We start from the raw sequence: 141257 nt of genomic DNA on the forward strand, positions 1-141257 counted from the left end.
CCCAGCAGAACTAAAAGTGCTGTAAACAATATGGCAACTGTTGAACCTGCATTTGAGCACAGGAGAGATTGTGGTTCTTGGCACCAGTGTGTCCAGCCCAAGAGCAAAGGTTTTTCACAATGGCTAGAACTTCTAGTCTGTTTATGGATCACAACTGTTACTGGATAAAAAAACCTATCCCCCCACAATGAAATTAATGGACCCTTGAAAACAGAGGCCCTACACCCACAGTGCTAATGCTAGCATGGTGTCTAGCAGTTCTAGAGTGGTATTTGACAGCATCAGATGAAGAGTTATCACACACACAAACCACACTGCATCCCCATCATGCAGCGCAGGAAGGGCTGGTGCTAATGGCTCTGCTAACAGACCAGGTCCATTCGTGGACACCACAGGTCTCAGAGCAGAGAAGGGCAGAGCTCATGCTGTGCTCCAGGGCGTGTGGCAGTGTCCTCGTCATCCTAGATTTCGCCAGGAGTCTTTTTCCATAATAAAGGGGGAAGCCTCCCCGGGGGGCGTTTCCCCCACCCAGCCCCAGGGCGGGATTCTCTCATCCCATCCCGGGAGGGGGGGGCGTTTCCCCCACCCAGCCCCAGGGCGGGATTCTCTCACCCCCTCCCCGAAGGGGGGGGCGTTTCCCCCACTAAAGGGCGGGATTCTCTCACCCCCTCCCCGAGGGGGGGCGTTTCCCCCACTAAAGGGCAGGATTCTCTCACCCCCTCCCCGGGGGGGGGCGTTTCCCCCACCCACCCCCAGGTCGAGATTCTCACCCCCCTCCCCGGGGGGGCCGTTTCCCCCACCCAGCCCCAGGGCGGGATTCTCTCACCCCCTCCCCGAAGGGGGGGGCGTTTCCCCCACTAAAGGGCGGGATTCTCTCACCCCCTCCCCGGGGGGGCCGTTTCCCCCACCCAGCCCCAGGGCGGGATTCTCTCACCCCCTCCCCGAAGGGGGGGGGCGTTTCCCCCACTAAAGGGCGGGATTCTCTCACCCCCTCCCCGAGGGGGGGCGTTTCCCCCAGGGCGGGATTCTCTCACCCCCTCCCCGGGGGGGGCGTTTCCCCCACCCAGCCCCAGGGCGGGATTCTCTCACCCCCTCCCCGAAGGGGGGGGGCGTTTCCCCCACTAAAGGGCGGGATTCTCTCACCTCCTCCCCGGGGGGGCCGTTTTCCCCACCGGGCGAGATTCTCACCCCCCCTCCCCCCGGAAAGGGGCGCCACTGGCAGCTCTGGTCCCCTCCCCCGAGGTGAATTAAAGGGCCAGACGCCCCCACCCTCCCGCTCTCTATGGTTCAGCGGCGGCTAGAGGGGACGCCGGCAGGCGGCAGCGCGCCAGTTCCCCGAGGGTCATGCCGGGGTCACGGCCCTTCTTCCTTTCGCGGTGCATGCCGGGCCGCTGGCGGAGCGGCGCGCGCGCTTCCGTCCGGGCATTGCGGCTGCGGCCACCGGGGCTGGTTCCAAGATGGCGACGTCCCTGGGCTCCAACACCTACAACCGGCAGAACTGGGAGGACGCGGTAAGGCCCGGCCGGGGCCTGCGGGGCGAGGCTCCCCGGTGGGGGTGAGGGGCCGCCACCCTCCCGCTGTGGGTTTAGCCTCCCTCGGCGGCCCGGCCGGGCCCAGGGAGCCTGGCGGTGGCGGGGGCCCGCCCGGGGCCGGGGTTGAAGGGCGTGTGGGCGGCTGAGGCGGGGGCTGTGGGTTGGGAGGCTCTCGGCCAGGGGCTCTCTCCCGAGGCGGGTGCCGGGCCTTGCTCCCTGTCTGGGGCCGCTGGGCGCTGACCCCGTGTAAATGACGGGCACGGGCACAGTCCACGGCCTCCCCCGGGGTTGCTGGTGTCTAATCTGGGCTCCTGACCAGGTGGGATCTTACCACGTATTTGGGAGTGTTCTGCTTTTTAAATACAAATAACGGGCAGCGGGTGTGTGGCTCTTCTCAAGGTTTCAGCTAGGAGCTGGTTGGGACGTGTTGGGGGCCTTTGTCGTGTCCCCCTCTCCCCCCCCCCCACCCCCCCACACACTTTGGGTAGTCAGAGCTTTAAATTAGTCCAGCACCAGTCCAGCATCTCTGATCTGAGAGACGCAGACTGCGGAAATGTTGCTGCTGAATAGAGGCCTAATCTGAAGTGAGTTCTGAGATTTAGTCCTGACTGTTTTTTTTTCCCCCCTCCTTGATGCAGGACTTCCCCATTCTGTGTCAGACATGCCTTGGAGAAAACCCCTATATCAGAATGGTATGTGACTGCCTCGAGTCATTGTCCTTTAAGGTGTATGGTGAGACTAGCTATTGAACCGCTGGTTTAGGGGACTAAAAATGAGCTCAGACAAATGGGACAAGTAGGAGATGCCAAAATGCATACCTACAGGCTTCTGTGTGCTGCTTCTTGGCAGCAGAACATGCGTGCATAGGGGAAGAGGGCTAGATTTCGGTATTGGCCAAGGGTATGGGGAACATGATAAAACAAATCAAACAATTGAGCTGAAATCAAGACCGCTTGTCTAATGGTTAAATCATAAGAGATGGGGTAAATATGGATTCTGTCACAACTTTTGATGATGACTCTCTTCTTGACTTAGAGAAATGTGATGTACTGAAAGGCTAAATGACTTGCCCAGTCTTTAAAATGTGCTTTGAAAAGTGCTTTGATATCATTTGATGAAGATTGCTTGAATGGCCTTTAAATCCTTGTTGTTATACCCATTGCATTGACCTCTTCAGTTGAAGGCTGTGTACGTGTCACCATTCCATTTTGTTTTACCTTTCCCAACACCAAGTACAATTATGTAGTGTATTCTCATTTTAAATATCCACCTTTCTCCACTCTTCTCTCCCTAAGCACATTTTAGTCTATGCAATTCTAATGAGCTATAATATTTTATGCAAATATCGTCTGTGTTTCAAAGATTGATAGAGGATTTATTTTTGTGTGTTACGAATCTCTGGATGTTTTGTCATTGTTTAGAAAACAGATATTAAAAAGCCGAAGCTGAGGGGTTTCTTGAAAGATTTAAAAATATTCTATTGAATATTCTGCCATCAGAAAAAGTGGAAGGGTTTGGAAGTGATTTCCTCCCACTTACCTTTCAAAGGGTGTCCAGATTAAGTGAAAGCCATAGGATCAGACATCTCCAAATGCAACCGTCACAGAGAGAAAATATGCAGATGCTATGGTGGTACCACATGTGGATGGTTGGGTGGAAGAGATGAAAGCAGGGGAGTATTTTCTAAGTCATGTAATGTATGATCATAGCATTGACGAGTAGCTTGTGGGCTTTTTTAGTAACTTTCATTTGATTTTATTCCAGACCAAAGAGAAATATGGAAAAGAATGCAAGGTATGTTTGTCTTCATTGTAAGAGTTGACTTCTGGACTAGCTCATTAGTTTCCATTTAGAATTAAGATATAATGCTGAAAATATCAGCTTCAAACAATTGCTTATTTTTGTTAACACTTTAAGGGGTGGATTTTGCAAACTCTTGAGCATGTGAATGCCCTGTTGCCTACAAATACTTGACAACAGTTAGCTACTGGTGTGCTCACTGCTTATCATGCTGACCAATGTTGTCACATTGTTTCCTTGTATACTCCCCCATCTCTCTGTATCCATCTGTAGTCTCTTGTCTTACACTTAGATTGCAAGTTCTTTGGGGGAAGAGGCCATCTTATTTTTTTTTCTGTTTCTCTGCAGCACCTAGCACAATCGGGTCCTGGTCTGTGACTAGGGCTCATAGGTGCTATAGTAATATAAATAATTAATAACTCTAGTCATGTGATTTATCCATGAAAGTCAGTGGGGCTTCTCATGTGAGTGAAGTTACAGATGATTGTACATTTTTTCAGGATTGGACCCTTAATTATTAAATCTGAAAAATGTTTAGGTTTATTTCCTTTATTTCACTATTTAGTCTGGTTATTCACTTAAAAAAAAAAGTTTGGAATTGTTCAGATGCACTTCTGCTTCTAGTCATTTTCACTCAGTCTCTTGCAAGAGCACAGTGTTCTAGGGTTTAGGTTTCAAACTCTGTAAGAGAATAATTACACCTGAACAAAAATAACCTAATCACCTAGTTATACAAATTCCTTCCCTCTCGCCCCAGGAGTGTGTGGTGTTGCTCTTTAACCCCACCCTCCTAGTGGATTCACTGAATCCAGAGGTTGGCACCAAAAGATGCAGTGTTCAGCACTCCTGGTGGGAAGGTTACTGACATTACTTTTTCAGAAAGAGTAGATTGGGGTGGGGAGGGGGGGAGTAATCTCAAAGAGATTTGAATTTAAATCTGATTCTCTTAGTTTGGATTTATCGGTTGCTGTTCCTCCCCCCCAAAAAAAAATCTCATAACATAGTGGTGGTTAATGCTGGACTGGATTATTATTGAATTTATTTAATCAATGTAGCATTTTCCTGTTAAAAATTCATTTCCTCTTCACTTTTGCCTTAGCAAATGGGTGGTAGATGGAACTTGGCTTCCCTCTGGATCTCAGTAACTCCCCTGCCAGCAAGTGGTTCATGCTGGGTATCTCTGAGACAAGCCAGCCTTTGTGTTTCAAAAAGGAGAAAGCAGGAATCTTTAGTGATATCCCTTGGAAATATAAAGCAGAATGCCTTGTATTGACTCCAGTGGAGGAGTTAAAATGTATCGTTTCCCTCTTTTCCTCCTTCCTACCATCATCTCCTTTTCGTTAGGAAACCAGAGTGATGTATTGAGAGCCAGCTCCCCTGCCCCGAGTCCAGTGTACAATGGAAGTAGAAACGTCCTCCCCACAGAGACTGTATGCATTACTTCAGAATAAGGCCACCCTTTTCTGGGCCTAAATGCCTGTGGCCAGATGGACTGGGTCTCTTGCTATCTCAGCAAGTATATAATTTGCAGACATATCCTACAAATTAGCTGTAATGATTCTTTAGTATATAGGATCATTACAGCTAATTTGCAACTGATGAAGTGAGCTGTAACTCACGAAAGCTTATGCTCAAATAAATTTGTTAGTCTCTAAGGTGCCACAAGTACTCCTTTTTTCAAGAAAAGATTGGGTTTTCTGAGTTGTTTGCTTGAATTTTTACATATTAAGGTAGTAACATTAGGCAGGTGATTAAAAGGGAGGAAGCCTCTAGTAGTAGTTTAGTTTCCATAAGAATCTGAATGCTAGTGTCATTGCTGGCCGCAATTAGAGCGGTACAAGTCACTGCTCTCTTTGTCTCAGATTTGTGCCAGGCCCTTCACAGTGTTTCGCTGGTGCCCAGGTGTTCGAATGCGCTTTAAGAAGACAGAAGTGTGCCAAACATGTAGCAAGCTGAAGAATGTGTGTCAGACCTGCCTGCTTGACCTGGAATATGGTGTGTAGCTTGTCTCCTGTCTCCTCATAGTTTTAATACATCTCTAAATAAATGTGTATCTCCATGACTCTGTGTGCCTAGGGCATGGAGATGCATATTTATTTAGAGATGTTTGTATGAGAGAGAAGTTGAACAAATCTGACTGCGATCTCTTCTAGGCTATACCAGAAGGCACATATATATGCCAAATGGTGCTCCTGTCTGTGCATAAACTTTCCAGCTCATTAAAGACTAAATCATGTCTAATAATTGAATCCATTCTAAAATAGGATCTTCCCATACACACGAGTGCTGTGATCTGATTGACTGTGTTCATACGACTGAGTTGCTATGAATTTCCAAGTGTGTTTGGACTTTGATACCCAATGAATCTTACTCTAACTGTAGAGAGGATTAGAATCTTGACATTGCATGCCTTTGTTGCGGGCAAGAGTAAAAATTGTTCCGTTGGGGATGCTAGATGTAGGATGAATTATATTTGATTAACTGAATTCCCACTATTCACATATGTTTCAGTAGAATATGAGGCTTTTAAAAAACTATCATGAAACTAGACAAACTTTCAGTCTCATTCAGTTCACCTTTCACAGCAGGTGAAGTAATGCTATCCATAGGATATTAATTAATGCAGTGTAAAACAACGAATCAGTACAGATTTGACTGCTCTTCAGGACCCCTATCTCTGAATACAACTACGTTAATATGTTATAACAACCGCTTTTGGGCTTTCTGCTTTCGGTTAATATTAATTTTGTTCTTCCGTTTAATTTTAGGTCTACCTATTCAGGTTCGAGATGCAGGGCTCTCTTTTAAGGATGACATGCCTAAATCTGATGTCAATAAAGAGTATTACACCCAGAACATGGAGAGAGAAGTAAGGAATGCATTTTTAACCGAATCTGTTGGTGGCTTATCTCACTTGTGCTGTAGATTAAATGAATTAGATAATCTTGAAAACTTCCTGGTTTCTCTGATTATGTGCATCAGTTTCCTGTCCCAAGTAATGAAATATGCATTCTTTACCTACTGCTTAGATTTCAAACTCTGATGGGACAAGACCAGTTGGTGCTCTAGGAAAAGCTACTTCTACCAGTGACATGTTGCTTAAACTGGCTCGGACCACCCCTTACTATAAACGCAACCGACCCCACATCTGTTCTTTTTGGGTGAAAGGAGAATGCAAGAGAGGGGAAGAGTGTCCCTACAGGTACAGTTTTGTTTGAAAAGCTAACATATTAACAATGGTTTGCAATATAGGGAATTCTGAGTAAAATGGAAGTAATGCAGTGTCTTCATAAGCATTTTTGCTGATGTTGCAGGAAAAATTACATAAGAACAGCCACACTGTGTCAGACCAATGGTCCATGTTGCCCAGTAGTCTGTCTTCCGATAGTGGCCAATGGCAGATGCTTCACAGAGAATGAACAGAATAGGGTAAACATTGAGTGATCTATCCCTTGTCATCCACTCCCAGCTTCTGGCATTTAGTCTTTGGACACCCAGAACATGGGGTTGTATCCCTGACCATCTTGACTAATAGCCATTGTTGGGCCTATCCTCCATGAACTTATCTAATTCTTTTTTTGAACGCAGTTATACTTTTGCCTTCACAACATCCCCTGGCAATGAGTTCCACAGGCTGACTCTGTTGTGTGAAGTAGTACTTCCTTTTGTTTGTTTTAAACCTGATGCCTATTAATGTCATTGAGTGACTCCTGGTTCTAGTGTTATGTGAAGGGGTATATAACACTTCCTTATTCACTTTCTCCAGACCATTTTATGATTTTGTAGACCTCTGTCATATCCCCCTTTTAGTCATCTCTTTTCCAAGCTGAAAAGTCCCCACTTTTTCTAATTGCTCCTTGTATGGAAGCTGTCCCATACCCTTAATCATTTTTGTTGCCCTTCTCTGGACCTTTTCCAAGTCTAATGTATGTTTTTTGAGATGGGGCAACCAAAACAACACACAGTATTCAAGGTGTGGGAAAACCAGTGATTTATATAGTAGCATTATGATATCTTCTGTCTTAATATCTATCCCTTTCCTAATGATTCCCAACATTCTGTTAGCTTTTTTGACTTGCTGCTGGACGTTGAGTAGATGTTTTCAGAGAACTATCCACGACTCCAAGATCTTTCTTGAGTAGTAACAGCTAATATAGACCCCATCATTTTGTACAGGTAGTTGGGATTATGTTTTCCATGGTGCATTACTTTGCATTTATCAACACTGAATTTCATCTGCTGTTTTGTTGCCCAGTTTTGCGAGATCCCTTTGTAACTCTTCATAGTCTGCTTTGGATTTAACTCTCTTGAGTAATTTTGTATCCTCTTCAAATTTTGCCACCTCACTGTTTACCTCTTTTTCCAGATCATTTATGAATATGTCGAACAGCACTGGTCCCAGTACAGATCCCTGGGGGACACCACTATTTACCTCTCTGACCATTTATTCCTACCCTTTGTTTCCTGTCTTTTCATCCAGGAGAGGACCTTCTCTCTTATCTCATGACTGCTTACTTTGCTTCAGAGCCTTAGATAAGGGATCTTGTCAAAGGCTTTCTGAAACTGAATGTTAACTTGACATATATTACCAGTGAATGAATCCCTTTCCAGCAAGTTCTTTCTTGATCATACTGTGTGCATTCAGCAGTGAGCTGAAACATCAATCCACAGATCAAGTGCAGCTTTTCTCTTACATTGTTCATTGCCTCTCTTGGCAACATCAGTTCTTGCAGCAGAAAATACTGTCCCACAGTCAGTGATCTGAACATATCTCAGCAAGTAACTTTGTTTGAAACCTAGCTCATGCAGTTTCATGGAACCTTGGTTGAGCTGTCCGAGCTGCTATTTGTTAAAACTCTAGGTGGCGAATGTTATAATAAATTAATAAGTAATTTGAGTTCTTAGGGCTCTTTAATTGTGTGTCATTTTGGTGTGATTATTTGAATACTGTTAGTCCTCAGATAGCCTTTTAAGGAGAAAGGTGACTGTTGCAGTCATGTTATTGTGGTGCAGTTGTAACAGTGTAATGTTATGAAATGCTTTGTTTACTCTACTTTAGACACGAGAAACCTACAGACCCAGACGATCCTCTGGCCGATCAGAACATCAAAGATCGTTATTATGGTATTAATGATCCTGTAGCTGATAAGCTTCTGAAACGGGCTTCAACCATGCCTCGTCTGGACCCACCTGATGACAAGACCATTACCACACTATATGTAGGAGGCCTGGGAGACACCATCACCGAGACTGATCTGAGGCACGTTGGTACATCTGAGTTTGCATTTGCTTTTCAGCTTGATGCCTTGATAATGGAGAATTAGCTTGCTAACATTTTCCTAAGATGCTTGTCACAGTGTTCCTCTTTAGTGAGCATTTTGTTGAGGTTGCTATGCCTGAATGAGAGTGAAGGGGGCTGTTCATCCCTTGGTTATGCAGCCCCTTCATTTGTCCATACCAGTCAGAAGTGAACGACCACTCTCTTCACTTTACCCTAACCGGAAGCTGGCGAATAGGTCTAGTTAGAGGAGCGCAGAATTTGTGGAGGTGGGAATACAGTTAAATCTAAGCAACATCATCTGTGCTGTGTTTAAATTCTTTTCTTCCCCTCCCACCTCCACCAAAAATCCCCCCCAAAATGCATCATTGCTGTTGGTGCCCTGAGGATCCCATTTTACACTTGTACAGTTGAAATTCCCTCATGTAACCTCCATCTTCCGAATTCCTGAATTCTGAAGAAACCCCTGGCACTGTTGCTGCATAACTGTATGTAGGGATTAAAGTTCTGTGACAGGCATTTCCCCTCTTTTCTAACACTGGATTTGAATCCATGATATAGAGGGGAAAGGGTGCTTGTCTCCCAAGGGTGTGAGCGTGTGAGACCTTTAATGTATTGTGTGTTTTATGGAGAAGAGCAGCAGAATCCAATTTTGCTGTCCTTTCCTTGCAGAAATCACTTCTACCAGTTTGGAGAGATCCGGACGATAACCGTGGTACAGAGGCAGCAGTGTGCATTCATCCAGTTCGCGACACGGCAAGCTGCAGAAGTGGCTGCTGAGAAATCCTTTAACAAGCTTATTGTCAATGGACGCAGACTCAACGTCAAGTGGGGGAGGTGAGCAAGTGGGAGAGGAAGTGGGGAAGCATTTATTTCCTTTTTGGAGGTTTTCCTCAGGATATTGTTTTTGGAGAATCCGCTCTTAACTGCGCACTTCAGAGTCATGTACTGTTCCTTATTCAACTCAAAAGTCTTGGTGACTTAGAATGGAAGCCAAGTGTGTAAAAGACCCAAATATTTAGTGGGTTGCCTGTCTTTTGGTGGGGAATGTGGTGTTGGAGGGTAATTGGCATTGGGTCTCTTTGAGAAATTCTATTTTGGGGTGGGTACACTGCTGTCTGAAAAAACAACACTAACTCCTTTTGCGCCAACTCACCAAGTCCCTGCTGCTAGCATTCTGTAAATTCGTGATCCTTGGCCGGAAGCAGTGGGTCTGGGATTGGTGACGTAAAACTGTCTCTTGTGAGGGTCTACCCACTCTGCCACCTCCTTCTTCAGTTCTAATGCTTTTGGCTTTGATTTCAGGTCCCAAGCAGCAAGAGGGAAAGAGAAGGAAAAAGAAGGTACTACAGAATCTGGTATAAAGCTGGAGCCAGTCCCAGGGCTACCTGGAGGTAAGAGAAATGGTTCTATACCAGTGATTGCCCTCTCAAACACAGAACAGCAGGTCACTTGCTACCATGAGGCAGAACAGAGTTACACTTCTTGGTTTGCTCTCTATACCATTGGGACCTGGGGCCAATAGGGCAGCAGCACATCTCACTCTCAGAGTAGTTAATGAACCTGTGTTCGAATAAGAGCTGGCTGCTGAGTCTTGTATTTATGGGCAATGAAGGGATCTTTGGCTAGAAGGAAATTCAAGGTGACTCAAGGCCTTTTTTACAGGGTGATTGAAAAGTTACAATGGTTAGAATAAAGGCACTTAAATCATTGAGACCTTCTGTGGCATAAGATCTGGTTGTGTGTTCTTGATCCATTCAGTGTCATCTGTTGGGGCAGGCAATCCCAGTTGTTTAGGATTAGGATTGGATTTTCATTGTGGAAGGGTCAGAGCCTGTGGAAGGGGTCACAGCTGTTGTTCTAGAGGTTCACTGGCATCCTGCGTCTGTCAGATACACATTACTAACAAAGTTCCTGTCGGAAGAGCTGATTGAAGCACTCCCCTTAGGGATGGGGTGGATACTTGCTTATATTTTGCCTGCTAGCTTTCACCAGTAACCAAGGGATGTTTGTGTCTTGAAGCTCTTCCCCCTCCTCCAGCTGCAGAAGAAGAGGCATCTGCAAATTACTTCAACCTACCTCCCAGTGGCCCTCCAGCCGTGGTTAACATTGCCCTGCCACCACCCCCTGGCATTGCTCCGCCCCCACCTCCAGGTAATTCCCTTCCCCTTCCCCCACTCTGTGGGGAGAGTTAGAACTATGTCCTTTTACCAAAGAGGGCTGGAATCAGGTCTTACTTGCCAGATTACCTACTAGCAGATGCTCTCTATTGTAGTTTTTTGTGGTACCTACTAAGTGTGATCTGGGTTTATGAACCAGCTTGTACTGTAGAACTGGCTCTTCGTTAGACTGAACTGCCTGTGGTGTAATATGTTCTCTGCAAAATTCTGCAGTACCCAGGAGAGTCTCATAACCTGTGCTGAGGCCCACCCTGCTTCGCTGATAGCCGAGTAAACCTCATGTTGTCCCCAACTTCTAGGAGAGACTCTAAACAGAGAGAATGTTAGTGTCAATATTTGACTGTTTGTATATTCAAAACGTGAAGCCTTATCCCGGTGGAACTTCAGGAAGTGTTGGGTTTGTCCAGCTGCGCTGGATGGTCTCGTTACCCAAATACTTCTGGTATGTTCAGTAGTGAAAACAAAACAGTTGGCAGTTCGTAATATAATAGGGAGCGGGGGAACAGGCACTCGCAGAATTGGAATCTACAGTCTGTCATTGAATAGCAACATGTCCTCAGCTGTTCATTATGCTGGCAGAAAGGTTAAAAGGGTGTAAATTGGGATTCCTCAGAAACTGGGGAAGGAGGAGAGGGGGCACCCTTTCCGTGGGCTCAGTTATGTTTTGCTTATCTGGCTTGAATGACACACAGGCAACAATAAAATACTTCATCAGGGCGCCTGGTAATCTGACACTTGTGTTCTGTGTCTGCAGGTTTTGGACCGCACATGTTCCACACCATGGGGCCTCCACCTCCCTTCATGAGAGCCCCAGGCCCCATCCACTACCCTTCTCAAGATCCACAGAGGATGGGTGCCCACGCTGGGAAGAACAACACTCCCTAGCATCCCATTGACCTGTTCACCGTTTGAGTAGATGTCATTTTTTTGGTTACCATGGTAGCATAATATGTTCAGCTGTGGGCGAGCTGGAGACTAAGCCTTGCTTCCTGCTTGCACACACAGGGCAAGCTGAGCTCTGTTGTGTTGCCACTAGCGAATCTGGTCATTCATATAACCTGAATCATTCACTTACTATCATGGGTGGGGGATGTGGGAGGGAGGAATGTGGAGAGACGTGATCTAGAGGGTCCATGAATGAATTGTACGAGAATTACAATCCCATCAGTGTGTTCAATTTTGCACATTTTGAAATAAATTTTTCTCCTGGGGGAAAAAAACACACCTTTAGCCGGTTTGATAGCCTCAGCAGTTTACACCCTGGAATGGATTGGGGACTCTTGTACAGACTTAACTGGAAATTTTGCTAGTAATATTCATTCCGGACTCAAAAAACTAGTGATTCATCATTGAAAAAAGATACCAGGTCCTCTAGCACTAAGCCAGAACTCTCCAAGATAACACTGAGGGGAAAGGAAACTAGCATCAGGCGCACAACTTCCAGGGATTTCTCCTTCTACTTACTGTGACCTTTTTTTCTCCTTTTTTGGGTTGCTTTTCTTCTGATCGTGAGGAAAAAGTGGAGAATCCTAAGCCCCTGTAGTTAGTCAGTTAAGTGCTAGGTAATACAAACAATTCCCCTACTGTCAATTCCAGCATGACCCAAACAGGCGCTCAAGCAGCCATCTATTTCAGATAGGCCAGCTGGGACCTTCCCACCCCTCTCCTTGGAGAATGAACATTGTTACTGAAACTGCCAGGAATGGCCTTCACGTAAAATGGCTCTCAAGCTGTGAAATGGACCAAACCATTTTCTGTTCTGTTGTTTTTTTTTTTTTTTTTTTAAGAGCTCTGAGTTCAGCATTCACCCTGGAGCATCTGTTCTCTGCATAAAGTCTGTAATTTAATACAGTGCTTAGGAGTCCGGGTGGGGGATTTTAAAGTACAAAAGTCTGTTGCTTTGATGTAACTGATCTGTAGATATGTTTTGGTAAAGAGAAACATGTGATGAGATAAAGCCTTATTTACTTGTTTTTGTTTTTTAAATTAAAATGGGCAGATTTTCCAAATATTTGGACCCTGCTTCCAGAGGCAAAATTTGTCTGAGTATTGTCTGACCTTGTTTGGCTGAGCCCTCTGTCCTCGTAAAGATGAAGAGTGGCATGAGATAGCTAGCATACAGCCCCAGTTCTGCCTCACCGTGCGGCTCTTTGGAACGTAGGGCTAGGCCCCTGCTTAAGTGGAATGTGAAGTTCTGACGTTGCAGGCACCATGTAGGATCTTGCATAGGAGAATACAGTACTCTAGGGGGTGCACTTGGTTAGTGCACTGGCCTTTCATCTCTGGAGACTTGGGTTTAAACTTGGCATAGGTTACAGGCAAATGAGTGTTGCTGGTCTCAGTCAGTAATAATCCACAATATCAAAATACAGCACAACTTGGTACTGTTCAGGAGCTCCCAGAATAGCGTGTTACAGGACAGGCTTTTGACTATCCATTGACAGATCTGTGTGGGGGAAGCTGGCACAGCACCTGCTTGTACTGGGCTTGACTCGAGCCAGTCAGTGCCTTATTCTGTAAGCACTAATTTGACAAGTATTGAACTCTCAGAGGTTTTACAATATAGCTGCTTTATTTTCTCCAACTAGATTTCTGAATGTAAACATGGCCTCCAGCTCACAGGCAAAGGGGAGGGAGATGGGCTCAGAGCTGGACAGTAGTTCATAGGCACAAACCTTTAAACACTTTTACTTGTTCAGTTTGCCCAGGTGTGCTTCTGGGGGCGGGCGGAGGAATGAACATTCCCCACTTGAGTGGTGCATTGCAGTGGTGAGTTTCCCCAGATTGTAATGTAACTGTGGTGCATGCTTTTCCTCTGTATGGTCTCATTGGCATTAGAAACACAGTGGTTGTATGTTAGGTTATTTACAAATAAGGCAGCCTTTTAAAATTGCACATTTACCAGCCTGGATATAAAATGACTTGCCTAGCCTAACCACAGTGATCCAAAAAATATATATTATTGCTCACCCATTTAAAAAAAAGAAAACAAGACCAGTTTTGCAAGGTTACAGTAGGGTTATCGTACGAATTTGACAAAAACTACTAAACAAATGTAGAAAATGCAAAGTTGAGCTGGAGCTTTTCTATTCGCCAGGGTGAGTGGGAGTGTTTGGAACATACATGGGTTCTGATCTACCCTGTTTTTGGTAGCATTCTTCCTTTGATGGATAGCTCTGTTCTATATACTGTGCTTGTGTGCATCCGAAAGGCTGTGGTCAAACACCCTTGTTGACTACTTTCTGCATGTGTTGCATGAAGGTCTTGCTTGCCATAGAGGTGTTTGTTACGTAGGATGTCCTCTCCCCTAGTGGTACCACATTAATGTTTTTATCAAGCATTGATTTGTATGATCACATTGGCAATTACTTAAATATAGACTCTGTTTTTTGGGGCTGCGCCAATTGTGTGCTGCATCTTAAATCAGCAGGGTCTGATCCTGACTATTATTGAAGTAAAAAAGAAAATCTGAGCAGGATCAGGCCCTCCATATATAATTGTAATCAAGTGGTGTAAATATTAAAATGGTGGTGTGTAAACTCATACAGCAAGCTGTTAGGGGTAGGAAAGGAAGTGTAACACACCAGCTAGTAGCTAGCAGGGAAAATGGCATAGGTTCCTGATTCTCCCAGTTCGGGTAGTGGTGATCTCAAGCACTCCCCTCACTTATATGCAGTACGTGTTTCTGTCTGACAGCCAGCCAGCCCCGCACACCCAGCCCAGTGGTTGTTTCTTAACGGAGTTAGCATGTTAAAGGAAATTACATCCATCTCCTTATGTGTCAGAAAGCCATTAGTAACTTATTTCACCCACTTCCCCAATTACCACACTGCCTTATCACTCCCCCTCCCCATCTCAACCAAAATTACATTTCTACAGCACTGCCCTTAAGCTAGGATTTCTCTAAGCAGCCACCGCCTGTCAATGCTGGTGTCGCAGAACAGTTGCAAGGCGACTTGATGTGATGACAACTGGCTCTTACGCCATTTGCCACACCACCAGAGCGAGGACAATGTGTCTTCTCCAACCGCATTGTTCCACAGTTTTATCATGGATGTGGAAGTTTACTGGAATCCCACTGTTTCGTCAATGAGAACTTGACTGGTCAATTTGTCCCACTACCACAGTAATGGACACCTAGGAAAACCTTGTAACGGGGTCGTCCAGGAATGGCTCTAGATGTGAGCTTGCTGGGGGCTGTGTGTGGAAGTGGATGACATGCTGCAGCCGCTGGGCCTTCACAGGGTGCATGGGTAAGAATATCTACTCCCCTTTTCTGCTGTGCTAAGGAGTACCTCTACCAGCGCTGTAAAACAAAGCATGTTTGAGCCTAGCAGATAAAGCATTTGTGGGTAGAAGAAGGGAGTAAGGTTACATTACAGCTCTTCTGTCTCTGGTAAAATCCGTACCCAGCCCTGGGGTGCTCTGTTAAAGCTGGGTCTATTCCAGACGAGCTCCAAGCTGTTCGGGGTGTCTGTCTGAGCCGTCATCTCCAACCCAGACACAGTGAACATGTCATTGAGTAGCACTCCACCAAATGGGGTGGGAGTCCTGCATGCACAAAGGAAGAAGATTTAGCATTTTCATGGGGAGGGGGCGTACTTCTCCTGGTAGCCCTGGATGGAAAAAACACTCGGGACTAGTTGCTCCTTGAGCATCCAATAGCAGCCTGGTCATCTAGCAAAAGCCATCAGTTGCCAACCTGTGTCATGAATGGCAGCTGTACTCCTTCCAGCCACCGTAATTCCCACTTACTCTGTTTCCCTCAGGTCCTCACAACATTCATCTCCTATAGACTGAGCCTCAATCAGCTGGCCCTCATCCAAACTCAAGCGACCCTGTCTCTCTGCAGGTCTCACTACCTCAGTAGCCTTGGTTGAGATGGAAAGGTAGAGCTGGGTGTCAGCCCCCACAGCTACTACACCCCACTTTCCCTTAGCAACCCTGCCAGCATCCATGTGTGTGTTGAACAAGAAGAGGCATGAGAGAGACCTCACACATGAAAGGTCTTAGGGCAGCAAGTCCTACCCTCTGCTCCCCCTTGTAAAGCAGAGTGAAGCCTCTTATGTGCAGCCAAAGCCTTCTGGAAGGGACTGCAGTTGTGTTAACACCACCTCCTGATCAGTGCTGTTGTACATATCTTAATAAACAACCTGCTTCTCTTGGAATGTGACAAAAGAGCATTCATGCAGGGGCTTGAATTGTCATCTGTTCCTGGAGAAACAATATAAGGCCAGAGGTGTATTCCTGTGGAGCAGTTAGGGTTGGGCTGAATGTTAGGCCTTCATTTAAGGCAGAGCACTGTGTTGGGGGCAGCAGTAAAGGCTGACTGGGGGGCATATCTGCAAATGTCTGCTTTGGAAAACGTGCTCTGTTACATTGTCTAACCTGTTACTCGAGTAACGTGGCATCGTTTTCTCACAGCAGCGTCCCAGGAAGGAACAGGTGCTGATTGCAGTTGTGAGCCCCACTTCTGGGGGAAGTGTGGATGATGAAGGGTTGTTCCAGAAATGCTCGGTTCCCCCAAGGAGTATGTGGCAAGGTAGTTCTCAAAGCCTTGTGTTACAGCTCATGGAGGGCAGGTACCATCTCCGTGAGCCTCTTCAAGGTCTTTCATCACCCCTCTGCCTTTTGTAAATAAACCAGCCTGCTTAAATTCAGTCATTGGAGAGGTTGTGAGCTTTCCTCTGGTCTCTTACAAATGTGAAATACTCCAGGGTTCATCTTGCTTCACAGGCAGGATTTCTGGCTCCTTGCTTAATACAAGGCAGCATCCATTTTCCTAAGAGCTTTGGGTTGGATTTGTTTGGGGTGGGGAGGATGAGATCAAATGAAAAGAGGTGATTTTCAAAATCAAGACCTTAGATCCACAAGGATCATGGTTTTTTTTAACTCTGTTTAAATCTGACAGCTGTAAATTCAGCTTCCTGGCACTTCGTGCCTCACTGAAGAGTTAAAATGGAGGTGAGAGACTTGGCTAGCATCTAGCTGTATTAAATATCAGTTTGGGGCTTTAAATAGAAGAGCAGCAGTTCAGAGGGGGAAATAACTCAGGGTGAAGCTAGGCAGCCTTACACGTCATATAGAAACATGCCCCTGTTTGAGTTTCTGTCCAGAAATAAATACTGAGCCAAGGGCAGAGAAACATGACCAGTCCGAGAAACTAAAGAGCAAGTGACTGCAGCACCTTCCCCGTCCCTCTACAGCGTATGCCCAATGAAGCTGGGGACGGGGAAAATTCTAAATATTTGAATATGTTGGGGGGTAAGGAAGTCACAATAGCAACCCCTTGGCCTTTCCACCCTTTGCTTCCAGCTAGCAGCATCACTTCCACCAGGGCCATGCTTTCTGCTAGCTGGCTCATGTGCTCCCTGTTAGTTACCCTGGGTCTGGTGCGGGAAGGGGTTGGCAAGTTCCTCGCTAATATCTTACATTTATACAACACGTTTCATCTCCATAACAACGTGGGGCAGCTACTTCCTGCATAACTCTAATGCAGCCACCTTAGGTTTCGAATGAGGCGGCTGGTTAACGGGGCCCACCGACATTATGCAGCAGCTTGGGCAAGAAGTGAGGAGGAACGCCGCATCCATCTGAAACCGTAGCAAGAATTCAGCTAGGCAGGATGTAATTATCCAAACAGCAGTTTGGCTGGGGGACCAGGGTGAACCCCACGCCTACACTCATGAAAAGGGATTTTGGGATCCTCAATGACCAGAAGGGGCCAGGGCCTTGGTGTTATGATTCAGCTAAAAGACATTGCTATGTAAGTTCAGTGCCCCCAACTCTACGCTAGGTTACTTGTTCTCTACAGATTGAGAAGTGAGAGTTCCTCTGCTGGAACCCCCAGAACACGGGACTGCCTGCAGAACACGGGACTCCCTTAGCAGTCTCCCATCCACGTACTTTACGAACCCAACCCTACTGTAACTTCTAGGATCTGAGGAGGCAGAACAAAGAGTAAGGTTAAACCTTGCACAGCGTGCCTGGGGCTGCACTGGTCGAAGAATTGTAACAGTTCAGTCTCCAGTGTGTGGCTGGAAGGAATCAGGTGCCTTTTTAGCACCTTGCGTAAGGATTGACCTAGTGTCCTAGCTGCTTCTGCAGCTATCTGTCACCTTGTGAAAACGAGACTAACCCACGAGCTGTCACTTTGCGTGGCCACGGCCAGACGGGTGGAACGTGGCCGGCTCCGAGCACAGGCGCCAGCTCTGTGGTTGCTCCATGGCTCAAGCACCCACCAGCCTCGCTGGTTCCAGTTCGGGGCTCACTGCTGGTCAGCTGTTTGGTGTGTGGGAGGCGCTCAGGGGAGGGGGTGGGAAGAGGCGAAGTGAGGGTGGGGCCTTAGGGGGAGAGGGTGGAATGGGGGCAGGGCCTTGGGCCAAAGTGGGTGGGGAGCAGCCACTGGGAAAAATAAGTCAGCGCCTGTGGCTCTGGGAGGAACGACTGTGCACTTCTACAGTGCTTTATATCTCCCGAGCACTGTGCAACCAGCGGTGGGTCCTCCCAACGCCCGTGTAACAAACACTGGCGCTATGTTCTCAACCCTGTGTAACAGGTGGGGAAATAAGGCACGGTGAAGTCAAGTGACTTGCCTGAGGCCACCTGACAAGTCAGTGGGAGGGCTGGGCTCAGGGGTTCTTTGGGAGAGAGGCTTTGCAAGGCGTTTGGGAAGCTTCCCTTGTTCTGTTGAAGCTGCCCTTTGACAGAAAAGAATTAGGCCTGGGCCCATTTATTTATGTTGATTCTCTATGGTGTATAAAGAAGGCACAAGCCCGTATTTAGTTTCCCTTTGCAGGTCACCTTTAAGAGATGCTATCCATGTCCTAAGTATTGTATTCCCTCTTGTAGCCTCACTGGTGTCTGCTTCCTCTGAGGAGCACCCACGCAGGAATGCAATGGGATAGCCAAGGGACAGGTTGTAGCAGCTCTAATTTCAAGAGATCCAGGTTTCCTGTGTGTCCCGTTGCAGAGATGTCAAGGGTGCTCCATCTTGTTTTTGTGCTGCACAAGACCCCTGTCCTGCCCAGCCTTTCCCAGCGGTGGTTGCTATAACCAGCAGCTAAAATGGGGTTGCAAGAAAAATTGCAAATAGAAGCTCTTAGCAAGGTCTCCAGCCACCTTTTCATCTTCAAGCCTGACCCGTGCCCCAGGCTGAGTCCTCCATCAGCTCAGAATCGCCATCATATCCCAGCAAACATGGTGGATGTTTCTAATGACCGTTACCTGTTGAAGCTCCTCAACTCGAAGTGGCTGGGTTTCCTGGACAGTTCAGGCAGCTGGCTCTTGCTCTCCACCCGATAGTCCTCACTGAAGAGGAATTCCTGCCAAGGGGAACAGTAGCTCTTGGGGATGGCAGTGAAGTTGAACTTCTCTGGTGGGACTTCTTTCAGCGGTCCAGAGTAGCCTGCATTTGGGAGACAAGGCTTTTGTTACTACAGCAGGCCTGCAAGGCAGCAGCCAGCCAGCTTCACTGGATCCAGGCCTGCCCGGGACTGTCCTCATGTGGACAGGAACTCTCTCCTCCCATGGGAAGGGCTGGGAGAGCAGTGGAGCTGGCCAGGACATGTTTTTTTCCCATGAAAAATATAGAGAAAAACGATTTTTTTCTTTTTATCCAAATGTTTCTTTTGTCCACTCACCGACATTTCAGATTGTCGGGGCGGGGTTTGACAAATACCTGCAAAAATGTATTTGTTTCCACAAAAACATTCTATTTTTTATCCAAAAACCCAACTCTTTTTCCACTGAAAAAACGCTTTGGCAGCCCATGCCCAGCCAGCTGTACTGACTAGGCTACATCTCTGCAAGTGACATCTCGGGAGGGGGCTTTCCTTGTCCCATGGCATGGCTGTTCCCTGATTGTCTGTGGCTGGGGTGGTGAATTCTAAGGTGGTCCCATGCTACCCCTGCATTCACACCGGGGAGGGCTCCTCATGTTCTGCCACTGGGAATCATGGGGGCCACACGCCTTCTATTGACAACAAGTTCTGCAGGTCTGGCTCCTCATCACTTCATTGACGTAGCTCCGTTGTGGTGGTTTTTTCTGTTGGCAACTCCTTACCTGGGGCCAGGGCCTCGGGATTGAGGGCTTTACTCATTTGTATGACTTTGTTTGTCTTCTTGGGCACTTTGGGAGGGGTACCCTGGCCTGCTGCTGCCACGTGAAGCTCAGTGCGATAGTTCTTCTGGCCCTCGGCAGACTAGAGAAGAAAGAGCGATAGGAGAAGGCTATGGATGGGCACAAGGAGAGGCTTGGCTTCGCCCCTGACAACCGAGGTAAGGCCTTATGGAGAAGATGGAGTAGCAAAGGGTAGAGGAGGAGACGACTTAGTCGCATCTCCTGAAGGGTGATAACTTTTTTGCTCATGGATGAGAAGAGCGTATTGCCCAAGCTAGAGCCAGGCATGGCAGGGCCAGGTCCTGGGCAGGAACTCCCCCCATGCACTTCTGCTAACATGCTGTAATGCATTGCTGCAGGATCCCCTGCCCTGCTAGCCCCAGAACCTCACACAATTCCACCCATGGGCCTCTGTGAGGACCTACCTGCCCCCGTTTTCTAATCTTTGGTCCTTTCCAAGACACTTGCATGGTGAATTTGTGATGAACTGCTAGCATCTTGGAGGAAAACTACCACCTTGCTTCACTTTTGCCTACCCCAGTGGGAGATTGTCAACCTAGGTCCCCAGCCATGGAAGGATACTTATGGAGGTTGGACCCGCAGGGCTCCTGCCTCACTCAGAAAGAATGAGAAAATGAAATCAGTGTGGAATACGCTTACCTTCATCCCAACCGAATAGGCCAGCATGCACAGCGTGGCCCAGAGGGCCACTGTCCAAAGTGCCTTGACGCAAAGAGCATGCCGGCCCGCTCATGGCCCTTTCCAGCATGTCTTTACTCAATGAATGCAGGGAAAGTGACAGGACACCTGGCAAAGCACTGATCTAGAGCTGCCAGTGAGGCTACTTCAGTAACTTAGCTCCAGCCCAACTGGCTAGCGCCATCCACTGCTTCTCTTTCAATAATGGTGCCTCAGGGACACTCACCAGCCATGCGTCGGGTCTTCCTGCCAGGTCCCCCTCAGCCACGCCGTGTGAGCCACCTGCTGCCATCTTGCTCGAGCTCTGCGGAGGGCAGGGGGAGCGATGTCACTCAGGGGAGCACGCCCCACACACAGCCCCAGTGCTGGGAGCGTGCAGTCAGCTTAAGGGCCGGCGGCACACGTGGTTTCAGAGCCCGGTTTCCTGGCTCTGACACGGGGATCGTTTCTACAGACACTGGCCGTGGCAGCTGGCAGTGCCCAGTGGTGACAGCCCAGCTCTCCTCATAGCTCATGGCGCTTGCCTTCCCCTCACACTCCTTCCCATTAAAACATGCCGTTACAATAACTGTGCAGGGCTTCCTGTTAACATAGGGATCCCCATACCCTGGGCTAAGAAGTGCTCTGCCTTTCAGGGGGCCTGCTCAAGTTATGTTCTATGTACCCCGGCAAAGGGCGAGGGAGGTAGGCCGGGGTGCTGGCGTAATGCCTGGTGCGCGTGAGTGTTACAGCTCCCACTCTGTGCCAATCTAGAGGACTGGCTTTATTACAGCCCCTTCGCCCATTTCTGGAGCTTCAGCTCAAGCTGCAGCAGCTCCTGCCGTTAGCCCTGGAGGTCCTGGTTCAGTCCCCGGACTGTCAGCCAAGAGCGCGACCCTCAGGCTGACCCAACAGGGTCAGCTCAGATTTGGGTTCCCATCATGATGAGGCAACTCACGGCTCTGTAGCCGGTAGGATGCTCCAAGATGAACTTCTGCACCCGCTTCTGCCTCTGTTGGAACAGCTGGGACCCCCTGTTTGTCTGCAAAGACAGCTCTTCCACCATCAGATCCTGGGGGATGCTGACCTTCTTCCCCAGGTCCAGCTGGGGGACTGAGGACACACACAGAGCAGGCCAGTGAAAGCACAGGTGTTACAATAGGGGGTTAGGGTCTCTGAGCAAGGGGCCAGTGGCTGTGCATGGGGCTGCCAGCAGAACCTCGCTTTGGGGAGAGGGTCAGCCCCTAGGAGTGACAAACATCTTGCATAGCTCTGCAGTGCCCATCAGGCTGGTTCAGAAACTGCACTGATGGGAGCCACATCCATCAAAAGAGGTAGGAACCATGGGGCCTTGTGGGGAGGGGGTGAAAAGGGAGGATAGTAAGGGGATCCTGATGCTGGGAAGGGCTCCGAATAACCTCTAGCGATCTGGTGCATGGGCCCCATTAGTGTTAATTGACAATGTAGAGTTCATTCGTTTGAAAAGTCCAAGGAGGAGACCAGTAACATTAATACCCCTGAAGTCCAGGGGAGTTTTGCCAGTGTCTTCCATGGGTACTGGATCAGCCCCTGTGGATTGCATGCGGCAACCTGGGGCTACTCTGTAATTCAGGTTAGCACAAAGCATCTCTTACCATCTTCCGCCATCTCCCTCACGATGGCAATTGCCTGCCTTTTTCTCTCTTGGATGTGGTCCGAATGCATAATTGGGAACATCTTCCCACCTGGAAAAGAAGCAGACACGCAGCAGGGCTCACACGTCAGGGCAGACCCTGGCTGCTACTCACACATTACCCCCACGGTGTCAATTGCCCCGTCCCTGGGAAGAACTGATCCCAGGTGGAGTTCTGAGATTCGTGTGATGGCTTTTTGCAAACGGTTACCCTGGGGCCTAGCTCTGCTCCCATTTGGAAAATATGCGCAAAACCAGAGAGAATATAGCTGGAAAAAGGGGGTTTCTCTTCCGCTTTATGGTCCTAGGAACTGTATCATGCCACCACGTCACCCCAACTTCACCGCAGACCTCTCCCATTCATTTCAGGACCAACCCTCCGTGTCTCTAACACTATAGAACTGTTCCAAGTGACCGCATCCTGGTCCTCTGTGCTCTCCTCCCCATTCTCCCCACTATTCTTGGACTAGCTTCTCTCCAGCCCTTCACACGCTTCACCATTGCTGGTGCGAGAGCCTCCTCCTCCGCAGCTCCTGCCCTCTGGTGCCGTCTCCTGCAGCAACTCGCCATCTGAAATCTCGGTGCTCCCTGTTCATGCCTCTTAACTCTGCCCTCCATTGCTGGCTTTATGATTGAGCCACTTAATGTATTCCCTAGGCCAAGTTTTTGCCCCAAGGCTCTCTGTCCTTGATACAATGCCCCGTCCTGCATTAAACTCTGCCAAGCATTGTGGGGTGCTGTCTTGTCCGAAGATGCTATTCAAAATATACAAATTAAAGGTGCATTGCATTGTATGCTGAGCTTTCTGAGCTCAGCTACCCCTCTACTTCGGCCCTGAAGCCAGAGCCCTTGGGACTGTTAGATTAGCTGGCTGGAGCCACGTTTATTCATAAACGTCTGCTCCTTCATGTGTAACGTTGCTGGTGTCTGACTTAATCCCTTGCAGGGGTGAGTTTCACAAGCTAATGAAAATGTTGCATGTTTCCTTATATGTATTTTGGAGCTGTATTCTACCCTAAGTCATGGTACAAAACCAGTGCTTGGAACATGGGCAGAATAGGGATCTGTCATTTGATCGATCAATCGTATTTCTAAGGTTTTCTGTGCCATCTAAGTTTTTTAACTTGTACCCTCCTGAAGCCAAGAAGCAGCTCGAATCAGTCACTTTTGTTCTGTTTGCAAGTCACCCCCCAGGAAGGCCCTCACTGGGTGCTTCGTTAAAGAGGAAAAAATAGTCCCCATCTTGTTCCTCCCCCCACCCCACCCCACCCCCGTAGAATCACAGACTCATCGAAGTGTCGGGCTAGAAGGGACCCCAAGAGGTTCTCTAGTCCATCCTGCTGCACTGAGGCAGGATTAAGTATACGTCTCTCCCCGTGTGGTGCACGGACAGATGGGGTCCCCTCTCTATGGAGACCATGTCTGCTCCTCGCTGCTCCCTGAGCTCCCCTTTAGCCATGGTCTATTTTGAGCTCCTGACCTCGGTAGAGCGGGGAGTTGTAACCAGGATCCTTTGGGCAGAGAGGATGGCATCTGGAGGTTCTTGGGAGGATGGTCTCAGCAAGCTGGGGGGCTAGGTCTGGAGATGCTGGGTGGGGAGTTTGCTTAGGAGGGTTTGCTGGGAGTTTAAGGCCCTGCAGGTGCAGCAGCATTCCTAGCAAGTGACTCTGCTACAGCCATAACATAGAACCACAGGGGCTGCTTGTACAGGGAAGGGGGGAATTGATCCTCCCGTTATACGGCTACTCCTCTAGGACTCGGTGACCCAGGGGGGAATCCTCACCCCATTGAAGTCAATGGGAGTTTTGTCCTTGCTTTCAATACAGCCTGGATCCCCACCCCAAAGCGATCAGAGGACACACAGCTTCCTGAAGGAAGAACCCACTCCTAGCACAGCTTGGAAGGGAGAACTGGCCTCCACACCCGCAGTCATGCAGGGTCCTCGCCTGGCAAAGACCTCTGGACTCAGAGTGGGTTCGTGTTCCACTCCCCATTTCTAGTGTAGCCAGGCACTGGCATATGGGTTTGCCATTGCTCCTCCAGAGCCCATCCAGCGGGCTCACTGGAGGGGGCCTGAGAGAGCTCCTATTCACCCCGCCCCAGAATCCAAGAACTAGAGTCACTCCATGAAATTAAAAGGTAGCAAAAGTCAAACAACTGAAAGGAAATGCTTCACTCGCTACAACCTGTGGAACTCACTGCTGCAGGGTATTAAGGAGGCAAATATTCCATTTCCAACAGGCGTAACGTACAGCCATGGATAAGATTAGCCTCTGAAGCAGCACGAGTAAGGAAACATTACAAGACACCTCATGCTCCAGGGTATAAGCTGATCACCAGCTGGGTACAGGAACAAACTTCCCCTCCATTGCAACTGGGGCCATTTTGGGGGTGTTACTCTCTGCAGCATCCAGTATGAGCCACTGTGGGAGGCAGGGTATGGGGTGAGATGACCCATTGGCCTCTCCGTGCATGGGGAGTCCCATGTGAGTAGCCATTTCTCTGTAATGTAGCCAACAACTCCATAGCGCTGCCCCGCCCCCCAGCTCCCAGGTCCTGAGCTGCTGCCCATCTTGCCCACAGCAGCGGCTACCTGACAGCTGCAATGCCTGCTTTGCTAGCCCCCATACGGGGGTTCCTCAGAGCCAAGCTGACTGCACCCAGCCCTCCCCTCTTCCTGGGGCGCAGGGATGGAGAGCCCCCATGCCCAGATCTGCTGAGTGGCACCCAGGGAGCCAGCCGCTGGCGTGGCGGCTTCTTGCTATGGCTCCTCTCCAAGTCCATTTGCTCGTGTCACCGGCACTTGTGTCTTTTCGATTGTAAACCTCCCAGGGCCGGAGGGGCTAACTCTGGGTCCGGGTTTGTACGGTGCCAAGCACAACGGGGCCAGGGCCCAGCCCCTCCTGAAATAGACACGGGCAATAACACCCCCATCCTAGCCTGCTGGGGCGGTGGTATTTCCTCAACACCTGAGCGCACGAATGCAGGTCAAAGCCCTCTCCTGCCCAGCTGTCAAGATTCTCCTCACCAGCACCAGATACCCTGCCACGCTCTGGCCACCCGTCTCTGAGGGCAGGGCTGCCACTAGCAGCAGCAGCAAGGGTAGAAGTACCACAACCCCCCTACAATAACCTTGTGACCCCCCCCACACACACACACACAACTCCTTTTTGGGTCAGGATCCCTAGAATTACCCTGTGAAATTTCAGATTTAAATAGCTGAAATCATGAAATGTACGATTTTTAAAATCCTACGACAGTGATATTGACCAGAATGGACCCTGACTTTGGTAGGGCCCTAGCTATTAACTCTCTCGGTTCCAGCTCTCAGTGAGCCTGAGCTGAGCCAGCCACATGGAGACGAACCCTAAATAACAAGCAGCTGGGGTGGGGGTGGGGGTGGGGGTGGGGGTGGGGAGACAGCCTGCTTCTCAGTGGGGGTCAAACTCCAGCCTGCTGCTGAGTTCCCTCCTGCTGCTTTTGGATGTAGCAATTCTCCCCCTCCCGTGCTATTCCCCCCAGCCCCCCCCCCAAGTTCAGAGCCGAGCTCTTCGTACCTGACTGTGTGACTCCTTGGACTCTGTCCTGCTGCACTGCTGTCGGATGAAAGGAGCTTTCCTGCTGTGCCCACTTCACCCAGGGATTAGGCCTGGGCTTAGGATTCCTTAACAGCTTTCACAAACCTACCCGGGGGCCCAGTGTTTGCCAGTAGCCCCTGTGTCTGTCTTACCCACTCTGTGCCCTGCTCGCACTCAGCCTGGACCATCGCTGAGATTCCTCCGTCCTAATCCATGTTACATCAGACATTTATTTCTGGCTGAGAAAAGGGGGGGGCGGAGGCAGTGCAGACCCCTGGTGAGCCAAGCTCTCGACCGCTAAGAGCACACACAAACACGAGGGGTGTGTGTGTACAGTATGTACACACACACACACACACTCTCTCTCTCTTTCTCTCATGCTCACGCAAACAAAGCCGTATGTGTGCACCCAGGTAGGGCGTTTATACACAAATGCATAAACGTGCCCTTATATAAGCAGGCATTTGTACCTGCACATTGGGGGGCAGAGGTACACGGGGGCCGGGGGGGTTAGCTATTGTGCAGCACTTCAAAGACAGACCGTGCCAGGGAAGTGCTAAGTGCCCTAGCAGGGGATACAAACTAATGCAGGCACTCGAGAAGGAAAGTTAGAAGCTTTCTCTAATAATGCCAGGGCAAAGGGGTATTTGATTAAAATCAAAGGCAACCCATTCATGATACATACAGGGAAATACTGTTATGCACTTCTTATTTATTATCATTATTTTTGGAGTACATACGTGTACAGAGTACTTCGCAAAACACAGAGCCAGAAAAGGCCCCCTGCCCCAAGGCATTTACTGTGTCCAGTTTTGGGCGCCACACTACAAGAAAGATGTGGAAAAATTGGAAAGAGTCCAGCGGAGGGCAACAAAAATTATTAGGGGGCTGGAGCACATGATTTATGAGGAGAGGCTGAGGGAACTGGAATTGTTTAGTCTGCAGAAGAGAAGAGTGAGGGGGGGATTTGATAGCAGCCTTCAACTACCTGAAAGGGGATTCCAAAGAGGATGGATCTAGACTGTTCTCAGTGGTAGCAGATGACAGAACAAGGAGTAATGGTCTCAAGTTGCAGTGGGGGACGTTTAAGTTGGATATTAGGAAAAACTTTTTCACTAGGAGGGTGGTGAAGCACTGGAATGCGTTAACTAGGGAGGTGGTGGAATCTTCTTCCGTAGAGGTTTTTAAGGCCTGGCTTGACGAAGCCCTGGCTGGGATGATTTAGTTGGTGTTGGTCCTGCTTTGAGCAGGGGTTTGGACTAGATGACCTCCTGAGGTCCCGTCCAACCCTGATAGTCTATGATTCTACTCTAAAATTCAAATGAAGGGCAAAATAAAATCTGCAGAATTCATTGCTACAGGATATTCTGGTGATTAAACAGTACCGTTCACAAGCGTGGTAGCAATTTAGAGGAGTAAGAATAGTATCTGCAGGGTCAGCAACGAGAATCAAATTACAAGAGGATGCAAACTTCACAGGTCAGGCCTAAGCTGTTCACCAGCTGGGGTCAGGAAGAGTGGCTCCCATGCACGTCCGGGCTGTGGGATAGCACCGCACAGCAAGGTGCAGGGATGGAGCTACCTGAAGCCTCCCATTGTCCGCTTTGGGCTCTTATTTAGACTCACATCTGTGTAATAATGCCAAGGGGCGGGGGAGGCTGTTTCTTCAGCTCACGAGCCCCTCTTGAGGAGCTTTCGCAGTCCAATTTGTAGGAGGAGAGCACAGGAAAGCCCCCCCACACTGCAAACATACATGCTGCCATTACAGGTTGAGAGTCTTACGCCAGCCAGCTCTGAGCCGCGTCATGGCTGAGCCCTGATGGGCCCTACCCAGCCCGGCCGGAGGCTCTGTGCATTCCAGCCAGCTCGGCTACAGTCTTCCGCTGCTAGGGACATTGGGCAAAGCTTTTCTCCAGCTGTTGATATGGGTTCAAATCCACCACTGGCTCAATTGACCTGGTGGCCTATGTACTCTAGGGCTCCCCGGCGGCACTCACCCCAGCAGCTAGTGACGGGGGGGGGCGTTATTTCCCTAGTGTAGACGAGATTCCTGTAGCTGCCCATCCCGCCTATGTGGGGCTCTGACATTGACCATTCAAGCAGGGAGCGGCAGACAAAACCCAGCTGAATTGGGAGGGGGAAGCCAGGGGGACCCACACAATGGGGGATGCTCATTCAGCTTTGCTGCCACCTGGTGGCCGTTCCTTATCACTGCAGGTCTAGTGTTGGAAAGGCCAGAAGCCTACGAACCCCCCTGGTGTGAGCCATTTGGGAGCGCTAGAGAACCCCAGACTGCCCCTGCCATAAGCGAAATGCACGAAGCCCAAAGGCGTTCTTAGCTACCTTTAATTTTACCCCAAGTAGGAAGATGCTGCAATTAGGCCAGCTTGGACGCCCAGCATGCCTAGGGCACTGAGGGGGCTGGGAGGGGGAGGGGGGTCACGCCTGGCTGGGTGGTTTGGGTTCGAAAGGACACAGGCAGGCCAGACTGGGTGGGATAATGCCGGCTTTATTTTCGAGCGTGGTATACAGTGATGTGGCAAAATGCGCGTCAAAGAGCAGCTGGCGAAGCAATGGCCAGGAGCGCCCGCTGCGGGCTCTGTGCGGCACACGTGCACCTGGGCACGCGACGGCCCAGCAGGCCAGAGCCGCTGGTCACACGGGGCTGGTGTGCCCTGCCTGAGCGGGTTCGCTTTGCTGTGTGGTGAGTAATGGACCCAGGCAGGCCAGCCCCTGCGGCACTCGGACGCCTGCTCAGTGGGGTCACGCAGCACCATGGTGATGAGGCTTTGGGACGGTCCACTGGTTCCTCCCAAGGGATCCACAATCCATGGGCCCCTTCCCCTGCTGGAGAAGTGGCACGCTCTGAATGGAGCCATTCCAGCCCCCTACCCTGCTCCCCCCCCTCTGGTGGGACTGCTCCCTGCCCAGCCCCCTCTGAATAACCCAGTTTAAAGGGCCCTCGCCCACGGGGCACTGGGGCTAGCCAGTGTGAAAGGGAAGCCCAATGTGCAGAGTGGGTCTGGATGAGCATCCCAGGGAGGAGCACGGCAGTCAGAGATGGAAAAAGCTAGTTACTAGGGGCCCTGCTCTAAAGCCCGTTCAAGTCACTGGATATCTTTGGATAAGCCCTTAGAGCAGGGCTGGGATCTGCTCCCCAGCGGAGAACATGCAAGAGCCTACAGTGCTCCAACCCTGGAGGACATTTCATCTCTGGTTAGTGAGCTAGTTGTGTCCCTGCACTAATGCCGGGCTGCACGTGTACTGGGGGGCCTGGCGTGTCGGAGAGGGGGGTGCCCAGCAACGTCATTCCGCACTGCCCAGCGCTCATCAATAATCAGTTAGTATTTATCTAACCTTCAGCAACTAGCATTTAACCAGCTCTTGCCATGACACGCCCCATGGCCCATTTGGCTCGTGCTGTCCCAAGCGGCCAGGCTAAAACAACCCCCATTTCACACCTCCCTTCACTTACAATAACCTCTGCAGTGCCACTTCTCCCGCGAGCCCTCTCCTCATTGTCCCGGGGCTCTTTCTGAAGAGCTTTCCAAGCCACACCGCTCCATGCCCCAGTGCGCCGCTCAGCCCGACGGAGCATCACCCCTTCTCAGCACTTGCCGACACATGCTCTGAACACCTACCTGTCCTCCGTCTCGCCACACACATCCTCCCTGCAGCAACGACCCAGCCCAGGCCCCCTCACTCCCAGCCACGGCGAGCTGTGCTTGCCTTGGCTTTGGACAGCACAAGCCAAATGGGCCGTGGGGCGTGTCATGCGCGAGCTGTTCTTGCCTTGGCCGTGTGATCGTCTCTGTGTGATCAGAGCGGGGTCCACTTCATTGGCGCTAAGGAGCCATCAGCCACAGGGTGTGCAGACATCACAGGGCCCCACCCAGAGGCTCTTTCTACCTCGTCCTAGCAAACCTGGTAATAGTACATGTGATTTATAGCCAGGCTGGGGTTTGGTTTTGCTCTCCTTCCTTTGCTGCTGGTGTCAGATTTTTGCCTCTCACCTCTGCAGACTGAAATGCTCTCTGTAGCCCCAGGTTTCAGCATGGGTCAGCAGCGACATTAGCTTCCCCCACACATTGTGTCTCTAACCAGGACCTTCAGGGGACAGTCACCAAATGGCACCAATAGCAGCCCTGTGGCGTGAACCGCTGTCCATGAGACGTTGCACTGGGACCCCACATTCTTTTTATATGAGCCAGTAAACCGCTCCCCAGTGAGAAAGACTTTTGGTCTCTCCTGGCCTGGGTGTCCCCTCACAGCAGTAACCTGGAAGCAAAAAAACTCGTCATGTCATTACCAATCCTTGGAGACACCCAGCCCCACAGGGATGAGTTGGCTGGTAATGTCCTGGGCACTTTAGCTGATGACCAAAGTCATGTGTATCTGAGACGGTGCTCTCTCCCTCCCAGCCCCTCTCCGCAACCTGCCCCACTTCCTTGCACACCTTGGAGCAGGGCGTCTGGGCTAGAGCAGAGCTCTGGCTGCCCCCTCGTCCCACTTCCTGCGAGCCGCCCCTTTGATGTGTGCACCCACATTCCTGCAGCCCTATGGGGGTGCTAGAGGGCGGAGGGGAGCTGGGGAGAAATGGACAGGAGTTGCCATGAACATCAACTTTTGTGAAACCTTGTTTTGGCTTGTTTAGGGATGAAAAAGTAAAAAAAAGCCTCATTTTCAGGGTCTTTTCTGAAACATTAAATGGGACGTTTCCAAAGAAACAAACCCGTGCCCCAGAGATTGCCCTGGGGGAGTGAGGGGGGGACATTTTTTCTTGAAAAAAATTTCACGTTAAAAATTCCGACTGGTTCAAAGGGCTTCTGCAGTTGCCCCAGCTAACCCCTAGAGGGCTCCACTTTGTGGACTGTCGCCTCCTCCTGGGAAAACACGGGCCAAGCCCGGGGCTGTTCCCTGGGGGGTGCCAGGCGCTCCCTGGCGGGTGCCAGGCACTCCCTGGCTGTCGCTCTCTCTTGGCTTCATTTGTTTCCATGCGCCCAGCAGAAGCTGGCCCTGAGCATGTGATCCCCCCGCTCCCATGCCATTCCTTTCGTGAAACCAGAGCAGCAGAAATGCACCCGGGGGGCTTTGGGAGGCCAAGCGGCTGCGGGGCAGGACGGGAGGGCGGAGATCTGTGCACGGATACGGTAACTCCCCGGGCGAGCTGGGCGCAGCTCGGACACCTGGGTTCGCAGAGGCAAACCTTTCCTCCACTTGCTCCCTGCAGAACAGGGGCCCGGTGAGAGTTGCGGAGTTTTTGCTCTGGCTGGGGTGAAAGGATGCAAATCCACCTGTCTGGGACAGGCCTGAGCGCGGCCCTCTCCTGCCTGCACCCCATCTCCGGGTGCCCCAACTGCCCTTGCCCTTGGCCCTGGTATGGTGGCGTGGCACCTAGCGGCGCCTCACCCCTTGGCGTGCAGAGTTCAGCAACATCAGTGCGCCAGGAGCATGAGCCAGGCAACTGTGCAGCCCCAGCGGCTCCCCACAAACCCACCCCGCAGGACCTGTGATCAGCACCAGGGGCTAGAAAGCCCAGGGGCTGGGAATGGGGAGAACGCGAGAGCGCTGTGTCCCACTGAGTGCAGACGGGGACGGGTCGCCCTCCCTGGGCTCACCTGGCGTTAAAGCCGGGCACACTCCTGCCTTGAAAGGTTAGGGTAATAAAAAGACAGGATGGCCAGCTTATCAGGGGCACAGAGGGTAACACCTGACACTGCTCTGTGCCCCCCGCCAGATCATAGGCTGCATGCCACGCTGCCAAGCATACAAAAGAGAGAGTGGGGGGACCAGCCTGGGACGGGCAGGAGGGGCTGGGCTGGCCAGGGAAAAAGCAAATGGGCTAGGACGTTGGTTTTCTTTCCCCAACACTCTGTGCGTGGCCGGGGACCATGATGCTGCCGAAGCTCAGTGGAGAAGCTCTGGCTGCTCTGGGAACCTGCCGCAGTGAAATACCGTTGTGCAGCAGGGTCAGCAGAGCAGTCTATAGCCTAGGCCAAATTCAGATGCCCCCAGTCTCCCCTCTAGTTTGCAGCAGCCTCTCTCGGAGACTGTCTATCAGCTAACGAGGCTGATGATTCACCCGGTGACTCCCCGCAAACAGCCCCTGGGCCAGACGTGCCGCCGACAACTCCAGAGCCCCATGGCCAGGTGGATGGCAGTGCCAGGCCTGGCCCAGTGACAGGACGGCACGCGTGCCTCTCTGTGCCTTCACCTAGAGCCGACCCGGACAGGGCCTTGTACCTTCCCAGGGGCCTCCTCCCCAAGTCCCTCAGCACCGCTCCAGTGGGCTCCTTTCAGCGCCTCCTCACACCCAGCCGGAGCGCTGCAGGTCAGGGGGAGTCCTTCCAGGGCCGAGACAGGGCCTGGGACCCATTGGCTCCATCCATTCTGCCGCAGGCCACTTGCTAAGAGGGAGCCCACCTCCAATCTCCCCCCCTGCTTCCGCTGCTTGGGTCTCGGGGTTGTTCAGGGCTCAGACCCCCAGGCAGGGTCCAGGAGGCCACAACAGCCAGAGAGGGCGGCTGCACATGCTGCATGGCTCTAAATCTCTGGTGGCTCCACCAAGGCCCCTTGGACAGGCCTCCCCGGCATCTGTTCTCCAGGAGCCGGCTTTAGCTGCAGCCAGCTTGGCAGGGGTGCGTGGAGCACGGTCGTGGGATGTTGGTTTGGGGCGTAGGCTTTGGTCACAGTCCCGCGGCGGGGCGGGGAACACCGACTCCATCACGCCCTGCCTGGGCGCTGTGGATCAACCTAAGGCACAACCTGCCCCCCTGCCAGGGGAACTCCGGCTCCCCTCCGGGACTTGAGCTCCTAGACTCGCCACGCCTCCCTCGAGCGCAGGGAGCCGCCCTGCCAGCGGAGCCCTGTGGCCACGGGGTGGGAGCCAGGATTTTGCTGTTCACTCCCCCGAGGCAGCTCCAATCTCTCCTGGGCTCTGGCAGCCCTGCTCTTCCCCTCAGGCAGCTGGAAGCAGGCCTGATCCATGGCCTCTGCAGAGCACACAAAGGAAACAATGGGATTCAGAGGCAGCAAGCTGGAAAGCCCACGGCTGGCGGCCTCCCAAGTCCCCTCTGGCCACTCGCTGTCTCTCTGCTGGGGATTACGCGGCCGGATGGACAGTCTCGGGGCTGCCTGTCCGCCGTCTGTGTCCCCTTCGTCCCGGGAAGAACAAAAGCAACGCCAGGCTCCCTAGATGTCATTGCTGGCTCCAGTCCAGCCGGGAGAGCACAGTCTGGGAAAGCAGAACACATGCAGAGATGGAGTTATGGGATCAGCAGTGGTGTTGGCTTGGGGCAGGAGCTGGGGGAGTCTGGATCCGGCAAAGTTAGCGGGTACCATCCCGCGGCTGGCTGTCGCAGGCCAGACTGCCATCTGCAAGGTCCCTGCTCTCTGGTGCGCTGCCTGTTGACCAAGCTCCTGCCCCGTTCTAATCCTGCAGCAGGTTTGGGGAGAGGTGCCGCGGAGGTGGGGAGAGAGAGGGACTTGTTATCATCTGTCCCCACAGCCCCCAGCATCCTCCCCCCTGCTGTGTGGCTTGGCCCGCAGGACTGGGTGCTGGTGAGTCTATGCATCAATTCAACGGGCTCCAGACGCATTCTTGCTCACTTCACTTGTCTCCTCCTGGCCTAGGAGGTGCAGGGCGCTTCCGAGGGCAGGCGGCCCTGTTTCAGCCGCACGCTCCCATTCCAGCCCCGGGGGCAGATATTAAAGCTGCGGATCCCAGGAGACTTGACCCCAGAGTCTTCTGAGTCGATGGACACATCCGAGTCCGTGGGGGACCTGGAGGTGTAAAGCTTCACGGGGGACCTCGCTCCCGCAGGGGGCGACTGCACTGGGCGAATGAAAGTCGGCGAGTAGGAACCCAGGCTCCTGGGACTGGTACAAGAAGATGCGTTGGCTGGTAGCACCCCAGCGCCGGCGGGTGGCACGAGAATCCTGTGGCCATCTGTCCAGGTGGCTTTCGGAGATGGCACTGGGTTCCTGTAGGTTGGAGAGTGGCTGCCTGTGGTTCCAGGGCTGCTGCCAGCTGCTGCATTGAGCGCTAGTGCCCCGGTGTTTGCAGGTAATGTGAAGGACCTGTGCCAATCCGCCCTGGCTGTGCGTGGCGACTGCAGTGGGCTGTTGTAGGTCGGGGAGTGGCTGCCCAGGGTCCTTGGGCTGATGCAGGACGAGGTGTTGAATTGTGGGGTCCCAGTGTTGGTATGTCTGTGCCCATCCACCCTGGTGGCTCTCGGAGACCGTGGACTCGGGGAGTGGTTGTTCAGGGCTCTTGGGCTGCTGCATGGGGATGCGCTGGCAGGTGGTGCCCCAGTGCCGGCGGGCGGCGTGAATGGCCTGATGCCCTCAGTCCCCAGGGCTTTGGGGGAGGAGCTCTTCCTCCTGGCAGCATTGATGATGTTCCTGGCGAGCCGGGCCTGCATCTGCCGGCTGGCCTTGGGCTCTGCCTCCTGCCGCAGTGGGGAGAGGGACCTCTCGCTCCACGATGGCGACATGGGAGGAGGGGGGCTCCTCACACTGGCTGCTCGCAGGGCCTCCGCAGGCCTTTCCTCAGGCTCCGGCGTTGGGCTCGCCCACCCCTTGAAGGGGCTCGGGTGGGGCACCAGCCGCGGGGTCCAGGTCAGGGAGGCAGGCAGGGACACTCTTCTTTCCTGTAGGGGGAACACAGAGCACAGCTGAGTGTCAGGCTGACAAGGGAGGCCAGGGCAAAGAGCCAGTGAGGGATCCTGGAGACCAGAGCATTGGACTGGGAGTCGGGGCTTCTGGCCCCACCACTGACTTGCTGCGTGACCACAGCCAAGGCTTGTGACCTCCCGGGGCCTCAGCTTCGCCGCTGGTAGAGTGGATAATAACACCCATCGCACTGGCAGCTCTGGGGCCGACCTGTTAATAGCTGGCAAGGGCTTTGAGCTCCTCAGATAGCACAGAAGGGCAAACCCTTCCTCCGTCTCCTTCCCCCTTAACCCTGCCCCACCCCGCCCATCCCTCTCAGCCAATGGCAGGGGCAGGTTGCTAAATGTGATGGCATGCCAGGAAGCCCTGCCTTCAAAAGGCGGGACTTCCCAGAGTGAGGCCACACACCTGGCCAATCAGCACCTCCCAGCCAGGCAGGCTGTGTGCCGACAATGCTAACCTCACCCACCTGACCCCTGCTAGCAGAGACGAGACCAGCTCTGCCGTGGCTCTTCCCCAGCCGCGGCTTCAACGCCGCCTCCTTGGAGCATGCCATGTGCTCAGCGTCGGAGGAAGGCTGTGCCGCGGGCAGGTGGCAGCTGGGCGGTGACTGGGTTTTGTTAGCACCGTGGGCCCATTTATTCCATCCCGGAGATCGGGAGAAGCAAACCACACATCCAGGCATTTTTAGCCAAGAACATCCTGCTTTCTTCTGATGCCCTCATCTGCCCGGCGGGGACTTGGGCTCTGACGCTGTGCCCCTTACTCACGCTGGGTAGCGCTTGCTCTGACCGCCTTGGGACTACGCCCCCGAGTCGGCGCTCCCAGCCTGAGCGAGGGCTGCAGCACCAGGGCCTCCCTTGGGTCGTGTTCAGTACGTATCGCCTCCCTTGCCCCTTTGTAGCCGGGTGCCCATTAACCACCGTCGTGCTGCATTGCTGCTGTCTCCTGGGGCCCTGCGTAGCTCCCCCTCCTGGACCCGTTCTCAGGAGGAGCGCTGGCTTGGCACGTGCCAGGCTGTCCCCAGAGGCATGACGCCCAATCATGCTCTCAGCGTCCTCAGTGCGTGGGGAGGGCTGGCCACCCGGGGTAGCCCCCTCTTGGCAGCAGGGAATGGAGCAAATGCTGCCCTGCTTCAATGGCTGGAGAGATGGCATCCAGCCAAGCTAACGGAGGGGGGATGCAGAGGACGGGGGGGGGGCAAACAGGACAGCCCATCATTAGGTTGTTCTTATTCTGCTCGCTCCTCCCTCCATGCTGCTCAGAAGCACAGAGGCCTCTTTGACAAGCGGGTGAGAGCCCTGTCCCACAGGCTGGCCAAAGGGAGGGAAAGCCAGAGACAGGAGCCTAGCAGGACAGGTCTGAGCAGGGCATAGGTGCCCAAGGAAAGCGACAGTGAGGCAGGGCTGGGGCCTGGAGCACCGGGTGCAGCTGGGACAATGCTTCCTTGGTCCAGTCAAGCAGGAGGAGACAAGAAGCCAGGGCCAGGGCTTTCCCATGGGTTGACCCTGCTCCTGCTCCCAGTGAGCTCGTGGGCACCGGGACAGAGCTCAGCTCTGGGGCCCTCGGCCTCATCAAAAGCCCAGTGGAGCCCTTCCATTGATGTCAATGGTCCTTGGTTTAGGTCCCCTCTGTGCCCCCCTTCCCGTTCCTTCTGCAGTGCTGGATCCACGCGCCCCGGCTCGCTCTCAGCCCAGCTCATGCTCATGCCTCCTAATCCCTGTGCCCTTGTCACGGGACGTGCTCCAATTCTGTTCCTAGCCCGCGCGCTGCACACGGGAGGTCCAGCACCCCCAGCACGCCATCTGTAGGCCTGCTGCATCATTACAGCAGAGACTCGGCCCCAGGGCGCTGGGCTCAAACACCTAGGGATGGTTTAATGTTGGCCTGGACCATGCGGGAATGCTTGGGTCTATCTCACTGCTGGTCCCGACAACCACCTGGGGCCCTTCCTGCTACCTTCTGCTGCTACCACTTGTTCCTGAGCCTTGGCAACACGTAACCTCGGCTGTGCCAAGGATACGCAGCCTCCAGCCCAAGCTCTGTCTCTGACCCTAAAACGGCTCTGGGTTGGACACTCCTGCGGAGAGTGGTTCAATTCCCTTTAAAGGCAATACTTCAGCTTTCTGGAGGTCCTGTCTCCCAGCCCAGGAGCTGCAGAGGGCACCAGGGCATGGGGCTGAAATGCCTACCAGGCCCGATGGGACCCAGCTCAGCCACAACCCAGACAGCATTTGTCAGCTGCTTTCTGACTAGACTCTCCAGCTATCTAGCAGGGAGAAGAGCTCATGGCACATGGGTGCAGCCGGGGCTGCCACGCTGGGCTGGTGTGAAAGAGAACGAGGACAGACTGAAAAGTTTCATCGAGTCACACAATAAAAATCCTCCCTCCTCCAAAACCCAATTCCCCCGCCCTGGTCTGGCCTTGCCAGCCAAGAGGAGCATGCTGGGGCGTGCCCTGCCTCTGCAGGGGCATCCAGGCCTGGATTTGCAGTGGGCACGTTCAGTTGAGACTTGGAATTGTGCTGAGCAATCTCCCCTGCAGCTGACGGTGGGCAGTGTCCTCGGGCCACTCCAAGGGGCAACTCTAGCCCTACCAGTGACTAATGTCCATATAGTCGTGGGTGTGGATGTGTGTCTGTATATGCCCCTGTGTGTGCACACATGTGCCTGTCTGTGTGTGGGCACAAGGAGGTGAGATTTCAGCAAATGTAGACAGACCCAAGTCAGCTTTCGTCAAGCTCGCTTGCTAAAATAGCCGGGAAGATGCATTACCATGGATCAGCATGGGCTGGCCACCCGAGTACATACTCAGGATCCCAGGTCGGATGGCACTCAGACAGCTAGCCCATGCTGCTGCAGCTTCACAGCTACTGTGAGCAAGCTAGCTCACTCCAAGCTAGCTCACGCATGCCTACAGAACTGCGGCAGGAACTGGCAACTTTTAGGTAGCGTTCCAGCCAGAAGCAGGGTGGCACAGATTCACCTTGGGTCCTGTCACTCCTCCCTGACTTCGCTTTCCTCTTCAGGAGCACTCAAATAGTCAGGAAGATCAAATTTCAAACTAAGTCGGGGAAACATCACGACAGCAAATCAACCAAGTACCAGAGTGGTGTATAGCGTAGGAGTGCTGGGGTGGCTTTTCGGAGACAGAGACCCTGCCCTGTGCCACCCCACTGACTTCACATCCTAACCCGCGTTTACACAGCACTTCTGATTCCAAAGGCGCTCCCAATGTTTTACACCCAACGGGACAACTCTGCGGCTGGAGTAAATTGACACAACTCGGTTGACTTCGGGGAGCTTTGCTGATTGACACCAGCGGAGGATCTGGCTCTATGTGTACAGAGCGAAACGGCACGGGGAAGCCGAATGTACTTAGTCACTAGGCATGCGGTTGGGCGAGGGCATCACCAGGCCAACTTTTGCCCAAAATGCATGACGGGATGGTTGATTGCCTGTCACATCTCTCTGGGCCTATGACAACAGGGTTGCCCTAAATTACTCCTTTAAATGACCTAATGTGCTTCTCCATACATAGAGTACCACCAAAGCCAATACCCAAGGATGGCAGAGCACAAGAGGCCCCTCCCCACCACACCTGCTGCCTCCAGGGGGGTGGTGATGGAGGAGGAGGGCGTTGGAACAGAGAAGCTCCTTGGGGCAGGGACAATCTTTTGATTCATTATCTGTACAGCACCAGGCACAATAGGGTCCTGGCTCAGGGCTGGAGTTTCTAGACACTCCCACCAAACAAATCATAAATAATAACCCTGAAGCTACAAGACAGGCCTGTTAGTTTTGCTACTCAGTGTGTTGAGATCCAAGAGGAAAGAGCAGAAACAGACGAGAGGTCTGTGCTGTAGTCAGAGCCAGTAAAGAAAATGGACGCAGAGGAATTAGAAGCACAGTCGAAAGTAACCTTGTTAACATGGAAAAAGTGGAGAGACCAAGTGAGCTACAAAATCTTTACTAGCGTCCTGCCCTGGGTTAATTCAGCAGCTGGGATCGTAGGCTAAGTTTCCAAAACACATGTTCAAAAGTGCAGGGAAGGCACCGAACTGGTGACAGCTTCCTCTCTGCCCAGTTCCTTTCTCTGGCACGCTCCTTCAGCTGCATTTGTTCCAGGATGTGCTGTGAGTCACTGGCCCATCCCTTCCCCGGGAAGAGCCCACCAATCTGACACTGCCCAAACCCATGATCTAACGAGGAAATGAGGTTTGTCCAGGTGCTGCAGCAGCTAAAGGCCTCGTCTAGCTGGCAAGCGTGTCTGGGCTTCCTTGGATCACGGTTCTGGCTAGTGAGCCTGGAAATCAGCCTGGGAGCAACCTCTCCAACTGCTGGCTCAGAGCAGCTCCAGTGATGACAGTGGAGGTTACCCACATCCTGTGGCCCCCTGTGCCTCCCCCAGCTTGTGTCTCCCTGGAACAATCTAGCCAGGGAGCTGCCATGCACTGTACCGTAGCTATCCTGTCACTGCACGGCAGTAAACCCCTCCCTAAAGGATGGGCCAAGGGCCCAGGCCCTGCAGCCATCGCTCAGACCTAGAGCGGGGAGAAGAGTGAATAACATTCTCCACCCCACAGTCAAAGATTTCATGAAACTCATTGACTACATTATTTGACGAGTATCGTTTGACCATCTCTACCTGGCTCAAACGCCCTGCGCAGCCAATGGGGGTTTGACCTGAGTAAAGACTGCAGGATGAGCCTCTTCCCCTGGAAAAACCCAGCTCTTCCACAACAGCCCGTAAACACCTGGCTAGCCCATGAGATTAACCCTGTCATTGTCCCGCTCTTCCACAACACCTGGTAAATACCCAGCTATTGTACCCTGTAAATGCCCTCCTGCCATATGGTAACCATCCTATTGTTCCATCCCGTAAGTACCTGACCTGCCAACACCCTGCTACTCCATGGGCACTTGCCTTATATGTAAATCTGTTTCCATTGTCTAGCCTTTGCCTTGTCGCTTCTGGCCTTTGCCTCTACATGGCCCTCACCAGTGAAATGGCAGGTAGCAGGTACAGTAAGCGGTACTGGCAATTCCCAAGGACTGTAAATAACACATCATCATTTTGCCCTGTATGGTAACGTTTCATTACCCTGTCTGCTCCTGATGTTGATTCCCTGTCAGGAATTGGTTCACCAGCGTCCCTGCTTGGGAATGCTGACTCGAGCTTTTCACTCTTTCCACCCTGGCCTGGCAAAACAAGGTGTCAGCCAGGCTAGTGGGATCACAGAGAGACAAGGCAGGTTAGATTGTAGCATAAATAGTGTCCCAGCTGTGGGAATTTTGCATGTTTATTTTACTAGCAAATCACCTAACGGAACCTGGCTGTAAATTACGGTGCATGCCCAGAGACACACTATAAAGTGCTAAAGCTGTCGGTTTAACTGGAGACCTTTCCTCCAACTGCTTTTTAACAGAACAATTCTTGCCACCGTTCTACATAGCTGTCAGTTTTCTTATCCCTGATGGTTATTTTGCAGGTTGTCTGCTTTCCCCTGTAGCAGCCTCTCCTGTGTGTGTGAATAAACCCCTTGCACGACTAGGTGTCCGTGAAAGGGCTTTTTCTCTTGCATTCTAGTATATGAAGCAATATCCTGCAAACTGCAGAGCATTACATTCCAATGTGAGTGGAGAGTGCTTCGGACATTTGCAAACCTGAATCCCTACATTAAACCTGATATTTAGTCAACTAAATATAAGGAATAAAAGAGACCTGATTTGCAGAGCTAGGGCTGGTCAAAAATTAGCTGGTCAAACTGGTTTTCAGTGGAAAACTGGGGTTTTGACTCAGTGAAATTCTTCCCCATCAGTGTTTTCTTTCCATGGAAAATGTAGAGGAAAACTTTTTTCCAGCTTTCCCTGAAAATTTACCCAAATCCCCCTTCCATTTTCTGACCACTTCTACTCAGCCCTTACATCTCCCATTGACTGCAGTGGGGCCTGTGAGGGCTAAGCACCTCTGCAAATCAGATTTAGATTTAGATGCCTTGATTTAGATGCCTCAATATGGATTTAGGTGCCCACCTGTAGGCACCTAAATCCACCTTTGGTTGGAACATTTTGGCTTAAACAAATACATTGCTATGTCAGGTTTCGAGCCCTAGTTAATCATGCTCTTGGCCAGCTGAGGAAACCCAGTGACACCCTTTTGAACCTTGTTCCTGGAATCTCGTTAAGCTGCACTGATGCCTGGGAGACCCGCTGTGGATGAATACGAGACTTGGTGTGTGAACGCACAACGTATTCCGGAACAGAGGAATAACATAGCCCCAAATGCACTTGGTTTGTTGATTTGAGGAGTGTGATAATACTTGCTAGTGCACAAGTGTGGGTCCTGCAGCGGCTAGGTTCTGCTCCCAGTACATCCAGAGGAACTCCGTTGACTTCCCCTGACACCCGAGATGACCATCTGGCCTAAACCTTTAATAGCACGGAAAAACCCATCCTGTGGCCCTAAGCTGTCCCTGTGGCGGGCCTCTCACAGCTGCTGTGCCATCTTTAACAAGAAAGCACTGTGCCCTCCCGTACACACCCCAGCGGGCTAGTGCAGAGTGGCTCCAGGACCAATGCCCCCCCCTCCTCTGCCCCTGTTGCAGAGGCTAATACCATTGACCCTACAGAGTCCCAAGGGAGTACGAAGTGCCCCCTTTCTCGTACACCGAATAGATCTGATGCTAATTCTTTGCTGGGAAGGGGACTAAAGGACAGGCGGAGACTAGCAAGGTTCTCCTGTCATCTCAGTGCTGCAGTGGTGCTCCCTGTGCTCTGGGGGGGACCTCGAGTGATGCTGTTAAACTAAGGCAAAGAACAGAAGAAAACAGGAGAAACATCAGGAGCAGGAGAAGAAAGGAGACAGAAATGGAAATGCCACCGCCCCCCTCTGGGAAGCCCTTTGGTAAGGTGCACATGACAGAGTCAGTGGAGAGGAGAGGCTGCAGCTGAATGGCCTGCGAAGTTGCAGAGAGGACACGCAGAAGGCTTTGCAAAGCGGAGGTGGAAATTCAGAAGGCGAGAAGAAGGCTGAGCCAGAGGGTTGATGCTCCATAACGTTGCCAGACAAGGGAAAAGAAAAGGCACCAGAGTTCCTGCTGTTTCAGTGAAGCTTCTAGTAATGATCTTCTAGGGTCTGCACACTGGGGTTCTTATTAAACTCAGAGGATGCATCTGCTGCTTCTCTCTCCCTCCAGAATCCAGTCTGCAAAACTGTCCAGCTCTCATTACATGGACTGGGCTGGGCTGGCTCAACAAGCATCTAGCTCTCTCTGTAGGCTTTAGGCTACACGGCACTCCTCCTCCCCTGGCCTGGCCCTGCATCAGATACAGCCCAGACTCTGCTCCTCTTGCTCAGTTCAACATCCTCAGGACCATAATGAGCCAACAGCTGGCAGAGGAGGGCTGGCTACAGAAGGGCACGTTCTTTGCATTCAAAACCTCCAAGCTATTGGTTGGTTAGTTTGGGTTTGTTTGGTTTTCTGCACATCAATCACCAGTTAGATATGATTGTGGCCAGTTGAGGAACCCCAAAAACACGCATTCTAACCCCATTACTTGAAGTAAAAAGAAGGTTTCCACACCTGGGGTTCAATCCCTGCATTCCTGGTGGAATAAGAAGGTCTCGGAGCTTGGAAGACTCCTTTGGCTCTTGGTGACAAAACTCTGGAAGGGGATGCAAAGGGAGCTTCTGGTGGGGCACTTGTTCTGATGTCTTGGGCAATAAGCACAGTCCCAGAGGCTGGAGAAAGAGGACCATATGTTGGCCTGCTTGAACTTGACAGAGCAGGAGAATGAAAAACAGGGGAAGGTGTCAAGGGAGACGTTGGGCACGAGGTATGTCTCGTGTAAGAATTAGAGTTGGGAAACACGGCTTGTGGCGGTGGTGCCCCTCTTGGCAAAGACCTCACCGGTTCTTTAGCTGGGGATAGGATGAACAAAGATGATTGGAGCTGGTATGGCTGCTGCTTTGAGATTTCCAGCTCCTGTTGGGAAATCTCACTCTCCGCAACGTTGCTGTTGTACAAAGATGCTGGGGGAGTTTTTGATGACCTGGCTGGACTCTTGGGTGGGTGTTTGAAGACCATGGGTGTTACATGAATATTGGAAGCATACTTCCAGGATGGAGGCAGAGACATGGTGGGCGAAGGTGACCTGGCCAAGCCAGGGTGTGCTGGGGACTCAATGACATACTTCTCCATCCTTGACTGCCTTCTGGCAAACAGTTCAGCTCCTTTTCCTTTCGCTTCGGTTAGGTTTTGATTGGGTTTCATTTGAGGCTTAGGCTGTATGCTTGGGGACTTCAGGCATGAAGACCACTCTGGGGCATTGTCTGAAGAATCCTGGTGAAGCCCACCTTTCAGTGCATTCTGATGCAGAAAGTTGGAAGCTTCTGCCCCAAGAGCAAATGGTTCTTCCTCTGGGACTGGTTCTCCTTGCTCCTTCTGCTTCTTCCTTACATCTGCATTCTGCACTAAGTTCAAAAGATCTGGGTTAGGAGCCACCTTTGGCTTTTCAACAAAGGTGAACATGGATTTTTTAGTTGTTCTCCGGGTTACGGACTCCTCTAATATTCCTGTTTTATGCAAGGGTGTAGATCTGCTTTCGCTATGGTGAGGCCCTTGCAGAATGAGAGGCTTCTGTTCTGCACTAGGATACAAGGCTGAATACGCAGGAGGTGACCTAACCCTAGTTACTGGAGGTGGACTGAACAAGGTCTCTGCATAGGTGGGGGGCGGAGGAAGTTCTACCCCAGGGCTTTTCTCCGTTGGTTGGCTTGTTGTAGCTGATGATTGAGTCCCAAACGGTCTTGCTGTTCTGTTCTTCACTGGCATTGGTTTAGCCAAAGTGAGGTGAACTTCATAATATTGTTTATTGGGCCCCCCATTCCACTCTTTGCCGGTAACCGGAACAGCCGTCTCTTTGCTGGCAACCGGAACAGCCGTCTCTTTGCTGGTAACTGGAACAGCCGTCTCTTTGTCAGTCATGGGCACATTCTGCTCTTTGTTGATAACTTCTCCATTCTGCTCCTTGTCGATAACTGGGGCCGTCTGCTCCTGGATGAGAACTGGTGCGTTGTTCTCGCTGTCATGTTCATGCTCATTGGCGCTAGGTTCTTGCACTCCGTTGGTTGATGCCACCTTTATGTTCTCCTTTAAGTAGATAGTTAGAGGGACCTGCTGTATGTCTCCACTAGGAGACTCCTTGAGGGACGGCACTGGGATTGTTTGGGGAAGGATCTCCTCACTTTTGACTTCATTCTTTGGCGGGGACTGTGTTTTCTCTAGGCAGGTGTTTTCCTCATATTCTTCCATGTTGCCTTTAAGGATCTGCAGTCCAGGGGCTTCCACGCAGAGTAATTCTTTCAGTTCTTTGCTGCCTTCTAAAGTCTGTCTCAAATGCAGCAATTTTCCCTGGTTTGGGAGGCTGCACTGAAGAGCTCTTGGGCTGCCTCTTGTGGCTGCTTCCTCCCCACTTTTTCTGGTGCTTGCCAAAGTGAACGCATTCACTCTCTGCTTGCGCCTGTTGAAGAGCAGCACACCTTTGGAGTTTGAGCTGGGTGGGTTCGTTAGTTGGGCTGCGATTTTCTGGCTCCTGGCTTTAGCCTCTTTCAGCTCCTTCTCTGAGAGACTGGCACTCCTGGAGAGATCTGGAAGGAGAAAACAAAGAGAGGATAGTATGAACAAGGAGGGACCAAGGAGCCTGAAGAATGCAAAACTCCATTTATCTCTGCTTATTTACTTATACACACACACACCTCCTCTCTGCTCACGTTGGACAGGACGAATCTTGCATTTGAATCGCTTTCCCTACTGCTGTGAGTCTCTAAAACTGAGTGAGCTAAAGCCCAGTACAGAAGCCAACAAAACACTAAAGCCGGCAAGAACTCAACACACATCAAAGCAAGATGCTTTGAGCAAATCAGTGACAAAATCCCCCCTGCCTTGTAGTTTAGGAACAAGAGGGTGGCAGGGGGATGTTGACCAAACATGCTCCCCTGTAGGTACGTGTGGAGTATAATGGGGATTGCTCTGCAGGGACAATAAACAAAGGGCTGTGGTGCAGATCCTGGAAGATGATGGAATTTAGGAGAATTAGTCTTCAAAAAAAGGGAGATCTAGGTGGCCCCTTGGGTGACTGACAGCTGCAGACTGCATCCTTGGATAGCCGTGAGGACTGAATGGGGGGTGTTGCAAGACTTTCCATTATAGCACGGAAAATTAAATCCCTCGCACTGCAACTCAAGAAGTATCTCTTGTGTGTGGTGGGGGAGGGGGATATTGAGCCTCTATTGTGGAGCATCAGAGATCCTCCTTCTCTCCCCATCTCCCTAGCCCTATGTTGCAATGACGGTATTTCCAGCTGGGGAGCATGGGATAGGGCTCCATCTAGATCCTGTCCATGATGCTCCTACATTTGCTAGCACGGTAGCTGCAGAACAGGGGGTGCACCCCAGTGGGGTGAGGTGCATCCAGCCCCTGCCAGCCTGTGAGCCACTGAGTATAATGGAACCTACTGGCGTGATGCCTCCCGTTCCATCCCCTGCCCTGCAACCCCCTCAAAGACAAGGTTTCAGAACACTGGTGAGAAACGGGATTTTGAACAGAATGCAGGTTGGAGCCATCGTTGCAAGGCAAGGCTGTGCTGTGCAATTATGCTGATTTGCAGTAACGTTCAGGGATACAGATGAATACCAGTAGCCAACAGCCCAGTGCAGCAGGCTCAGAGGGGAGACAGAACGTGGGGACGGGGCCTGTACAGTTTGTCTTCTCCACCGCATGGGAAGTGGCAGGGACAGGAGATTTCCCAATGGCAGCCCCCACATCACCACTGGTCTGGGCTACACAGCATCTTCCAGGATCTGAACCAAGAGGCAGGTGGCTGCTCCAGCATCAGGAGGGTCTATAGGGCTGTTCCTTTCACACAGAGGGATACACTCAGAGAAAGGAACAAGCCCTGGAATGTCTTAAGAACACAGGTAGCTCCTGGGTCATCAAGTCCAGTCTACTGCTACAACTCAGTCATAGACCTCCATTCGCTGGGGTCCAGGTTCTAGCACCCTGCAAGGTGGGAGGGTCCCAGAGCTCGGGCTGCAGCCTAACCCTTTACACCACAATTAAGCAGCTCCTTAGCCTGAGCCCCGCAAGCCCGAGTCAGCTGGCACAGGCCAGCCGCGGGGGTCTATTGCAGTGTAGACACACCCTAGGGGCCTTGTCTGGCAAGGAGAAGAGCAACAGCCAGAGGTGCTGAGCACCCTCAACTCCCACTGAGTGGAGAGATTCCCAAGATGGCACCCTGCTGTCTGCAGCCCTGAGAGGTTCACCCGGCAACAGCCATACTTCATCGTTGTGCAGCCCTTTCAAATGGGGAGTCGTTTCTTGCTCTGCGTGAGCGTGTTCCCCAGTATCACAGCCTCCGCTCGCTTAAACTAGGCCTTTGCCTCAACACTGCAACTGGAGGCAGCCTGTACCTGGTGGTTGGCACTACCCATACACTAGAGATGAGAAATCAACGCGAGCCTCCGTCCCCAGAGATTAACATGCAGGAGAAGCTCCAGAGGTTTGGTCCAGGGCAGCACAAAAAGCCTGGATGCTTCTCGGCATCCTATTGGCTTAGAGACGGGACTGACAGTTTAACCCGGGCAGTATTTCTTGGATGCTTTCCAGCACTCCCTGGCTCCACGGGATCCTGCAAGAATTGTCTTGTGTTGTTACAACAATTCCACTTCTGGCCCCAGCTAAAAGCAGGAAGCGCCTGAGTTGGGTGGGGAATCAGTTTATAAAAGATTCTCCGAAGTTCTGCCAACCCTGGGAAACTTCAGTTCAGGCACAGGGCACCATTTCACCCATCCCTGCTCTCGACCCCGGGCAATGCATCGCTGGGGGCTAGCACCCGAGTGATAGGGGGCAGTGGGGGGTAACTGCATTGGTTATACATTGCCGTGGAGCGGGCAGTCAGGGAACTAGATCTATACCAGACGTCCATAGTGGGTGGCTTTAATGTAATCAAAACAAGCAGACAGGAATTGGAACAGAAGCCTTCTGATCGCGTTATGGGAAGTCTACCCCTGGCTGCAGCAGTCTGGCAACTCCCATCACTTTCCATGCCTGTCTGCAGAAAGAAGTGAGCTGTTGTTCATGTGAACCTGCTTGGGAGAGCACCTCGCTGCCTTCTACACCTCGCTGCCTTCTAAGACCATGCATTGCTTTTGGGAAGACAGAAAAGCCCCTGATTCCTTCACTCCTTGCAACATAACAGTGACTTTGAAAAACAAACAACAAAGACAACCACTGGGTGATTGCGTCCCTGTCTTCTTTCTAGTGTGTGTGTCGAGCTTTGCTTTATGGTTGCAGTGACTGTATTGGAAAGGAATTTATTGAAAGACTTCAAAAGGTTTCAGGTTGCAGTTCATTTGGTTTCAACCACCCTGCACAAACATGCTCAGAGCAGGAACTTGGCTGGCTCTGAACTATCTCACAGACTCCCCTCGCTCTTTAGACTGTCCAAGCGTTGGCTGACCACAATGCACGCAGCCGACATCAAGTTAGGAAAATAAACCCTGCTTTAGCTGGAAATGTCACAGCAGCACCCGTGGGTAACCCCTTGGGTGGCTGATGAGCCCTGTCACTGCAATGTTTTGTTGGGTTTTGAAGCAACACAAGAGGGCAGCGTCTGCTGGGAAAGCTGTATATGTTTTGGCCTGTCAGATGCAGCCTGAAGCAGTGGCTCAATCTAATTAAGCCACAGGCTTCCTAGAATAGCACCCACTTAGCTCCATGGAAGTGCTGAAAACATGCCAATTGCGTGACTCTTAACCCACCGAAAATCCATTCATGGGCCTCTGGGCTCTTCAACTGTTGGACAAAAGGCTGGATATGGGTCAGAACAAAAGCTGTTAGCCAAGTCCAAAAGGATGTGGAATGACATGGAATGCATTTTCTCTGGGTGAGCAATTTCCTAGGAAGCAGTGTTCTGAATCTCCCATGATTTAACCCAGCTGATTAGAGGAAATATCAGAAACAAAGTGCAGTCATAAAAAGTTTACAGCCAAATGGACGACATTCCTAATCTGGATAGCAGGGTCGATGCTGCAGAGCCTCTGTCTGGGCAAAGACTATTCCCAACTCAGAGTCCCCATCCCACGCGGGGATCAAAATCATGCTAGCCGCAATTAGGGCTATACCCAGCTATTGCTAGCAAAGTCCCAGCACAGTTCCCATGGAGAGGGAATTTCTTCAGACAAAATATGCTACCGACTACCATCCTTGTGAGGGAAACCGTGCTAGAAGCCGCTGCAACTGTCCACAATCACACGACCATGGCGGCAACTTGTACTGTTCCCATCCCAGCATGGATCCCTGAGCCTCAGAAAAGAAGCTGAGTCAACCTTTGTGTAGCATAGTCACTGGCTCCTCTCATTACAGGCTGCTTTCGGAGCTCCCACCTCTTCCCTTCCTTACATGGGGGGAATCCGAGGTGACGGGGCAGCAGCGGGATCCCAGAGTGGGCCGGAGGATGGCAAGAGGAGACACAGCGGAATGTAAACAGAGGGAGAATGAAAGAGGGAGGAAAAAAGAGACTGATGGAGGGAAGGTGGGGTGGAAGGAGGAATAGAGAGGAGGGCCAGGAAGGGATGTGGCTGCTTCCGAAGGCATCTACCACCACCCTGGTGTTTGAAAAAGACAGATGGGCCCATGAAGTTCAGAGCAAGAGCTGCCCTTCTCCGAAGCTTGAGGGCGTTTGATCTTGGGGCTGGTTTGGGTCCATCTCAGTCATGTGAGGGAATGGTGCCTGCCCCAACGTGACCGTCGCTTACACGCATGCGGGCACAAGTTCCTGCCTTGCTCGGGCGTGCCATGGCACCCCGTTACCCCCTGTGGGCCTGGCCTGGTGAACCTTGAATCTCCTATCTCCCTGAAGGAGGCATCTCCCAGGCAGCAGCAGGAGGAGGAGGAGCTGAGAACCCATCTCCGATATCAGCTTGCCTGATAACCACCCCCTGCCTGGAAACCAGGGTCAGTGGGAGTCTGAGAGGCAGTGTCTGTCTAGATGAAACATGTAGCTAATGCCGGCTGACAGCTGGGCTCCGCTCCCCTGTGCTGGTTCTGCTCCCGCTCTCTCTCCCCATCAGACAGGGTAGCCAGCTGAAGGGGCACCAGCAGCCACAAACTCCAATCCAGACGACTAAGGGATGGGCCGTCCCAACTGCTGGGGTTGGGTTTTTTTGCTTGGTATCCGAGGCTTCCAGCACAGGGAACGGTCACAGGTTCCACCCTGCCTCCCTACCCACATCAATCTGAGAAATTCAGCAGCAGGGGGGGTGCTGGTCCCAGAAAAGACACCACTCCCTCTTTGCCCGGCAAGGGATGCTGAAGGAGAAGTGGCAGGAATGGGTCTATTTGGGTGGGGCAGGCTGAAGCAGAGGAGACTCGATCAGACTGCACGCCAGGGTGAGCAGGGCAAGCACGTCTCCTGTTTCCGTGGGTAAGAAGCCGATCGCCTGCAGGGTGCAGGAATCTTCCCGACCCTAACAATTGCCTTCCTCCCATCACCGCCCACTGCTGGAGGTCGTCACACCATGGATCTGGCCATTCCTGTATTCTCTGGGAAATTACAGATCATTGCTGTAACACCCCAGAGGGAGGGAAGTCCTGCAGACTGAGGCTTGGTCCCTGCCAATTGTCACCCTTTTATTAGCTCCCTTGCAACCATGGGGTGACCACCAAGCGCCAGCTGAGGGGACGGGAAGGGAATTCCCGACAGGCTCTGGGACCTGGCATGGGGCAACACTACTGAGAACACAAGGAGACTCTCTTTCTCTCTCCCTTGACTTCATGGATCTCCCGGACGCACCCAGGGAGCAAATGGCGGAGCTGGGGACCCAGCCCAGGGCAGCACAAGGGCAAGAGCGGCTGGAGTGACGTTGCACGTTCAATGGCTGTTGGCTTTGTCAGTGCCTTTTGCACCTGTTCACCTCTTCTTGGTCGGTCCCTCTGCCAGTGCACCTCAGTCCTGACCACCTGCCTCTCCTGCTAGCCCTGAGCCCATCCCACCCCAGCTCTGCCAACACATGGCAGTCCTACCAACAGTACCACACTACCTGCTATTCCAGTCCTGGGCCACCATGCTGAATGGGCGGCAAGCTCTTCGGGGCTAGGGCCATCCTCTCCTATATGTTTGTACAGCACCTGGCACAGTGGGGTCTCGAGCTACCGCAATACAAACGTTAAACAATATAATAGCAGGGCTGGATTGGGATTCTTTGCTGTGCCTGTAGGGCAGTGAATGAGGGGCTAGCCAATTCTGATTTGTGGCCTAGCTCAAGATTGCAGCTGAGATCTCCAAAGGTGAAAGGTAGGTGTATCCCCACCCACCGGCTCCCAAGTCTCCAATCTCCGTAGAAGTTATAACAGCAGCCAGCACGCATTCAGCTTTGCAAGATCCCTCTGTGGGGAGGCATCCAACTACCACTCACCAGAGAGCACCGTACCCCCTTGGCTGAGCTCTGCCCATGCCCAGCCCTCAGCGTCTGCCTCCAGCAGGGAAAGGAGCGTTTCCGATCACACCGGAGTGAGTTCACGGAGACGCAGGGTGTCCCACGAAGCAGAGGGGTTTGCTGTAAGTGCGTCAGAACAGAGCCACGAGCCAGTCCCTGCTGGGAACCCCATGGGCATCTCTGTTTGATCTGGAGGCAGATGAAGGCCGACAATCACGGCCTTGAACCAAAGCTCCACAACTCCCAAAAGCCACGGAACGTGCTCTGATCTCTCCTCAGAGCTTATTCTGAGGAATCCATGGTAACCGCCCAGCGGTGCTGGCGAAAGGCGGGAGTGGGCGCATGCATTGTATGCTGCTACCAACCCAGCGCCCCCAGTTCAGGCAAGCACTTACGCACGTGCTTAAGTCGATGCTACATGTTTAAAGCTCAGGGCACACTTGAGCGCTTCAGGGTCAGAGAGCAGGGCTGGTACTTTGGGGCAGCTCAGACTGCACAGAAATCTCACATGCAAAGAGTTAAAATTCTCCCTCTCTCTCATCCTTTGCAAGAGACCAGCAGCCCCAAGGGACAGGGGTCTGGCCATGCTTTAGGGGTGCACATAACCCATAACGGGCAATTGTCAGTGCCAAAAACCATGCTCTGCTACTTAAGCCACTCAGCTGGGCTACTCTGGGCATGTGCTTGGTAGCCTATTGCCTGGGCTTGTTTATTGGCCTTAAGCCGCGCCCTCAGGCTGCCATAGCCCCCAGGCAGGTGGCAGCATTGCCCCATTATAATTAAAGTGGGGGTGGGGGTTGAAAAAGAGTATAAAAGCCGGTGATTCGGGGGGGGGGGGTTGGGAGATGACGGGGCTTTCCATTGGCTCTCCCCTTCCAATCTGTGCACCCTGGATAAGTGGGAGCCTGTGTCATATGGGGCTAGACTGAGCCTTCCAGCTCAGCCCTGAGGAAGGGGTGGTATTTGGCTGCGCCCCCCAGGAGGGACTCCAGGAAGCAGCTGTTACTTAGAGACACAACCCTCCCGTGTGTTACTTCACCCCTTTCGCCGACACCCTACCCCCGCACTAGGCACCCAGCTAGCTATGGAGACCAGCAAATGGGGGGAAGGGGGGGCAGAGAGTCAAGGCTTCTCCCACCCCCTGCCCTCTCTGCCCACGTGCCCAAATTGGAGAGTATTAGGTGAGCAGCCCTGCTCTCCCCTCTGCAGCCGGAGCCACAAGTGAAGCAGCTGTTCCTTGGGTCAGCAGGGAGTAAGGGGAACCCTCGCTCCCCTTTAATTTACGGCACAGCTGATCAGGGCCTGGGGATAATCTAGCCATAAATCAGCAGCAATTTACTATGATAGCTGAGCAGATATTGACCTATGGAGAGTGTGTGTGTGTGTGAGTGTGAGTGTGTGCAAGTGTCTGCCCAAGTGTAAGGGAGTTCCATGTGTGTGCATATAGGAGGAGTGTAAGGGAGGGAAAGACAGAGGGAGAGCATGTGTGTAGGAGTGTAAGGGAATTCCATGCGTGTATGTGTGTGTGCAGCAGGAGTGTAAGTGAAGGAGTGTGTATGTGTAAGCATGTAAGGGAGTCCCATGTGTGTGTCTGTGTGTGCATGCAGTAGGAGGAGTGTAAGGGAGGGAGTGTGTGTGTGTAAAAGGGAACTCCATGCATGGTGCCGGCAGGGATGCTCTGGGCTGTTGCTGACACTAAGTCCAGCTTCTCTGATCATGTCTGAAGTTAACTCCCATTCGTTTAATGTGTTTTTCATTTTCTTGCCTTCTGTGCTGGTTGGGACCCTTCCAGGCTATTTTAAGCAGTGGTTCAGACTGTAAGCCTACCAGCGAAGGAAGGGCTGCATTACTAATCCAACCCTTTCAGAGAGCTCAAAGTAAGAAGACAGAGAGCTCCAGCGAGGGAACGCTGGTCTGAGCTGGGAATTTCCTTTTCATCCCACACAAACCTGCCCCTCGACGCAGCGTGAACCGGCTGGTGGAGACTCCCCTGACTCAGACAGGCCTCGTTTCCTAGCAGGAGTTGTTTGACCCCCTGAGGAGTTGAGCAGCTACGGCACAGCGAAGCCGAGCGAGGGGCACGGGAACGGCTGACACCTCCCCACTGGGAGCTGCACGCGAGAGAGATTGAGCTTATTCCTGTATTATTTCTATACCGTCTCTCTGAAGTAAACAAAGCCTCGAAACTATGGTCGTGCGCTGGGCTCTGCCTCGGTTAACACACACTCAGAGCTCAGCCCTCCTGCCTTGCTCTGTCCTATTTTCTGTTGTAACCCCTGCTGCGTCTCGTCTTAATTTAGGGTTCCATGAGCAGCCCAGGAGACGGAAATCAGTGGGACTCCTCAAGGCGTACGGTACTATTCCATGAGTAAGGAATCAGATATGCCTCCTCTCTGCATGTACTTCACCCAGCGCTGTGGGGCCCTGATCCCGGGGTCTGTTATTGGTTACCAGCCTGCCAATGAGTGCACTTCTAGGCCTTATCACCAACACACAGCGTAAAGCCTGTAGTCATCCATTTTTGGCTTATATCCCATTAAGGCAAATTAGTTCTGCCAACTTGTCCTTGTTCTCCAACACCACATTCAGGACCGGCCAGGGCGCTGTCTGGGGAACTCCCTGCCTCAGGATGTCTGTCTGACTCCCTGCGTGGCTGCGTTCCAAAGCCATTGTAAACCGTTCCTGTGAGGTCAGCGATTCCAGGAACGTAGAATTCTCCCAGGTCTCATCTCACAGTCTGTGCAGCTGGGTGGGGCCGGAGGTGGCAATCCATAGCTGGGACGAGTTGGGGTGAATGAGTGTGCTCTTTGCAAAACGCCATGCGGTCCTCCAAGGTGGTTGCTGGGCATGAGCCCAAGCCTGGGTCTCCCATGCCCAAGCATGCGCAGCCTCTGGCCGCGAGGAAGCATTTAACGCAGGGAGGAGTGAAGCCCCATGGAGGACCTGGGATTTCCCACTCCACAAACCAGCAACAGTGCTGTGAAAGCCAGCCCTGCCCCAGAAGCCTCGAACGGGAGGGGGATGAGCAAACAAACCGGAGCTGGGCAGAGAGCTGGCAGGGAATCCTGCAGAAGGCGAAGGGTCATGAGCGGTGCAGGAGCAGTGGCTGCTGCTGCAGGGACACAGTGGGCTGAGAGCTCTGGGCAGGGGAACAGATCCAGGGAGCAGCCGGAGCATGGCCCCAGGGGGCCTGCACCGCACGGTACCTGAGAATCAGTCAGAGCCCAAAGGGAAGGAGACCCCTGATTGGTGACTGAGCGGGAGGTGTGGGGCAGAACCACGGTCCTCTTCATGTCCCGCGTGGGCAGACGGCACGGGGCCGTAGGTTGCTGCGGTTGGCAGGGGGCAGGACTGCCTGAATCGGCAGCTGAGCGGTCGACCCAAGGCCGGACCCAGCGGAGAAGGCCAGACCAGCACGAGGGCGATGCTGGCAGAGACCCAGCCTCAGCCCACTCGCGCTGTAGAGAGACCGGAGCTGGGGCAGACCCATCCACCCTGGCCCGCTCGGCTCCAGTGAGGCTGAGAGGTCTCCACCCAGCCATGAGTATCATTGTTGGGAGTTTATTCAGCACCCCCCATGGGGACGCCTCAGGTTTACTCCAGCAGTGGCTTTGGCCCAGCAGTGCTGGGGGCCCTCCACAGATGGGGAGGTGTAATGCAGCAGGGGGAAGGGTAGACTCTCACCCCTCCGCCCCCATAGCCACGCAAACCCAACCAAAGGAAGAGGCGACACCCACCGCGGCTGGAGCGTGTGTCTCTTTGCTCTCGCAGCCTAGGCAGCACGGCACTTCTGCGTGTTCCTCTCCGGCGTCGGCCACACCTTAGCACAACCTGTCTGGCTCTGGCAGAGGGATTGTCCCCAGAGCCCTCGTCACGTCATCGCAGACAGGACACCCTTAGGGGAGGATTCACTGCACGGGCCTCGAGACTTATAGGACCCTCTATAGCTGCCAACGGACAGCATGCATCTAAAAGCAACCAGGGGTGCACGTGTGTGAACTCTCTCTCTCTCTCACACACACATATACACACACACACAGAGACACACACACACACAGTGTCTCCTCTCTCTCCCTTACTGTCCCACCAACTTTGCCACAGTCCCTCTGCTATTCCTTCCCGATTATTCTTCATAGCAGAAAGCCATGGCCGGGGGAGCTGGAGCAGGGCTGGGGAAGGCAATGAATGGGACATGTCCTCCCTGCAGTATGCTATCAAGGGGATCCAGCTCTTCAGAGTGGGAGGCAATTCAGGGTGAGGGGCCCCAGCCAATCTTGGCAGCATGGGCCCTCACTGGTCGCACCTGCAAAGCGATGCCAGTTGCCGTGGATGCAAACTACGGGGAGCTGGGAAGGGTTTCTGAGTGCGAGGGCCACGTAGTCACGGAGCGGCACAGAGCCAGCACCAAGCGGCCAGCAAGGCTCTCTCCCGGCGGACGGCCTCGCCTCTGGTGGATGCCCTGAGATCTATATGCATGGGGGGATGAAATTCCAGCCTCTTCTCTTTCTCTCAACAGAACAATGACGGGGAAACTCGGGGAGCTGTGTCGGCCCTCTAGGCAGGGCCCAGTGTACACAGCAGAAACCCGTTCAGTCTTTAGCAATGGGAGAGACTGAGGGGAAGTGTCAGAGAAATCCAAAATCTCCCTCTGTCCATCGCACACTCATTGCTGAGTGGCTGCTCTCCTCCGGCCTTGCCTCTGAGTAAACAGAATATGGCCTGGTGTTGGCAGCATGAGCCAGGATTCATTACCTCTGCTGGCTGACACTGCCCCTGGGTGAGTGGCTACCACAACCCCCTCACTTCTTCCACAGAGGTGAGGTCGTCTTCTCCTTAGCCCGGCCACAATGGGCCAACTTCATCCCTGGCGCAATCCCACAGATTCCAGTGGAGTTACACCTGGGATGAACGGGATCCACCCTCAACATGGCCCTAAATGTGCCCAGCACTTCACAAAGCAAATAAGGAGACCCAGCCTCAATCCACATCTACATACGGTACATGGGGATGTCCCGTGGGCCGGTTTTTGAAGTGGAGGATGTAGGTTCACATCCTGCATGGCGACCTTCAGATCAGCACTTGGGCCCCTGGAATGACACTTGTCTGCCTTTGTGCAAGTACGGCCTCTGAGTGAGGGATACGGAGGTTACAGCATGAGGTCCCTGGCTGAGAACGAGGCGTGGGGCACGCCTGTCTGAGCACACCAGAGCCAGCTGAGAAGCAGGAAGAAATTAAGGAACATTTTTGGAAAATTGTGGTTGACGGTAACATTTTGTTTCGGTTGAAATTTTCCAGTTAGCTCCGCTACGAGTGAGAACGCACAGCCTCTCTTCCCTTTAGACTCTCCATTGTACAGAGATGACAATCCGCTTCCTGTGGCTAATGGAAACTCAGAAAGAATGCATCCGATGAAGTGAGCTGTAGCTCATGAAAGCTTATGCTCAAATAAATTGGTTAGTCTCTAAGGTGCCACAAGTCCTCCTTTTCTTTTTTCAGAATAAACACGTGCACACAAATTCACACCTCCTACAGACACCCCTCTCCAACGTGCATCCTCCCCAAGCCACACACGCTCACATCCTGCAAACACCCGCAATGTACATCCTCCTGCACCCCCCCTACACGCCACACAGACCCTATGTCCAAAACACACAACACATGCATTCTCCCCACACAGCACTCCTTTGCCGTACACATCTTACTATACAGATAGGGGGAGAAATGCACTCCCACTTTCATATCAGGCACCTCTGATTCCCTACACTAATAATCCAGGGGGAATTTCCCTTTTTTACAACACTCCTCTCCATAAAGTGCACAACCAACACTTCCCAGACCTTTAGCAAGGGGTCCTTCTGTGGACTGCATGTACAAGCATTGTACATTGTACATCTCCTAAGGAGGAGACTGTGCATTGTACAAGCACGCAGGCAACATTCCTCATATCCTCTTTATTCTGTATATTTCTTTAAACCCTTGTGTTTTTTTCAGAATCTGCACCGGGCAAAACCCAAAGCAAACTGGCTGTCAGACAACTCACAACCACCCACCTTCCGCTATTACTTAATTAGGGATGCGTCTGATTCTGTTCCTTCGGAAACGCTCTCCCTGCTAAGGGAAGGGTTGAATCATTTGGCCCCTCTCTGGCAGCTACAAAGGAGGAGGAATGAAAGCCCTCCCCGTGTTATTTTAGCACCTGAAAGCACGGCCTCTCTGGCCTCTCTCTCTCCCTCTCACAGCGAGAGGCAGATTTATGGGGAGCTGTGAACTCCAAGGGTAGGGAGCTCAGTGGGGCTTTAGCAAAACTTCCATGCTGACAAGCTCCATCATGCACTTTGCAGCTGTGCCACGGCTGCCCCCCACCCATCTCTCCAGTTTAACTACTTCTGTTTGACAGGATGCAAATTTCTTCCCCCAGTCCCACAAAGGATTTAGCCAGCTCTTTTTTGATAGCTCCACTGCCCCAACCCGGCACTCCCTGTCCATCAGCACTGCGATCAGGGATGCATCCCTGACTCAAATGGACAGCACCAGACTAGGATCAGCCTGTTTGTTCCTACGGGGTTGGCGGGGAGGGGGAGCCTGGGATGGGGTGTAAGTCAGGTGGAATTGATTCAGCCATGGTATCTCCTGCCTGGGGCTGGCTTCTGGCTTCTTAAATGTGCTTCTGTACAGCGGGTTTGGGGAGTGAGAGAAGCTCTCGTGGGATGTCAGAGAGATGGACTGGAGACTACTGCAAAGAAAGAAAGAAAGCATATGGTTCTCTTCTCCTGGAAATGATGAGTCTGTCTAAAGCAGGGACATTAGAGGTCAAAATCTTCTCTCCTTTTTTTTAAATGCAACAAACATTTGCCCTGGCTTTGCTTTGGCAACAGCACAGAGGAGGGAAGCAGCGTTTCCTCAGCCAGCCAGCGTGGCTGACGCTGGCTGGAGAGGGGCCAGGCTCGGTCTGGGCTCCATTTTCAGCGGGGTCGCCCTCTCGGTGTTTATTTCTGAGGGAGAATGGAGGAATATGGCTCTGGAATGCTGGAGCTGCTGAGAAACAAGCCACAGGCTCCAGATGTTTGTGAATTTCATGCTGAACCACTCCAAAGCTGTCCAAGTTACTTTGTGTCCAAGGCTGCCTGAGAAGCAAAGCTCTCAACGGAGCCATTTCGGAGTCTCTCGATCTTGCTACTGCCTTTTAGTAGCAACCGGGGGGGCCTTTCAGGCTTGCTCTCTAGCTCTGAGGATGAATTTGCTATTGGGCAGTGAATTCCTGCTCGGACCAGCTGCACTGTGAAGGCCAGTCTCGCTCACAGGCCAACACACACAGCATCCCCAAGATGTGTGGGCACAACAAGTGTACATACACGCAGTCTGGTCAGTGTGACAGAGACAGATGTTTTCTAATGGCCTCAGCACAGGCCTGGGAGCCAGGAACTCCTGAGGTCTAACTCTGAACCTCTAAGCCAACTACACTGATTTACACCGGCTCTGAGGCCTTGGACAAGCCACTTACAGAGGAATTTTGAAAACCAGCCACTGATTCTGGGTGGCTTGAGTTTGGAGCGTCCAACTGTACACCCCCAAGGGCCTGGTTTTCAAAGGTGCAGAGCACCCACATCTCCCATCGACTCCCACTGGAGATAGGAGGGTCCAGCTCTTATGAAAAGCAGGCTCAGGGCATCTCCAAATGGGCATGCCCAGACTCCGCACCCACGCTGGAGAACGTTGACCTGTCTCCTCTGTCTCAGTTTCCCTCGCTGTGAAACACAGATAATAGCACCAATTCCCCACCTCCCAGGTGTATGAGGATGAACGGGTTGGTGCACGTCACCTGATCTGAAGAAGAAAAGCCCTGCTTAAGCCGTACATACTATTGCTGATGAAGGCATTGCCTCTGGCTACATCTGAGCGCTTCTCCTGAAGCCCAGGACCAGCGGGCATCCGTGCTCACACAACCTTTATTAGGAAAGGGTTTCACAGGGCATGGGGAGTTTGCAGGTGACCCTGCTTTGTGGAACTCCCCTCCCGACAACCAGCTCAGTCTCACTTTGTCCTTTCCCAACTTTTAAAAGGTACTTTACGTTTTTTCCCTCCGATAGGGGATATTTTCTTAAATGGCCGTTCTGGTCCCTATATTTATCACTCCACGTTGCCAGTGATTCCAGCTGTGTTTTCTGTCAGATATTCTAGGTCTTTTTAATCAAAAGTTCATTTCAAATGTTCTTATTCAATTATTATTACTAATAATAATCGGTGTTGTGTGGCTTTTATTGCAGGGCTGACCAGCACCGCGAGCCCTCTGGCAACGCAGGGGAATTATAACTCATACAATGATTATTAACTGTTATGATTACTCCTCTCACATCGCCAGCTCCCACATGCTGCAGCCGCACTTCCCCCTGGCATCGCAAGTGGCACTGCAGGACTTAGCCCTTTGGCATCCACGCCTCCCACGTGCAGTGACATAAACGTAAACTTAGCACTGCCCTGCACACACCCCTCCCTCCACGCCCAAGGCCGCACTCCGGGATGCATTCATTCTGTCACCCACCCCCCGGCATCCTGCCTTCCATCACCAGTCTAGCTGCAACAGGGGCCTTCCGCTTACCTGCCTCCCCTCCCCCCTCCATAGCTCTGATTCAGCCGTGGACTGTGGTTATTTAACCTGCGGGACAAAAGGGCCACATCCATTCCTGGCCCAGGAATAGGGTTCCTGGGGATGGGTAGGACGTCTCGTCTCCTCAGAGGTCTGAGCAGCAATCCCCGCCTGCCGTCAGAAGTTCTGTCTGGTTGCTTTGCACCTGGCTGCTGGACTGGAAATCACGAGAAAGGGGAGTTTGTGATGGGAATGCTGACAGACCCTGAAATGCAGCAGAGCTGCTGGGGGCTGCTAGGTTATACAGGCACTTGTCACTTAACCAACTCCTTCGGTTTCCAAATGTCACGGGCATGACTTCCAGCAATGCCCCCAAAGCTCAGGGCTTAACAGCTTTTTACTGACCCGTCAGAGTCGACCTTTTTGCAGCAAGGACATGGCCTGTTCCTGCAAGGCTGAGGAAGGGCTTTTTTGGTCACCCTCCCCTTCCCAGCCAAAGAGAAAACAGAATTCCTCCCTGCTCAGCTTACCTAGCAGTGGCTGGGTCCGGTTGCAAAGGGCTATTTTGCAGAGGGAACTGGAACTTGCAAACCCCCAGGTGACTGATGACATAAGAACCTAGCCCTTCCTGAGACTGTGATCTTACATGACATCCAGGCTACCCCTGCATCAAACCCTGACGTAATGCCCGGTGACGCAGATATCGGTGTCAAACAAGGGCGAGACCCTGGCCCCACTGATGTCAATGGGAGTTCGGTGGGTCATTGACGTGGGTGGGCCAGGATTTCACGCCAAGCCATTTCTGCTGCTTTGCTGCCTGTTACTGCTACAGTTGCCGAGCCAAAGGGTACCTTGGAAATAGCAAGGGAAAGTCTCCAAACCCATTGTGTTTAAAGGTCCCACAACAAACCCAGACACAAAGTATCATATGCGGAGTTCAACTGTGCTGGGGACACATGGGAGAGCCCCTAAGCCAGAACGGCAGGGAGCACATTTGGGGAAGAAAGGAAGCGACTTGGCTGGACGAAGGGCACTCTACCTCCACAAGGGAAAGCCCGTGCACTGAGACGACCTATACCAATAGTTTAATAGCTGAGGCCAATGGTGTTAATGGGCTGGAAGAGGAAACATCAACTCCCAGACTCAAGATTTGGCAGGTGATTTTCAAAAAGGTTCAATTTCGGTTTTCCACCAATATCCTGCTCCCCGTCGGGTGCCTTTGACTTTCCAAAGCTCCATGGTTCTCCTCCAAGAAGGCCCCGTGGTATGCAAGAGAGCTCAGGAAATGACACTGCACTGAACAAACTAACTATCTGATTCCAAACAACCAAGAAGAGAGGGCATGAATCCAACTCCAGAGACAGCACTGGTAATATGGTACAGGAAACACAGATTACTCTGGAGCAGCAGCCAGCCCTGGCGAATGAAGAGCTTTCTTCCACACCCGAGAACCCCATCGCCTCACACCGCAGTGTCGCTGGCAATCCAGGCACAAATGCAGGTGTCTCTACCAGCCAGTGGAGTGTGGCGAATAAGGAGACAAGTAGGAAGCTCCATCTCTGACCAACACAACAAATCAGGCCAGAGTTCTTCCACGTGACACCAGAAAGAAACAAGATAAATTCAGTCTCTCAGTAATGGCACCAAAAGCAATTTCTGAAACTCGGCTTTATGCCTCCGAGCTGCTTATCGAGACCAGTGTCTGCAGCAGACCAGAGACCCTCCTGACAGAGTCATGAAATGAAATGTAGTCCTGTCCAAACATACCCAGATGCTCACACTCTCAAAGAAGCTTCATATTCTTCATATGATCCTTGTTTTCCTCCCAGCGGATTATCTTGGATGCTGCGAGGTGGAGAAAGAGCAGGGGCTGGCTGGGTTATTTGCCTGAGGTTCTGACAATGCTTATACCAACCCTGTGGTAAAGGTACTTCCCAGACAATGCCAAGCAAGCGGAGCACCTGGATTCCATTCCGGTAACAACACGACTGTATCAGGTATGAGTTGGCCTTTGTGCAGCCTGGCTTTATTATGCCAGGAATGTTACCTAATGTGGCTGAGTGATCTTATGACTCAGCTTGTAACCCGCAACGGGGAAGACGATCCGGTGGTGGATAGGCTCAGGTCTCCAACAGATTTGTAGGTGGGACCACTTTGCTTCCCCCAAGCCAGCAGGCTGGGCAGTTCAGTGGTGACACAAGTATCAGAGAACTGAGTGAAAAACCTTTCCACCGGGCACCAAACTCAGGGAAAGAAATCGTGTTCATCAACGCCACATCTAAAACCACGGGGGGGGGGGGGACTTTCGTTTCAATGTTTTGAGCGTTTGACGACGAAGAAATGAAGGCATGTTTTCTGGCAGGAAACAACTGACCTTTCACCTTAACTACAGCTATGTGAAACTTTCTGCCCACAAATCAAAATATGTATTTTCTGGTTCTGCTTCGGGTATGAAATTTCGGCCTCCTTTCTGGCCTCAAATCCTCTTCCCCCCAGATGTGAAAACTCCATGTGACCTAGGGCACTATAGACCCAAAGGAAATGTCAATCCTAACTTGGTCTAGGGGAGCCTCACCCCACACTTCCCTACTTTGGGTAGGTTCCCAGCTTTCTGGCAGGACATGCCACAGATGTCGCTGATGCTCTGTTTGGAAAGGCAATGGAATACAGTGGTCTAGCAACATCTCCCTGGGGCCGTCTGCGAACTCAGCTGCAACACTTGGGGGAGCGTCTAGTTTCCTTTTGCACGTGGGCAAGAGGAGATGAGAAGCAGGAGGAAAACCTCACTGCCTTTGCAAAATATGGAGGTGTTGGTGGAAAATAAATAAGTGGGTGAAAGCTGGGGATTGCATCCTGCTGCAGACATGAGTTAAAACTTCAGATTAACCCAATAAATCAACAGTCATAGAATCATAGAATATCAGGGTTGGAAGGGACCCCAGAAGGTCATCTAGTCCAACCCCCTGCTCGAAGCAGGACCAATTCCCAGTTAAATCATCCCAGCCAGGGCTTTGTCAAGCCTGACCTTAAAAACCTCTAAGGAAGGAGATTCTACCACCTCCCTAGGTAATGCATTCCAGTGTTTCACCACCCTCTTAGTGAAAAAGTTTTTCCTAATATCCAATCTAAACCTCCCCCACTGCAACTTGAGACCATTACTCCTCGTTCTGTCATCTGCTACCATTGAGAACAGTCTAGAGCAATCCTCTTTGGAACCCCCTTTCAGGTAGTTGAAAGCAGCTATCAAATCCCCCCTCATTCTTCTCTTCTGCAGGCTAAACAATCCCAGCTCCCTTAGCCTCTCCTCATAAGTCATGTGTTCCAGACCCCTAATCATTTTTGTTGCCCTTCGCTGGACTCTCTCCAATTTATCCACATCCTTCTTGTAGTGTGGGGCCCAAAACTGGACACAGTACTCCAGATGAGGCCTCACCAATGTCAAATAGAGGGGAACGATCACGTCCCTCGATCTGCTCACTATGCCCCTACTTATACATCCCAAAATGCCATTGGCCTTCTTGGCAACAAGGGCACACTGCTGACTCATATCCAGCTTCTCGTCCACTGTCACCCCTAGGTCCTTTTCCACAGAACTGCTGCCTAGCCATTCGGTCCCTAGTCTGTAGCGGTGCATTGGATTCTTCCGTCCTAAGTGCAGGACCCTGCACTTATCCTTATTGAACCTCATCAGATTTCTTTTGGCCCAATCCTCCAATTTGTCTAGGTCCTTCTGTATCCTATCCCTCCCCTCCAGCGTATCTACCACTCCTCCCAGTTTAGTATCATCCGCAAATTTGCTGAGAGTGCAATCCACACCATCTTCCAGATCATTTATGAAGATATTGAACAAAACCGGCCCCAGGACCGACCCTTGGGGCACTCCACTTAATACCGGCTGCCAACTAGACATGGAGCCATTGATCACTACCCGTTGAGCCCGACACTCTAGCCAGCTTTCTACCCACCTTATAGTGCATTCATCCAGCCCATACTTTGTTAACTTGCTGACAAGAATACTGTGGGAAACCGTGTCAAAAGCTTTGCTAAAGTCAAGAAACAATACATCCACTGCTTTCCCTTCATCCACAGAACCAGTAATCTCATCATAAAAGGCAATTAGATTAGTCAGGTATGACCTTCCCTTGGTGAATCCATGCTGGCTGTTCCTGATCACTTTCCTCTCATGCAAGTGCTTCAGGATTGATTCTTTGAGGAGCTGCTCCATGATTTTTCCAGGGACTGAGGGTTGACAGTCCTCACAACATACCCCATAGTAATCCCACAGAACTCCAGTGCCCAACAGTCCCTCCCCCGCAGTTCCTATTGCCTCTGTCCGGACCCACAGGTGTTCCAGGAGGCCTTCCCCAGTGCCAAGGGGAGCTGCACACACTCCGTCTGAACCTGCGCTAAACTGCAACACAGAACACAACGGCTTTGAAAGCAGCAAACTTTGGGGCTCTGGCAGGTTGGTCAGTGCAGCAGATCGAGCGTCTGTATTGCAACGGGTGCCAGCCGTGCTCCTTCACGTGCAAATCACCAGCACGCCCCTCTCAGCCCTGAGCGCGGCCAGAGAGCAGGCTCTCTCGTCTGTGTAGGTATGTAAATGGGCAACCACACGCAAAGCAGCTGTGCGGTGCCAGGGAGCAGCCCTGGGAGCCCCAGCCAAAGTCCCTGGAAGAGGAGGGAGCCTGATTGGCTCTCGCCTGCTGAGGTCAGATGCCGTACCTTAAAGAAAGGAAAATTAAACTTCCGCCAAGACAAAAGGGGCAAGAAGGCAGCTGTGGCAAAGGTGAAGGGAGAGGAAAAGGTAACAGCTCCACAAGAGCGGATTCTCAGTCGAGTCCAGGACGCAGCAGGGTCTGCATCTGAAAGCCAGCACCACGGCCATTCAACAGAGAAGCCAGCGCTGAACAAGGCAGGGAGACCCAGCTGTCACCTCCCGAGAGGAGGCCTTCCGAAGTGAGGGTGAGGCACACTGCAGGGCCATCCCATCGCCCCTGCCTGTGAGGCAGTTGCTCCGCGTAATAACAGAGGGCATCTGGCTCTGGGCCAGTACATCCAGCACCTGATTCACTTCCAGAACTACATCTTAGAAAAGCAAACAACAGGAAGTTTGAATAAAACAAACTGCCCCCGGGGCACAGATGCTGGAACTAGGGGTGCTGGGGGGGGGGCTGCCACAGTGCCTGGCTTGAAGTGGTTTCCATCAGATGCAGGGTTGACAGTTTGGTTCAATGGGTCTCAGCACCCCCCACTGTACAACTTGTTCCAATGCCACAGCCTGGGGGCTCCTGCCTCAATATCAGAAGGGCCTGGACTCAGATTTCTGTGTAACGCATCAGGCAATGGAGCAAAATCTGAACAATGGGCAGACCTGGAAGATGATCCCAAATGACGAGCAACAGGTACAGCTGGCATCCAGTAAGACCAACAGGTGTCTCAAGGAGAACTTCTCCCCTCGATCCAGCCTGCCAGCGCCTCCATCCCTGCACTGGGGTGCAGACATATCCCCGGGGGGAAATCTGGGTTGGCTGAGTATTGCCAGGATCTAGCGCAGCAATGCTCAGACTGAGGCTCAACAGCTGCAAGTGGCTCTTTTATGGGTCTCCTGCAGCTCTAGTTTGCAACACTTGTGATATTCAAACACCCTGTGATTGAATTATTAACCAGTCTAAGTTTTTAGCCAGTCAGGGTGCTCTTACTGTGTTATTACCCAACTGTACCTGATAAAAGAATCATACGTGGTCAGAATAACCAAGACAATATATATATGCACACCCGACCCTGGCTCTTTTGGGTAATGCCGATCGCTCATTTGGCTCCTGAACCACTGAGGTCTGAGTAGCCCTGCTCTAGGGCAGCAAAGCCAGTGGAGGCACCTGACTAGCCCTTCCTTTGCAGGAACCAGGGACCTGCTGGAGAGATCTCCTTGTTCAGATGGAGGTGGAATCAGGCACTCAAGGGGGACTGTAGGTGGGTATTTTGTAACACCCTTCGAGCAATCTCCTTGGCCGCAGACAGGGTGCAAACAGGTAGGCCTCCTGTCTCCAACACAAGGGGGGGTGTGGTTGCGGCAGGAATCCCCCATGTGCAGCCCCCTGCCAAAGGAAGAAGGGAGGGCAGATGAAGTCTCCGGGGCTAGGAAGGAGGGGGTGGGATGGCAGTAAGGGAGGGTGCCCTGTGAAGCTGGGGGTGCAAAACCCCAACCAATCAACCCGGTCCATTCACACATCCTGCCACTTGGCTTTAACACAGGACAAGGTCTATGCCTCCAGATCCACTCCTACGTACTGCACCCCTTGGCAGCTCCGGCGTGGACGCTCTACGATACCCAACTCTGCGCACATCAATGTCCAGGTCCGGAAAAAAGCAGCCCAAGTAGGTTTGCAGCAGAGAGCTGGAGCAGGCAGGGGGGCCCGGCGAGCAACCGACCCGACCCTCCCTGCACTTCTCCCAGCGCGAAGCGCTGCAGGTGAACGCCGGGAGACAGGGGGGGCCCAGATCTCTGCTCCTGCACCTGGCTGAGATTATAGGACCCGGCTTCCCAGCTCTGCGCTTGGGGCAAGCAGCCGTTTTGCATTACCCATTAATATCCAGGCTGCCCATCGTGTCTCTTTCTCTCTCACACACACACACACGAACACGGGTGTCAATTTACGGCGACAGAAAACAACCCCCAGGGCTTGTTTACGGCGCAGCCAGAGGCGAAGCCGAGTTGGTCCCCAGCAGCGAGGAACCCCCGGAAAGTTTCCCCCCGCAGACCCCGCTGGAGCAGGCGGGCGAGACACCTGCCCTTTGCATGGCGCGGCTGGGCGGGGGGGGGGGGGGGGAGTTGGGAAACCCCCCCAGCGCTAGCCGCAGCCCATCCAAAAGGCAGCAGCAGCCAGAGAAGTTACATCAGCGCGGAGCTGCCCGGCGCGCCTGGAGCGCAGCGAGCGAGAGAGACCCGGGCGCTCCTGGCAGAGGCTGCAGGTCCCCTCGCCTCTGGCTGCTCCCAGCGGTCGCTGGCCTTAGGGTGCTGCTGGCCTGCGAGGTGCAGGATGATCTGGGGGTGCGCTGGCTGCCCCCCGAAGCAGGACTTCCCACCCCCCCCCCCTCCGCCCAGCTGCAGCCCCGCCAGCCGCCCCTGCCCCGGGGCAACTTTGCCCCCCGTTACCTTGGGTTCTGGGCGGGTTCCCCGCAGGGCGCGCCTTGCTCTGAGCCGCTGCCCCCCGCCGCTGCGCTTTAAGCAGCCGGGCTGCTCCGCGCTCCCTGGCCCGCTGGATCGGGTGTCAGCAACTGGCCGCGTCTGTCAAAGCGGCTCCTCTCCCCCCGCCCGCCCCGGCGAGCAGGAGCCGAGGACTTTGCCTCACGCCCGCTCCCCCTGGCTCTGCCGGGCTGGGAGCCGCTCCGCGAGCAAAGCCCATTGTGCAGAGCCAGCCTGGCTGCCGCCAGGTCCTAGCGCGGCCCTCCCCGCCCGGGGAGCCTGGTGTCTTTCACTTTCTCCCTGGCCTTGGGCGGCTCATCACTGGCTCAGGCCCCAAGAGCCAAGTCGCCCTGGGTGACCAGAGGTCCCGATATTTGGGGCTTTGTCTTATATAGTGCCTGTGCTGTGTCCCGATTTTTCACACTTGCTGTCTGGTCACCCTCCAGGGCTTTAGCCGGGCACTCTCCTTTGGCTGGCAATGCGCTGTTGGCAAGCTCCCCAAAGGGGAACTCCCCCACTAGAGAGGGGGCTGAATCCTGTCCCCCGCCGTCCCCCTGGAGCTCCCACTGGGTGAGGGGGGTGAACAGGCCAGGCTGCCACTCCTGCACGCTGCAGCTGCTGGCTGCTGTCCCTCTAGGGGGAGATGGGGCAGATGTGGGGGGAGGACGACAGCCATCCACTTGCCTGAAGCCTGCCTCAGCTGTTCTTGGTAATCCCTGGCCTGGAGCAGAATCTGTACTGCAAGCTGTGTGGGTCTCCCACCCCCTGTCTCCATGCTGGGGACTGATTACATGCCCCTCTAGCCCCCCAGAAGGATCCTCCCTGCAAGGCCAGGCTTGCTGGGGTGGGGGGAGAGCAGCCTCTGTTCCTCCCCGCCTAGCCCAGCTTCTTCTTCAGCAAGATCCTGCTGTGACATCATAATCCTGTCCCCATGACATCACAGGCTGTTGCCATGGAAATGATAGTGATGTCACAAATTCAGCATTATGATGTCCACTGGCTGGGATGGGAAGAAGCAACCCCTGCTTCAAACGCAGATACAAGTAAACAGGTCTATGTATTTTCCCAGGTGCCTAAGGGAGTTAGGCACTTTGCATTTCACCAGGATTGGCACACCCATTTCCTTTAGGCTCTCTGGAAAAGCCCAGCCCTAGTCTGACCCACTGGAAAGTCTGGGAACCTATTGGAAAGAGCAGCAAAATCCCCCTTTAAGGATCCAATCCTGCTCCCAATGACATCAGTGCCAGAGTTCAGCCGTTCAGGCTCAGGCCCTAACTAAGGAGAAGGGAGAAGGAGTGAGTCTCATCATGTCTCCTCAGCTAGGAGGACGGGGCCAGGACTGGGGGCCTTGAGAATGGGAATGTGGTGCGGGGGCTAGTGAGACGCTCTTGGAAATTCACCCAGGAGTGGGGCGGTGGGAAATGATATCTCAGAACTGACCACAGGGGACGACAGTGTGCAGCACTGCACTTCTCCACCACGATCCAGGGGGTGGGGGGGCTCACTGGGCCCTTCCTTATACTGTCAGCTATACTTTCGTTTGCCAATGCAGCATGGGGGGGTGGGAGGAGTATCCCACAAATTCCCTGTCCTGTAGGAAAAGGCACGAGGGGCTCCCATTCTTGGCCCACCGCTAAGGGAGGCCAGATGGTCTATTGAGCTCAGTTATGCATAAGGCCCCTGTTACCAGAGTATCACAATCCTTACTGTATTTAGCCTCGCAGCATGGCTGGGAGGCAGGGCAGTGCTACTACCTTCCTTTCACAGATGCGGAACTGAGGCACAGAGAGACTAGATGACTTACCCAAGGTCACCCATGGAGGAGCAGGAATTTGAACCCAGGCCTCCCACGCCCTAGGCTAGTACTGCTCTAACCATTGGAACATCCTTCCTCACCACTGGTGAGGGTGCTGGAGACCTGGATTCAATACACTGCTCTGCCAGCCACTTAGGCCCAGATCCTCATAAGGATTTAGGTGCCTAAAGTCAGCCTTTGCCTTTCTGTGCCTCAGTTCCCCAACTATATAATGGGGATAATTGCACTGCCCTGCCTCCCAGGGAAGTGGTGGGGATAAATAGATTACAGATTGTGAGGGACTTCAATCTGATGGTGATGGGAGGTCAGCTATGTAAGATAGATAGCAAAGAGGATGTTCCCGTTGAGGATGCTGTGACTGGACAGGTTAAGGACTACAGTATGGACACTGTCTCAACCAACCTGGCCCTGATTCCATTGCCATTTCTACCAGGTGCATAGCCACCCCTTCCCCTGCCACTTACACTGAGCACAGGGGAATGGCAGGCCACAGCATCACAGGAAAGTCAGCCCCCTGGCTAAATAGCATCTCACCTCTTTCATCTGTTTTTTTTAAAAGCATTCTTTAAATATATATCCAAGGCTGAGGGCTAGAATCACCATGCCGGCATTCCTGCCTGTTTCCGTCTGAGCTGGGGGATGGGAGGGAATGACTTCTCCACTTTATTCCATTTGTAGTTTTCTGTTCTCAGTAACTAAGGGTTTGGTTTTGTGTATTTCCCTTTTTAAAGGGAAGCTGGGGCTGCTGGAAAGTGCCAATGCCACACTCCCGGTGAGTGAAATCTACCCAACGGGCTCAGCAGGCGGCAGGAGTGGTACAATCCTTTCAGCCCCACGCTGCTCCAGCCAGATCCAATAGGAAGGGCAGGTTCATTGTCACTGGCTCAGACTATGCTCAAGTGGTCCCACTGGTCCTGACACTGCCACTAGAGGGCAGCACCAGTCATGAACGTCTCTCTGCTGGGGATTGCACTCACACCAGTATCGGCATCTCACAAAGGCCTCCTAAGAGCCAACACATGGCAGCCGAGCTGTTCCAGCGTCCGATGCAGCTCTGTCTGTTGAGCGCTGTGATTGGGTTTTGATTCCACTGACATTACTGGGAGCCCTTTTTTTCTGCAGTGACATGGACCAGGAAGAGGAAAAATGCCCGCTGGGAAACCTTGAAAGCTACCCTTGTGTTGAGACAGTTGTGCTGACATCCTCTATATTTTCTCTCTCTTTTTACCAACTTTTTTTTTCATTGCTGGGAGGATCTGGCTCAAACCAGGCCTTTGCTTTACAAGACTTCAGTTTCTCCAGGCATTTATTCCCCACCTGAAGCAAAAGGGCCTGATCCTACAGCCAAACATGGATACAAGATCTGACCTCCCAGTGAGTTGCTGTAGCAATTCTGGTGGCTCACAGGCAGTGGCTTACCATGACCTCGCTTGGAGAAAGAGCCGGGATGGACAAAGTGGTTCCAAAAAAACCCCTGTTGAGTTGCTTTAAAATTCCAGCCGTGCTTTTGGAATTGGGGCATGTGTTGTGAAAGCGTCGAGGTTGGATACAATGAACCCTGACCTTTCTCAAAGGAGAGCCACCATCCTGAATGTGTCTGATGAAGTGAGCTGTAGCTCACAAAAGCTTATGCTCAAATAAATTGGTTAATCTCTAAGGTGCCACAAGTCCTCCTTTTCTTTTTGCCAATACAGACTAACACGGCTGCTACTCTGAAACCTGTCATCCTGAATGGAGAACAACGGCAGCCCGGGAGATGATTTGGATCTGGTTGGTCTGGCTCGCAGTGTCCTGCACTTCACTTGCTGCTGCCAAAAGAGTAGCTAATGACGCACGCTTACAAATAGTATGGCCAAGGTTTTCAGAAGCAGCTAGTGATTTGAGATGCCTCCATTTTTGAGGCTGCTCATCCTGAAGTCCCTCAAAGGAGCTTGATTTGAAGAAGGCAGGTGCTCGGCACTTTCTGAAGATCAGGCATCTCAAGTGAGGCACCCAAACCCAGAGCTCCCCCTAATCACGAGTCCCTTGAAAATCTTAGCCTATATGGATAGATAAAATAAGCTGGGGGGAGGGGTACTTGCAAATCAGGGTGCAATCGCTCTGCTTTTTCAATATTTGGCAATTGAGATAATAACTGATCAGGAACAAAACATCAAGAATGGTGGCAAATGAGTTAAAATAATGGTTCCTGGGTCTGTAATCCCATCAGGGTGGTTCTAATAGTGTAAAAGGGGTTACCATAGGCTTCTGACTGAGGTTACAGCTAGAATACAAGGGTGGGGGCGTTATTGACAGATGGGTGGCTTTGCAAGAGGCTGTGTTTTGAAAGGTTGGTTCAAAGGGTAGTTAGAGCCAGAAAAGAGAGACAGTTACAGCTGCGCAAAGGTGGTCCTAACTGAACGGGTGTAGATGGAAGTGAAGTGTGGGAATCGAGGAGATTAAAATAAAGCACCTAATTTTTAAATAGAGCTTGAAATAGCGGTAAATAGGCCCAGTGGCCTGTGATGGGATGTTAGATAGGGTAGGATCTGAGTTACTACAGAGAATCCTTTCCTGGGTGTCTGGCTGGTGAATCTTGCCCACATGCTCAGGGTTTAGCTGCTCGCCATATTTGGGGTCGGGAAGGAATTTTCCTCCAGGGCAGATTGGCAGAGGGCCTGGGGGTTTTTAGCCTTCCCCTGCAGAGTGGGGCACGGGTCACTTGCCAGAGGATTCTCTGCACCTTGAAGTCTTTAAACCATGATTTGAGGACTTCAATAGCTCAGACATAGGTTAGGGGTTTGTTACAGGAGTGGGTGGGTGAGATTCTGTGGCCTGCGTTGTGCAGGAGGTCAGACTAGACGATCATAATGGTCCCTTCTGACCTTAAAGTCTATGACTCTATGACTCTAAATATACAGGAGTGGCTAGCCAAAGGGCAATCAATGGGGGACCGAGCCATTTGCTTTTAGGTCACCAGTTCTAACAGAGCCCAGGTTGGGTAGTGACCACAAGTTATCCTCTGATGGCTGATCAGGAGCTGAGATGAAATGAATTGGATGTACCACTCCCACTTCAAGCAGACAGGTGTTCCACATCACAGAAAAAGCCACCAGAATTGGCCAGAGCCAGCATCCTTCCTGGCAGCCTCAGCGAAGGACCCACAGACTCACTAGGCCATGGAGAATGAGTCAGCCTTCCTCCCACAAAGGGCTGCGGGCGGGGGGGGGGGTCATGTCTCTTCTGTGCTAAGGGGAGGGTTGCAGTGTCCAGCAAGGGTAACCTAGCACCTATCACTGAATTCACACACATTTGGACAGAAAAGGAACCGAGAAGCTCCGGCAGCTCTATCAATCAAGCAGGTCTTTCATCAGGGAACACGAGATGGCTGCTTCCTGTAAATCATATCCCTCCCCCACCCCCCGCCCACTGCACTTGGAAAGATTTGGGATTTCCATCTGTTCAAACTGTGTGATGATGACCAAGCTCCAGGCATCCACACCCCTTGGGATGTCACTGGACTTTCCCCTGGGGAGACAATTAGGGAGGCTGGGGGTTTTCCTGTGTCTGACTGGGCAGGCTGGCCAGGGGATTGTCCTAGGAAGAGCTGTGGAAATCACTCTACTTGGCTAAGGGGAGATATGATTGAGGTCTATAAAATCATGACTGGTGTAGAGAAAGTAGACAAGGAAGTATTGTTTACTACTTCTCATAACACAAGAACTAGGGGTCACCAAATGAAATTAATAGGCTGCAGGTTTAAAACAAATAAAAGGAAGTATTTCTTCACACAACACACAGTCAACCTGTGGAACTCCTTGCCAGAGGATGTTGTGAAGGCCGAGTCCATAACAGGGTTAAAAAAAAACTAGATAAGTTCATGGAGGATAGGTCCATCAATGGCTATTAGCCAGGATGGGCAGGGAAGGTGTCCCTAGCCTCTGCCAGAAGCTGGGAATGGGCGACAGGGGATGGTGATCACTTGATGATCACCTGTTCTGTTCATTCCCTCTGGGGCACCTGGCACTGGCCACTGTCGGAAGACAGGCTACTGGGCTAGATGGACCTTTGGTCTGACCCAGTAGGGCCGTTTTTATGTACTTATGGTGGGTAACATGTTAGGCCCCCAATTATTACACATAACCTGAGTGACACATAGCCTTGCAGAGAGGGTGTGACAGAGCCGTGTGGGGAAGGGGCAAGAAGGCGCTTTGCTTACTTGCTTTCCACGGCTGGCCAGCAGGGTAAATGAGAACTCGTTTCACCTTCACCACTTTCCATTCTTTGCTGGGGTCATCTCTGGTGCTAACCCCAGAATGAATCAGCTCTGGGGCAGACCGTGGCAAGTCTTTGGTAGCTGGATACCCACCAGCGGATGCCAAGCCATAGCTGTTGAATTTGGGCCCCAGCATGTCTCCACTGGTATTCCTGCTCTCCCACTGGAGATGGTCTCTCAATTTTCCTCCTGACAATTCATTCTTTTCCTCCAGCTCCTCTGGGTTAAAAGGGCAAATGGCTCCAGTTGGCTGGCACCTTTGGTTGTCTTCCTTCTCTTTCTCCTTCTGCAGAACCAAACCATAGCCCACTTCTGGGTCCACCTTTAGAGTCTCAAAGCCATAAGAATGCTGGCTTCTTTCACTGGACCCCGCACAGCGGGGCTGAGGTTGGAGACAAGGCTGCAGTAACGTTGCCTTAAGCATTGTACTCTCTTTCTGCAGTCTCTTTGGGCAGGGTTCAATGCTTTATGGACTTTCAAGAGTGTTAAGGCTCAGTCTATTGTTCATACTCTGGGGACTCTCTCCTGTATGGGATAATCCCACAGAATAATCCACTGTTGCAGGGGAGAGCGTCCGGGTTACCTGTGGGAGCTGAGCTGTTCTTCACCCTGACCTGAGAACTTTCACGTACATTGGGACATGGGTGTTACTGAGAGCAGGTGTGGTTTCTCCTTTCAAAGAGGAACCACACATTTTTAGCTGTGAAGTCAGAGTCCCCAAAGACCATTTGAATCTTCTTTGTCTTTCGCTGCAGTCCCCAGATCTCCTAGCGGGGGAGAGTGGAAGACTGGGCTGAGGAAACATCAGGGAGGAGCCTTTTCGGGGGATTTTCCTTTTCCAAAGGTGCATCAGGCAGATGAGGCAGCTTCAAAGACAAGGAACCTGAGCAAACAAAATGGAAAGCGTGACAGATGTGAGCATATCGGCAAATATGGGCCTGCTCTGGTCTGAACCAGTGCGGCGATTCCTGTGCTTCTAACATTGCACACTTCATCTAGGGAGAACTGTGTAGAAAAGAAAATAATAATGATCCAGATGATCCCCTCCCATTAAAATGACGTAAGTGGGGGGCCTGGGAGAGGCAGTCTCTGCCAGGATCCCCTCGTGGAATCCCCCCACATCCCCCTCCCAGCTCCCAGGCAGCAACGGCCACGTGGCCCCTCAGGAAACCTCCATGATCAGATCTTTGAGGAGTGACCTGGGCCGTGTGATGTGAGAAAAGGAGAAGGGCTGTGATGATGTGCTGGGACTCTAGGTGCCCTGGGGGAACAAGGAGACAGGAAAGTTGCATTCTGTAGGGGAGAGAAGAGAAAGACCTGATTAATGAATTGGTCCTTAACTGCAGGATTGCTGGGTGCCTGGATTCCCCACTGCCATGCATGGAAAGGGTTAATTCCACTCCTCTGCCAGGGCCTGTACTAGTTCTCTTATTCATCACATTCATCCCTTGTGGGTTTTTTGAGGATGAGATGACAAAGCCCTGAATGGGTCTCTATTGATGACTCAAGACCAGTAATAAATTCCACACAAATTCCACATAAATTCCATTCCATTACTGCCAGCTCCCTCTACTCCCTGTCCAGTTACATCCCTGGGCTAATTGCCTCAAGGGGAATAGAACAGAAAGGAATTCACCGGGCAAAGAGGGAAGGCTGACCTGGGGCTCTGCATTGGGCCTGGCTGGAAGCCAGGGGAAGAACCTCTATTCCTGCCTGTACCATATGGGGGCCGCCCAGCGTGGGACAGGGGAGAGGACATTTCTGTCTGTACCACATAAAATCCCTCCAGTGAGGGCCCCAGCTAGGATGTGTTAATATTTCAAACTGGTCTAGGCCTCTGGCCATGTTACTGAATCCATAATAGCAAGAGTTGTGGGAGTTCTTTCTAACCCAGTGTTAACCCAGGATCCCTGGCTAGAGCAGAGACAGATGAGCCATGTTATCTGTCTAAGGAGTTTTTCCTGCCACCTTTCAGCATCGTGTCTGGGCGCCCATAGCAATAGCAAAGACCCTAGTGGGCTTCATAGAGTCTGTGGCATTGCTCCTTTTCCAGGGTTCCCCTCTGTCTGGGTTACAGTTTGGTCTGATTGTTTGTTTCAGGTGGAGGTTTGGTGTGGAAGGGGGTGTCCATGATGTGAGGGTCAGTCTCGCTGTGGTGAGAAGTCTCCTTTGAAGCTACCCTTCAGGCTGTTTGCATGGTTTGGTGAAATAGCGTCTAACTTGGCTGATGTCTGGTCACGCCAGACAAGGAACAGCAGTGGTGCACTCGATTCTACTCCGACTAGCTAATGACAAAACTCCCATTGACTCCCTTGGGTAGCACCCGGCTAAGCCAGGCCGTGTTGAAATATGGATTGACTAACATGGTTTCAGGGCAAGCATGGACAGGGTCATAGCTGTTTCCCTCTCCTTGTACTGAGCAATAGCATGAGTGGAGAATACGTGTGAACAATAGCACGGTGTGTCAGTTAAAGGAGAAGGGTAACAGAATGTGTGGGGAAGCTGTTGTGTGCGTAACAGCAGAGACCAAACTGGGGGAAATGCCCCTGGAGGGAGTCTCTTTTGATCTGTTTAATAACGTAAAATCCGAAAGCCCTGTGCTTATATCACAGCCCCATGGTACTTAAATTCCTTAGTGCACTGCCATTCAGAGACCTCTGCCTAATTGGGATTATAGTAGGTCCGCAGACCCCCTACTGTACACACACAGAACCAAAAGACGGCCCCTGCCCCAAAGACCTTACAATTTATCTATGCCTATGTCCATTATATGCTGGAGGTCATTTGTATCTTAACTGGGACATGCTGCAAGCCACCTGATGTCTCTTGAGCCAGCTGGACCTGCCTCTTGTCATCTGAAGAAGGCTCTATGCCTCTGGTTTATCTGAAATGTGTGCAAAGAGAAAGTTGCCTAAAACTAACCAAACCATCCTCGGCTCATCTGCTCAGTTGGCTGTATGACAACTATCCACAGAGGGTTCTCTTTCAGAATCTCTTTCCTCCCCCCTCCCTCCCTCCCATCACTAGGTTTCATTAATGGACTAGTCATGGTGCCAATATGTCAGCATGAAACACATGAATAATCTGTGCCCTCTCACTCAATCCTTTCTTCCCCCATGAGCTTCCATGAGAACCCATATCAGTCTGAAAACCTTCATTCAAAGGTGTGTCCTGTTTTTGAGCAGAGACTTCAGCATTCGTCATGCCTTCAAATTTCCAATTTCCCTTTGGGCTGAGCCAGATTTGCACACAGAAATGTAAAGTTCCACAACATTTCAAAACAAAACTGCTTGTTTCATAAGAGGGGTTTCACAAGGAACAAAAACTCTGGTGTGTGCAAAATGGCCTGAAATGAAACTGAGAAGATTTTTCACATGCAAACATTCACAACAAAATTGTGCCCACTTATGCACGTTCCCCAGCAAATACTCTTCATGTAGGGGCAGGTTCTGGTGTCATTACTGATGATGAGTAGTACCTTACAGTGAGTTGCTCTGCTGATTTCAGCAGGGCTACTGATGCAGCCAGGAACCTCTCAACATGGGTAATGCCAGCAGAATCTAGCCTGAACTGGTAACCTGCATAGGAAAAGAATATTTAACTTGACTTGTCCATGGACCATTCGTATCTCCCAGGTCTGGCTGGCCAACAAGAAAAATAGTTGCCCTGATTTTATTTGTAGCCACTATAAATGAATTATTTTCGTTGTTGAACGTAGGCACCCATCTACCATGGAGCTTGTTAAGAACTCCGAAGTAGGGAGATAAGTTGTAGCTGTTTGTACTCTACCTAATGACAGGTTTCAGAGTAGCAGCCGTGTTAGTCTGTGTTGGCAAAAAGAAAAGGAGGACTTGTGGCACCTTAGAGACTAACCAATTTATTTGAGCATAAGCTTTCGTGAGCTACAGCTCACTTCATTGGATGCATTCAGTCATTAATCCTGAATACATCCGATGAAGTGAGCTGTAGCTCACGAAAGCTCATGCTCAAATAAATTGGTTAGTCTCTAAGGTTCCACAAGTCCTCCTTTTCTAAGTGCAGGTCAGTGACTTATCCAAGGAACACAACTAATTAAACTTTAACGGTCCAGATACAATTTGGGACTGGGCTGAACTGCCAGAGAATAGGGTTTTTCGTACCTGGATTGTAACTATAGGTTTACATAGCAAATTTCCCTTAGCTGCAGCTGGGAATTCCATCTACATCATAAGATAAGAACAGCCAGACTGGGTCAGACCAAAGGTCCATCTTGTCCAGTATCCTGTCTTCCGACAGTGGCCAATGCCAGGTGCCCCAGAGGGAATGAACAGAACAGGGAATCATCAAGTGATCCGTCCCCTGTCACCCATTCCCAGCTTCTGGCAAACAGAGGCTAGGGACACCATCCCTGCCTATCCTGGGTAATAACCATTGATGGACCTATCCTCCATGAACTTATCTAATTCTTTTTTGAACCCTGTTATAGTCTTGGCCTTCACAACATCCTTTGGCAAGGAGTTCCACAGGCTGACTGTGTGTTGTGTGAAGAAATACTTCCTTTTGTTTGTTTTAAACCTGCAGCCTATTAATTTCATTTGGTGACCCCTAGTTCTTGTGTTATGAGAAGGAGTAAATAACACTTCCTTATCTACTTTTTCCATACCAGTCATGATTTTATAGACCTCTATCATATCCCCCCTTAGTTGTCTCTTTTCCAAGCTGAAAAGTCCCAGTCTTATTAATCTCTCTTCATAGGGCAGCTGTTCCATACCCCTAATCATTTTTGTTGCCCTTCTCTGAACCTTTTCCAATTTCAATATATCTTTTTTGAGATGGGGCGACCACACCTGCACGCAGTATTCAAGATATGGGCGTACCATGGATTTATGTAGAGGCAACATGAGATTTTCTGTTTTATTATCGATCCCTTTCCTAATGACTCCCAACATTCTGTTTGTGTTTTGGACTGTCATTGCATATTGAGTGGATGTCTTCAGAGAGCTCTCCACAAGGACTCCAAGATCTCTCTCTTGAGCGGTAACAGCTAATTTAGACCCCATCATTTTATATGTATAGATGGGATTATATTTTCCAACGTGCATTACTTTGCGTTTATCAACATTGAATTTCATCTGTCATTTTGTTGCCCAGCCACCCAGTTCTGAGAGAACTGTCCCCTTGAGAATCCCCTTTTGCTGGTCCTCCTCCGTCTAATAAGTGCCTGATCCTACAAGCCCGTATGGACTGTTTCAGGTTTGTACAGGCTGCATGGGTGAGCGAGGCACGCAGGACTGGGCCTCTAGGTCACGGACTTCTTAAGGGAGGGACTTCTCTTTCCAAATTGGCCAGGTCCCCACACTCACCCCAAGGCTCCCAGTGCCACCTTAGGAGCTCCTGGCCCAGCCATCCTCCACACCCCAGGGGCTCCACCCACAGGGGCCTCTAAGCCAGGCCCCCTGTCCAATCCCCATGGACGCTGATCAGGTCCTTTGTCCCACAAGGGGTATGACTTGTGCCAATTACGGGGCTTCTGGCTAGGCCACATCTCCACTCCCATGCTCACCTATGGCCAGGGGTGAAAGTAACTTAAAGGACTTACTGGTACACCGGAGTCCTGTACAGGGGGGCAGGGTCTCAACCGGAAGGGGTGGGACCTGAACCAGAAGAGGCAGGGCCGTTAAATCCCTGTGCCCTTTAAATCGAGATTTAAAGGGCCCAGAGCTCTGGCTGCAGTAGAGGCAGCTGGGTGCCCCGGGCCCTTTAAATCACCAGCCTGGGGAAGCCGGTAGGTTGGCGACGTACCAGCTCTTGCCAGTACGCTGTACCGGACCGGACAGGCTTACTTTCACCTCTGCCTATGGCATTACAGAAACAATCACATAACCAGCAATAATAAGACTCCCTGTATGGGCAGGGTAATTAATGAGTGACCTTGTGACTTGCCAACTTCAGAGGCTAATATTTACTGGCTGAGGTTACATCTACACAGCTGATGCAACTCCCAGCTTGGGTAGACGTGCCCCCCCTGCCAGCTCTGCCTGAGCTAGTGACTAAAGCAGCTGCCATGGCAGCATGGGCGACTGCTGCCCGCATTCATACCGAGGGTCTCGGATGGAGGGGCACACGAGAGGCTAGCACGAGCTGCCACCCTGTTATTTGTGGCGGGCTTGCTCAAGCAGGTCTAGTGTGTGTACATCTCCCCGCGCAGGGACTTACACCGATCAGCTGCAGGGCAGGCAGAGACTATCAGCCCCACCACTCCCTGGCAATCCTCATTGCAGATGCCCTGTCAGCAGCCATCGGAGCTAAGGGTTAAAGAGGCACAAAGTACTCGTATGATCTGTCCATAGTACTGTGGCTGCCAGAATAAGATTATGGTCCCACAACGTTCCCGTTGCCTGCAGGAACAGGCCAGGAACAAGACTGGTTTTTCGTTAAGATGCTGGGTTGGGAATCAGGCTGTCGGGGCCAAAGTTTTCAAAGCTGGGTGGCAAAAGTTAGGTCCCTCACACTATCCTTAGCCATCTAAACAAATGGCCTGACTTTCCAAGGTCATGGACAGGATCCCTCTCTGGGGTTCATTTCTTCCGCCTTTGTGTTCTCACCCTTCTGGATCAGGGACGAAGAGGTGCTGAGTGCCCTCCACTTCTAGTCAGCACTTGGCCGGAGCGGGGCCCTAGGAGAATAGGCTTTGACTTCGGTAAGAAAAGTTCAAGTTTTAAACTTGTGCCGGGCTGGTGGGGGAGTGGGGCAGGGAGCCATTTACTGATAAAAACTGATGGGGAAACAATCTTCCTCTCCATGGTCTATTTCCCTTCCGACTCCACTGCATCTGATCCCGAGCAAACTCCGCCCCCCCCCACCCCCTCCGGCCACCCCCGCAAAAGGGAAAACTCAAGTGAACGTTCCTCCTCCTACGCAAACATTTTTGGCAGGCGCTGGTGGCGTTCGTGCTGCCAATCCCAGTGAGGGGCCTGACGAGAGCCTCCTGTATGACAGCCCCATCTGTTGGGGGAAAGCACGCGGCTTGCCAGCACAGCTCGACGTGCCCAAGCCACCCCCAGCCTCACTGGGCCCTCCAACCTTCCAGGAGGGAGGCTGGCGTGGGCCGTGTTCATGACTCAGGATGTTTTGAGGGAGGCTGGAGTGGCCAGCTGGTGATGGACAAGGCTTCGAGGGGTCCATACGTTGCTCCTAAAAGTGGCCATGATGTGCCCAGGAGCGAAGGGGCACATCTGCAAAGCGCTCAGCGAGTGTCATCAGGCTCACCCTTGTGACACCCCTGGGACGGCCAGTAGGTGACAGGACTGGCATGAAGTGTTCAGGGCTGGACAGCCCCCACAGCGTGGCTCCCTCCTGCAGAGGGCACAGGAATTGGCAGGTGTAAGTTGGCACTGCCAAAATTGCCTACCCCTTGCTCCGTCAAGAGCGGCTGAGTTTGGCTGCCAGCTTGTAGGGCTGGCGGGGGCTGGCAGATCCCCCAAGAGCCCTCAGATCTCAGGGCACCCACCTCTGCATTAACTCTGTGCCTCCATAATCTCTCCTGTGTCCCTCCTCCCTCTCCTGCAGCAAAGGCCCAATGGAGCCATGCTGCCTTGACTTCCTTCGCCACTCAGCTCCAGGTAGCCCAGCACAGAGAGCAGGGCTTCAGGAAGATTATCCCCAAGTTTCAAACACCAGCTGCGCCAGGGGCCAGAAGAGGTTGATTTTGGGGAGACAGAATGGTTGGCTGGTGAAGAACAAGGCCTTGAGGAGTCTGGCTCTCAGACTAGGGGTGAGATTATCCGGGTCAAGACAGGGTCCAGGGCCTATATTGCTCCTAAAAGAGCCCGCCGTTGTGTCCAGCAGCTAAGAGGCGCATCTTCCCCCCTTATGGCCCTCCGCAGGCTGGGTCCCATAAACCAGCTACAGGAATGCACCATCCATCTGCTGGCACCTCTTGGATTTAGCACCTTTCATCCAAGGATCTCCAGCCTCTTTACAAACAAGAAGCATTACTAGGTTGCAGGGAGGATGGGACTAATGTCCTTTGTATTGCAAATGTGTCAGATGAAGTGCAGAGAGAGAACAGAAGAGTGTTCTCTTTAGTGGTTAAGGCCTAGACCCCGGCACCAGGAGACTGGCATCTGGGTCCCCGCTCTGCCTTCCTATTAAGTGACTCCTTTTTTGAATCTGTAAAACAAAGAGAATGGTACTGCCCTGTCATCCTCAGAAGGGTCTTGTGCAACCTAATTCAGTCCCGCTGGGATACCATGCTGAGATCCTCACAGGGAAGGTGCTATACAAGAACAAAGCGGTATCAAGTTACTCGCCCAAGGTCACGCTGCACGCCAGTGGAAGGGACCCAGTCCCCAGCTCGAATCACAAGGTCAGACCATCCCTTTCTAAAATAGCCCAGCAGCTATCAATCCGGGAATCCTCACCCTTCCGTCTGCGCCAGCAGCCACGCGCCCAGCACTGTGGTACTCGAATAGTCCGGTCGGAGCACCTCTCTTGCTCAGAAATCCCAAGCTGTGGGAATCTCGGAGGCCAGCCCAGGCTGGAGTTCAGGGTGAGGGAATTGCTCCCTCCCACACCCCACTTGCATTGGGGTGAAGATCGGCTACTCCAAAATGGAACCGACATGCCAAGCGGGAGCCATCCTCCAAAGAGATGGCTCAAGAGCACAATGAAAGGGGGGGCGACCCGCTAGGACTCCAGGTGCAAGGGCTGCGGGGCCTGTTTGATGCAAACCGGAGACTTTGTTACTGGGTTCCGCAACAGGCTGTCAGCAAAGTGAGAGAAGGGCAAAGTGGCCAGGTTGCTTCCTCTCCTCCCCCCACCTTCCTGGGGCAAGTCCCAGGTCTGATACACCAACGAACCATGGGGGAGGCAGTGGCTCAAACAAAAGAGCCCGGCAACCAGAGGGTCTTGGAGTCTAATTCCAGCTGGGTCACTGGCGTGTTCTGTGCCTTTGGCTAAGTCGTTGATTTCCTCTGGCCACGGTCCTCACAGGCCAGCTAGCAAATGAACCAGAACCCCCTGGGAAAGCAAAGGCAGCCCCTGAGCTGAACAGCTGGCCAGCCAAAGGAAAGTGCATTACCTCACTAGAAGCTAGAAGGGGGCAATGCTGGCCCAGAAATGGGGACAGCGTTCCTTTAAGGGGACCAGCTGATCTCCCCAGATGCCATTCCAGGTATAGCTGTAACTGAGTGCAGTTTGGAGCAGAGCCAGCGCTGATGGTGCAGCCCTGTGCCCAGACGCCTTCCATCTGTTGCGATCTCATATCAGATGCCCACCTCTCCCTGTGTTCCCGGGGGCCCGGCCAAGACGGGCTGAAATGCTGCCTGCCGCGGAGGGGCATTGCAAAGACTGCGCGCTGGACGGCTGGCCAAACCTTCCTTCTCGGGATAAACCTGCCCGGCTCTTGGCCTTCTCCTTGTTCCGCTAAAGCCTCCGAGCCCACAATGAGAATGGGCCGGCTGTGCTCCACTGAGAGCGTGGGGCCGCGACACTGGGGGCAGAGGGGGCTAGCCAAACGCCCTCAGCAGGGGAGACAAGACCTTCCCAGCACAGGGAATACTGAGACAGTTCCCTCCCTAGTGGGAGACCGGCCAGTTCTCTCCCTGTAGGACGTTGTCTCTGGGATAGCCCTCTCCCAGCAGGGGACAGGGGTGTCTCTAGGAAAGCCCCTGCCGGCCTGGGACGGGGGAGGGTGTCTGGGACAGGCCCAGGGGGCATCTGTAGGAAAGCCCCTGCCCTGCCAGTGTGGGATGGGGTGAGGGTGTCTCTAGGATACCCCATTCCAGCGTGGGTCAGAGAGATCCTTACCTGCCCTCAGGCAGAGACTGTGGGACCTGCCTGGCCTGTGGCGATTGTATTTTTTCTCCCGGGCTTGCTGTAGCCCCCGTGAAGGGGCAGGGCCAACCTGGCCCCGACAGCCTGCCCGAGACCCTGATGTCAGCGCTCTGCCCTCTGCCGTGTTTGATGCAATGTGAAAAACAACAAGCGTCTCCCGTGGCTGATTTACTACCTTGGAGGAAACCAAGATGGAAAAAACAACATTCCAGAGCTCCTGTCCTCAGCGCGCTCCTCGCAGCCGGGGACACCGCAACCTCCCGCTTCCTGAGGGTGGGGGGCACCGGTGCTGCGCTGGGCAAACCACCAACACCTAGGAAGACCCCCGCCCCGCCTTGCACCATCTGCAGCATGGTAGGATGGGGTTTGGGGATGGGGGTCAGGAGAACAGCAAGCGGCCGGAGCGGGGCTGTTTGGCAGGTGTCCCGTTAGCACCGTGCTGCATTCTTTTGATTACCTTTGCACCAGAACGGAGCTGAGGAGATGCTGCAAAAATTGGGGTGGATAGTGGGGGGTGGGAAGATTATCCATTTAAACGTCATTCCCCTCGTGCCCCCTCCACCCACTGCTTCACTGCAGGAGCTTCCGGGCCTGCGGGCTCCGTCCCAGCCCCACATTGCTGTGATCCCCCCCCCCCACACCTTTGTCCTTCCTCCCCCACCTCAGGACTCCCTGGGATGCCGTTAGTTGAGTGAAAGGAGAAAGAGGATCCTCACCAAAGCGCCAAGGCCTCTTGGAGCCTGACCGCAGCTACTCCCCACAGCCCAGTGGCAACTGCCTCTGCTGGCCCCTGATGGTTGTGGGGTCATGAGTCTCCTGAGCACTCAGCTAGGGGTACGGACCCAGTGGCTTCCTGGCACTGGCTGGGCCGGGGTAGCTCCCTCTGCTGACTCGGGCACTTGGCCGGGAGGTGATTAAGAAAAGGCTGATGGGGGTGGGGGGAGGGGTAGGAGTGACACTGGGAGGGTGGGGGGTGCCCCATGCACGGGTTCCCCTCCCGGTGCGAGAGCTGCCCCCGTGTTCTCCCTGGGCACTTTGTGCAGCTCTGCCCTGCAGCGGGAAGAGGATGGCTAGTCTGTACTTTGCGACAAGAGGCTCCTTCCTCCCACGATCCCTCACATGCATATGGGCCACTCTGACTAAGTAACCCCTCAATAGCATCCCAAACCCACCACCTTCCCCGGCTCCAGCCCAAGCCCCAATGTCTACACACCGACTTTTCAGCCCCAGAGCCCCAGTCAGCTGACCCGGCCCAGCTAGGGGGCTTTTATTTTTGTGGAGATGCACCCTGAGTGCCCTCGCTTACCCTCTCAGAGCTAAAGTGGAGTTTAAATGTTGTGTCACCGTGGTGCTAGTCTTCTGCCCAGGACGAAATTTCACTCCTAAACCCAACCCAGATTGTGCTAGGCACTGTACAGACACATAGCGAGAGAGTCCCTGCCCTGGAGAGCTTCCAGACTAAGGAAACAAGACAGACAAAGGGGCAGAGTAGAAACAAAGGCACAAAGAAGCTAAGTGACTTGCCCTGGGTCCCGCAGCAGGTCAGTGGCAGAGCTGGGACTAGAACTCACGTCCTACTGTTATGAACACAATAATAGGTACATTTTGTGTGTTTATGACTGTGATGGGCTCAAATCAGGGCACCGGTTTGCTCCTGACTCCCAAACGCTGGGGAAGTTCAGCTCTGGAGCCAAATCCTGTGACTGAAGCCAAACTCTATTTTGAGCCAAAGCAGAATGCCAGATCTGGGCACCAACGAAATATGCGGAAGTTTGGACTCTCTTCAGGATCTGAACTTTGTGACTCAACATATATCTGATACAGAGGGAGAAATGGGAGTTTTGCAACATACAGCCTTGCAAAATTTATCACCCCAAGCACCTGCCCTTAGCTGGATGATTTATGAGAAAGAAAACCTCATATTTTACTCACCTGTCCAAAAACAATGACTCAGCCGGAGCGAGGAGGATTTTGCAAGGCTGTGTATGTACAGACATTTGCAAATGCCATATACAGCCAATCCTCCTCCCTCACTTTGCTCACCCACACATTCAACTTTCTCGGCAAAGATTTAGCAGATGCTGTACGGCGGTCGGACATTACTAAGACTTCAGGATATTTGTAAAACACACTTCTGAACGTGTGCTAGCATCTGATGAAGAATCATAAATAATGAAAGCCAAACCACGTGTCAAATAAAGGAGCAAAGTACGTTTTGTGAGGCGGTATCCCACTTTGTTTTTAACGTATGTTCCCAATGAAACTGGCAATATTCAGCAATTTGCAGTGGGGTTCCCAATCAGCAGTGCGAATTGGCAAGGTTCTGCTCTGTCATTAAAATCCTCACTGCAGCTGGAAATCAGTCCCTCTTTTGGCCATATTATAACCACTGTGTCCGATTTCACAGCTGCAACATGGTAGATATGAAATATGACCTGTAAACGATGCAAAACACCCAGATAACTTGAAACACCGACTTAAACATGACTGCCGTATGCAAAGTAAGTGCATTCAGCAAAGTGATGATTGGCAACAGAGCTGAGCAAAATTTTTCACCGGAAACATTTTTTGGCACAAAATGCAGACACTGAAATGTCACATGAATTCATATTGATTCTGTCAAATTGTTCATTTGGGGGGAAAAAACCTCTGGAAAAAAATTCAGAATGTTTTGCTAAGCTAATATTTTGGAAATGAAACATTTTGATTTTTTTGGTTCAAAAGAACTTTTCATGTTGAAATTTCCATTAATTTTATTTTACTTTTCGAAACCATTAAAAAAATTGCCAAAAGGAAACAGTGCTTTTCTAATTCAACAGAACATTTGGTTTGACCAGAAACAGATTTTTTTCTGACTTTTCAATTTGCCAAATATTTGCACTTTCGATCCAACCTGAACTCGTTCCCCCTCCTTCCCCCGTGAACTTTTTGAAATGGCCAACAACCGAAAAATCCATTGTTCGACCAGCTCTAATTGACAGTTCCTTATGAGGTCACAATCCCACCACCCAATCGGTGTTGAAAACTATCTATCTCAATATTACCTCCCCCACCTTGTCTCCCTTAAAATCAAATGGTAAACTTCAAAACCTTCTAGCATTTTTTCTCTTTTATCAGTATTATTTGCATTATAGCGACTCCAAGTGACCTCAGCTGAGATCAGAGCCCCATCATGCTAGGCACATGGTAAGGGACAGTCCCTTCCCAGAAAACCTGACAATCTAAATAGGCAAGGAGGGAGAAAGGATTCCTATCCCCATTTAACAGCAGAGACAGGAGTTGAATGGAGATCCCTGGAGGCCCAATGCCTCTGTTTAGCCTATTGCCCGAGAATCTTACCAAGAAAAAATTTCATGAGGGCAACATTATGCCTCACCTTAAATGTGTAACTAGAACCTGGCCTTCCAATGGAAGCTGCTACCGGTTGCTGTCTTTGTTAGGGACCTCCTGGCCTTCCCTTCCCTTCCTACCCTGAGCCTCCCTAGAGAGCAGCCTGTATCCCACTGGCTCCTTACCGCCTTGCTGCGGCATCACTTTGCCCTCTCCCCATCCTGGACCTCTATCCTGTGACAAGATTGGGGCCCAATAAAGCTCTAGCAAGACAACTGGTTTTTCTCATCCATGCCAGGTACTTTGATTCCACATGGCTGTATGGAAACACTCAGGGCCATGTTCCAAGGGAAGTCGAAACAACAGTGCCTGCCCATGCTCGCAGATCAGTTGCACTCCCGGTGGAGCAGATAAGCAGATGTTAGCTCCCTGAGAGCACATCCACCTCCAGAGCCTGCCACGAGAGCCAGTTGTTTCCATGGCACCTTGAGTGATGCTTCATGGGTATCTTGGTCCTTGAGGCCAGCACTCCCTTTCCTGAACAACCAAGGGGTCACCCTCAACCAGGGCCTGCTGCTGCTGCTGCAAGATTCTGAGTCCTCAGGGGAGGTGCTGTGTCCCTTCATCTCCCATTACTCAGTCCTTACTCAAGCAAACTTCCTTTGAAGTCAATGACCCAAACCCAGAGGGGCAGGAGCAGAGCTCCGGCAGCCCCTCTTGAAATTGCTGGGAAACAATGCGTGAGTAAAAACCTCAGCATTTGGGCCATTGACTTCTCTGGGAGCTAAGGGATACTACAGAGGTGAGATTAGATAGATACATAGACTGGCTTGGTTCCTCAGTGAGAAGACAGGGAGTTACTCTGAATTTGCAGCGAGTGTCCCTCAGCTCCAATTCTGGCCCATAGTGAGGTTGCTCTGTGAACCCTCTGATTATACTACAGAATAGTCCCACCATATCTCGAGAAATGGAAATTACATTTCTTCCAGCACGGGAAATCAGTCAAGCTCCATTTCATCCCAGTTCCATCTCAGGCACTAACTATTCTGGGGGGCTTCATTCCGCTAGCCTTGAAACGGGGAAGCTAGTTTGAACATATCCCATTTTGTGAGCAACACAGGTGCGATGATGCAATCTGGCCTGGTCATTGTAATAAGCGACTCTGGTGGTTTCCCACTGCTCTCCCCAGCACTGTCATATCCTGAGCTGCCGGGAGACGTTTCCACTGCCAGAGGGATGGCATGACAACCCGAGCACACCCACCCTAATAGCAGGACTGTGCGCCTCTAACAGTAGCAAAATCTCTCTGTGAGACAGATCTGCTTTGAGAGCAAGATCTAATCTAACACTTTTGCATTTCAAAGCCAATGAGAGGGATTTCAAATAAATACATTGTGTTCGCTGACAGATGCGGGGGCTGTGGTGGTGATGACTGGTATGAAATATTTTCACCTTCAAAGGGAAGTTTCAGAAACCCCTGGACATGTTTGTAACAGAGGGGAGAACTCTGCGGAAGGCAGTTTTACCATCTGTCCAGTCGGGTCTGGAATCTGAAAGTTCTGTAGCAAGCGGGATGTGTGTGTTTGTGTGTGTGTGTATGTCAGTCTGGCTCCAGTTCTCGCAAAATGCCTGTGCAATAGAAAGAAACACACTGAGGGCATATTCAAACCAGTCCAAACAGCCCCCTGCCTATCGGTTCACGCCTGAATTTTCTGTTTTCTTTAGCATCCTCCTTTCCTGCTCTCTTTAACCCCTTCCGTGCTGGACACTCTGTAGGCGGACCAGCTCTGCCAATGACACCCCTTATGTACTCCAGCTCCCTCAGGAATCAATAGATGTTCTGTGGTCTCAGGACGGCATTAGCAAGGACAAAGCCTTAAAACTTTCTCTGTGCCTATCTGCCCCTACGGAGGTGCCTTCCTTCCCTGCACCAGGCCCAGTGAGCCTCATCAGACTCTGCATCCCACTTGCCTGCCCCCAGTCTAAGTCTTGCTTTCCCTACACACCTGTTTCTTTCCCATCTCCCCCTCCCTGCTCCTGCTTCCTGCCTTGGCTTTTTATATGGGCTTCCAGCACCTCTACCAACTCCTCTGTTGGTCCCCAATACTGCGCCCTCTGCTGGCCATCTGAGATTTCCCACTCTGCACTGGATGGAAGTAGCAGTATCCTGAGCTGAATGCCAACAGGGGGGCATGTGGGTGACACCTGCAGATGCAATCCCTCACCCGTTCCCTTCCATCGCTTGCATTTGGAAGTGTTTTTGGAGGAGGAGAGGGGAAGCCCTGCCTCTGTATCCTATGCTCCTACAACCCAGAACCAGCAGGGCCAAACCCTAAAGCTCTTACTCAGGCAAATCTCCTGTTGGACCAGATCCTGAAAGTGCGCTGAGCACGTGCCAATCCCACTGATGCCAAGGGGTGCTGTGTCTGTGGAAGCAGCTCAGGATTTGGGGAAGGAAGAAAGGAGGATTTCTACTCCCCGGGAAGCGATGGGAGCCCGACAGCTTCAGCCGTTTAAACCAAGACTGGACCAAGCACTGGTGAATGCTGTGCAGGGAAGAGCCCTGCACTAGCAAGGGGCTGGACTGGGTAGCCCAATGGTCTTTGCCACCTCTCCTGTGGCATCAGCAAGGAATGGAGACATCTTCCCTTTGAAGGCAGCCTGTGATGGTCTGGTGATGTGACAGGAGGACAGGACTCTCCCGTCGTGTTGCAGTAGCAATTCTACAGCATGGTATTTCTCATTCTCTTGTTTTATCTCATTCCCTTTCCCCCTTCCCTAGCTTCTACCTTTGTCCCCCCACCCTCCTGGCAGCCTGGATGCACACAGGGAGAGGTTACATATTCTGCTGGATTCTGAAGTGGGAGGAAGGGGCCTTTCGCAGTTGGGATAGATATTGACACCTTCACACATCCAAGATCTGGCAGGGGGGGTGAGGGGGGAAGAGGCGCCACAGAGAATCCATCGGCTGCATTTACTTCACCCTCCTTGAGTGGGAGGGTGTCTATATCTGGAGAGACTGGCAGCATTTTTTACAGTGACAAAGACTGATCAGTGGGCCCCACGGGACAGCTGGGCCTCTCTACCGGCCCCCCTTCTGCCTAGTCACAGAAATGACCATGTTTCCCCCAGGAAAAAGAAAGGGGAGCTGGTGGGGAGAAGGGGATCAGCTCACCCTCTCCAGCCTGCCCACAGGGTCAGTTTTATTTCTCCGGTGGCCTCAGACAGCAGAACTCAGAGTCCTTCTGCCCAGGGCTACACTGATTGGCTCCTCCTGGACCATCTGATATCGCTCTACCTTATTGCCCAGCCCCTGGGTAATGAAAGGGATATTGTTCAGGGCAGGAGGGGGCTCACGCATCCTTCCCTGCAGTAGGTAGGAGGTAACTCCTTGCAGTTGCACATCTTCAGAGCTAAGCCCTTGAGTGCATGCACGGATACCAAAAGCTGGACCTGGCCAGCATCCCTCAGCCCAGCTAAGACAGTCCAGCTCCACGGACAGTGTTTACAACTCACAGCCAGCTGCTGTGCCAGGGATGAACGGGCAGTTGCATTTAGCGGGGCAGGAGGGAATGCCCTGCCTCAGCCTGCAACCTGAACTCCAGGGAGTAGCACCAGCTGGGCACTATTCTATAGATGGAAGAAGTTTCCGCAGTATCATTATTACTCTGATATCACACTGTGCTTTCTCTTTCCCTTTCCCTTCTTTCTTCCGCTCCTTCCCCCTTTCCTACTTTCCTTCTTCAGCAGGAAAATACCAAACATCTGATTGCCATGTGGTTTCCTCACCCTCTGTCTGCTCATCCAGAGCCAACCCCCAACCTCCTGCCTCATGTATTCGCCATCTCCCGACCCCTACCCTACCCACTTACCTGCTTCTGGAGAGCAAGGGCCCCAAGGCAGGGTGGACACTGCCAGGCTTAGAATCTTCCTTCCCTGGCCACTTCAGCCTGCATCTCACAGAGCAACTGGGTCTCCTCTGTCTCCCTCCGTAGCCTGAGCAGGAACGGAGGAGGGCAGGGTGAAAAGGGGGGAGAGGGGAGGAGGAGAGGGAGGAAGGGAGGGGGGGAGAGGAAACTTTAATAGCACAGAGCCCCTTTTGTTTCCAGCATATGGTATATTTCGGACATACTGAAGGCATTAGACACCTATATGAAAGTGCTTACACTGGAATATAAATGCAGCCCATATCCAGCTCTCCGGGAAAGCATTCCATCACGGATCTGGAGCCTGGCAAAATCCAAACAGAAAAGGAAAAATGGGCAGCTTCCAAAGACCTCAAGGTTTCTCTTTCACCTGGACAGTCCTTCCAAGCTCTCTGGGGATGTTCCCCGCTGATCCAAATGACTGATTACTTTTAGCAGAGATGTCGCTCCCAAAGAGTAAAAGATGTGGAGAATTCCAAAGCAAAAGGGCCCCTGTCACAGACAGTGACCACTGAATTACAGGGAGAGGTTGGAGTTTGGTTGTCTCACAGGGGCACTTGCAGAGTGAGCCAAACCCAAAGAGTGCAGGCAAAGCGCGACAGGTGGTGGCAGTGGGGCTGTGGGGGCACCAGGGGGACTATGCAGTGTTGGTGCCAAAGGAAAGGAAGTTTCCCTGTTACATCCATTGTGTCTCAAAAGCCCTGGTGGACTCTCCAGAGGCTGTGTCAAAAGACTTGCAGATCTCAACAGCTCTAGTCACTCAGCTGGTCCCGTAGGGAGGGGAGGAGGCAGAAGGGTGGATGACATATCTGCCACTGGCCTAAAACAATTTATATACATGTCTGGAGTCACGGACCAAGTGGCAAAACCTTCCATGCTGCCCTCTCTTGCCCAGCAGGCTGTAGGGGAGAGCTGGGCATACCCAGACCTGGCAACCCCTCCTTACAGCCTGCTGGAGACTAGCATCCAAATGAGCACATCTGACTCTGATGAGATTCCTTGACCTGCTCGGAGCCACTTGGCATCTCATGGGAAAGGCCAAAAAAACATTCGGGAGTAGACGTTTAGACGATGCGCAAATAAATTGGTTAGTCTCTAAGGTGCCACAAGTACTCCTTTTCTTTTGACGTTTATTCTGTTCACACGTTGCCTTCGCCCCCTTTCCCCCCTTCTCTTGATCTTTCTAAGTCGCCTGGAGACTATGGGGTGGTGGAGGGAGGATCTGGATTCTGCAGCTGCTGCATGCACACAACTCCTGTGGCGCTCAGCTGGGCTGTTCATGCCCAGGTGAGTGAAGCTCAGGATCTTTGTGGCTTAGGAATTTGCCTGCATCTGCCTCTTCTTCACTGGGGCTGTCCTCTATGAGCTCAACATAGAGAAGGATGGTTTCGTGGCTGAGACAGGGGGCTGGGACTCAGGAGACCCAGCTTCAAGTCCCTGCTCTGCCACAGACTTCAAGGGTGACCTTGGGCAAGTCACTTCATCTCTTCGTGCCTCAGTCCCCATTGGTACAATGGGATAATACTTTCTTTCCCCCATGTCTGTGATCAGTTGCAGCTGTGAGCTCTTTGGGGCAGGGAACATCTCTTGCTTTGTATTCATACAATGGCCTCATTTGGAGCCTCTAGGTGCTACCATGATACAACCAATAATAAATAATAATAATCTATTTCTACAGTAACCACTGGAGATGTTAAAGGGGGCTGGGAGGAGTTCATTCATTCTGCAGTGCCACGGTATGTCTACACGGCACCCTAAACCCAGGCTCTGACTCAGGTTTGAGCCCTGGCCCCTCTTCCATCCACACACAAATCAGGATGGCTTAAGTCAGCAAGCACTCAGGATGTGGGACCTAGGGCCCTGGTAGAGGGTGGATCAGAGCCCAAGTCCCACTGAGACTTGGGTCCAAGCCCTGGCATTTTGCAGTGTGGCTGCAGGTCAAGCCGCAGACCTGAGTCAGAAGTCTCTGTAGTGTATCATGGATGTGTTGGCACGGCTGTAAGACCCGGGTCCAGCCATTGTGAGCCCAGGTTTAGAATGCAGTGTGGACACTCAAGCGTGGGCTTGGGAACACACGCTCAGGTCCCCCAGACTTGGGCTTAGCATGCAGTGTAGACAGGCCCTCCGAAGCCAGAGTTCCCAGTGTCAAAGTGCTTCTCTGGTGCTGAATCATTTCGGCCTAGTCACTGGGCGGGAGGAAGAGTGAGCAGTTCGGAGGAGCTGGCTAACCGAATAGGCTGTTTACACACCAATAGCTTGCTAATCAGCAATCAGCAGGCAAGGAGCTGAGAGACAGCACAGCCCAGGGCAATGGGAAAACACACACTACCTGATTCGGTTGTTTGACTCTGTGTGGTGCACTAACACAGTGGGGCTGATGTGCAAGTTAGGGTTCAAACGTGACCCACAGAATCATGCAAGGCGATGCCCAGGAACCTTCACCTTCAGCACAGAGGAGTGCCCAGCGCAGAGGCCAGAGGTTCCAATAGGAAACGCCCCAGCTCACGCCAAGCAGCAGGTGTGGGCAGTGCAGACTGGTGGTGCCGGAATGCCATGCTCCGGGAACCAGTGCATGCTGGGATCTGGCAGGAAGACGCGGATGGCTGCAATCGGCCCCAGTTCATACGAACGAGGCACACGCCCTGGGCTCCTGGCAAATGGCCAGCATGGCCCTTATATGGACAAACCTGGATCTGACCACGCTAGTGTCAGCTCAAGGCTTCCACCCCGTCCCCCTGGCTGCCAAACCAACACCTAGCCAAAGGGGCACGAAACTGATCCAGTTGCCACCCGCAGCACAGCAGGGCTCCCCTCTGCACCAGTGACTGCTCCAGAGTCCGAAACCGGGTGTCTCTCCCCCAGCAGTCGTACCTGTGGCCAGGGCCGGGGCGAAGGCACTGAAATGAGACCGTCCTGATGAGCTCTGCGCCTGGACTCAGGTGAAAGAGCATGTCGTCCCCTCTCCAGAACCGCAGCAAACTTCCAAACCCCAATACCTCAGCAAGACAAGCGACGGCCACAAGCCGCGCGCACTGGGCAGGCTGCGTGGTTAATTGGCACTTTGTCCAGCGGTGAGCCCGTCACACTCCAATTTGAAGTAAAAAAAAGCAGCCAGTAAAAAGCCTTTATAGCTCTTCAGAGCTCATAAACCTGCAGGGCTCTAGCAAGGGGCCACTTGATTGGGGGCAGCCAGGAAAATCGATTGCAGATTTTGGTAAGTTAAACATTACAGCATTGCAAGCCCCGAAGCCTGGTTTGCTGAGCGGACCCCCAGTGGCAGAAATTAAACAAGGGAAGCTTTATGGGTGCGAGGGCGGGAAGGGACACTCTTGTTTTCCCTCCTCCCATGCTCCATTCTCATTTTCTCCCTTGGCTAAGGTACAGCAGACTTGTGAGGGGGTTTTAGAGAATATATGCAGTGTGCAGAACACATCTCGGGCAAAGCAGATCCTATAGGAGGACAATCACTCTGTTTGCCATCTAACCCTAATATAACTCCTCAGGTGTTGTGCCCTGAAGGGACACTCCCCCACACAACAGGAGATACGCAAAATCATCCGTGCAGATCATGTTTTCAGAAGCTGCCCACATCGCCTTTGTCTTCTGTGATTTCCTCTAACTTTTCCCATTGGGTTGCATCCCTTAAAGAGACTGGATGCTCTGGTTTAATTGGGACCATCCTGATGTTTCCATCTGATAGCTTGGTGGCCTAAGGACCATTTCATCTCATCAGTCAAAGCACTTGGGTGTTTGCTACAGAATGTTTGTTCCAGCCACCCTGATGTGCAATGGGTACACAAAGCGCTTCCCAAGCATGTGTCACACCACCCATCGTTCAAGGCCAAAGTTTGGCCGGGCAACAACGTTGCAATGTGAGCTCGAGGGGGCAGTGACCCAGCCCCCTCAGTGTAAAACCCCTGCAGGGGTCAAGAATCAAGGCTGAAGGGGGAGGGCGCCTGGCTGCTACCAGAGCCATACAGAGGAGGGAATTGAGGACACTGGAGTGCAGGGGGAAGGGTCTGAGCTCAGACACCACTTTGCTGTTCCAAGTGGCACTTTCCTGACCCAGGTAGGGCAGCCAGAATACAGAGCACTCCGATATTCGGTGACCTTAAGAAACATTGCCACAAAAATGCTCCGGTTTTGGATTATGAAACTAGGGTCACCTGAGCACCCCAGAGCTTCTTGCTCATCCAGCTGGTCCTCTGGAATCTCCTCCCATAACCCCCAATCCCAGTGGTTCTCAAAACATGGTCCACAGAGCGATTCCAAGTGGAGCTGCGTGTGTTCACCACAATGGGGAGACATCTATCAGTCTTCAAGCAGCTTCCTGCCAGTGGTATCCTAGCCCTGAAATCTTAGGCTTCCCACAACACAGTTGAACTAATGCCCCCGCCCACTCCCTGCACCCTATGTGGCTACTTCATGCCTTTCTTTGGCAAGCGTTTCTTTGCTGTGAAATTAGCCAATGCATAGGCCTGGTCACAAATTTTCCATCTAAACTTATTTTTTTTAAATGGAAAATTGGGTTTTTGGTCAAAACAAATATTGCCATAGGAAGTGTCTGTTTTCCTTGAAAATGTTTGATTTTCCGTCAGAAAACCATAAACCTAAAAACCGAACATTTGGGGTTTGGGCAGTATTTAGATAAACTTTTTCCAGCTTTTAGGCAATTTTTTTTTTTTTTTTTTTTTTTGGTTTTCAGCAGTTCTCAGGTGAAAATTTTCTGGGCTTTGGCAGTTTTCAGGCAAAAACTTTTGGGTTTGGAGTGCTTGGTTTTTTTGAGAAAAAGGCAGAATTTTCCAATGGGAAAAAAAACAATTTTCCAAACAGTTCTATTCACTCGTGATCAGATTTGCTGAGAAGACAAAAGTGGAGGGGAACCAAACCCAGGAGGAGAGAGCTAAACTGCAAAGCAACCTGGAGAGATGAGAGCAGTGAGGTCTTGACAGAACGGAGATCCTCAGTATAAGTAAATGTGATGTCCTACACCCAACAAGAGGAAATCGGCAGCATGGATTCAAGCAGCCACACCTGTTCCATTAATCACCCTCCAGTTCCTAGTGTCACTTTCTAAGTAAGCCAAGCACTAGAAGGTGTGGAGTTCAGAATGCGACATATCCACAAGTGGATCTCTTCATTGAGTAGTCCACAATCTGACCATGTTGGAGCACTATGACTCCACCTTACCTCCTTGTAGGAAGTCGTGACCTATTGCACCATTAAGTTGCTGCTCTTGTTCTTTGCTGAATGTATAGATCTCGGTCTCTTTGTTTGGCCTGTTCCGGGTCGCTCTTTGGGTGCATTTATTGATGGCATGACAGCATCACCAGCTATAGAATTGATCTCTCCCTCTTGTGTTCCTCTGAGCCCCCTGCCAAGCTGTCTCTTTCCCCTCTCCCCACTGTAACAGCATTCTAGCTGCTGGACAAAGGACATTTAATTATTCCCAACTGGAGGTGTGTCAGAAACATACGTTGCTCAAGTTCTAGGGCACTGAGCGTATTTCTGCTTTAGAGATTGGGGCTCAAACTCAAGGATGGCTCACAAGTGAAAAGGCACTGGGTGGTCTCTCGCCCGACTCTCCATTCATGTGTACTGCAGAACTACCCCATCATTGGGTTTGATTGGCAGTCTCTGATTAAGAGGGAGAGGTCCAGGAGTTAAACAGGATGGGTGGCTGCGGGTCAGGATTCAGGTGCATTGGCAGAGCTGGAGGGTGGGGTCCCAGGATTGGAGCAGCAGGGGGGTACTGCAAGCTAGGAGGGAGGAGCATTGACAGAATTGTGCACCAGAGCAATTGTATAACCATGGCGCACCGAGATGTCATTTTTACAGCTGACTTCCCCTTTAAGGGCTTGATCCTGCTGTTGTTGAAATTGATTGGCTTATTACCATTCAATGAGTGCAGGGCACTATACTTTTTGGAACACAGAAAAGGGAAAATAACACAGAAAGGCCGCAATGGCCAGGCCTGAGCAGGAACATGAGAGAAGAGCATCGCCGCAGAGTACTAGCCAGAACCAGGAGCGTGTAGACAGCTATATCAAATGTGCAGCTTTGTTTATCGCACTGGGAGCTGTTGGGGACGATTATGTAAATATATATTTTACAGATGTTCTAACCACATAGTATTTATCCAGTCGAGAGTAACAGCACTTCCCGCTGCCATAGATACAGCTTGTCATGTCAACAGGGTCCAAACATCTGCTTGGGGAGTCTGTGGACGTTCAAGGGCTTTACGGCTCATCAAAGCAGCAGCCCAGTAAGCACGCCTTTTGGAACAAACCCCGTGAGGAGACAGCAGGGGTCCCTGAAGACAGCGGTTGGATGAAACTTTTGTATGAAGCCAAGAGGAGCACCATGGAGGGCCGCCAGGGCTCAGATAGAGTTCCGAGGCTGCTTTGCACCGTTCACATGTCAGATGCATGTAAACATGTAGCGTGGCATTAGCTCTTTACACAACAAACGTAATATGAAGAAATCTCACGGCCAAATGGGGCCCAAATAACCATGTTTACTAACTCTATGCAAGGCCTAGCTACATATATAAATATTCAATTTTTTTTCCAGAGGCAAATTAGGCTTTAGACAAAACAGAAATTTGTACAGAAAGTGTCTGTTTTCCTTGAACATCCTGAAAAATTTCAGTCTTTGGTTTTTTTTTTAATAAAAGTTGAAAATTTTCAATGGAAGCTCCCCCTGCTGCCACCACCACCACCATCTCTGTTATTTTAAATCACACACAGCTTCTGAGACATAGTTCATAGAATATCAGGGTTGGAAGGGACCTCAGGAGATCATCTAGTCCAACCCACTGCTTAAAGCAGGACCAATCCCCAATTTTTGCTCCAGATTTCTAAATGCCCTCCTCAAGGATTGAACTCACAACCCTGGATTTAGCAGGCCAATGCTCAAACCACTGAGCTATCCCTCCTTCTTTAATAACATCAATTCTGAGGCCCGAGAGGGAGGAAGACCTTCTCAAAAACGTCTAAATCCATCTCATCTCCAGGCTCTGGATACTCTTACAATCCAGAACTGTCACATTGTCCAGTTTGCTGGACTTCATCAGCATATACTGTACAGCCCCATCACACTGGTAAGTAATGGTGGGATGCTGTCACTTTCCTTCAAATCTGTTGCACACAGATTTATGAATCTTAATAACACCATGCGTGGACTTTGACTCTCAGCTGCTACAGAATTCCAGGGCCCAGTTGCTGTAAGAAGGGTATCTGGGTGTGTGTCTTAGCTGGTGAACTTTCTTAACCTTCCCTCTACCACACCTCACAGATCCATTGGCGACTTTACTGGAAGTCTTGATTCGTGGCAGGAAGAGTCTGGACAGCCAAGTTTGTTGTGGGAATCATGAGAATTTGGAGAGAATGAGAGGAAATGGGTGGGGTGGGGGGAAGTTTGATGAGGGAGGGGGTGCAGAGGGGAAGGAATTTTTCCTTCCCAGTGTTTTGGCTGCTTCGGTGTGAACTTGTATAAATTTACTCCTTATCTCTCAGACCATTTGATGTTTCCATGAAAAGAAAACAGTCTGCAGAAAAAAAGGAATCTTGATATAATATCCCTTTGGCATTGTAAAGAATGTTAAACGGCTCTAATCGGCTGGGACTCTTCAGCACACTGGGGCTCGCATAGTTCTGGGGGAGCCACTTCTGGCGGACAAAGAAATGTAAAAGAGCAGCTTCTTATGCTGGGAGTGTGCCGCCCAGACAGGTCTGGCTTGAAGATGGAGGGCGGCCTCTCTCCTTCCTCCCTCTCCTCCCAGGGGGAGGAATTAATGACTTCAGAGTATATTTACCCAGGCCCTGGCAATCTTCAAGTCAGTGGTTCCTAGTCTGCAAAAAAAACCAACACAACTGCAGGCTTATGAACCAAGATGTCTTGAACCAAGATCATCAGATCCAAACTGGAGCCGAACTCTGAGGCTCGGGTCTGCCTCCCTTTCTGTCTTTCAGTAGTCAAGCCCCATGGCCCTCAGCCTTTTCCATACCACAACCTCATCTTACAACATCAACAAAGTTTCAGGAACACACCCCCCTCTTCCATCTAGCCACAAAGAAAGGGAGAGTGGGCAGGACCCCCAGGCCAAGAACCCACGTTCTAGACTGGCCTAAGGTTGATACAACCACCCCTTCCTTCCAGTCTACGGGAGTTCAAAGACAATGAACAGAACTAGCGCTTTGAGCCTCACACGCAGTGGGCCAAAATGCGTGAGCTGGAGGAAAAGGCACCTGCTGACAGGAGAAGAATGACACGGGCTACGTAAGACTCACAGGTCTTAGGAAATCCGAGCAAATGTAAAAGGCTCTGTTCTGCCTTCAGTCAGAGCCTTACCCAGCAATTTACTTCAATGAGGTTGAGCTGCAAAGGTAAAACAGAGAGTAGAAACAGGACCCAAGTGTCTAAACTTAATGCCATGCAGTTGGAATAACCTGATTCACCCATATCAGTGCTTAAGATGCCTTTAGAGGGTCCGGGTGCATAGGAAAACCATAGCAAGATATATAAGCAAGATGACATGGGGTGCATTAGCCTATGTTTCATAGAGTTTAAGGCCAGAAGTGACCACTAGATCATCCATTCTGACCTCCTGTATAGCACAAGCCATTAAATTTCCCCAGTAACTCCTATACTGAACCAATAACTTGGGTTAGACCAAAGCAGTGGTTCTCAAAGGTATTTGATCGCGCCCCCCTGCATTGTATTGGCAGTAGTTCACGTCCCACCCACCCCCAGCCACACAAGTGCATATACCGATTTTTTAAAAAGCCAACATACATCACTAAATATTAAAACCAGCAGGGCATTGATTCAAGCAGAGCCACCGAACCATTGTGATCAGAACAAAAGCAAAACCATGAGACTGTGTTCGATGCTTACAGTGAAATGTGCACACCTCAGCGTAGCAACTGGATTAATGTGCGGAGGGCAACGACTTTGTAAAATGCTATGCCAGAAAATCCGTCAAATGCACAGTGCCTTCTAGAGTGAAACACACAGCACCATCTGAGGTCCTGATATGCCTGGAGGAATCCGCTTGGCTAGTTATTCATTGCTGTGGGTAAAAATGTGTGCAGTACATTGTTTTTCTTAAAGCTTCTCATGCTCCGCCCCCCCCCCAAATACATTTCACACATCCTTCCCTCAGGGGGGCATATCCCAGTTTGAAAACCTCTGGACTAAAGCATTTAAGTTCTCAGAAAACTAAATTGTTGTGTGTATCAGAGTGCATAGGGATATAGACACTAACCTAGGGTGACCAGAAAGCAAATGTGAAAAATTGGGACGAAGGTGGAGGGTAATAGGTGCCAATATAAGAAAAAGACCCAAAAATTGGGACTGTCCCTATAAAATCAGGACATCTGGTCACCCTACACTAACCCCTTTTTTGGATCTTGCCAAGAAACAACTGGAAGGCTCAGACAGACAGGTAAGACACAAACCATTTAAGATCCCAGCAAGTGGCTCAAAGCATCAAAGACACAGGAATCATCTACTGCTTCTACACTGGGAAAGAGGTCACCTCACAAACAGCCTTTCAGACAAGAGTCTTATTAAGCACAACACGGGCTCTGAAATATTATTATTCCCTTGGAGAACTGGTCCCTCTTGCAAGTACTGTAGTTCTTCTGATTTACAGCTGCAACAGCAAAATCTGCATGATCTTCCCATGGCATAATAACAACATTCTATCCGATCTGGGAATTATGGAGCGAACCCCCAGATAAACCGTCACAGCCTCACAACACTAAATGTGTTGAGGTACGCGCATGTCCTTAAGAGGGGCAATGTGGTGCAAATTCAAATGGTGTGTGAAAAAAATCTACAATACACTGTATAATTATAGATACTGCTGTGATCTTATGGAATATACTTGAAGGCAAACGAGCTGGAAGCATTATTTTAAAAGACCCAACCGTATGGGGTTTCTCCTACACAGGCCGGTGACTTGCTCGTAGGGATCGTGCATGCAGTTATCTTCCGCAGTTCTGAAGACCCATGTCAGCAAACGTATGACTAAGAGCTCTGATGCTGTGCAAGGAAGTCGCTACTGGGTCTACCGGAAACTAGGATCTAAATTGCTGGGCATGATGAGCGTCAAGGGAGGAGGCAGGGCATTGGCAAGGCTGAATTTGTTCCCTTCAACATTCTAAATTGGTACAAGCTACTCAGCTGGGCCACTTGCACCCACATATACCTGGTTTTTGACCAACTCACCCCCAACGTGGTCCTTACAAGAGCATTTACATCACTGCTGGATTTGGCCCTAGCTGTACAGGAAATGACTAGCACACAGGCACACAGATCACTACATTGTCGTCATACAGTGAAGGCCAGTTACATCCTTTGATGGTACGGTACTATTTTGTCATGCAGAGATAACAGTTGGGCAAAACAACCGGCCCACCATCCCGCCCCTCCACACACACACACACACACACACACACACACACACACACACACACACTATCTGCACTTAGGTGACAAAGTTGCAAAGTCATAAATATGCATTCACCCCACAAAACAGAGCAAAAACGGCACTGCATATTGCACTGAAATTTCTCCGACCGCGCAGGCCCATGCCAATGAATAGGTGCCGCACCTATGTGGAAACACATATGCTCCATATCTGTAATGTGGCCAAATGATGTACAGATCAATGCCGAAACATGCACTTTCATGCATACACCAATGCCAAATAGATCCATTCATGTTTACACAGGCTGACGAGATTTGCTGGGCTGTGTAATTCATTGATGTCAGGAAAGCTTTGCTTAGATCTAGCACAGGGTTTTACGCGGCCTCCAATCACCACAGTATCTGAGCCCCTTCCATGGAAAAAGAAATATCAATAATGCAGTCCTTAGTCTTGGCGTCTCTGACACTTCTCCCTTTGCAGGGGGAAAAAACCCTCTGCTTGTGGCACTTTTCGTTTGGCTGGTTGCTTTGGTGGCTGTTACAGGGGTTTATTTTGGGGTGGGCGTGGGGTATTACGTTAGCTGGGCGTGTCAGCGTTGATTGTGCCATTCTGGCTATGGTGCAGAGGCTCGTGGAGGAGGAAGGTTTTGCAGAATGTCCTAATGAAGCTCAGATGCCACATCCGATTCCCAGTGAGATTTTTTTCTGCCTTTATAACCAGTACACAGCACACCCCTGCAAATTGGCATGATGCCCACAAACACACCCTTCCCTTCACCCTGCACTACGGAGTCCACTAACCCCCACAGCAGGGAAAGCCAGGGCCATTGGAAGAGCCATTCCGAGCATGTGCAAACTCTGCTGTGGTCCTGGCCATGAGCTCACTGAAGCAACTGTGGGAACGTGGAGGTTTCAGCCACAAGGGCAAACTGAATGATACGCGATGTCCAAACCACCAGCTGGGCTTCCTAGCTGTCCTGTAAAAGGCCGGGAGATTTTTACAGCAGGGTCTGTTACCCAGCTTTATAGCGTAACTGCCCTTTCAACCTAACCAGAGATAAAGCAAGTTCTGTGGGAGGTTCCCGTTGGGCCGCAGAGTCTTGAGTTTCCTTGCGCTTCAGAAAAATTCCTCTTGCAGTCGTCTCTGACACAGACGGCTTTCTTTTCTCCTTTGAGAAACCAGACAAGTTCTCCTTGGGTACTAACGGCAAGAAAGCCCCTTTGTTCAACTCTGCAAACAGGGCCATGCCACGGCCTACCCCCGTTTCCTAATTACCGCCTCCCGCGCAAGGCGCTCAATCCCCAGTGTCTAGCCAACTGCCCCAGCATTAACCTCGTGTTTGTCTAAGTGATCTGCCTCCTCCGTCCAACAATACAGCACTGTCTGTCCTGCAGCCCACACCATTTCAGGGGGCATGCAAGGCGGAGCACCGGGGGAGCGCGCGTGTGTGAGAAAGAACATGGGCGCCCAGCTGTATGTTGGCGTGAGAGTCAGCCTGCCCGCCCCATCAGTTGGGAACGGCTGAGGTGGGGATGCAGACACTGGAGCAACGCTGAAGAGGCCTTCACCTTACGGATGGTTGGGAGCAGCCAAACATTTTGATCGAAGAAAGAAGGCAGAAGAAAGAGCCTGGGCGGGAGACAGAGGGCGGGGGGGAACTCGGCCCTCCACGCATGAGCAGCCATTAATGAGAACCAGCTGAGGATATTCTGCCCCCTGCGTTCCTTCCCGCCCCCTCACCCCGCCCACACCTCCTTTTGGCTCACCCTTGGGGTCAGTTTGTATTTTCATAAGTCTTGACTGCCGAGAAATTGGAGGCTTGTGTGCCAATGAGGGTCTGATTTGTTAATGGCAGGCCCGAGGCAGAGAGAACTGAAACATGAGGAACTGAATTAAAAACTCCAGCCAAAGGACTCCTAACAGGGCGGGTTAACCCCCCCCTCCACCTCTCTCTGTAGAATGGCTGAACATCTGTGCAGCAAAACCTCAGGGACTCCCCATCTTCCCCTTACTAATCAAACACATGTAGATTCGGGGCATGTGTTTTCCTTGTGGATCCTGCCTATCACGCATTCATTTTATGTGGCTCAGGTGAATTATTTGGCTCCCATGTATTTCATATGGGGCTTTCTTCTTATGAACAAAAAAACGCCATATGAACAATGGAAATCACATGGAAGTTACACTGGAGGACATGGCTTCCCCCCACGCATGTGAATGATGGGGTATGGGAACATGCCTCCCATTATCTATGTAGCAGAGGACCTGACCTAGTCAGTAAAGTGAACTGAGCCAGCAGGCTTGATCCAACAGGTTTGTGTGTAGTGATTTCCCTTCTTCTCCTTTTCTCTGGGCTATTTCGTGTGGCAGTAGTGGTTGATGCAACATTCTTATTTATATTGCCTGGACCAGGCCCCATTGTGCCAGGCGCTGTACAAACACAGAACAAAGACTACTGGTCACCTTCTGGTCACATTTTCTACACGGACCCTCGTTACCAGCTTTGAAAGCAGAAGCAGCTGGGGCACCAACAAAAGAGTGATGAAATCTCTGATAACGATTAATAAGTAATAATACATAGGGCTTATTTAGAGCTTTTCATCAGTAGATCTCAAAGCATATTAGAAAGGCTCCCCTCTGCTTCTTTGTATGGCATGTATTTGCATGTGCGTGACAAATAATAGAGGTATAAAGCTGATGCGTCATTCGATGGAACTGTGGGAGAGAGTCATCGATAAGAGACTAAGCAGCAACATAGATATTAGTGCAAATCAATATGGCTTTGGGCCAGGAAGATAGACCGGAGATGCTGGTTTTGCATGGAGGCAGCCAGTGGAAAAATTGAGAGAGAAAAGGAAAAAAGTGTTCACATGGTATTCACTGATCTGGGAAAGGCCTTTGACTCAGTTCCAAGAAATGTCATCTGGTGGGGTGTGAGGGAGAAAATGGTACCAGAACTTTATATGCGGCTTGTTTAAGCCATGCAGCCAGGATGGGCAGGGATGGTGCCCCTAGCCTCTGTTTGCCAGAATGAGCAACAGGGAAACGGTGTGCTGTCATCGAGGAAGACATGTCAGCATGTGCCATGGTAGAGGACATGGCACTGAACAGAGCACTTTAGAGGGAGAGAACTCGTAGAGCGGACCCCCTTTGATGGGATTAACGCAAGGAAGAAGAAATACGTGTGTGCGTGATGTTGCTCTCAAGTGCAACTCATATTATGTTTGCAACATCAAGGTCAAACAAACACACACAGCCTCTTTCACAATAGCACCACTTTCCCTAGGCCACTTCTGCAGCAAATAGCAACCAGCTCACAGAACCCCAGCCTGCCTCCAGAGCCATAACACCCCCCAACCCAATCCCCTCTTGCTCTTCTGGGTTGGTTCCTCCGTATCTCCCGGGGGGCTTTCTATGCCAAGAGCCACTCAGCACAGAATAGCTAGTAGCTAGAAGCCTGGTAAGGGGATCACTTGATGATGACCTGTTCTGTTCATTCCCTCTGGGACACCTGGCATTGGCCACTGTCGGAAGACAGGATACTGTGCTAGATGGACTTTGGTATGGCCATTCTTATGTATGTAGATGCAACAATCATAGAATCATAGAATATCAGGGTTGGAAGGGACCTCAGGAGGTCATCTAGTCCAACCCCCTGCTCAAAGCAGGACCAATCCCCAACTAAATCATCCCAGCCAGGGCTTTGTCAAGCCTGACCTTAAAAACCTCTAAGGAAGGAGATTCTACCACCTCCCTAGGTAACGCATTCCAGTAACGCATTCACCCTCCTAGTGAAAAAGTTTTTCCTAATATCCAACCTAAACCACCCCCACTGCAACTTGAGACCATTACTCCTCTTTCTGTCATCTGCTACCACTGAGAACAGTTGAGATCCATCCTCTTTGGAATCCCCTTTCAGGTAGTTGAAAGCAGCTATCAAATCTTCCCTCATTCTTCTCCTCTGCAGACTAAACAATCCCAGTTCCCTCAGCCTCTCCTCATAACTCATGTGTTCCAGTCCCCTAATCATTTTTGTTGCCCTCCGCTGGACGCTTTCCAATTTTTCCACATCCTTTTTGTAGTGTGGGGCCCAAAACTGGACACAGTACTCCAGATGAGGCCTCACCAATGTCGAATAGAGTGGAACGATCATGTCCCTCAATCTGCTGGCAATGCCCCTACTTATACAGCCCAAAATGCCATTGGCCTTCTTGGTAACAAGGGCACACTGTTGACTCATATCCAGCTTCTCGTCCACTGTCACCTCTAGGTCCTTTTCTGCCGAACTGCTGCCTAGCCATTCGGACCCTAGTCTGTAGCGGAGCATGGGATTCTTCCGTCCTAAGTGCAGGATTCTGCACTTGTCCTTGTTGAAACTCATCAGATTTCTTTTGGCCCAATCTTCTTTTTTGTCTAGGTCCCTCTGTATCCTATCCCTACCCTCCAGCGTATCTACCTCTCCTCCCAGTTTAGTGTCATCTGCAAACTTGCTGAGGGTGCAATCCACGCCATCCTCCAGATCATTAATGAAGATATTGAACAAGACCAACCCTCGGGGCACTCCACTTGATACCAGCTGCCAACTGGACATGGAGCCATTGATCACTACCTGTTGAGCCCAACAATCTAGCCAGCTTTCTATCCACCTTATAGTCCATTCATCCAGCTCATACTTCTTTAACTTGCTGGCAAGAATACTGTGGGAGACCGTGTCAAAAGCTTTGCTGAAATCAAGGAATAAAACGTCCACTGCTTTCCCCTCATCCACAAAGCCAGTTATCTCGTCATAGAAGGCAATTAGATTATTCAGGCATGACTTTCCCTTGGTGAATGCATGCCGATTGTTCCTGATCACTTTCCTCTCCTCTAAGTGCTTCAGAATTGATTCCTTGAGGACCTGCTCCATGGTTTTTCCAGGGATTGAGGTGAGGCTGACTGGCCTGTAGTTCCCCAGATCCTCCTTCTTCCCTTTTTTAAAGATGGGCATGACATTAGTCTTTTTCCAGTCGTCCAGAAAAGGTGGTGTCGGAGAGAAGGCTTTGGATTCTTTGACCCTGGGATAGTGTTCCAAGAAGGAGGAGTGCTAGGCAGAGACGGGCTCCACCTAACGAAGAGAGGGAAGAGCGTCTTCGCAAGCAGGCTGCCTAACCTAGTGAAGAGGGCTTTAAACTAGGTTCACCAGGGGAAGGAGCCCAAAGCCCTGAGGTAAGTGGGGACATGGGATACCGGGAGGAAGCACGAGCAGGAAAGCGCGAGATGAGAGGGCTCCTGCCTCATACTGAGGAAGAGGGACGATCAACAAGTTATCTCAAGTGCCTATCGGCAAATGCAAGAAGCCTGGGAAACAAGCAGGGAGAACTGGAAGTCCTGGCACAGTCAAGGAATTATTATGTGATTGGAATAACAGAGGCTTGGTGGGATAACTCACATGACTGGAGTACTGTCATGGATGGATATAAACTGTTCAGGAAGGACAGGCGGGGCAGAAAAGGTGGGGGAGTTGCATTGTATGTGTAAGGGGACTGTTGCCCCCTTACTAACATTCAGTGGGGGTATTTTAGTTGCTAGCTCCCATTACTGAAAAGGGGGAAGGGTCGATGGGGAATCAGGACCCTGGGACTGCCAGTCCCTAGGAACAATGGGGAGAGGCCAATGCTCCAGGTCAGCCTGAATGACAGGGCGGGCAGGCTAATCAAGGAGTCAGGAGGCCAGGGAGGTCCCCTCCATCCTCCGTGTAAACTGGATTTGCCTGGGTCAGACAGAAAGAGTGGGGCCGAGCTAAGGAGAAAGTAGGGGCCCGAGCTGAGCTGGGGAGCAGAGCTGGGCCAGATCCAGAGGGACCAGAAAAGCAGCCCAGAGAGAGCAGACCCTGTCCTGGGAGCAGAGCTGCAGCAACCAGAGCCAGAGGGGCCAGAAAAGCAGCCCAGGAAGCAGGTCAGTGCTGGAAGCAGAGTCACAGAAGCAGCCTGCAGAGCAGACCTGTCCTGGGAGCAGAGCTGCAGCAACCAGAGCCAGAGGGGCCAGAGAAGCAGCCCAGGGAGCTGGAGGCAGAGCAGCAGCAGCAGCAGCAGGGCTGAGACCGAGTGGCGGAGCTGGGGCTGGAGCAGTCCGGAGCTGGGTGCGGAGAGCAGCTGGGGAGAGCGAGGGGGACCCTGGGCAGCGGGCCCAGCACAGGGAGACGCCTCAGCCAAGAGGCTCTGCAGACCAGGCTTGGATCGTAACCCCGACAGGGCAGGGGCAACACTGGGAGGAAGGGTCCTGCCACTTAGAGCCTGAGAGCGTGTGGCCACCACCAGAGTGAGTGTCCAACCCACAGCATCCCTGCAGCACGGCCAGGGCCTGAGAAGGGGCCTGGGACTTACAAGGAACAGACCGTGAACTGCCCTGATGTTCCAGAGACACTGTTTGTGATGTTCCCTGCCACAGAGCGGGCTGATGTGTTTCCTTTCACCTTTCCCATTTTCCCTTATTCTTTTTAAAATTAATTGTTGATTAAATAACTTGCATTTGCTTTAACTTGTATGTAATGGTCAGTGGATCAGAGAAGTGCCCAGTGCAGAGAGAGTACCCCGGTGTGTGGACACCCTAGCCCCTGTCCTAGGTGACCACAGCAGGGTTGGGGGTCGAGCCCCCCAGGAATCCTGGGCCCAGCCTTGTTGGGGTTACGAGGACTCTGCCAGACAGGAGAGTGGAAGGGGAGTCCTCAAGGGCAGGGAGGCCACTGGGTAAAGGGAGTGGGAGTGAGGACACAGATCCTTTCGCTAGCCCACTTCATCAGGGTAGTGCAGAAGCCAGGAAAGTTCCCCACAATAGCGGGACTATTCCCCCGCTTACATATGTAAGAGAGCAGTATGACTGCTCAGAGCTCCAGTATGAAACTGCAGAAAAACCTGAGAGTCTCTGGATTAAGTTTAGAAGTGTGAGCAACAAGGATGATGTCATGGTGTAGACCACCAGACCAGGGGGATGAGGTGGACAAGGCTTTCTTCTGGCAACTAACAGAAGTTACTAGATCGCAGGCCCTGGTTGTCATGGGAGACTTCAATCACCCTGATATCTTCTGGGAGAGCAATATAGCGGTGCACAGACAATCCAGGAAGTTTTTGGAAAGTGTAGGGGACAATTTCCTGGTGCAAGTGCTGGAGGAACCAACTGGGGCAGAGCTCTTCTTGACCTGCTGCTCACGAAGTGGGAAGAATTAGTAGGGGAAGCAAAGGTGGATGGGAATCTGGGAGGCAGTGACCATGAGATGGTCAAGTTCAGGATCCTGACACAGGGAAGAAAGGAGAGCAGCAGAATATGGACCCAGGACTTCAGAAAAGCAGACTTTGACTCCCTCAGGGAACTGATGGGCAGGACCCCCTGGGAGAATAACATGAGGGGGAAGGAGTCCAGGAGAACTGGCTGTATTTTAAAGAATCCTTATTGAAGTTACAGGGACAAACCATTCCGATGTGTAGAAAGAATAGTAAATATGGCAGGCAACCAGCTTGGCTTAACAGTGAAATCCTTGCTGATCTTAAACACAAAAAAGAAGCTTACAAGAAGTGGAAGATTGGACAAATGACCAGGGAGGAGTATAAAAATATTGCTCAGGCATGCAGGAGTGAAATCAGGAAGGCCAAATCACACCTGGAGTTGCAGCTAGCAAGAGATGTTAAGAGTAACAAGAATGCTTTCTTCAGGTATGTTAGCAACAAGAAGAAAGCCAAGGAAAGTGTGGGCCCCTTCCTGAATGAGGGAGGCAACCTAGTGACAGAGGATGTGGAAAAAGCCAATGTACTCAATGCTTTTTTGCCTCTGTCTTCACGAACAAGGCCAGCTCCCAGACTGCTGCCCTGGGCAGCACAGCATGGGGAGGAGGTGGCCAGCCCTCTGTGGAGAAAGAAGTGGTTCGGGACTATTTAGAAAAGCTGGACGAGCACAAGTCCATGGGGCCGGGTGCGCTGCGTCCGAGAGTGCTGAAGGAGTGGGCGGATGTGAACAATCAACAGTCAGAACTTCTCGTAGTGAAATAGATGAACTATTGGTAAAGGAGGGAGTGGATCAGGGATCAGCACCAAACCCTTCCTTGTTTATCCTCGTCCAGGACACCATCACAAGGGACATACAAAAGTCGGCATCTTGGTACATGCTGTTTGCAGATTATATCATTCTATGCAGTGAGAAAGATTGTCTAGAAGAGGATCTTGATAACTGGAAGGATGTGTTGGAGAGACATGGGCTTAAAAATAAGGAGAGGGAAAACAGTATATGGTATGTAATTTCAATAATGTGAACACCAAAGAATTATTCTTGAAACTAGAGGGGAAGACAATACCGAACACGCAAAGTTTCAAGAATCTGGGTTGTAGAATCTGGGGAAATGGAGGAGGAAATTCGAGCTAAGAATAATAAATGCTGGGCTCAGATGGAGAGAGAGGAGTGGTGTAGTATGTGTCTGGAAGATACCAGGAAGATTAAAAGGGAAAGTCTATAATCAGTGGCTAGTTCAGTTTTAACATATGGCATTGAATGTTGGGCAACAGAGAAGAACCATGAGCAAGTGATCTGATCTACAGATATGCAAATGGTGAGCTGGATGAGTGGTGTAAGCAAGAAAGACCACATGACATGTTCAGAGACACGCTCAAAGTAACACCTAGAAATGAAGAAATGAGGGAGTGCAGGCTCAGATGGTTTGGTCATGTAAAGTGCAGTCATGACAACTGTATCTGTAAGAGAGTCTGACAGATCAAGACTGAAGGAAAAAGTCAGAGCAGCTGACCCAAGAGGAAACGGTGGGCTGTCATAAGGGAAGACATGTAGAGAATATGGCATTGAACAGTGCACTTTAGAGGGAGAGAATTCATAGAGCAGATCCCATTTGATGGGATAAGTGCAAGGAAAAAGAAATACGTGTGTGCGTGATTTGCTCTCAAGTGCAACATCATTATGTTTGCAACATCAAGGTCAAACAAACACACACAGCCTCTTTCACAATAGCACCACTTTCTCTAGGCCACTTCTGCAGCAAATAGCAACCAGCTCACAGAACCCCAGCCTGCCTGCAGAGCCATAACACCCCAATCCCCCCTTGCTCTTCTGGCTTGGTTCCTCCGTATCTCCCGGGGGGCTTTGTATGCCAAGAGCCACTCAGCACAGAATAGCTAGTAGCTAGAAGCCTGGTAAGGGGATACCAGGGCTGCTACTCACAAAAGCTAGTGGCAGAGGGGTGCTTTCGGATGCAAACCCCCTCAGTTCAAGTCCTAGCTGGGGCAGGTTCCCTGCAAGAGGCGACCTCTCCACAGGAAATGTTCAAATGACTATTTGTGTCTGAAATCTGAGGGCAAAGAGGGAGGGAGCAGTGAACTAAATCCTCCATCTCACTTCTCCTGTTTAGCCATTAAAATTCCTCTGCCTCCTCAGGACAGAGTTCCAGAGCTGTTTCTCAGGGCGGCACTTGGAAACCATCTCTTGACGCCTTCTCCTTTGACAATATGTTTCTGAGCGAAAGCCCGAAGGCTAACAAGCTGTCCGAGCACAGCATCCCAGCGGATCTCCCCACAAGGATGGCTCCTTATCTGATTGGAAGAGCTGGGACATGGTTAACTTGAACTGATGAGACATTTCCCCCCACTTTATAAAGTGTCTGTGATCAAGGAGGTATCTTTGGCATCATGAATTTTTCTCTTGGGTTTAAAGTCTAGTCAGTCTTGGCAAAAAACTCTTCCCCCTTCTATCCCCCAAGTTCCTCCCTGTTCAGCCTGATTCCCCTCCCTTTCATCTGTGCCTCTAGTCGGCTGCCGCCTGTTACCTTTCCTCCTTGACCAAGAGAGGACGAAGTTAAAGTGTCTGTTCCAGTTTCCTCAACCTGTTTACCCTGCAGTTACAGGACGGTTTTGACCAACGGGAACTAGGATCCCGGTTTTGTTTCAAGCCCACCTCTAACACTAAGTTCTGAAGAGGATCCAGATTCAAACTTTGCTCAGACTTCTATATCAGGACCAGCCAAACTCTGGATCCCAACACACCCAGAAACCTCTCTCTCCATTAATCAAGCACCTGATCTCAGCAAAAGGGCTGGTATTTCCATTCCCCATGTCACACATTTCTCCTGGCCACAATTCCATCACCTATACCTCCCTGCAAGGAGGAGCCAATAGGTGTGTGAGCTGAAAAATGGCCGTAGGAAAGTCCATGATGGGCCTTTATATATCAAGTCCGTTAGGCTCCTGGAAGTCATCTTTCTTCCAGCTGTGTTTCTCTGGTGTCCAGATCAGGCACGCAGAAGCAAGAGCTCTGGACAAGTTGACTGTTGACAGTTCTTCATATGACACATCTGACAAGCCGTGGGCCCAGCTGCGGACACGCAGCCAGTGCGTTCACCCACTCATGCTCCATGTGGACAGCTCTTCAGAATAACAGGCCAGAAGGCAAATGCTCTGCAAGGCCTTGGAGAGAAGCATTTTGGGATCAGTTCTGGGCAGTTCTGGGCAGCTCTTGTCACAAATGCTAACTGCCCAATAGCTTTGCTTAGCAAGGCACTTCCTTTTTCCTTTTGCTCCAATATCAAATATCTTCCAGCAGGGCTGCCCCATAGGGAAGCTCCCAGAACTTCAGGGTCAGATGCACGAGCAACCAAAAAGTCTCTGACTTCAAGGGTTTCTCAGTGAAGACACTACCAAGGGTGCACCCCGCTGTCGTCATAGGGAAACCCCGACAGTGCCCATATCAACCGAGGGAGACTTCAGTCAGCCCAGCAGAGCAGCCTGTCTACAGCCACTGTGCCACAAACACACAGGCCAGCAGCACCTGTAAAAGCATTCGGGGATGATGGCATCTGCCAAAGGGATTTTGTCTCTGGAATGCCCATCATTACGCAGCCGTTTGCGGCACTGTGAGGAGGGGGCAAACAGATGTTCTGGGCAACGGAGTGCTTCTGTGGAACCCTAGGGCTGGGAGAGGGATGAGCAGGAGAGAAGTGTCCTGTGGGGTGAGCCCACTCATGGCAGTGCCGGAGGGCTTGCTGGGCAACAGTAACTGACTGGGATTTCACTCATCATGGCTGTCCTGGGAACACACACCAGGGTCAGGGCTTCAGTGTTTGGGGGTGGGGGGTTCAACAGAGCTTTGTTCCTCAACTGAAGGCTGGTTTTGACTATTTCAGTGCCGTCTGCTGCTCGTTCTGAGATCCACACCGCAGGTCGTGGAGTGCTCCACACATCTGACCCGGTGTAATAGTGGTTAGCATCCACTCAGTCATGGGGTAGTGGTGGGGGAGCCAGGGCCCGCCTACTCTACCGGGCTCCAACCCAGGGCCCTAGGAGGGTCGGCAGCATTTGACCTCCAGGGTGGGGAAGACCCTTTGAGTCTGAGTTACCCTCCCTTGGTTACTTCCTGCCACTGCTTCTGGTCCCAGAGAAGGAAAAGGAAACCAAACCATCAGCCCCAGCCGGGCTCAGCATGCAGTCCTGGTACTTAGGGGCGGCGTCTCCAGCCCCTTTCGGCAGGAGCCTTCAGGGTAGATCTATCCTCTTCTCCAGCCTCCTGACTTTGGAGCTGGGTTGCTCCCTTTTCAACCCTGTCTCCAGCTGGAGCATGCTCTGCAGGTTGGAGGGGCAGGGCTAGCTGGGCCCAGTACTGCCCTTTAACCCCTTCCATCCCAGTGTGGGGTTTGTATACCCCACCACACAATACTACAGCACAGGATTCACATGCTGTGATAAGACACACATGTGCTTGCTAGTGCGGCTGTGTCAGGGTTCATACTCCAGCCTCCGAATGTAGCGGGAGCCATGTACAGCCCAGCTCATCAGCAATGACAGTCACATTAGCTAGGACGCTCTAGGGTGGGGCTGGGGATGAGGGGTTTGGGGTGCAGGAGGGTGCTCAGGCTGGGACCAAGGGGTTTGGAGGGTGGGAGAGGGATCAGGACTGTGGCAGGAGGTTGGGGTGCAGGGGTGGGGGAGTGAGGTCTCTGGCTCTTGGTGCGGGCTCTGGGGGTGGGGCCAAGGATGAGGGGTTTGGGGTATCAGAGGGTGCCCTGGGCTGGGACTGAGGGGGCTGGGGCGTGGGAGGGGATAAGGGGTGTAGGCACTTACCTCAGGCAGCGCTTATTTCAGGCAGCTCCCAGAAGCAGCAGAATGTCCCCCCTCCGGCTCCTATGCAGCGGCGTGGCCAGGCAGCTCCGTGCGCTGCCCCTTCCACAGGCGCCAATGGGAGCTGCGGGAGCGGCGCTTGGGGCGGGGGCAGTGTGCAGAGCCCCCTGGGGAGTGTAGGAACTGGAGGGGGGACATGCTAGCTGCTTCCTGAGAGCCGCACGGTGCGGAGGCTAGCAGGGAGCCTGCCAGTCCCGCTACAGGGGCGCTGCCAACCAGACAGTCAAGGACCCGGTCACCGGAGGTGCCAGGATCCCTTTTTGACCAGGTGTTCCCATCGAAAACCAGACACCTGGTCATCCCAGCACCCGGGGGTCTCAGCTGCCAGCCCTGCACCCGGCTGCCGGCCCCAGTTCCGACTCCCGGCCCCACGTCGGGAGCTCCACTCCCAGCCCCACATGCGGGGTACTGGCTGCCAGCCCCACACCCAGGCGCCCGCTGTGACCCCGGCCTCAGCTCTCTTACCCCTGCCCCCCATTCCCGGAGCCACGGCCCTGCTCCTAGCCCCAGCTCTAAGGCGCACGGGGGGCACGGACAGGGATGGAGGGGGCACAGCTCCCCCACTCTAAAAATTGTTTCAGTGCCATTGGAGTGAGCTTTGCAGCAAGCCCCAAGTGTGGGCCAGTAAAACCTTCCCATCCGCCCACCATGCTTTACATTGAAATCATTTGAGGGAATTCTAAGTGTTTTATTGAGACTACTGTTTCGCATCCCTCTACCTGAAACACCAGGTCCCTTCATTGTCAGGAGCCCAATCAGCCAGGACTCAGAGGACAAGGAAAATTTGAACTAATGCACTGAAAACACCTAAAACAAATACCTACCATCACTTTTCTACACCCACTAATGCCACCGGTTTAAGATCTGCTCTCTTGGGACCTGCCAGAGCTAGAAGAAGAAATGCGGTGTCCACACTGGGAACCCACGATTGTTTTCTTTCAATTGTATAAAGCTCCCGTTTCTAGCTCCGCACTGCCATGGGGGCAGGGCTGAACTGGGCTTATTTTGGGTGTCAGACCATTGTAATTTTGAGGGAGAAAGAAACATTTTCATGGCAGGTTGTGGGGGAGAAGCAAGTTCATTTTGTTTAAATGTGGCTTTTCCTTCTGAAAGTTGCTCAGAGCTTTAGAATGGTAGAAACCCTGGTCAGGGGTGGAGTAGGGGGCAGCGTGTAAGCCAGGTGGAGAAGGTGTGTGATAAATGCAGTTAGTTATACGGCTCTGCTTTATATCTCATGGATATCATAGAATCATAGAACTGGCAGGGACCTCGAGAGGTCATCTAGTCCAGTCACCTGCACTCATGGCAGGACTAGGTATTATCTAGGACCATCCCTGACAGGTGTTTGTCCAACCTGCTCTTAAAAATCCCCAATGATGGAGATTCCACAACCTCCCTAGGCAATTTATTCCAGTGCTTAAACACTCTGACAGTTATGAAGTTTTTCCTAATGTCCAACCTAAACCACCCTTGCTGCAATTTAAGTCCATTGCTTCTTGTCCTATCCTTAGAGGTTAAGAAGAACAATTTTTCTCCCTCCTCCTTTTATGTACTTGAAAACTGTTTTTCATGTCCTCTCTCCGTCTTCTCTTCTCCAGACTAAACAAACCCCATTTTTTCAATCTTCCCTCGTAGGTCATGTTTTCTAGACCTTGAATCATTTTTGTTGCTCTTCTTTGTTGCTCCAATTTGTCCACATCTTTCCTGAAATGTGGCATCCAGAACTGGACGCAATACTCCAGTTGAGGCCTAATCAGCATGGAGTAGAGCGGAAGAATTACTTCTCATGTCTTGCTTACAGTACTCCTGCTAATACATCCCAGAATGATGTCTGCTTTTTTTGCAACAGCGTTACACTCTTGACTCATATTTAGCTTGTGATCCACTATGTGCCCCAGATCCCTTTCCACAGCACTCCTTCCTAGGCAGTCATTTCCCATTTTGTGTGTGTGCAACTGATTGTTCCTTCCTAAGTGGAGTACTTTGCATTTGTCCTTATTGAGTTTCATCCTATGATTTCATCATAGCACGTATGTGGTCTACAGTATTTATAATAAATACAGTATGCACGTGTGTGTGTGTGTGAGAGAGCTGGAGAGGCACACTGGATATGCACATGGATATGTGTGTGAGATGGTTTGCACGTAATGAATCTCTGTGTGTGCAAGTCTGTGTAGCATTGTGTATATGTGAGTTCACCCTGTCCTGGGGGTTGGCACAACCCTATTCCATCACAGATCACAGGCACCAGGTTCTGTAAACTACTTGCAATCAGCTGCATATCAACTTCCATGAAGACTAAAAGTCTGGGGAAGAACTCCAAGCAGCGGTGCAGTCCGAGGAAATGAGGGCAGAAGAATGTCAGAAACAACTGTAAACTTCCCAGGCGATTGCTCTTCCCTGCCCCAGTTTAGATTGGGTCAGGCCTTCAGACTGTTTACAGAAAACCTAGCTCACCAAGAAATCCATCTTCCACTTCCTGTTGACTGCAGAAAGACAACATTTAAACTGAGTCAGAAGGCCAGGAAGTCTGAAACTCAAGTGAATTAATGTCTTCTATTCAAAAGACAGAAGGGGGCTGCATTGAAGTCAGCACGACCGGGTCCAGAGGCAGTTAGAAGCCTGCAAGCAAGTTACGTGTTTGCCTTTGTAACTGAGCTGATCATAGTTGCCATTCCAGGAAGTCCCACCTCTGGAAGACAGTACTTAAGAAGTGACATCATCGAATCAGCGGCTAGTGATTGGCTACGGCTGAGACTATGTCATTTGTGGCAGGACTCGCCTTTCAGATGAAGTCTGCATCCGATGAAGCAAGCTGTAGCTCACGAAAGCTTATGCTCAAATAAATATGTTAGTCTCTAAGGTGCCACAAGTCCTCCTTTTCTTTTTGCAAATACAGACTAACACGGCTGCTACTCTGAAGCCTTTCAGAATGGTTCCTTTTGGAATTATGTTACAACAGAGCAACCTCACTGGTCTGGGCTGCCAGTAGCGTACCTAGGGATAGGGCTTGGGATGATGACACTCCTAGGTGGACCATTCCCACATCAGGCACACTCTGGCGTCTAATGATTTTACTTTATATATGAGCCCAGTTGGGGTCTAGTTTCCGGACGTGCTGCACAGCCACACATTAACAGAAGCCAGGGGTGATCAACAGCTTGGGAAACAAGGTCAATACTGCGTGTATGTGCATCCGGTGATCCCAGCGTGGGGGCTGGGACTCAGGAGGCCCTGGGTTCTATTGCCACACGGGTGACCTTGCACAAGATTTTGTGGCGTGATTTCATCTTCTGTAAAACGGTGGAAATCGTATTTACCGAACTCTCAGCAGGGCTGGGGAGAGGAATTCCTTTAGAGCCATCCTGGTTGTCTGAAAATGGCTTGGAGCAACTCCGCTTTAGATACGGAACATGCCACCTCTCCGTACTGGGCTTTCTCGGGACGCCTCCCTCCCTTGTTCTCTCTCTCTCTTTCTACACAGCATTCTGCCTCAGTAAAAACCACTTCTCGGCTGTCTTGCGTTTAGTGGAGCCGGTAACACTCGGCCTATGTTCCACTCAAGGCCAGGCTCCATTGTTGTGAAGTTCTTCGAAGTGTGGAGTTCAGCCAACCAGAGAGCAAAGCTTTGGATACAGCTGCTGTTTACTGCCTGAGTCATCATCTGTCACGAACCCAAGAAGCCAGAGAGGGAAAACTCAGCGCTGACCTGAAAACCAGCTTATTTTTCTCCAAGTCAACATAAAGGGATCAACAAGACATCTCTTTTTCTCATCAACATGAGGCACTTCGCTGGCAGTGGCTATATGCCGGAGGGAGAAAAACCCTCCCCGACAGCTAAGCTCTCTCCCCAGCTCCTGTCTCCATGCTGTCCTCTCTGCTGCTCTGGATCCGTTACGTGCTAGGCGCTGTACAGAACACATGAAACCACAGGCACAGCCTTGGCAGGGGCTCCAATCCTAGGCCCCAATCCTGCCATATGAGCCATATGGGAAGGGTACCCTATGTCCACACTGGGTCTTGCTGAAGTCAATGGGATTTGACGCCAGGCACAAGCGTCTGCCCGAGTGGATCCAACCGCATGTTCGGGGCCTATAAGCTGGCCAGACAATGCAACAAGCACTGGAAGACCTGGAGGAGAAAGCAGCTTAGAAAGGGAGATGATGTTGTTTTCAGTTTTCTCCTTTCTGCTGTTTTAATCAGTGATCCCCATCCCGGCGCGCCCACCTCCCTCACACACCTTGGCAGTCCCCATCCCAGCGCGCTCACCCTCCTTGGAGGTCCCCATCCTGGGATGTCCATCCCCCCGGCCCTTCTCAGCACTCCCGATTCGCTACACCTGGCCTCCACTCTTGCCCCATACAGATCCTCCTTTGAGAGTCACTTCTTCCCCAGGGCTCAACACTGCTGACCTATAGTTTGCCTTCTCCACTCTGTTAGTAGCAGGGGGAAGACAGGGAAAATGAAAACATAAATAGCTGTCCAGGCTCTCTGATCTCCATCTCCTCTGGGGCCCCAGTGAGCCTGGGCCTACGCTGGCCTGTCTCAGGTTGCGAGCCATTTGGGACAGGAGCCATCTTCATTTCTGTGCCTGGCGCAGCATCGAGCACATGGCTGGAACTTATCAATAACGACAATATTGAGACAGTAGAAATTTAACTTAGCTGTCCCGGTAGATCAACATGATCCCACAGCGCTTGGCCTTCACCCAGCATCCCTTGGTGCCACTTGTCTTGCACCCAAAGAGTCTTAACGCAGAAGGGAGTGCTTAGGAGCAGCCGCCAAAGAATCTCCATCAGCCATCACAGCTTGTGCTTCTCCCCGCTCCGGCACAGTCCTCCAGCCTCTAGAAGGAAAGGTCAGTACAGCAAGTCGGGGGCCAATGGAGCAGCTCCACTGGCTGAGCTAAAGGAGGTCCCCAGCAGAGGTCAATAGTAGCATCTCCAGCCATACAGGCCTGGTGGAAAGCGGTTTGTAAATAAACCCAGTTGCAATGGGTAACATTAAATGCACAAATGAGTGAGCCCCGGCAGCGTTGAGGCTCAGCTTACACGGGAATTGCCTCGCTGTGAAAGTGATTTGAAGTAAATTATACACACGCCTTACAAGCACCGCAACTCCTCCTTGTCCTTGTGGCCTGCACCTCCCTTCCCATCCATGCACCATTTGCCACAATCTTTGGCCCTGGAGGCAAGGCCAGTACTAATCTACTCTGATAATAATAGAGTGTCCCTAGCCAGGGTTTCCTAATGGCTTGTCCCTGCCCGCACAGGCCAGGGAAATGGCATCAGCGTGTCCTTGCTAGTCACAAACCCTGTTTAAATAGGATTCTGGCCACAATGGTTCCAGTGCTGCCTTCTTCAGTGGCCGTGGGCCGCCCCTGCTCCTGGCTGGTTAGCCTATAGCTTGCCCTGCTCTCCTTCACCTCTTTGTTTAGGGTCCTGCTTTAATTTTCTTTCCTTGGACGCTTTCAGCGACAACATTGTCCCAGCTCCTTGAAAATCCAGCTCTTTCACCAGGAAACAAAACCGATTTTTCATGTCTGCCTCAGTAACCATTAGCCTGGCCCAGCCAGTGGGATCCTGAAACATCTCCCCTGTATGCAACTTCCGACAGCCCCCTAAGCAGGGCTTCGGAGACCACCCCAGATCTGGCCTTGGCTGCACATCTGCAACCCAGTTTGCTTCCCTGCAAGGTACCAGCAACTCCTATTCGCCGAAGCTAGTGGGAGAAAAATCAGACCTCTGGCCTCGTCCAGCATAATGAATCAGAGCTCTGGGACTGCTCCCGAACTCTCCCCTCATAGCCTTATGTACCGAGATTGTTCCACACCCTGGGACATAACGATTCCAGCAGACTGAACAGAGCCTGCAGCAATACACTAGGTCACGTGTTCACCAGCTGCTTGGAAACCATTTCTTGTCTTGGGGTCATAAGTGCAGATTTTTATAATTATTAGCTCTGGTCATTTACCATAAACTATTTATTCTGGCTCATTCAGAGGGGTTTGATGCATGGAGGTCTGTATGTACTCACCGAGGGCGTGTGTAGGGTTGGGGGGCGTTGACTAGCCCGTGTGTGTACAATAGTGAGTGCTGGAGAGATGGGACTGTGTGCATCTGGGACAGCGAACACAAGTTATGTCTCTCTGTGTGTGCGTGCACAGCTGTCAGAGAAGTGTGCCCGTTTGCCCCTGATGGGGCAAGGGTGAGTGTGTGTGTGTGCTGTGTCATCTATAAATAGACACATGGCTGTGTGTGGCACATGGCAGGGAGCCGTTTTCACTTTGGGGTGCTTGGATGAGCGTATCCAGTTCCATCTTGGGATGCTAACGCTACATAAAACGAGCACCGGGGCACAACCTGAGTGTTGATTTGAGCACCCGCTTGTGGAATCAGGTGCCCTGGCGACACTAATTTCTGCTTTGTCAATTACAACATGCCCCCCCTCACCTCAGCACAGGGCACCAGTTGCTGCAAGGATTCATTTTAATAGTAGAAATTGCACTCAAAAGAATGAGATTTATAAAACCAAACAAAGCAGGTGCTCACTAGTGTGAAGCGCAACACGAAGGGGGTTAATTGCAGAGATGGAAGGGGAAAGGAGAGGCTTTTAAAAGCGGGAGGAGAGGAGGTAAAACTGGGTGTCGATAAGACACACCCCAGCCTGACACCAGTCACCAGGTGCCCGATGGCACAAAGGTGGGATCCCTGTAGCTAATCGAATGAGGGTCTGGAAGAACCCTTGACTGTGGAGAGGCCGTGTGCCAAGGGCTTCCCATTCCTAGATGCACCAGATGAAAATGAGGGCAAGGGCAACTGTGAGTTCACATTGCTGAGGAATGTGGCACCCAGTACTCCCAAATGAAGGGTGGAGTGGGAGGAGGGGTGATTCCTGCTGTTGTTCACCGGGGCTAGGGTGCCTTTTCATGCATTATTCCTCAGCATGGAACAAGTGCTGGCAAACTACCGTGGAACAGCAGGGGAAGCACAATGTCTTACCTGTAAGGATGCGAGCCAGGAGACAAAGGGGGTCTTTTCCCAGGATCTCAGCCACTCCCACTCCCTGACTTTACCAGCTTTCTGCAAACCTGGGCAGCTGGGAACTGGCTGGCCTGGCCTGTTCTCCCCACCTTGAGACACTGAAGGCTGCTGTTTCAGAACATCTGGCTGCTGGAAAGAATCCAGGCCTAGCTGTTATGGCTAGCAGTGGGATCCTCCTTTCCCTCCGCTCCAACAGCGATGCCATCAATCACCCGTCTGAGCCCGGCTGGTGTGAGCGTGCATGGCGCATGGAGAACTGTGGGCATTCCAGAGTAACGGAGCATCCTTTCCGGTCCATTTATTGTCATGCTGTAGCCAGCGCTGGTACAAGGAACGGGGAGGGGGCACTTCAAACCCAGGCCTGGCCAGACGTCCCCTGGCTCTGGAAAGGATCAGGCGAAGCGGGACATGGAGGGTAGTTTTTCATTTTCTTTTCAACAGCAAAGGAGAAATATTAATTATCTTCCCCCCACCCCATCAGTCTCTCCCTCTGGGAAGATATCAGCTCAGCACATTCCTGCTTTAGAAGAATCTGAAAATAAATTGCCCTTCCCTTCCTCTTTAAATAATTACAAGTCTGCATTCCCCATCTGTTGTCCCACCTCCAGCTTTGGTCGGTGCCTCTGTCCTTTCTCCCTTCTGGGGGCCATTGGCTACTCACAAGTGTCTCTGAATTTCCACAGGGCAGATCTGGAAACAAGCAGGCGTGTTTGGGGGTGACATTAAATGGGCCAAAGCAATGGATGGAAGAGAGACCATGCGGGCATGGAGACAGTTCAAAGAAATGTGTGTTTTGCCTTCAGTGTTCTCCGTTATGAGAGAGACTAAGAACAGGCCCCAGCGATTTCCCAGAGTGCAAAGGAAAGGTGGGAACGGGGATCACTTCCAAGTGTGCACTAGTGTCTTAAGCACAAAGGACGTTGCAGCCTGTCGGCGGGTCCGGCAGGCTGGGCTTTCCAGCCCCTCCCCATGCTCCACAGGTAGAATGAGAGGGAAGATGGGATTTTGCAAGGGAAGTGCATGGCTGCCATCTACTTGCAATGCCTTATCCCACCCACCAGGAGGCAAACTAATGCCTCCCGCCATTCCCCAGCATGAAGCCCGGGAGGGCACCTCCCAGCAAGTGGCCAGTCTCATACTAGTGGGGTTCAACCTAGCACGCTAAAAATAACAGCGTGGCTAGTGTGGCTCAGACAGCAGCTTGGGCTTTCCAGCCTACCCGTCCGCTTGGGTCCGAACCCAGGTGGCTGGCTTGGGCCACCGCAAGAGCTGCAATGTCCACACTGCTACTTTTAGCTTCCTAGCTCCAGCCGAGCTAGCGCAAGACTGTCAACCCCGGCTGGCAGGCTCCCGCTGCGGTGCAGCCTGTCCGATTGTGCCACACACCACTGGCACTGTTTACCCGGCAACTGGTTGACTTTCACTGGCATTGGCACAGAGAGTCGACACCAGCCGGACAACATAAGCCAATCCCCCCCGACTGGAGAAAGTGAAAAAATAATTTCTAAGCGCAAGAAAATCCAGCAGCCTTTTATTTTGTAGCTTATTGATTATTATTATGACGTAAGGCAGCATGAAGGGTGCCATGTTCAACAGCACTCGACACCAGCCTAGCTCTTGCTCTCCGTGCTGCCCGTGGGCGTTTGACAGTCCTGCATGGGTCCGTCTGGACCATCGCTCATGAAGTGGCTTTGTCATAAGAATAAACTCCACCAGGGATTAGAAAGACACACCAAACTCCTGCCACTCGTAGGTCTCCCCAGATGAAAGGCTAGTGGTTTATCCCACTTTGCCTTTGAGAGGCCAATACTCAGTCTTGTAGACGTCGTTCTTATGAAGGACTGCTCATTCAGCTCTGCATGCAGTGAGGTTCTCCTCTTTGCTCGAAAGCCCTTCTGGCAAGTTAGTTGGAGTATTAGACAGTTACTCCAAAATCATTGGGTATTACTGCAAACATCCCTGTCTTGTCAATGGCCCACTATGACTTGGCCTCAAGCAACGGAAGAGGGCATAACATTACATGGAAAGGATGAGACTACACGCCAGTAATTTGTTGCCAGCCTAGGGGGAGGCAAAGTCTCCCTCCACACTCATCATGTGGTATTTATGGAAAGAGGCCGGAGAATCCACACACATCCAGGCAGAATATGAAACCCTGTTAGCCAGCTCAGCGTGCGTGTTATGGACGTGCTGCTGGGCCCGCTAGGGGCTGGGGTGTCGCAGGTGGTCTGGTAAAAATGGGTTGGTTTGGTTTTTAAGGGGGCTGCATGGCTGTGTGATTTGCACAGATGCCAGGTTGCGCGGGCAAGAGAGAGGAGGAGGAGGCTCTGACTTTTGGAGGCTGACCAGCCTGCAGCTGCTGGGGAAGCGCCTGACACAGTGATTCCAAGTTGGTGAGGAGAAGCAGTGGGGAGGGAAGGCGAAGTAACCTGTCACCCGAAGATCTGCAAAGCTGAATGCGGGGAAAGCCACGCCTATTCTGTCCTGACAACGATGTGCATTCAAAGTCCAGCACTGCACTGAACACCCACACGATGGTCATATTTTTTTACAAGTTGAATTTTCTGCAGCGCTAGCTATCACAAAGGTAACCTCATGACAATTGCACAGCCCAGGCTAACCAACAGGGTGCTGAAAATGGTGCCAGCAGCTGATGACCTATCTATGCTAGCGTTTCTAACACCAGTGGAGCTGAACTCAGGTTAGCTACAGTGGCCCCTTGAAAATTTTTCCTTCATGTACAGAGGAGCTGACAGATCTAATCTTGGTTAGCACCACTTTGTTAGCTGCTGTGGGATAATGATAATACCTAGGTCACCTATGGCACTTTTCATAAGTAGATCTCTTAGTGCCTTACAAAGCAGGTTGATATCATCATCATCCCATCTTTACAGATGGGGAAACTGAGGCATGCCACAGGGACATGACTTGCCTAAGGGCAGCCAGGAGGCTAGTCGCAGAGCTGGGAATGGAATGCAGGTCTTCTGACTCCCAGTCTAGTGTTCGACCCACTAGGCAACACTGCCTGATGCCCCAAAGAGCCGCCTGGTGGGGAATAAGCATAAGCAGCAAGTACAGAGGACCTCTTAGAAACAAAGAGCTTGATTTTCAGGTAAGCCTTGTTGGAAATTAGCAAAGGCACCAGCCAAAAAGAAAACAAAAAAAGGCTTGAAACTTGGGAATTGTGCACGGCGCTGGTCAAGCTACAACCCAGCTCTGTCATGGTCCTGTCTCCTTCCTCTCCCACCCCCTCCATTTGTCTTAACACCTACGTGCTGTGTCTTGTCTTAACCAAGATCCTGATCCTTCAAAAAGCCCCACGGACTTTAGAGAATCTTTGCACTGGCCCAGTTTCAAGAAGGATGTTGATAAATTGGGGAGGGTTCAGAGAAGAGCCAGGAGAACAATTAAAGGATTAGAAAATCTGCCTTATGGTGATAGCCTCAATGAGCCCAATCTATTTAGCTTAACAAAGAGACAGTTAAGGAGTGACTTGTTCACAGCCTGTAAGTACCTAGCAGGGGAACAAATCTTTAATACTGGGCTTTTCAGTCTAGCAGAGAAAGGTCTAACATGATCCAGCAGCTGGAAGTTTAAGTTAGACAAATTCAGACTGGAAATAAGGTTACATTTTTCACAGAGTAATTAACCACTGGAACAACTTACCAAGAGTCAGGGTGGATTCTCCATCACTGACAATTATTAAATCAAGACTGGATGTTTTTTCTAAAAGCTCTGCTCTAGGAATTATTTTGGGGAAGTTCTACGGCCTGTGTTCTACAGGGGGTCAGACTAGATCAGGGTTCTCAAACTGTGGGTTGGGACCCCAAAGTCATAACCCCTTTTCAATGGGGTCACCAGGGCTGGCTAAGACATGCTGCGGCTCGGGGCCAAAGCCTGAACCCCACTGCATGGGGCTGAAGGCCAAGGACTTCAGCCCTGGGCAGCGGGGCTCAAATTACAGGCCCCCTGCCTGGGGCTGAAGCCCTTCAGCTTTGGTCCCCTCGCCCGGGACGGTGGGGCTCGGGCAGGCTCAGGCTTAAGCCCCCACCTCCTGGGGTCATGTAGTAATTTTCGTTGTCAGAAGGGGGTCGCGGTGCGATGAAGTTTGAGAACCCCTGTCCTAGACGATCACAATGGTCCCTTCTGGCTTTAGAATCGGTGAATCCATTAAAAGGTTGGGGCCTTTGGCTGCAAACTCCGTGTTGCAGGGACTGCGTCTTATTGTGCATTTGTACCAGCACAAAAGGACCCTTGGTCTGACTGGGGGGGCCTGGGCACTACTGAAATGAAACTAAACTACAGCAACAAGCTAGCATAGTCGGATCTGGGTTTGGGGGCTGGAATTCAACAGCCCCCTTCAAGGTGCAGGGATGGTCAAATGCAGGTTCCCAGTAAGATCCCATCTATTTTATAAGGAGTCTGCTGATATAGCTACACCGTCAAAGCTTTTCTAGGGTAGACTAGGCCTTAGAAAGCTGATTTCTTTGCACTTTGAACCTTGCTTGTTTCACAGCTGCATTTGGTTTTATTCAAGCGCATTTTGGGTGGTTCAATGAGGTGCTTAGAAGTTTTGCATCATGTCTTTGTGATCCTGAAATTGCCCTTCATATAGTGAGCTCTGTTTGGGTTCCCCTTGTATTTCACTGCATTATTCAAAGGGAGTAACATTGCCGGCTGTTGCCTTGCTCAGCTCTTCCTGAGACCTCCAAGAGCCTTGTAGATTTAGCTCCCCAAAGAAATGTGAGTGCCTTGCTGTAACGTGGGAGCTTTGTGAAGATCACAGGAGCTATGGAGACAGGCAATACTCACAGTGGTTCAGATTTTGCAACGCCTTGCTCTGTTTTCTGTTGTGTAAAGCCCAAACCAAGGGTGGTTCAGTTCCAGCATCTGTATGATTCAAACCCCAAAGCACTGAGGAAAGTGGGTGGGTTTCAAATTGATACTGGGCGTGGCTCCTCTCTGAATCACATAGAGCCAGGCAAAAGCAGAAGAGATTTTGCACATCCCAAATCACGGCAGTCAGGAGTTGTTCTGGAAACCCAACAGCGGGGTAGATCTGGGGCTCCGGTTTATTTGAACCACTGAAGATTGTCTGTTTTGTGGGGAAGCAGCTCGGGGTTTGGCTCGCTAGTCTTTTCCCATTGAGTGTTTCAGTTTAACTAGGCTCTGTAACAAATATTCCAAAATTAACCTACTCTAGCCACACAAAGAGTCGTTTTTAAAAAAAACGAAACTTGCCAAAACCCGACTGATCTGTTCGCTACTCCTTGCCTGAGTTTCCTTTCCCTTCCCTGCTGCTTCCCCTGCTATGTCACACACTTATTCTTTTCTAACTAGTGCTGGGATTCCCTCCGAAACCCCTTTCCACTCGGCTCCCCAAGAATTCTATTCGATGCCCTGGCTTCTGTCTGTACCCATCATTGGTGTCACAATTCCGCACTGGGGTGACCACCATCCCTCCCATGTGGGTACAAACGCTGGGCTACAACATCACAGAAGGATCTGAATGGGAGAAAGCAGCCACTGAGCGGGTCCACCATTCCCCCATTTGCCTTTTATTTTATGGTCAGTGAGTTCCATGTGCATTCAGAAGAGTCACTCTGGCTCTCAGGTATGCGTTAAGCACGGAAGGTAATGGTAAAAGAGGGAGGCTTTCGGGTCCTAACTTCACCAGGAGATGAAGGAGTTCCCCACCTCACAGGAGTGAGGCTTCAAAGAGCAGCAGCCGAAGGGTGAGCCGCTTTGATGAAAGGGTTAATGGAGAGCTCAAAAGAATCCCGCTGGCTTGCTGCAGCTTGTAGAAAGCATATGTGTGTACTTAGCAGAGCCTTGCAAAAGGCCTGTCTCTCTGCTCCAGCTGCTAGTAAGCTGGAGAAGGAGCTCTCCCTGTCGGGGGCCCATCTCACGTCACAGGACGCCCTTGATCACACCACCAAAAAAAAAACCACCTCGAAATTTGCCCTTACAGAATTGGAACGGCGTTTCTTTAAAGGGATTGCTCTGCAGATGGAGCAGGCTTCAAAAAAGTCAAGAAACTGACTCTGCTCCTCCCCACCCCGTCCAGGGAGCCCCCTCTTCCAGCATTCACACTGGGCCGCCTTCCTGTCCCAGCACCCCCCAGTCAGGGGATTGGTACAAGCTCTTGCCAGCTTGGCAACTGGGCTGTTTTGGATGAACAATGCCAGTCAATGTTTCACACTCCGGCGTCTAGACGCTTTGTGTTATTACAGATGGGGTGGGAATGTGGCGTCTGGCCCTGCTGTGCACTTCTTCCCTCCTCAGAAGCTGGCTTCCCCCCTGGAAGAGAGTTATCGGTGCTAGCACGCCAAGGGAATCCAGGGGCCTGAGCCTTTCAAAGCCCTTTTCAATCCTGCAGCAGGACCTGCTAGGAGCAACTGCCAGGTTCTCTCCCTGTCCACCAGTCAGCTCCAGGCTGGCTGCCTGCTCCAGCTCTGACTCTCTGGGGGCCTCTCCCACGGCTTTTTAGGGGGCTGCTCCCAAGGGTGGTTCTTTCCATTCAAAGGCTACCTCCAGTGAGCCCTCTTCGTGGGCACCCGAAGGACCCAGTTCCCGGCGGAAGAGTTCTGTAACTGGAGTCGATCGCTCCAACCCTTCCGGACAAGTGCAGCCAGGAGCCCAGTTCTGTGACCGCTCACAATCCCAGGATAACGCCCTCTTTGTGAGGGAACGGTGCTGAGCCAACAGAGTGCAGGTCCGTGTTCGGACCCAGTACTCCTCTTCACTTCACTGAATGGCCTGGCTGTGCTTTAGAATTGCTCCTGTTTGATCCGGTGCCCAGGACGGGCTTGTGCAGTGAGGGAGAGGAAATCTCTCTCCCTTCATCCTTCCCCTGTTCTTGCCTCCAAAGCATTCTCATGGCAAAGCCATTGCGTGCTGGGTGGTAGGAAGCAAGTTTGCTCACACATGCTCAGTGCGGCATGTTGTAGGGCGATACGAAACACGGGTCAGCCCACCTCCTCTCACAGAGAGCGCTTGGACGTTTGGATTCAGCTCTGAACTTCATGTTTGGGCATGTTTGGACCCAGGCTTCTGGCTCAGGCCTTCTCTGTGGAAAGCAGTATCAGGCTTTGCTGTCAGCTGCAGATCCCATCTTTGTGAAATGCACCTGGCCCAGCTGCCTTGTTATGCAGAAGGGTTAAGGACACACTGGGAAGGGAAGGAAGAGAGAACTAGGCAGCAAAAGAGGGGATGGTAACATGAGGTATGGGGAGAAACAAAGGGGAGGAGACAAAGGGTTTGACTCACTCCTGCTCTGTGTGTCACAAGAGCTGCCATTGGCCCCCAAGGGCAAGTCACTCGGAGGGGGAAGGCTGGCAGTGTGCACACCAGTACCACTGCCTCCTTAATAGGATCCACCAAGAGCAGGCAGGTGGGGTTCTTCTAGGAACCCAGCCAGCAGAAACGGTCTGGGAGATATTCTGTACCAGCACATTTCTTGAGCACCGTGGGCCTGTGCTTTCCGAGGCCAACTCCACCCAGCTCCTGAGTTGTGGACCCTCCAGCAGAACAAGTGTTGCAGGCACCTTGCACCTGTGAGCTACCCTCCTGGGCCAAGCCTTTGAGAATAGGAGCCCCAAACCCAGGGTTACATCCGGGGAAAGGAGGAACATGGGCCACGAAGTGAGACTCACCACCCGAAATAGGGTCAGGAGAAGATACAAGAGGGAAGAGGCCTTCAGGTGACGAGTCAGATGTTTTGTTACTGCGGCATTTCCAGGGCTCAGAAGCAGGCCAGCTCCAAACGGAGCCATGGGCCCCTGTCTGAGGAAGGGGTCTCTGCTGTCCACCTGGGACTCCTCTGCAGGCAGCAGTTGACGAGAGCCAGGCAGGACAGAAAGGAGGAAATTGCGCCCCAGTTCTTTCCAGGCTTTTGGCGAGTTAATGACCAGGCACGACTCCAGGTCCGGAGTCCATTCCAACACGTGGCTTTAATAAGCGGCGTTGGGAGGGACAATGGCTTCTTGTGAGAGAAGCATATGTTTCACCTCAGCAGCAGGGAATGGCAGGTGGTGAGGGCGGGAGTTAGACGGGGGGCAGTGGTGGGGGCGGGAAGGAGATTTCAGCCCATAAATTACACGGTGCTATGGCCGTGTTACTGCTGATGCTCCCTCAGGCTGACACGAGGGCGTTATACTAGGTACCTTGCTCATGGGGACCAGCCCTGCTCTTTCCAGTCAGCAGGGGGACTGCCAGGGGTCGGTATGGCAGGGCCAGGGCATCACTGCCTCTCTGGCTCCGAGCACGGAGCGGGCAGGGACCTCCGCACCCAGCTAGGGGCAGCATCTCCGCACCTTCTGCCATCGCCCTTTACGAGACTCTACCGGGAGCCCCAGAACACTGCTGGGAGTAGTTCTGCACTGACGAGGAAAAGGGATCGAAAAGCCCTATTGGCCCATCTCTCTCTGACAGAATCCTTTCATTTACGGGCCTGTAGGAAACATAGGGTAGCGAGCAAACAAACCAAGGCCCTTCAGACAGTTCCCCCAACTCATCACTCAATTGCCGTCACCCTCACTCCCACTGGGAGTCAGATAGATGCCCAGGGATGGACATGCCGGGACCATTATGTCTAAGCCAGACCTTTCTGGATTTTGGAGGGGCTTGGAAGGATTTCTGTCACTTGGGACCACCTCACAATGGAGATGACCCCTCACTAGAAACGTCTCCTTCCTGAGGGTGAGAGAGACGTCCCCGGCCTGAGCCCACACTCCCTGGGGATCAGAGTGTCACAGGAGTTAAGAGATGGAGTTAAGATGGAACTTGAGAGGTTTCTGAATAGGATGAGAGGACAGGTTTGCCTGTGATAGCAATGGTCTGGACTCTATGACCCAGGAGGTCCCTTCCAGTCCTATTTTCCTTCGTTGATGGGAAAGCCCTTTAGGGCCATCCACTCCCGGAGCAAGGTGGCTTTCTACTGCATATGTTCTAGTACTTTGTCCAGTCTAGGGACCTGCCTATGCTATGAGGACTAGAGCAGCCTAGCAACGGCGCCATAGCTACATCGGTGTAACCCTGTAGTGTAGACGCAGCCCACTGCGACATCACTGTAGGAAAACCACCTCCCCAACAAACGGTGGCTAGTCGACAGAAGCCTGCCAGCTGCATCCACACCAGGGCTTAGGTCGGCACGGCTATGGTAGAATTTGCTCAGGCCTCATTTTTAGGCCTGACCCGGACCCAAGCCCACCTGTCTGATCCCAAATGGGTCTAGTTGTTTTCTGACCCGACCCTTCCTTCAAAACCTGAGTTTGCAGCACCACCTCTTCCTCCCATGAGGCTGGCTCCCCTCCTCCTGCCCCCGGGGTCAGGCAATGGCTGCACTGCCTGCTGCCCTGGGCGCATGCCATGGAGAGAGAGGCACCGTGACTTCTTGCACACTCACTCCATAGCACACATGGCGCAGCAAAGTGGCAGTGGCCAGCTGGAGCGGGTCATGCAGCTGCCGTTTCTCCTACCCCACTGGAGACCTGACTCCAACCTGACCTGAGCCCACGAGGGTCGGTTGTTTTCCCACCTGACACAGACCCAGCACCTGTGGCTGGGTCCCCATCAGGTTCGTGTCGCAAGGCTCCAAGCTACGGTGCTCAGGGGATAGAGTTTTCTCACCCCAGCGTGCTGTAGCTATGTTGGGCTAAATGATAAGTGTAGACCATACCTAGGTTTCAATGACCAGAGCAATTAGCCTTCCATCATTTCCCTTAGAGACTATTCCACAGCTCAGTGCATCTCCTTGGCATGACGTTTTCCTTGATTTCCTACCCAAACTCTCCCTTTCTCCATTGCTCCCCAGTGCTCTTAGTTATCTGCAATAGCTCCTCGTTTAGCAGCACCCACAAAATTCACCCCACTTTCCAGATCTGGCTAATCAATGAATCCGGTAGAACAACTCTTGTGAATAAAGTTAGTCAAATGTGCAAGTTTTTGCAGGATCAGGCTTTCAGGAAGTCATGAAAGCCTTGTTAAAAAAAGGAGGCAAGGGACTCATTAGAAAGTCTGCTCATGTAAGAGCCAGCCAGCACTAAGGACAGGAACACTATGGTGTAAAAGGGCACTCCTACAGATCTGAAAAATGACTGTGCAAACATGAAACCTTCTTAAATCACCCAATCAGCAACCTTCGGCAGATATGCCGAGTATAAATATGTCACTGCTTTTTTAATCCTTTTACTTCTGGGAAAGGCTGGGAGTTATAAGTGAAATCATGTTTTCCCGAAATGATTTGGAAGTCATGAGGAGATAACAAACATGGGACCCTACGCGACAACTTCGGCAGAGTCATCTATTGGTGTGGAACTGCGCGTTACAAAAATTAGTTGACAAACCCAAATTGTATTAATGTGAGGCTCCACTACCCAAAACTCAGATACTCACACGAGTAAAGTTACACACACGTGTAAGTCTAGGGACCGAATGGCTAGGCAGCAGTTCTGCAGAAAAGGACCTAGGGGTGACAGTGGACGAGAAGCTGGATATGAGTCAGCAGTGTGCCCTTGTTGCCAAGAAGGCCAATGGCATTTTGGGATGTATAAGTAGGGGCATAGCGAGCAGATCGAGGGACGTGATCGTTCCCCTCTATTCGACATTGGTGAGGCCTCATCTGGAGTACTGTGTCCAGTTTTGGGCCCCACACTTCAAGAAGGATGTGGATAAATTGGAGAGAGTCCAGCGAAGGGCAACAAAAATGATTAGGGGACTGGAACACATGAGTTATGAGGAGAGGCTGAGGGAGCTGGGATTGTTTAGCCTGCAGAAGAGAAGAATGAGGGGGGATTTGATAGCTGCTTTCAACTACCTGAAAGGGGGTTCCAAAGAGGATGGCTCTAGACTGTTCTCAATGGTAGCAGATGACAGAACGAGGAGTAATGGTCTCAAGTTGCAGTGGGGGAGGTTTAGATTGGATATTAGGAAAAACTTTTTCACTAAGAGGGTGGTGAAACACTGGAATGCGTTACCTAGGGAGGTGGTAGAATCTCCTTCCTTAGAGGTTTTTAAGGTCAGGCTTGACAAAGCCCTGGCTGGGATGATTTAACTGGGAATTGGTCCTGCTTTGAGCAGGGGGTTGGACTAGATGACCTTCTGGGGTCCCTTCCAACCCTGATATTCTATGATTCTAAGTCTTTGCAAGATCAGGAGTCAATTGTTTCATTCTTTTCTTCTTCTTCATTTTTCTTGTTTAAAACCAAAATGTAGAAAACTCTGTTAATTCCAGCCATTCTAAAGTCACCATTGACGTAAATCCAGTTTGAAGGCAATAATCCCCATATGGCAGAAACAAATTTTTGAGATCTATATTTTGACATTTAAAATCTATTTTACTTCTTAGATCATTTTTTATATTTAAATTCAAAGGGATATCATGCAAATGTATGACTCATATTTACAGTCATATTTTGGAAAATATATTAGTCATACATCAACTTATGGTAATATATAATTTATAACATCTTCAAAATAAGATATGTATATGATAAACATGGTTAAAGGAAAATATATAAATTGCATATGATTGCATCAGGGTTATATATATTACACACTACATGCCTATATAAACACACAGCAAGGGCATAATATTACCCTAGGGTTAGAAAGAGTACTGCAATTGAGTATTGTTCCATCAGGGTACAGAAATTAAAGAAATATTTTGCATGGCTTTTACTCAAGGAAACAGTCACTATTTTTTAAAGCACATTTTCAAAATAAATAAAAATGGTACAAACTGTACTTAGAAATGCTCAGCAATTCTGTTGTGTTGGCCATCTTGTTTCTTGAAAGCATGGCATTCCTGAACATGTGCAGAAAAATGGTACCTAGATCTGTGTGATATATTGTCTGAGTTTCCTGGACAATCTTGCACAATTATAAAGATCACATGATGCTGTTTCCTCCAATCAAATAAGAGGACAAAAGGAGATTTTTATGGATTCATACCGTTATATCCCCACATATACCATACACACATAATTCAAACCTTCAAGTGGGGTCTTCCCAGACAATTGCAATCATAAATTCCAAAAAAATTCTCTCCGTGGTTCTGCTTAAGAATCTCAGCAACGTCAACATTCTTCTCCTTATTGACTTTTTATTGTCTCACCACATTGTCTAGACATTGCCGCCCTCAAATTCCCAAGATTCTGGCTTCCCACAACAAAAATGCAATAAATATATCTGTCAGAGAAACTAATCCACCCTAAACGAAGTGCTACTGGGGGGTCAGTTAGGGCAGACAAGAGAAGTATTTCCCACATAATGTACAGCTGCCACCCCGATGATGGAGATAGCAGAAAGCTGCCCTCTCCCAAAACAGCTAAAACCAGAGAAGCACAGAGTGGGGAAAGCAGATGGCATTGTAGATGCTTAGCATCTGGGGTTTGAGAGATTGCTGGCTCAGTGCTATGGTTTGGGCCAGATTAAGGCTGGGTCTGCATTAGTCTTTGTTATGAAAAATGGCTCACCACTGCAACTCCATCAGAGGTAGTTCTAACGCAGACAGGGCCCCAGGCCAGAAGGGACCATTAGATCATCTAATCTGACCTCTGTCTATCACAGGACACTGAATTTCTTCCAGTTACTCCTGTACTGAGCCCCGTTACTTGTGTTTGACTAATACATATCTTCCAGAAGGCATCCAATCCTGATCTGAAGACATCAGAGATGGAGAATCCACCACTTCCCTTGGCATTTTGTTCCCACTGGTAATTTTTACAAAAATCAAACATTTTCAAAGACAAACATTTATTTTATTAGATTTCAGAAGATCAAAACCTTTCATTTGAGAGGTATGATTTTCAAAAAGAGAAAATGTTTGGACGGGGGAAAAATTGCCCTGAAAATGTCAGCACACAAATAGATCCGCTCATTGGGAAACACAACTAACTGAGAGAGTTTTCCAAACGTTCGTGATATTTCTGTTTCCTTCCAAGCAGCTCTGCTCACCCGCTGATACAAGAGCCAGACAGGGCAGTCCGAAGAGAGAGTCTCTCAGACACATGCTACATGTCTGAACACGGAGCTAAGACCCCTACGTGGCCTATACAGTCCCAGAGTTAGCACCTTGACTGGCTGCTGGTGGAGATAGGTGGGTACAGAATCCTGGCACACCTAGGTGACACCAGCAGCTGCTTTTCTGTTCTCTGCCCATCTCTGATCCCATTAACACCCTTCATTGCATGCACTGCAGATGCTGACAGCAGTTCCGCAGCCTCAGGGAGAAATGCTTATGGGTTTTTTTTAAAATAAAGCGAGTGTTTTAAAGTGTGAACTTCGCTCCAGTCTCCTGTTTTATGAGCATTATGTTCGTATGCTTCCCCCCTCTGCCCCCGAGCCTGCTCATTGTGTGGCTGAACAGCACTTTCTAGTAGCAGATGGACCTTTCAGGGGAACTGAGTGGCCATAAATCATCTTCCTTTCCAGGCCGGTAATTCCCCAGCAATGATCCCTGCAGGAACCCTGGAATCTCACAGTTTTGTTCTCACTTCTTTCTTCCTACTGCTTCCCTTTTCCCTCTCGAGAACCTTCCGACGGGAGTGCTTGGAGCATGTGTCGAGTCTGTCCCTCCTCTCGTCCAACAGCCTCCTGCCAAAGTCTTTGCTCTGGCAAACTTGATAAGGCAAGTGCCGAAACAGAAGCTCGGCTCTCAGTGTGTGACGTGCCTTTCCAGCCCCTCGCCGCCAGACAGTCAAAGCCTGCAGCGCAAGGAAAGGAGGCAGCGGTTTCTCCGCCAGTACTGCCAATGCATAGACCTCATGGCTCCATAGCCAGGCAAGCAGCATCACTCTCATTTTGCAAGTGGGGAAACTGAGGCAGGGGGCGGTTTATGTGTTTTACCCAAGGTCATGCTGCAACATAGTGCCAGAAACGGAGCTCAGGCTTCCCAGCCCGTAGCCCTACTCAGTGAAGCATGCTGCCTGCTGGAATACAGATTGTACACCTCTAACGAAAAGCAGAAGGCTAGCACAGGAGCTTCCTTTGGCTAAAGCAGAGTATTCCCCTCTTGTGCACATGTGATTGCGCCCCGTGGCGTGAAACACCAGCTATGCATGGCCCTGCGTTTTCCCCTCGAAGAGAAGAGGGGCTCTTGCTGTACTGCAGGGAGCCTGGCACGTCCTGCTCATCGCCAGGAATTGGCTTACCCACTTCACAGTCGATTGTATTGCTAAGGCTATGTCTTCACTGCAAACAAGGAGGTGTGGTTTACATCAAGGTATAGCCTGGGGGTTGTAGAGGGTTGATCTTGGTTAGCTGCATCCAGGTAAAAACCATAGCACCTTGCTTCTAGGGTTTCACATCAAGATAGCCAGCTCCATCGAACAACCCCACCTTTCCCCGCTGCCCACGAATACGAATGCTGTAATACTCTCTCTTACCTGGCAAAACCTGCCTTCTGCCACAGCATCCCAGGTAGCATAGGATCACCGTGAGCAAATGTCAGGGCTTGTCAAGCAGGAGGCATATAGAGGCGGGGACGGGGCGGGGGAGGTGAGAAGTGTCCCTCTTGGGTAAGTTTCAGAGTAACAGCCGTGTTAGTCTGTATTTGCAAAAAGAAAAGGAGTACTTGTGGCACCTTAGAGACTAACCAATTTATTTGAGCATGAGCTTTCGTGAGCTACAGCTCTTGGATAAATACAGGGCTCTGAGAGAGATGGTGACTGCTAGCAAGAGATGCTGGGCTGAGCCACTTATCTGGACCCACGGGCCTCATGATATAATTCACTATCTGCCCAGGACTCCAGGTCCTAATCTTGCACGCTGGCTACTTTGCCCGTGTGCAGGCCTGAAGCTGCAGAGAGAGGCTCAACACAGAGCTCGAACGAGAGAGGTGGGAAGGCACAGTCCCCAGAGAGCAGGGCAGCCCCTCCCACAGCCAGCTGGGGTGGTTGAGGAAGGCCCAAGGGGATTAGAAAGAGGGTTCAGATACAGCACTGCTCTTGCGCCTCTGGAGGGCGGGGGACTGCAGATCAGGGTTGAAGTGCATGGACAGGGTAGGGAGGGGTCCAGTACCGCAACAGATGGGGATGCTGCAAGTTAGAGTCGAGGGCTGGTTTTTTGTTTTTAAAGTGGCAATAGGGTTTGGGCGCTTTCCTCTTGTAGGCCACTTTGGAAAGCCCAGCCTGGGTTACAATGGAGCTGCCGGTCAGGAGTGAGGTGCATGCTGGGGAAAGATGGTAACGTGGCCTGATCCAAAACCCACGTGAAGACTCCCACGAATGTAGCGGGCCCTTAACCTCAGTGCCAGAGGTACAGCGTGAACGATATGCACCCGCACAGGGGCCTTGGAGGAGCTGGGCTGGCAGGTGCCGGGAGAATTGCAAACGAGCGTTGTTCCTGGCAGCGCAGAGCCGGTTGTTATTGCTGGCAGGGCTGTGGAGGCCCCGGGGGCAGCGCACGGAGTGCGACGGGTAGGGAGTGAGCCCCCTTGGCAGAGGCAGGAGCATGGGGCTGGAACAGCAGCGAAGCTGCGGTAGCAGAGCTGCCAGGGTGAAGCGAACACGGCCCCCGTCTCGCTCCAGGCTATACACTCCATCCCGCCACGCCATCCCCTCACACAAAGGCTGCATACAGTCACAGGGCAACTCCCTGCAAATCCCAGCTCCTGCCTCTGCTTCCTGGGTCTCCTCCTGCTAGGCTCTCTGACCGCCCAGAGGCCGAGGAGTCCCACAATTCACCACGGGGCTAGCTTTGCTGTAGGCTGCAATGCAGACCTGGCTCAATTGTTCATACCACTGTGGGGTCTGACCTAGGGTGGAGCCGCCCTGTTGGTGAGTTACAGCCCTAGCATAGACCAGGGCCGCCAGGGCATGAGGCTGTGTGGGCTCCCCACTCCCGTTCCCTTTGGTTTAGGACAGCTGGGCTAAGACGTGACCCTAGCTGGCTCCTCCCTGTACCCCATTTCCTGAGCACTTACTGGAACTCCTCAGATGTGAATCATTCATCCTGGCCCAGCTCCCAGCCCAGGGACCCTGCATGCCCCAGGCCGCAGGGACAGAACGGGCCAGCAGGAAAATCGGCTGGGAAGGAGCGGGACTGAGGAGGAAGAGCAGAGCAGAAAGCAAAGCCGGGATGTGTCTGAGTCAGGAGTCTCCATCCAAGTCTTTCCTCTCCATCGCGCTCCCCTCCTTCCGAGGGAGCTTGGGGCCTGGGGAGTGGGCCACAGGAGGCGAGGCTAGGTGCCCGTCTGCCTGAGGCTACGCACGCGAACGCCGGGGCCTCACCCTACGACGTCAGCTCCTCTGCTGAGCCAAGTCAGCCAACCTGAGCCAGGGGGGCATTCGCCTCTCTCCCCTCTGCCAGTCTTCGCGCTGGCTCACTCCACCCCTCCAGCCAGCAGGGCTGGGTCTCCCTCCATCATCGCCCAGCCCACTATTCACGTTGGCTTCGGCTCTCCCTCTGGTCCCAGCTTGTTCTTTCCTGCCTTGGCTTTTGCAGTGGGGAGGGTGGGGTTAGCCGGCCCAGCCCCAGGCAGCGGGACCTGGGAGTCACTCCGAAGGGAGGATAAAGCCTCTGGGGACTTAAGAGCTTTGGAGAAGAGCTGCTATTGGGGGCACCCTGGGTGGGATGGGGCAGGAATCCAAGGCTGGCTACGCCCCAGAACCCCTGTCGTTCTGGGGCCCCTGCTCCCATCACCCCACTGGCCTGCAGCAGCCGGGCTGGTACCTGCCTTCCCACGGACAGAGGGCCCCTCAGCCCAGCTCCTTCCTGCCCCGACAAGCTCCTCTCCCCCCCCCGGCCCTGCTGTGTTCCCTCCAGCCAGGCTCTGCAGGGCTCAGGCGCTCGCCTTGTGCTCTCCGCCCCTGCCCCCCTTGCCTTCTGCCTGTGCAGGACAGGGGCCCTTGTGTGAGCGCCAGGCTCTGGCAGGTTTGGGAATGGCCGGGTGAAAGGCAGAGCACCGGCCATCCGGCACCTCCAGTCAGGCCCCAAGGGGGGCTGGTTAATCTCCACTTCCTTTCCAGGAGCCAGGAATGTTTGTGTAACCTCCCTCCCGCGCAGCTGGCCTGCCTGTTCCTTTCCCTTGGAGCCACAGCCAGGTCACGGCTGAGCCCACCCGGCTCCAGGTAGAGCCTCACACCTGCCCCTGCCCAAGCCCCCCTTCTGGGGGAGAGAAGGGCTGACTACACAACGGGCCCTGGAGCCGGGACAAAAGCAAGGGGCTACATCGTTGCTCCTTCCTTCCCTGCACATCCGGGCTCAAGCCCTGGTAGGGCTGGGGCTGGGAGGGACAAATGCTGAATCCTGCCTCCATGCCAGGGGGCTTGGCCAAGGCCCAGCACACGGGCAGGAGCAGTGGCCAGATGCCAAGGAGCCAGCCGCCCCCGCGTACTGCAGCACGTGGCCCCAGCAGGGAGTGCTTGCTGGGAGCAGAACCTCCTGGCAACAGAGACTCGTGGTGGCGGCACTTGGCACCTGGGCCACCCCCTCTGCCGGAGGGCTGGGCTGATACCTGGAGGGTGCCAGGCGCTCTATTGGAGCCAAGTTCAGGGCTGGGCCATGGCTCCCTTGGCACGCTCCAAGCTCTGGGTGGGTCTCAATGAGCCCCATGCCAGGACTCCGTTTTCCAGGAGCGCCTGGTTGACATGCAATGCGCTGAGCCCCAGAGACTCCGGCCCTGAGCAGGACGCGGCTCCCTGCACAGCGCCTCCCCCAGGCTCCCCTTCTCTTCTGCACCGTGCCCCTCCACTTGCACAACCCACCTCCTGGCCACGCTGGGCAGGGGACACCTTGGGGCCGTGCGGTCGCTGGGCTGCTCCCCTGCTGGGGCAGCCAGATTGCGGCCGAGCGAAGGCCCTGATGAAAGGCATGTCTGTTGATTGCTGCACAGCCTGGTTTGGGGCAGGGGCAGGCCTGGTCATATTGCCAGCCCCCCAGAGCGTGCCAGCATGCAGGAGTCCACCAGCCTGTGCCCCATTGCTGCCTACTTAGGCTCTTACACCGGTTTTCTCCCCATAGCATCTGGGCACCTGCTTGGTTAGGAAAGGACCTGCCCCAGCAGCTTCAGCCAGAACTAACTACATGGACATTCGAACCCAGATCAGCTGGTTGTAACGCCAATTGGCAGGGCCTCGTTAGGGTGCTAATAACTGGACTAGGGCTCCTGGTGCTGGGGTAGGCTACCACAGGCAGGGGTGGTCAAAGGGCAGCGATTCCCCGCTGCTGGATACAACGCAGCATGGTTCAGGAGCACGGGAGTTAAAGGGCCAAGCGCTGGAATGTTGGCTGGGGCTCTCCCTTCCTGTCGGAGAGCCCTGGCAGCCGCAGTTGTTTGAGCCCCTGGCCCTTACCCAGCCCCGGCTTGGTTTTGCCTCGTTTGCAGATTTTCCAGAGGCAGAAGCTAGAAAATGCTGCTGGCTGCCAGCCAGGCGCTGGGGACGGCTCGGGCCCTGTGGACTCAAAGCCGCCCTTCATACCTGCTTTGCGAGGGCCGGAGAGGCCGATCGACGCCAGGAGCAACCCTGGGTGCTGTTCCAGCACCGAGGGGCCAGAGCCAATGAGCACAGCGGGCTGCGGAGATGCCACAGGCCCTACCGCGCTGAGCCACACGGGATGGCCATTCTCCCTGCAGGCAGCCTTCAGCTCCCTCCGGACGGGGCACCCAGAGCCCGGCTGCCCTCAATCCAGCCTGCTTTCGCCCCCCGCCCCGGCCATCTCCATCCTCGCACTTCCACCATCCCCAGGTGGCACCGGCCAGGGCTGCCAAGAAGCAGCAGCTCCAGCGTGACCTCGAGGATGTCACCTGCAGCAGCAGCCCGGCGATGCCTCTCTAGGGTTGCCAACCGTCGAATCACACAAATCCAAACACCCTTGCCCCATCCCCTGCCCCAAGGCTCTGCCCCCACTCACTCCATCCCCCCTCCCTCCGTCGCTTGCTCTCCTCCACCCTCACTCACCTGCACTGGGATGGGCAGGGGCTTAGGGTGTGGGAGGGAACTCTGGGCTGAGCCTGGGGCAGAGGGTTGAGGCGCAGGAGGGGGTGCGGGCTCTGGGAGGGAGTTTGGGTGCGGCAGGGGGTTCAGGGCTGGCAGGGGATTGGGGTGCGGGGGGGTGGGCTGTGGGAGGGAGTTTGGGTGTCAGGGGGCTCAGGGCTGGGGTACAGGAAGGGGTGCAGGCTCTGGGAAGGGGCTCAGGGCTGGGACAGTGGGTGCGGGCTCCAACTAGGCGGCACTTATCTTGGGCGGTTCCGAGTCCTGATCAGTGGCGCAGCAGGGCTAAAGCAGGCTCCCTGCCTGCCCTGGCCCCGCGCCGCTTGGTTAGCGGCCAGCCCATACCTGCGGCTCCTAGGCGGCAGGGGAGGAGGGTGGGGGGGCAGGAGGTCTCCATGAATAGCCCCAGCCAGTGGGAGCTGTGGAGTCGGAATTCACGGCGGGGGCAATGCACGGAGACCCTGTGCCCCCTCCCCCCAGGGCTGCAGAGACGTGCCGGCCACTTCGGGGAGCAGCACAGGGTCAGGGCAGGCAGGGAGCCTGCCTTAGTCCTGCTGCGCTGCTGGACTTTTAGCGGTCAATCTCCCGGTTTGGCTTCAGAAGCCTCTGGGAGATCAAGTCTGACTCGGGGAGACTCCCGGCAAAACCAAGAGGGTTGACAACTGTATGCCTCTCATAGGGCCCAGGAGTGGGACAGGGGACCCCAGTGAAGCTGGTCCTCCAGGGCTCTCTGAGCTGGGGCTGGCTCTAGGGTGCAGGTCCTCCCACTCCACCCCAGTGATTGGAGAAAAGGGAGTGGGCAGGCAATCCAGCCCTCCCTATCCACTCGTGCACCCCCCAACCGCCCCCATGCACCCCCCAACCATGCCCACATCCCCTACCCACACACTCAACCACAACTGTAACAAGTTGTGGCTGCAGCTTTCAGCCCAAAGGATCCCAACTTTCTCACAGCCTGATTGGCATCTCTTTATCGCACAGCAGGACCTAGCTGCCAAGGCTGGGCCCCAACTCTGGCAGGAGGGACTTGCTGTGTTAACAGTGCCTCCAGAGGACAGCGGTCGGTCTATGTCCCAGTCCCCCAGCGGAGCACTCTTTGGGTGTGGGGAAGGCTCAGTTCTGAATCCAAGCTCTGCTGCTCGTGGCCGGGGCTTTGGGGAAGGCAGAAACTGGCCTGGCCTGTTGGGATGCATATCAGCAGGCCTGGTCACTGCTCTGTCTTTTTGCCTGGTGGGTTATAATTTAAAATATGTTCAGGCAAGCAAAAAACAAAACCACCCCCTGACCGTTTACTAGCAAGACGAGGAGCTCAGCAAGCAATGGTGGTAGCAGTGGGATATTCCTCGGGGAGGGAAGCTAGTTGGTGGCCGGGCAAAGGGGCAGGGCCTCGGCTTGAAGCCTAACTTCTTGCCCACCCCTTCCTCCTCGAGCCGCAGAGCAGCAGAGCCGCTCCACCACTCAGCACTGCCAGGGCCAAGAGCCCAGCTTGCTGCAGATGTACCTAGTTTTTCTCCCTTCGTGCAGCAGGATGCATGGCCGCTCCAGGCCCTGCTGCTGCCCGGCGCCCTCTCCCCACTCTTCCCCCACCCCCAGCACCGCCTCCTTCCCGCAACCGCGGAGCCTGCGGACCCCACTGGGCAGCACTCCACTTTTCACTCCGAGAGGTTAAAAGAAACCTGGCTGATGCCCTGCCTGGTATTCATTAGGCTTAGTCTTCGTTTCCGCACGCATTTTCCACAAGGCTGAGACAGGGAGGCAGGAGCGGGTAGGCCCGGCTGGCTCCTTAGGTCAGTTTCTGGTTTTTCGGCTGGAGGAGACCCCGAGTTAGAAGGCAGCATCTGAACACTCCTCGGGGTGGGCTGAGCTCACGCGCCGATGGCTGGCCAGGGCCCGGGGGAAACCCCCGTCGCCTTCTGCCACCCGCAAGAAAACTCAGCAGCTGTGGAGGAGCGTGCCCCAGGGACCATCCCCCACGCCCCCGCCCCCCAAATTCCCGTCCGTCCCATCCAGCGGCGGGTGGGAGGTTGGTAAGAAAACAGCTGTTCGTTCTTTCGGGCTGCCCAGGGATTTATCAACAACGCGGGGAGAGGGGAAGCAAGTTCTACAATTATGAAAAATCCCTTGGCAGCGCCCGGTTCTCATCAGACCCTCGTTCCAGGTCCGAAAACGATGGCTCCCTCTCTAACGGGAGGCATTTCTGGATTCCCCCCGTCGCTCCTCTGCTCGCGGTCCTTGGGCAGGGGAGAGCAAGGGGCGCTATGCACTCCGTGGCCCCTACCGAGGGTGGCCCTAGGAGAGGGGAGAAGAGCTGGGGGGGTGGAGAAAAGGGGGTGCTGCTCGGAGTGCCAGGCTTGCACGCCCACCTGGGGATCAGGAAGTTGCTGTGTTCCTGAAGGCTGCTGTGTCTGCCTGCTGGGGGCCGAGGGGCACGAGAGGGCCAAATCCACCCCCCTGGTGTAACTGCAGCGTTACAAGCAGGCTGGACGGGCCCAGCCCATGCACTGCTGCAGCCACAGCTCCAGGCCAGGCCCCCCACTTCTAGAGGGCCAACAAGAAGCTTCGACATGGGCAAAGCCAGGGGCACCTTGTCTCAGCTAAAAGTCACCCCCGGCAAATCTCCCCAGGGTGCTATTCAGCCATGGAGAAGTGGGGGGAACTACTGTACTTGCAGCGGACGCCTCGGCAATGGGAGCTGTGTTCCCTTCCACCTCCGGCCCACCTTGGCGCAGGACAGCTGGCGGGGATGCTGCAGCAGGCAGACCATCGCTGCCCCGGGCTGTGGCTGGCAGGACCTGGTGCCTCGGAAAGGACACGGCAAAAAGCACTTAGGGGGTGATCGATTGCAATGCAAGTCCCGCGTCTGGAGGCGTTCATTTGAAACGTGTTTACTAGGCTGTCAGGCAGCCCCAGGGAGGCAAAGGCCAGTCACAGCCCTGGCTGATACACGAGAGCTGAGGCAGACGGACCCCTCGCCTCAGAAACCCTCTGGGGGTTTCCAGTCATTGGAGCTTCTTAACCCCTGTAGAGCCCTGCTGGAAAGAAGAGAAAGTGTGAGTCCCACGGTGCCCCCCGCCAGCCAAACAACTGCAGGCTGCAGCCCACCAGACCAACGCGTCTCCTCCAGGGAAACTTAATCCTGAGGTTAGGAAACATTAGTTCTTACTGCAGATTTCCCTCCCCTGCCCCAGAGGGGATCTTCCTGGAGCTGCAAGATGTCGCAGGAGAAAAAAGTCATGCAGCGTAGGCATATGTATGCAAGCAGGATTTGAACCTGCATGCGTGGCATGGGCAACGGGTCCATCCATGCTTGCACAGGAGGTTAAATAGGCATGTTGTGCATAGCTGTGGCTGGGCGCAGAGGGATAGGCTTGCATGTGTACATGCTTGCGTATGTATGTATCTGCTCCTCTGTGTGTACGGCTTGTGTTTCACGCTTGCCCTTGTACCTGCGTACATGCATTGGGGCATACTCCTGCTAATTGCACCTGAGCCTGTGCATTCACGCGTGGGTATCTGTATTGACGTGTGCTCGGGCCCACCTGCAGTCATGCATGCTGGGGTGAGGCCCTTCAGGTACATTAGTGAGCAAGCAAGCATGCAGGGTTGGACACGAGCCTGGGCACGTCTGTGTGCTTGCGATGGCTGAGCAGACACCTGCATCCTTGCACACAGCCCTGCACAGGTGTGAATGCGGAGACGGCTATAGGCAGGGGGAAGATTAAGGACCCAGCCAGTTTGCTTCCATGGTGTTTTGTTGACAAAACTCTCGGAGTCAAT

At 51.9% G+C, this 141257-nt stretch overlaps 3 protein-coding genes across 4 annotated transcripts; 1 reads left to right on the forward strand and 2 right to left on the reverse strand.

Annotated features, from left to right (window-relative positions):
• The first annotated feature begins 1394 nt into the window (after positions 1-1394).
• Positions 1395-12827, forward strand: RBM22 (RNA binding motif protein 22). Its single transcript, XM_073355323.1, has 11 exons — positions 1395-1511; positions 2171-2224; positions 3297-3326; positions 5195-5327; positions 6101-6201; positions 6362-6534; positions 8392-8592; positions 9283-9447; positions 9916-10004; positions 10633-10764; positions 11545-12827. The coding sequence occupies exons 1-11, from the start codon at positions 1458-1460 to the stop codon at positions 11673-11675; spliced, it is 1263 nt and encodes a 420-aa protein (XP_073211424.1). The 5' UTR covers positions 1395-1457; the 3' UTR covers positions 11676-12827.
• A 417-nt stretch (positions 12828-13244) lies between these two features.
• MYOZ3 (myozenin 3) lies at positions 13245-25868 on the reverse strand. Its single transcript, XM_073355324.1, has 7 exons — positions 25819-25868; positions 22224-22313; positions 21548-21702; positions 20837-20914; positions 19855-19993; positions 19017-19197; positions 13245-15341 (listed from the first exon to the last, which is right to left on the reverse strand). The coding sequence occupies exons 2-7, from the start codon at positions 22303-22305 to the stop codon at positions 15167-15169; spliced, it is 810 nt and encodes a 269-aa protein (XP_073211425.1). The 5' UTR covers positions 22306-22313; positions 25819-25868; the 3' UTR covers positions 13245-15166.
• Positions 25869-28332: 2464 nt separating this feature from the next.
• SYNPO (synaptopodin) lies at positions 28333-91847 on the reverse strand. 2 transcript variants are annotated; one of them, XR_012160196.1, is made up of 6 exons: positions 91796-91847; positions 88871-88994; positions 71796-72735; positions 42099-44164; positions 32083-34490; positions 28333-30117 (listed from the first exon to the last, which is right to left on the reverse strand). XR_012160196.1 is itself a non-coding variant. In XM_073355325.1 (5 exons), the coding sequence occupies exons 3-5, from the start codon at positions 72274-72276 to the stop codon at positions 33468-33470; spliced, it is 3570 nt and encodes a 1189-aa protein (XP_073211426.1). In that variant the 5' UTR covers positions 72277-72735; positions 88871-88994; positions 91796-91847; the 3' UTR covers positions 28333-33467. The 2 variants fall into 2 exon arrangements, 1 of the variants encoding a protein (XP_073211426.1); XM_073355325.1 differs by having other exon boundaries at positions 28333-34490.
• Positions 91848-141257: the final 49410 nt, after the last annotated feature.

Source organism: Lepidochelys kempii, chromosome 8, assembly GCF_965140265.1.
Source record: "Lepidochelys kempii isolate rLepKem1 chromosome 8, rLepKem1.hap2, whole genome shotgun sequence".
Taxonomy (NCBI): domain Eukaryota; kingdom Metazoa; phylum Chordata; order Testudines; family Cheloniidae; genus Lepidochelys; species Lepidochelys kempii.

Coding starts and splice junctions, on each gene's coding strand:
- RBM22 (XM_073355323.1), top strand. CDS start 1,458: ATGGCGACGTCCCTGGGCTCCAACACCTACAACCGGCAGAACTGGGAG. Junction 8,593..9,282: donor ATCACCGAGACTGATCTGAG/GCACGTTGGTAC, acceptor CTTTCCTTGCAG/AAATCACTTCTACCAGTTTG. Junction 9,448..9,915: donor CTCAACGTCAAGTGGGGGAG/GTGAGCAAGTGG, acceptor CTTTGATTTCAG/GTCCCAAGCAGCAAGAGGGA.
- MYOZ3 (XM_073355324.1), bottom strand. CDS start 22,305: ATGTTCCCAATTATGCATTCGGACCACATCCAAGAGAGAAAAAGGCAG. Junction 20,915..21,547: donor ATCCTACCGGCTACAGAGCC/GTGAGTTGCCTC, acceptor TGCCCTCCGCAG/AGCTCGAGCAAGATGGCAGC. Junction 19,994..20,836: donor GAAGACCCGACGCATGGCTG/GTGAGTGTCCCT, acceptor TTTCTTCTCTAG/TCTGCCGAGGGCCAGAAGAA.
- SYNPO (XM_073355325.1), bottom strand. CDS start 72,276: ATGCTTAAGGCAACGTTACTGCAGCCTTGTCTCCAACCTCAGCCCCGC. Junction 44,165..71,795: donor TGGCCAGCCGTGGAAAGCAA/GTAAGCAAAGCG, acceptor TTCTCCTTCCAG/ATCTCTCCAGGAGTGCCAGT. Junction 34,491..42,098: donor ATGCAGGGATTGAACCCCAG/GTGTGGAAACCT, acceptor TTCCCCCTACAG/GAAAGAAGAGTGTCCCTGCC.